Below are 120,741 nucleotides of genomic sequence, written 5' to 3' on the forward strand. Positions count from 1 at the left end.
CTTAGCTGAAAAAGGGACACTAAACTGCCGAAGTGATATATGTTTTGTTTTTAAACGTTGGTGTAAGGTGTTAAATAGCTTTTAATACTGGTGAAGTTATAAATACGCTGGAAGAATACTTCAGTCTTTGTGCGGCGCGAAATGCGAATTCCTACTAAAGTCTTATTAATAGCTCTTACATATATAAAATGTACATAATTTTGCATTAGGTATTTCATCTTACATTTTATGTCTAAGTTATTAGGCATTAGGTATTTTATCTTATGTCTAAGGACTTATATACTCTCTATTGTGGCTATCGTACTTTATAATAAATAAAGTATATAGTTTGTATAAATATAGTGTTCAGACATAAGTTAGTTCAGAGATTACTAACTGCGCAGTTAACAAAAGACAAACGCACAAGATCTGTAATGAAATATGTAATGCAGCAAGACAAAAAACCGAGAAAAATAAAGAAGAAATAAAAAACAACAACAGAAAATAAGAAATGAATTTATTTAGTCTGTTTATGGGCAGTAATGAAATATATAATCCTGCAAGACAACAAACTGAAATGAATCACTAGGAAATAAGAAATGGGTTTTATCGAGTCTGTTTATGGGCAGTAATATAATGAAATACATAATACTGCATATGCCCATTTGCGCCAGTTTAAGCCATTTTCTATTTTTAGGAACAGTCATCAAACCCCGACTTCCTTTTACATTAAGTATATTTTAACTAAGTCATGGCCATGGTCTGGCTGTGTAAACTCAAATCACAACACCAGAAGTACTACGTAACATGTTTAATAACAATTCTAGGTCTGGTGACTCTAGATTAAATACTTTATGAGATATACTTGACATATATATCAGGACAGACGTACTGACAAGAACAATTTTAGGTCTGCCATAAAACAACAAGAAACAAAAGCTGTCGGTTGACAGCGCACTCGACTATTCGAAGAATTGATGGAAGTATGGGTTCAAAATATTAACAGAGATTTTCTAACAAAAGATAAAAAATAGATAAGACAAACATTCTACCTGTATTTGTGTATCTGGATATATCTTGCACGATATGGCATTGTGTGGCCATGATGGTAAGCAAGTGTTCAAAGTTTCGAAGTTATACATTGTATATCAAACATTTTAAACAAAATATGGAATTGTATGCGAAACGTAACTAATTTCTATGCCAAAAGAAAACGCCATAACTGAGCTAAAGACCAGTTATGTAGTCTTGCCTACATATGTATACTATGATGGTAAACAAGTGATCGTCAGAAAAAGTTGTTTAAATAAAGGTACTTCTATTTCTGTCTCTAATGGCTTCAGAAAGGGATCAAATGCCATGTGTTTAAACTACAGACAAAGTTTATGAAAATTCAGCAAAAAAAATCATGAAAAAGAAATGTTTAAAGGTATTTCTGTGTTTTGCTCTAGAGGACCCTACATGGGCACCATTGCGCGTTTTGAAACAAATATACCTTATAATGGTGGTACAGACCAGGTTTGATCAAGATTCATCATGCTGTTCATATCATAAGTCGTTTAAAGCTTTTTTCTAGTTTTAGCTCTAGTGGTCACCAAAAGGGGTAAAGTGCCACAAGCAGTAATCGTTAACGTCCGCCAATTTGGTTTCCCTATTGATAAGTAACATACAAGGTATAACACCTTAGAGGTAATACGTAACATGTAAGAGGTAACTGATAACACGTAACACATAATATGTCATACATAAGAGGTTATGCATAAAAATTAAGACAGAATGTCCTTAATAGGCTTCCGTAGAAATCTAAATACTTTCTTTCCCGTTACATTGATTAAGTTAGTTAGAGGTTGAACTGTCTCCGTAGGTTTGACATACGTGTAACAGAAGACAATGATAAGGTAACGCCGTCTTGTCTTCATCAGCTGTAGAACATATTTATAAACCGCTTTCATAGAATTAACAATATATAATTACAGTGTCTTCAAAAGTTAACATGAAACTTTTTACTGTTGAATACAAGATAAAAATCCTACAATGCTTATAAAATAGCTGTTTTAGATTTTTGCCTTTCTGATTGGTGCGCAGGCAGTATAATGTCAGTAAATAAGATTTCTACTTTCCGGATTATATTCCTTAACTTTCAAGGAAAACTTGCAAGAATCATTTTAAGTAAATCATCTGAAATGCTGAGACACCTTAAGGAGGTAGGTTACCTTGTTATCAGGGTAAATTCAAATTAGTTTAACCACAACGTGTACAATACTTTGTATTTCAAGTAGTTTAATGTTTTAACTGCTACAATCACAATTTCGTTTATTTCTGTCCCTTTAAGTACAATCTTTATCCAGGTTTAAGTACATGGCCCTCCAAAGGTGTTTTATATTGAAACAAGGAAAATACGGATATTTAACACTTTTCAGTGTAAGTCTGCATAATTGATAATTTTACTATTACACGCGTTAGCTTTCTAATATGAGCTTAAAATGTATATGTCGCGGGGCTCGTGTTTCCAACTGGAGTCAACTGGAGTCTACAGGGAGAGAAATTATCTACGCGAATATAGATAATAAACACCGGGGCTGGCCAACTTTGACCTCAGGGGCATGATTTGAGCAAACTTAGTAGAAGACCACTAGACAATACTACATATCAAATGTTAAAGCACAGGGGCCACTATCTCGAAAATTTATTCGTATCGTAAGTTAAGGTATGATTTACGATAAACCTAAGGTAAGACTAAGGCATCGATATTCAGCATCTCCAAACACCTCTTAACGCCCTCGTAAAAGGTTCGTAACTTAAGGTATTGTTAGTTAGTTACGATATCGCAAGTCGTGGATAATCCATTTAGTGACGTCACTTTCGACCAACTGCATGTGTATCTGATAGCCCAAAAGCTGTGTTGCTAAGCATCGTGGGAAATATGTCCATATAAAGTGAATTATATCACTTGCAACGGTATAATGCCTACTAAAGAGTATTCACATTTCATCAGACTTTATTCCGTAATAAAATAAAAAACAATTGTCTAATATTTATTCAGCGATGACTTCTAAAATGTTAAGAGTTACGCTTAACTTAAACTCTAAACGTTTGGTCACATATACCAAGTTTTGTAAGGAATCTACGGTATTATTTTAGACTAGGGTGTTTAAGAAAAAAAATTCATACATAATTGTATTCAAAGAACCTTTCTACTAAACATCCTTTCATCTGTATCGACTTTGCCTTAAAATACCCAACATCTGCACAGGAGTGTTGTCAAAACAATCTACTGCACCGATAAGGCAAAGAACGCTGTCGGAGTTTGCAATAAACAATGTCAAACTTTTGATGAGAAGTAGAGTTTCACGCCTTTTTCTGTGATAAAATTAGTCAGTTAACTGCATTAGTACCCCTGGGTTCCTTACAAGTCTTAAGCTGTTCTCCACAAATGCCTGGCAACTCCACCTAATAAGTCAGAGGTGGAAAATGAATGACCTTAGATATATTGTCTCTAGCCAATAATCACGGACAATAAGAACGCCTCGCCAGGTATTCGAACTTGCTTTGAGATCTTGTGTGTTCTATGTATTATGCTAGATGAGCGGGGATCTGCGTGTAGCGTTCAATTTTAAAAATGAATTTATCACATGTTTGACGTCTCGGGAGTATAATAAAGCCATTACATAAAAACGATGATACACTAGTGTAATAAAGCTTTGACGTCGACGTCGTTAATAGTATAGGAGACGTTCATCAAATTGACTTGTTTATAATAGTTAAAACAAGTGGAAATTTTTATATATGTTTCGACAGGAAAAGCTAATCTGTAATAAAAAGAATATTTCATTTGCGACTTTCCACATTGATTTTATTTGACTCGTTGAATAAAATTGATAAAATGCTCGACAGAACCTCGCATTTTATCATTTTATTCAACTCGTTAAAAAAATTCAACACGAAAAAACATTCTGTAATATCCTCTATATATCTTTAATCTATATAGACGTTTTCATCCTGTTTTTTTTAATCTTATTACTTTCTCAGGAGGCGTCTTTAATTGTGAAATATTTACTGTCAAAAAAATTGGACAGAAGTGCTTCTTATACTTATACATATATATAGTCTGCACAATGCAATTCCTTTCATTATTGGTCAGTTCAGAAACAGTGAAGGAAACATAATTCAGTATCACCAGTTATACATATATATAGTCTGCACAATGCAATTCCTTTCATTATTGGTCAGTTCAGAAACAGTGAAGAAAACATAATTCAGTATCACCAGTTATTACAGTTCACGGGCTATATGTCTTAAGATTCCAGGAATTCTATGATAGGAAATTTCAACTACATGTATATCTGTGATATAAATTAACGCAACGTGTTTCGTACTGCTCTAAAACTTTATCACGGTTTCGTTTTTCCAACAACATTTGATGAATAGAAACCGCCAGTGAATATATACAGCAGCAACTGTGGTAAAAGCCAAATTTTCATCAATTTATATAAAATACTTTTTGAACTAGGCGTATCACAAGGTGAAAGTGTGCATTTTCGACTCTCTCAGGGGTCATAACTCTGGAAATAGGGGGCGGAGACAGACGAAAAAATAGGAGGTGCGCAATTTCATATCATGATAAATACTCATGCAAGCTTTCATCAATTTATATGAAACACTTTTTGAAAGAGGAGCGTCACAAGGTAACAATGTGCATTTTTGACTATTTCAGGGACCATAACTCTGGAAATATTGGGCAGAATCAAACGAAAAATAGCAGGTGCGCAAGTGCATATCATGATAAAGACTCATGCAAGATTTCATCTATTCATATCAAATACTTTTTGAGCTAGGTGCGTCACAAAATTCCGACGGACAGACCCACGGACGGACGGACGACATGACGCACAATACCAAACCTATATGCCCCCTCCACTCTCTTGTGGGGGCACAAAACCTGTGCGTCTTCATCTATAAAAAACAGATTAAAAGCATTAAATTTATCCATCTATATGAAATAAATTCATGTTCGTTGACACGACCGGTTGAAAAGACAACTTCAATAAATATATTTCTGCTAGTTTCAGTGTTGTACAATAAGAAACAAAGATATTCATCTTCAGATAGCTCGAAGTAAGTTTTTATATGCTACACGAAAGCTATGTGGTGGATTTTTCAGTCACAACTTACGAGGACATTTACGAAGTTTCGTAAATAACGAGGCTTTCGAGATAGAGGAAATATCTGCTACGAATGCCTTACGAACCCATTTTAAGGACTTAAGGTACCTTCGAGATAGTGGCCCCTGGTCCGTAAGTTTTTGGAGAAGGAGATTTGTAAAGTGTTTCCTTTTGGTTTCCATGACAACTAGAAGTCTACATGGAATTGAGTTCAATAACATCTCTTGTAGATGACATCCAAGGAACATCCAGGCCAAGTTTCAACAAAATCCACCAAACGGTTTCAGAGGAGCTGTTCAAGAAAGTCAGAGAAAGGCTGTATAGCAGGACAGTTTGTATTTCTGTTATTAATGGCTACAGTGAGAAAATAGGAGAGGGGCTTTATCGCGGGACAGTTTGTGCCTGAAGGCTGTATAGCTGGACATTTTGTGTTTCTGTAATTACTGGTTGCTTTGAGTAAATAGGAGAGAGGATTTTTATAGCGGGACAGTTTGTGGCTGCAGGCTGTATAGCTGGACAATTTGTGTTTCTGTAATTACTGGTTGCCTTGAGTAAATAGGAGAGAGGATTCTTATATAGCGGGACAGTTTGTGACTGCAGGCTGTATAGCTGGACAATTTGTGTTTCTGTAATTACTGGTTGCTTTGAGTAAATAGGAGAGAGGATTTTTATAGCGGGACAGTTTGTGGCTGCAGGCTGTATAGCTGGACAATTTGTGTTTCTGTAATTACTGGTTGCTTTGAGTAAATAGGAGAGAGGATTTTTATAGCGGGACAGTTTATGGTTGCAGGATGTATAGCTGGACAATTTGTGTTCTGTAATTACTGGTTGTTTTGAGTAAATAGCAGAGAGGATTTTTATAGCGGGACAGTTTGTGGCTGCAGGCTGTATAGCTGGACAATTTGTGTTTCTGTAATTACTGGTTGCTTTGAGTAATAGGAGAGAGGATTTTTATAGCGGGACAGTTTGTGGCTGCAGGCTGTATGGCGGGACAGTTTGTGTTTCTTTAATTACTGGCTGCATTGAATAAATAGGAGAGAGGCTTATAGCGGGTCAGTTTGTGGTTGCAGTAAGTATGGCGGGACAGTATGTGGCTACAGACTGTATGGCGGGACAGTTTGTGTTTCTTTAATTACTGGCTGCATTGAATAAATAGGAGAGAGGCTTATAGCGGGTCAGTTTGTGGTTGCAGTAAGTATGGCGGGACAGCATGTGGCTACAGACTGTATGGCGGGACAGTTTGTGTTTCTTTAATTACTGGCTGCATTGAATAAATAGGAGAGAGGCTTATAGCGGGTCAGTTTGTGGTTGCAGTAAGTATGGCGGGACAGTATGTGGCTACAGGCTGTATGGCGGGACAGTTTGTGTTTCTTTAATTACTGGCTGCATTGAATAAATAGGAGAGAGGCTTATAGCGGGTCAGTTTGTGGTTGCAGTAAGTATGGCGGGACAGTATGTGGCTACAGGCTGTATGGCGGGAAAGGTTGTGTTTCTTTAATTACTGGCTGCATTGAATAAATAGGAGAGAGGCTTATAGCGGGTCAGTTTGTTGCTGCAGTAAGTAAATCTGCACGGTGTTTTATGTCATTACTCTCTACAGAGAGTAAAACAAGTACAGTCTTATAGCGGGACGGGTGGTATTTTCTGCCCTTACTGGCTGCAAAGAGTAAATCAGAGGTAGGCTGTATAGTTTGACAGATAGTGATTTCTGACATTATTGTCTGCAGTAAGCTAATCAGGGATAGATTGCATAGTGGAACATATAGTGTCATTATTCTCTGTACTGTGATTCAGTATTCAATTTACCGGTAAAGGTACATTAAGTTTATGAATTCTGCCAGTTTACAATCATTTTATATGTATTTTACTGTCCTTATCATAATTTTAAACCCTATGCATGCGGTTTCGAATGTAACATATAAATAGATTTAAATTAAAAGCCAATCCTTCGATAAACTATGATAAAAAAAACTACAAAATTTAAATCTCAAGATACCTTGTCATGCGCGGACGGCTTACCGTAAATCTAAACAACTATCTCATTTTGATGCCTAAACCTTTGCTGTGTTTTTCTTTTCAATAAAGTTCAAGGCAAATCTATTCAATGATAATATTTACTATACTTCGTTGTGAAGTTACAAAAATAGACTTGATGTGCAGTTGATAACGGAATATGACAACAGCATATTTAAAGCAAAACGCAACTTTTAAAGTGGAATTAAATTAAAATATGGAATTGTAGGAAACCCCTGTACGAAACTTCGTTTGGGCTGCAGAACTTATGTCAGAACGCAATCCAGCTGGTTTACGGAAGGTCGGGTGTTCTACCCAGGTGTTAGACTTACAAAGTCTGTTGAGATCAAGTAGTCTGTAATAATATTAATTTCTTCATACTGACATTAAATTATTTTCTCAGAAAAACATTTTCTTTCTAGGCTCATCTCAACAGAGGCAAGAGATATTGTAAATTCTTTTAGAAAGTGGTATCAGAGAGGATTGATTTTATGGCCAGGTGTTTTACATTCAATGACTCTAACGACTGATGCCAGTCTACCCAGGTGTCTGAAAGTGTGTGAAGGTGTACTCGGCCAATGGGTCATTCATCTGCCGTCAAAAGCTGTAACAATTGCCAAAGAATTAATCTAGGTCGAAAACAAGAAATGCATACTTTTGGTCATTGTAATCACCATAGCACCTTAACACTCTTGAGCTTCTGATAAGCTTACTGTTGTATGATATTTATTTCAGTACAAAACAGGATATGAACAATTGTATTTGTTGTTTTAAGAATTTTTCATTTAGGATTTAAATGATAAATTTAATTGTTTCTCATATGCAAATTTGTTGTGATTTCTGAATGCACTGAATCTTATGTAAAATATCACAAAATCGTTACCATTACGTTCGATAACCCCCCCCCCCCCCCCCCCCCCCCCCACACACACACACACATACCCCAACCCCTCTTTTCACTATTTAGATACCAGACACAAATGCATCTGTTTCTGTGGCTATGCTTTGCATTTCTCGTTGATAAAAATTTCCAACCAATCATTGTTGCAAGCTTTTATGTTTCCAGACACAAAATCACCTCAAAAACAGTAGTCAGGTTATTGAACGTCAAATTCAATGAAAAGGCGCGTCTTATGAAGCATTTCCTTTAAGACCCTACTTCTATACTGAAAGATGAATACATAAATGAAATCCTTTTAATGAAATTTTAAACTATTACTTAATTTTTAGATAAGCTTGTCTGGTTACATGTTACAGGCAATACCGATATACGAAACGGAATCTCACATTCTTTCCACATACATTTGGGGCAGAAACAAGTTTGAGACCAAATGACAAGCCGGAAATACGTACATGTACTACCTTTACACATATTGGAAGATGATAGTGATCTGTATAAACATTTCCAAGCGTCCTTTCATTCTTACTGATTTTGTATATATATTTCCAAGCGTCATTTCATTCTTGTGCATTGTAAATTGTAAGTTGTGCTCATGACAGCTTTAAAAGGGTTGTATATCATATAAAGTTGTTCAAACCATATTTGTAAGACTGGCAATAGCTTATATTGTAACTTTTTTATTACTGGTCGTAGGGAAAAATCAAGACCACTTTTCTGTAGTACAATATGCATGTTACATCCAATTTGGATGTGTATTTCGACCTATCTATACTGGTAAGGATTTTTGTGTGGGCTTAGATTCTTTTAAAGATTGACTTCCCTTTGTCGTTACTATAAATAACTTATATTGTAACTTTTTGCAATCATTTTTCATTTGGCATAAATGTTTGCCTCAATGAGACATGGTGTCATGTGCAACTCCTAGTCCTTTTGACAGCTGGCGGGTTCGATATGTTGTCCGTGGGCATCTAGTTTTTTAATTTCCACGATTAACTAGTTAGCAATAACAATAACATATACCGGCAAGACAAGTATACATACAATTCGTAGCATTGAACACCTTAATATACGCAACGTAAGTAAAACGCTAATGTTTTTTTTCAAGGATTTTAAGACTATGTTGGTATATAACATTTTAAAGTGTTGGCAAAGTCGTCTGATAACAATTTTAACTTTTAAGAGTTGTAAGTTGTTCTTATCCTATGATAATATGCTTTTAAGAAATGACATGTCTGTCTACTTCTCGTCCCTTAGAACATTCTTTGTTTTTGTTGATTACAAACCACTTTGTACCAGATTATAAAGAGGATACAGAGATAAGTGTGGCTTTATTTACCCCTCCCTCTATCCCACCTTCCCCACCCCTATGGAATTAAACATAACAAACTTTTGTTTTATACATTCACACTCCTTTTATACTAGAAAAATGAAAGCTATATTACAAACAGATTCAGATTCGTCAGTATCATTTGTTTAGTACAAAAACATACAAGTTATCTAATTGGACTCTGTAGTATCAAAATCAAGCGAAAAAGTATATGACGTTTAAAATCATAATTTTGCTCGAAATACGAGCACTGCGAACTAGAATTTTAACATTATTTTAACAATACCACGCATCAAATGTAAGAAACATCAAGCCATGTAAAATATTTTTACTTTTATCCATTTTCTAAATCTTTAATACAAAAGCAAAGGCTAACAAATGTAAAGAATCCATATACAAATACAAAATAAAATGATTATGATATTAAAAGTTACTGCTTGTATCTTAAGTTGGTAATTTTTATTTTCAGTACTGCAACTACAGTATAAAGTTTGAATGCTTTATAAGCTAGACAAAAGAGAGTTCTTGTCGGTGTGAAATTAAACAAAACAACAACAACGCCGACAACAACAAAAATATATTCCGTGTTATGCTTCACATGCTAAATTATAGCCTGACAATATCGGGGAAGTTATATTATAATAAGTCAAATTATGTGTGTATACATTGATTTGATTACGTGCACTCAAACACAACTCTTTTTGACGTTCGGCCAGAAATACGTTAAACAAGAGGGCCATGATGAACCTGGATCGCTCACCAGAGTAATATGAGCTACATGTTTCAAATGTCAAACTGATGATTTTTAGAACTTTTTTGGAAGATTTTCTGATGTACAATCAAGTAACCCCTGGGGCGGGGCCAAGTTTACCCCGGGGGTCATGAATGAAACAAAGTGTGTAGAAGTCTACTAGGCAGTGTAACATATCAAACATCTAAGATCTAGGCCTTCTGGTTTATTTTTAGCAAATTTATGAAGATTTCCCTATATACAATCAAGTAACCCCTGGGGCTGAGTCAAGATTTGAACAACCTTTGTAGAGGTCCACTAGGCAATGCTACATGTCAAATATCTAAGCTCTAGGCCTTTTGGTTTATTTTTAGAAAAGTTTTAAGATTTTTCTCTGTACAAACAAGTAACCCCATGGGGCGGGGTCAATTTGACCCCGGAGGTCATGATTTGAACAACTTATGTAGAAGTCTACTAGGTAATGCTGCATGTCAAATATCTAAGACCTAGGCCTTCTGGTTTATTTTTAGAAATTTTTTGAAGATTTTTCTATGTAAAACCAAGTGACCCCTGGGGCGGGGTCAATTTTGATCACGGGGTCATGATTTGATCAAATTTTGTAGAGGTCCACTAGGCAATGCTTCACACCAAATATCTAAGCTCTAGAGCTTCTGGTTTTTGAGAAGAAGATTTTTAAAAGTTTTGCGTTTCTGTTGCCATGGCAACCAGAGTTCTGAATGGAATTCAATTCTTTGAACAATTTTTTTAGAGCTTTACCCAAGTAACATCCCTGTGAAGGTTCATCAAAATTGGCCTGTTGGTTTAGGAGGAGATGTTGTTTAAAGGAAAGTGTCGACGGACGACGGACGGACGGACGTAGAACGGACGGACGGACGCCGGACGGTGAGCGATCACAATACTTCACCCTGAGCACTTTGTGCTCAGGTGAGCTAAAAATTGAAGTACAGTCAAACCTGTCTATAGAGAACACCCTTGGGAGAGCCAAAATGTGGTCTTTACCGGGGGTGGTCTTTATTCACAGGTTAAATACACTGTAACTGTTAAAATGGGGAACAAAACATGTGGTCTTTAGAGCCAGGTTGTCTCTATTCAGAGGTTGTCTTTAACACAGGTTTGGCTGTACTAGTAATATAAAAATAAACCTCGTATGATTCCTGGTGTTTAGTTTTAAAAACATTCATGCAAGAAAACAGAATAAGCAATTTAGGATTTATATCATGATAATCTCAAAGCGAGGTATGGGGTCAATATTCTCTATTAACTGTAGTTCCAAAATAAGTTTTCTTTCCTTGAAGATGTAGACAAGCTTAAGCAGAAATGTCAGTTATTTATGGCTATGAAAGTAAATGTGTTTTAATTTATTTATTTATTTAGTTGGGTTTTACGGCGCACCAACACAGCCAAAAAGGACTACAAATTTTGGTTTCATATCTCATTTACATCGAAAAAAAAACTGTGTTTTAAAGCGGTTCAGCGACATACAAATGTACAAAGCAATAACAAATTTGTAAAATACAAAGTCAGCGAAAACAAAGGCATGAACAATATTTGATAACTTTTCGGTAAACACAAACTTTAGTAAGTTGATCAATTAAGATAATTAAATAGTATGTACAAATAAGTGTGTAAATCAGTTTAAATGATTAATTTGTATGATGTCGTGAGCTTAGCTTGAAAAACAACTTAAGAACCCAATCGTTTTTACTAAACCTGTTTGGGACCAGGTGTACTTTGGTAAATTGCAGCGATTATTTATTTCAATTATTTAACTCACTTCAAAATTTCTCTTTCTTTTTTTCGCTTTTAAATTTCATTTATTGAAAAATTCCTAGATGTTTTCTTTGGAAATTTTGCTTTCATTTTTACAAAAACTAAAGTAACGCGAGAGACATGAAATGACTGGGCCTGTATTACTCATTCCCATTAGAATATTTTACCTTTTCTATTTAAGAAATAATAAGTTCCCAAACGTGGTTTATAGTAGAATAACCCGTGTTTTGAGTTCTTATGCGTAAGAATATATCACGAAGGCCGTAGGCCTAAGTGATATATTGTTTCGCATAAAAACGAAAAACTAGAATAATTCTACAATAAATCACACTTGGGAACTTGTTATTTCGATTCTAACACGACATACTAGTATCAGCAGTGTTAGAAAAAATGGTAACTACTTTACGACCGTGCTACGCACCTGGATCGAATGACGTCATTGTACGCGAGTGGTTTAGTGCAGATTAACCCGAGATAGATTTTGCTCTACATGTATGTAGGTTATTCGCTGGTCGTGTTAGAATTCGTTGTAAACAGTCCTGACTTTGTACCGCAAACGGCCTGAGCAACCCGCACAGACAGGTTCTTTTTCCTCATTTACTGAACAATTCAGATTTATACATAAAACCTATCAGTACACAACAAACTTACCTTGACACACATCACTACAGTAGTTATGATCACATTAAGATAATTTGTATAAACGTATGCTAATAATTTAAGAATATCTTATGAAAAAGTCACTTAATGTGTCTGAGAGTAAAAATACGCTATAGAGTATGTGAACAGTATTTCTTTCCAGTGTTCATAACAAATACTCTCAACCCTCCCAGTACACAGTTCACAATAATTAAGCTTGTCAAGTGGGACATTACACAGTCGGTGGTTTTAATATAATAGACCAAAGATTTTTCCATTTCTACTCAAACACGTCATTCCTAGATGAACATGTATATAAATACATATGCACGTTTAATACTTTATATTTGATTTTTAAAATTTTAGAAACGTGTTTTATTTACGAAGTTACAATTTCTCTATTGCTGACCAAAATATGGAAATTTCAAGTGTACCTCAATCTTCTTAAAGCCGCACAATGGACAAGATTTTTTTTTTTTTTTTTTTTTATTTATTTATTTTGTAATATAGGCTATTTGTATTATGCGAAAGGTCTAGCAAAAGTATAAATTCGCAAAATTAGTGTTGCATTTCCAATGTTTTGTAGATGAAAAGAGCATTTTCATCTTCAAAATACATGTTAAAACTGACGTTTTAAAATCAATTAAGAAATGATACTTTTTCGTCAAGTTAATAATTTCAAATATTTAACTTTTCATTTCAATTCTGGCTGAGTCTATGGAGACAGTTGAGAATAAAATGTTTCCGATTGCCCAGTTGCTTGTCTGGTATCATTTAATCTTTCATACGCACGATCTTCCAGTTCTACATCGTTCCTGCTTGAATTTTCATACGCACGATCTTCTAGTTCTACATCGTTCCTGCTTGAATTTTCATACGCACGGTCTTCCAGTTCTACATCGTTCCTGCTTGAATTTTCATACGCACGGTCTTCCAGTTCTACATCGTTCCTGCTTGAATTTAAACAAAGGTTAAATACTGAGAAATTAAGCTGAAAACACGATAATATGTAATCAATTTACAATGTATGTGAATGTAATGCATAATTATGTGGAATCGAATTTATTTAACAGTGTATTGTTGAACCTAAATAGTACTATTTTCGATCATCTGCACAATTAAGAGGATTAATGTTTTAGAATATTTAGCACTTATTGTATTGTCGGTTTAAATTATACTTTTGGCGCCAAATATGTCTAAAGGTTCTGGTTACAGAGTAATGAAAATATGAGGTATAGAATCAAAACTTTTATACCAGCTGAAATCAAGGAATTACTGAAAACCCGGGTAAGTAAGACAGGGTTTCCACATCTTTTCTTACACAAGCGATACAAAATCCTAACATGGAACACTGTTTTACCATAAAAAACTAGCGCATGAACTTTTGAATATAACTAAAACTTGCTAGAATTTTTATAGGGTTCTGTTAATTTCACATGTTTACACATTTCACTTCATCCTTCTATAATAACATTTGTAAAATAAATGTCCTAAAATATGTCTGTCACAAAGTCACTCAAACAGATACTAGATAGAAAACAAGTAACAAACCTAATTCTATCTGGGCTTGCACTGAATCTTACTTTGTATGCTTCCAGTTCAGCTGAAATGATGTAGCAAAGTAAACTGTCGACAGTGTTGCAACACATTCTTAAGGTAGTGGACCCGTAACGAGAATCGGCAAATTACGTGTTCTCTGAGTGCGAATTCGGCATTCTCCGGTTTTTATGGAAAACTATGTGCGCGTTGAGTAAACTCCGAAGAATGCCGAATGACCTAATGACAGTAGGTAGCAATGCGAAAATTGCCGAGTGTAATAGCGGATCCATAACTTTGAGGTTCTTCTTGGGAGGAAAATTAAGTAAATATATGTATATTTTATTGCTTAAAATGGTATTCAAACTTCTGGCAAAACTTCGGTAACACGTACATTGAATATAAAGAATATCGTAAACATAAAACAAATTTTACCTTTAGTGTCCCTGAATATTTTTATTGCAATAAGGCATACGACGACAACAACAACAAAGAGGACAGCTGAACAAGAGCCAAGAATAATCCAAATAGAAGAGTTATTACAAGAGGCAGAGTTGTCCGAGTCTTTGTAACGTTTCTCATCTTTCTCTGAATTAGAAAACACAATGTGAGAATAAGTGTATGTGGGAAATAGTGTATAATTGATATTAAACCCATCAACTGGATGAACTTGTCTAAAGTAGTATATATAAAAAGACTACAACATTATATTAGAATTCGTACAAAGACAATGATTCATGTTATCAGGAAAAGAACAGCATACACTAAAGAAAATTTGTTTGTTGTTGATGTTGTTGTTGGTTTTAACGTCGCACCGACACAATTTAGGTCATATAGCGCCCTTTCAGCTTTATTGTAGAAAAAGCAGGTATCCCTCAATGAATTATCTTATCACGGGTGGGCACCTGAGTAGAACCACCGTTCTTCCGTAAGCCAGCCAGCTAGATAGCTTCCTCACATGAAGAATTCAACGCTCGAAGTGAGGCTTTGTCCCACACTGACAATGGGCAAGTGATTCAAGAAATAGACCTGAACCACTTAGCCACGGATGTCCAAGAATTGTTTGTAGATTTACCAAAATACATCAGTTAAAAGGCATGTGATAAGGATTAAAAGTATACAGTGCTTTACCTTAGGAATTTAATCTTGGGGTCATGCATAAACGTAAGTTTTAACGGTATAATTTTTCAGTAGATATTTTTCTCACGCATTTACGATAACGTATAGAGAAATGAAATCAAAAATGGGTTTCATTTCTGTCTGAAGTGCGACTCAAAAGTCATTACTGAAATCAGATATATAACTTGCTGACCACCATTGCTGACCATTTTATCTAAGTTAGCCTCTAACTGTCAAAACAACGATTTAAAAATTAAAAACAATGTATTTCAGATCAGTGCAATGCGTATATGTCATTGCTACGCTTCATGAAGATACATACATATACCACTTTAATACACATTTTCGCGCTTAAGGAAACAACAATGTTTAAAGCTAGTTTAATTATGAAATGAAAAAGTAGTAAACTTAAGCTTTTAAACATGTTTCATAAAGAAATTTGTCACTGAAAACAATGAATTTATTAAATTATTTGTATGTAGATATACAAGGAAATAAAAAAGACAAGGACAGGCATTTGTTTAGTTTAACAACGTGAGGATTTAACAAAGCTTGGCTAGTCATTTATTTTTAATTTAACAAGACTAGGTTAGTACTTTTTAATCTAACGAGGCTAGTATAGTCATAATTCACTTAACAGGACTATGGTTAAGGACTGTTATGAATGGATATGTAAAGCTATTGATTTAACTGCAGATCAAGATATATTAGAAAGTCATAAAAAGAAGTTACCAAGAATGTTTACAGTCAAGGTCTTTTGGTTTGTTGCTTGTAAATAATGAGTCTGGCAAATAAACTTTCGTTGTTGCGTAAGATTTGCTTCAACAGCAATGACGCAGTCTGTTTTCAATTGGCATTGCTTCACAGTTATGTTTCCACAATCTGTTTGCTCCACCCAGTCAATGTTTGAGGCAGGAATGCTTTGTGCTGAGCATTTTACGTGTGCCTTTTCTCCTTGTAAAATTTCAAGTTCTGAACCAGATATGTTGAATTCAATGATAGGTGCATCTACAATTTACAAAAAGAAATGACATTTAATATTAATATGTGCAATGTACTTACAGTTGAAACTCCATATCACGATCTCGCTTAAATTAAGTCCCGTCCCGAAACCACATGCACAAAGTATCATTGTTTAAGTCTAACTTCGGTTATCTCGAAGTAAAACACTCGATCCCTTTGAATTGAAGACACTGTGCTTCACCTGTATTTTAGTCTTGTGTTATCAGTTTAAATAAAATGAAAATAAAAAATAGAATAAAGATGCATTGCATATCTGTCTATTTAGCGATTCGTAGAGTATACTATTAAAGTAGAATTGTTGGAAAATTGTTGTTATATTTCCTGGTCCGTTAGGATCGTGGAATAATTATTCAGTTTTACTGTAATAGAAATCCAATTAAACCGGTGCTACGGGGATGTGAGGCTCTCTCATGAACAGACTCGATCAAATCGAGTCTACTATTGTTTTACTATTTGTTTGCTGCGTTCAATGCTTCCAAAGGATGTTCATGTAGAATTTATTGTAATTTCAGTTTCTGTAATTGTATTTAAGGATTCTTAATTACTTAGAACAAAAAGTCTACTGTGGACATCGTCTCTTTAACAAGTTCTACAGATAATGCTTCTGAAACCAAGGAACGTTGAGAGGTGGTAGGTGGAGGCGAGGACGGGATGGTAGGTGGAGGTGGTGCGGGAGTTTTAGGTGGAGATAAGGTCGGGGCGCGGGGGATGCAACCTGCCAAACATGAACAAATTTTCCTGGAATAGTTCTGGAAAAAAAATTCAAAATACTATCATTTCTACAACATGGATCTTGAACAAAAATGTCCACTTTCCCGGATACTGACTGCTGTCTTTACAAAACAACTCATATCTTTGGAACAAAAATATGAGGGTCTCAACTGATAGGTCACTGATGAACCTCGGGCTACTTTACAAATTTCTACATACTATTTTATAAACGCCAAGGTAAATATAAACGATTGTTACAGTAACCATGGTAACCCTCTATATTATAGGTTTCTTTTCTGTTGCTTTACGGATATTCCATAAATGAAAGACATCACTATTTATAAGCTATATTAATAAAACTTATACTTCTCGGATATACAAAAGAAATAAACAAACATCCCACTCACGAGGAAAAACGCGCACGTCCTTCAAGTCGACAGCAAACTTCTGACAGTCAGCTGTGCACTTTATCTTTTCACCATTGTCGCCTTTACCGACTTTCAAATTTACTGCATACTCCGAATTCCAGGCACCATGAGGTTGGCTCACGGTACTGGCGTACCGTTCTGAAACAATGACTCCGTTTGGTGCACTGATGTTGACCCCACATGATGGATTTGAATTGTAGATGGTACAAACAGCGTATATTTCAAGTGGTTTTTGCTCAACTTTGACCTCCAGATTGATAGTTGAAGGTGGAACTAAAACAAATAGAAAATTTACTCACTGAAATCCAACATTTTAAGTTATCTGAACTATCTTGGAAACTATTTTTTATTTTTGTTTTAACAAACGTGTGAAAATGTGAATGTTCCTTTGAATATATTGACCCTAAAATCGCTTATTTTTCATAATACGTGCTCGTTTTTTGTATCATTTGCAAAAGCAGACATAGTGGGATAAGTTTTCAAAAACTTCTAAATACATTAACACACAAAAATAAACGAATATCAATATTTCTAACAAGACACGATTTATTTTCTTAGTAAACAAAGAAGACTGAAAATTGTGTTCTTTTATGCAAAAAATCACTGTTTGAACGTCACATATATTATGACATAGAGTCAATGGTCGTAGCAGTGTGCTGAAAGAAAGAAAAACACAAAACGGGTTAGAAATGAAAATCAAAGAATTATAAGAAATAAAGTAAGGCCAATTAAGCCACAACATTTCAAAGAAACACTGAAATTTCGAAAATAAATCGAAATTATTTCATTAATACTTACACATAAAATTAATCCGTTGCGGTGGGGAACAAGCGTTAGTGATCTTGTACCATTCATTGGAACGACAACATGCGACGTTTTCTCTATTCCAAATTCGTTCAAATGTTGTCAGGGAAACAACACTCGTGTAGAGAGAGGTGGTAGCATTGTAACTTTCAGTTTTGAGTGCAGACGACACTTCCAAACTGGAAATGTTTAAAGTTACATTCGGAGCAGGTCTTCCACCATTCAGTATGCAGGTAATAGTACCGATATTTCCTTCCTTGAGAATCTGTGGTACCAATAACTGTAATGTTGGTGTTTCTGAAAGGACAGCATGAGAAAGTATTCAAATAAAGGATAAGTGTATTACCATCTTCACTGCATCTGAAGCCAAATATAACAGTTACATATTAAGTGACTTATAAGTAAAGTATCTTATTTATTCAGGTAAATTCTTCAACATGTGTGGTTTATAGTAATTATGAGTTCGCTAAAATTCGAAAGTTGATCTGTTGCTTTTTTTTCTGTATTTAATGCGCAGTTTCTTTAATCTAAACGAGGTAAGCAATATAACAAAATGAAAATGAAATTGCGAATTTAAAGCCTGCTGGCGGCAAATGATTTTGCCTTTGCGACCAGTGCAGGCCAGGCACTGTTCGCTGTTCAGTCAGTAAATTTTCAGTGAACACCCCTTCGAATGATAAATGGTACTGCCCAAACTGAATGATGGACCAGTCAGTTTTAGAAATATATAGCAGGGTAAGGGAAAAGGTCCGTCAAGCTTTTATTTTTTATCTTAAAAACAGATGAAACGGCTTTCAAAATAGATGTTAAGTACTAACATGGCTAGAAAAACGCTATTTTTAATATTGCACATGAACTTATATAGCTAAGTCATACAGGGAGGTAATAAAAACAATATATTCAATTCAACAGTCTAGTATAATCAGCAATGATCTAACCTTTGATAAATGTTTAAGAAAGTAATTACCAGATATATGATTTAACAAGAAATTAATATAATTCATGTTCATTACGCAAAATGTGGCAGCCATATTTTAAACAAAAATATTATGAACCTTTAAGTTTACTCGAATTTTAAAATGAAATAAATATGAACGTTTCACTTACTGATAACATACACACGTGCAGTGGTGATTAAAGGTGAGGTTAATGCATCGTTCATAACTGTGCATTTCATAATTGCCGTATGATATCTGTTGCGAAGAATAAATAATGCCATGTAACCCGCAGTGTCATTATATCGTCCTGTGTTTAGTGGTTCATTCCCTATTGACATGGTGACTTTAACTGGTTGTGTACCACCACTTGTCTTGCATAGAACGCTGATCTGATCACCATCCTCACCAATTATACACCCCTTGCAGTCGTCTATGTCCTTTAAACCTTCAAATGCTGGTGCGCTTGGTGCAACTACAATATATATTCAAATTCAAATTCGATCGCTTTTAAAGACTAAAATTAGTGAAAGTATTTGAAAACGACCAAATGGATAATTTTGACTATGCATAATATTAGCAAAAATCATTAAAAGAAACAGTGCATTTTAGGTAATAGACCCGTAAAAACAATCGGCTATTTGCGTGCGATTACATATTCTCCGTATATAAATATATTAAATGAAGATAATTCATTTTCTTGTACCACCAATTCATACTGTTATAGTGTAAGACATGATCTGCCATGCAGTTCAACTGACGTTTTTTACTTAATAACATGTAATAAATGTTTGAAACAGTATGTTGGACAAGCGCATCAACAATGTTCACAAAGAAAGAAAGTCATAGATTTGATATAAATCATTATCCAGAAACAACTAATAAATAAATGTTTCTGAACATTTTAATTCTCAAGAACATACTAGATCTATCCAGCGTTTCTCTTTTATGCCAGTCATGTAGTAACTCACCCTTGGAATAGACTTTTAAAAGTGACTTCCTGTATTATCGGTTGGGAACTGAATTAATACCTTTGAAAAATATGTGTTATATACTTATATATTTATGTTGTTTATATTCCATAATCAGTTTTTACTGGTGTCTTCCTTTGCATTGCATTTTTCACCATTATTTTTGTATCATACTATAATCCTGTTTATGATTGATTTTTCCGCCAATTCTTTGTTAAATTTTGACCTTCTCATTGGCGTCGTTAAAGGTCGATCAACACCTTAGGACCGGAATGCAGAAGTTTGACGGAAAAGTATAAAATCTGGCTCAGATATAGATCAAACGCTATATTTTTAGAAAATATATAGATTTTTTTTTTTGACGCTTATTTCTCTTCCGTGCGGTCAATGTGTTTTATTTTTTAAAAGAGTATGTGGTATGGCTCGCCCTTTAAACTTATCAAATGAAAAATGCATGTGTTCTCGTTGGATTTTTTGTTAAAAACTTTGAAAATCATAGCTAAATGTCGAAAAACGCGACGTATTTAAGAACATTATATCACGTCGTTACAGTACAGGCCGTTAAAAGGCACGAAAATTACAATATATTTAGCAAGTCAAGAATGAATGATAAACAGGATAACTACAGCTTTAAATAAAAACCGATATGTTCGACTTAAACATTAGATATTTTTATCACAAATACAGAATTTTCAAATGATATCATTTTTGATACCCCGACATAGGGCTTTGATGTGTTTTATTTACGGCGTTTGCTTTAGAGTTATTTCTTTCATGTTGAAAAGTTAAACTTTCCCCCTGTTTTCCCAAATATCATTATGAAGAAAACATTTTTAAAAAAAAAAAATCATTTTGACTAAAGCAAAAAAGTTTTATGTTCATTTTATTATTATGCAGGCATCCGTTTAGATCATTGCACATTTATACATATAAACAGATAGCATGACTGTAATACAAAGTTTATCAATTTAAAAAAAAAAATTATTTAAAGTTTCTTTGATTTTATTCGTTTATTTCATTTAAATACATTTACATAACAGTATAAAAATTACATACTAGACATATTAAAATTCATATGACCGACCTTAATGTTTGACCTTGAATCCGATGGGTTAAACCTTTTACTTTATGGATCTGAAACGAAATATTCATATTCTATGCGATAGTAAATTGAAGTATAGTCTCCTTTTCCTTAAATTATAAAATCATTAAAGGTAACAAAACACCATCCCACCCACACAATAGCGTATTGATGGGCATGGGATGCGCAAAAAAATCTGTCTAACGAAGGATCTGTCACACATTTTACCCTTGCGCACGAGAATGCTCATTTTATACCTATTACTCGAAGAAATGTTGACGTACGCATGAGGTGCAGAAGATTAAAAATGTCACATGAAATTCTGTTACGCACTTCTACCCATATAACTGGCGATTATTGACTATATTCCAACCAATTTCTGTAAGAAATTTGGAACCACGCGCGGATGTACATCAGAATTGTGCAAAAAATCCGTCACGCACTTCTACCCTTGCTGGCAATCATGCTCACCAATATGCAAGTTTCAGATCGTTACTCTAAGAAATGTGCAAGTCCATTGTTTATGTAGTAGTTCACCACACACTCTTTTGCTATGAGGGGCCGTAAATTTGAGCAAAGACACCAACCGTCAAACTGACTCCGAAATAACCATCCCACAACTTACAATTTAGTTGGGGCGGGGAGGGGAGGAGGAGGGAAGGCGGTCAAATATTAAGCAAAATTAATTTAGATCATGGCACCATCTCTGTGAAGAGCTTCAGCACTTTTTTCAAAATATAAGCGTTCTTTTAGATATAAACTAAACATGAAATGATCAAAGTTAATTACCGTATAGCCGAAAATCTATTTCTAGCGAGCTCATTTCATCTTCTTTGCCAAGATTCGTTTGTCAATATATTTATACTGTTTGGGGATGAGCTGGTGTACTGTAAACATGCATTTTTTTATTGGATATTTCTATATTATTTTAATATATTGCGCATAGGTGAAACGTTTAAAATACTAGTAGCTAATAATTGTTTAGAATACAGCAATGGATATATCTTGATACTACCTTAACCCCTTATCATGCTGGACAGGATTGATTCTGCCTTTGCGGCCATTGCAGATCAAGATCAGCCTGCACATCAATGCAGTCTGATCATGATCTGCACTGTTTGCCATTTAGTGTCTTTTTGGTATGTACCCCTTTTAACAGTTAATGGTACTGTCCAAATTGAAAGATGGACAAGTCGCTTACAGAAATTTAGCATGGTAAGTGTTAATTGTACAGTAACTCATTCCCCAGAAACATAGGTTAACTGCCCACAGGTACACAGCTAAAATATTGTTGAAAAATCGGCACTAAACAAATCAAGAAATAAGCATTCTCTATATATAACAGTGTTGGCGATTATGTATACATTACACCGTGAGGAAGACATTTGAAGGAAAAAGAAACAATTTCATCAGGTTTGTTTTAATTTGATAAGAGCGTCTCAAACTACTGTTGTTATTCGGTCACGATGTTTCTGCCAATTACAAATCATTTTCTTCCAGTCATTCCGTGCATTATTACATATACATTTTGCATATATATGTGAAGCTTCCCGTTTTTAATGTGTAGTCACTTAAAATATATACTTTAACCACCAGAGAAATCATTTTTCTGTCACACCATTTAGAATTATTATTAGAATATTACAGTTCTGTAGGAAAGTTACAGTATTCTGTTACACTGTATTAACGGAACGTATTTAGCACGGTAACGCCATGGTCTCTACAATCTAACGCGTCGCGCTTTTTGGCATTTTACTATGATTTTCAAAGATTTTTTAGCAAAAAAATCCAACGAGAACACAGCCTTTTTTATTTGTTAATTTTAAAGGGCGGATCCAGCAGCAGACTGTTTCAAAATTAAAACACATTGACCGCACGTGAAAAAAAAAGTTATAGGACAGAATGCATAAATTTGCACGTACAAATTTTATAACGAATTCGGCGTGAGTGAATTTATTTTCAGAAAAATGACGATCTTAGAATGCGCTAAATGTATTTAGATTTTGTTACTTACATTGGAATAGACAAGTCAATGCGCAGTCGAAAAGAAAAATGCAATCGCCAGTATATTAGAGAAATTATGGCAGAAAAACGAGCAATTGACGTGAAATATCGGGTGCAACCAGGTGGCGCTTTTAAGGTGAACGCACAAGCGTCAAATCGAAAAAGATACATTCTGAAAATATAAAGTTTGATCTATAAATGAGCAAAATTTCATAGTTTTCCGTCAAACTCCTAAGGTGACCTTAACGTTGACTTTACTTCCTTCGCTATGTTTATTTTGAACCCAGAAGAAGGCTATAAATTTAGCCGAAACGTTAGTGAACAAAAAAGTGACTTGTTAAAACAGTTTCTGCAGTATTGAAATTCTCGGCATGAAATTTCGGCATTCTTTTGTTGTTTATGAAATTAGGGCTAAAGAATGCCGAAATTTCATACGGAGAATATGTAATTATACGGATATAGCCGAATGTCATTACGTGTCCATTACTCTAAGATTAAACTTTTATTTCGGATAATAATTGAATTGTCTTCAAAATTTTGATTGTAAGTACAATTTTACCTGGAATTATCACATTGACGAAATTTGAGAAGCCCATTGTCCAGCCGCAGTCAACTCCATATAGGCCATTCATTCGCTCATTCAACATGATTATAGTCAACACATATTTCTCATTCGGTTCCTTTTCTTCCTCATACAAATCTTTCGTCAAACGTATTGTAATAGTGTGGTTCTGTGTAGATAGCTTCCACTGTCGTACATAGCGTTCTGGATATTTCATAACATATTCCGATGGATAATATTCTAGTTCTACGTTCTCGTCTTCTCTTACTTTTGTTGTTCTTAGGTAAACAAGCCCACATGTATAACTTGATATATCTTAGGAAACAAATAGAGAAATAAAAATCTTTTATAAATTTTGGACTGACTTTGCAGCGGAAATCAAAATCGTAACAATATGGCTAATTTTAAAATTGATTTAGATATTTTGCTGAGAGAACTTGGTATCTAGCTAAAAGAGCACGTTCCTGTCTCAACAGCTTAAAATATTTTTCATATAAAATGTTCCAGATGTTCCAGACTGGAAGCAAACTAATTATTTCGTTTTATACACTTATTTTCCGGCAAAATAAGTGTTTTATATTATGACAGCAAAAAAACATTTTCAAAGTTTATTTTCTACTTTTAACTAACTAGCCCAGTTAACACAAGCCCTGCTGAATATAAACCGATCATATAGTAAAAAATATGGACCCTGATTTTACATAAAGAAGAATTTAATTATTACCTTTAATTTCACAAAACTGATCCATAGATATTATAATTATGAACATGAAGCATTATAACCGCCATACTTATCAAAGACCTTGACCTTGCGATAACATCTGATTTCCTGTTTCTACATATACATGCTTAAGAATCTGCATAAATCTGCCCGGTCCTTTAACTTTCATCAGTCTTAAATACACATTCCTTAAATTAGCGACTGGTCAGTAATGCAAAAACTCATTTGACTCTACATAAAATCGATGTGGCTTATTAGTTAAATGTTGATAGTATATCATGGAAGGATGTATATATTATATATACCTTGAAGCTGAAGTTTTGGAGTTTCCATTGAACAGCTTACGCTCTTGTTCGTATAAACAACGCGGTAAAGTACTTCGTCATTGCCAATGACAGTGTCAGTTATAATCAAGTAATATGTCCCATCTTCGAAATACTGTGTAAACTTGTTATTATTTGGAAGCGGATGCCATGGATATCCTTTTTTTGCCCGCTGCCATTTGAGGTCTGCGTCTGAGGTTGTTTCTGGAGTAAATGTAAAAGTAACATTTCTGCCCAATATAGTCGGCTGTTCTATCTTCAGACTTCCGCATTGGTTCACGCCGACAGTGCCTTTAAAATTATACAGATTTAAGTTATAAATACATTTTCATATCTAAGCCAGCAAAATACACAATACAGGTAAGTGTTTCAATACAAGTCGAGTTGTTAAGAATAAAATATGATTTCAATGTACGTACATTTAAATTCCTATACTTACACATGTATATATGTATTTATTGATTAAAAATGCTGCGATTACAACAGTACCATAGACATAGAATGCATTATTTACAACCATTGCATCCTTTGTTGTATTTGAGCGCGGCCACAACAGTGTCTGACTTTCAAATTGTTGCAGGAACTTAATATTGGCAGATTTTGGTAAAATTGCCTAATGGATCACTTTACACATAAAAATGAGTATAATTTTTACCAAATTACCTCCATTAAATGTAAAATTTAAAATCTTAATGACATCATGATCAGAAAATTACAAACTTGACTTCCTAGTTTTATTCAATCTATAATGTAAAATTATAAACAAATGGTAATTCTTTGAAGATATTCATTTACAGTTGCCTTACTCCCACTTTCCCTATTCATATAATATACCCTAGCACTGATATTGATCATTTAATGGATTAAACTTCAGAAAATAACCCTAAGTAAAACTTTTCTGACTAACATTTGAATTTAACACGTTCGATCGTTTTGTTGTTTTCTTTCGAATTTCTTTTGGTTTTTAGGCCATTCACACCAAATCCTTTCTCGGGATCATTGCAAAACTAAAGTGACATGTGAAACTATTTTTATTTCGTAAAAATGCAATGTTAGTTAGTAAAAAACGAAATAAGATTTCGTTAAAACGAAATGAGATTTCGTAAAAAACAAATTGTTCTTCGTAGAACTGGCTAGCATAAATGCTACCGTGGACTCTGTCTTCAGGAATCCCCTGATTACAGATACCGCTTACAAAGCAATACTTCTAGTAATTTTGCATTTAAATGAAATTTAATTGTACATGACAATAATGATGAAAAATAATGACTGCAAAATTACATTTAAACAATGAAATGAACATAGTTACACCTGTAAAATATTCACTGATAAAAATATGACTCGTCGGATATTGAACCGCAGTCGCATATGTGACAGGTCACCATGCATGTAACCACAGCGGTTATGCCATTCTGACTAGTAATAACACTCTAAATAAAGCAAAGCAAATCATACTGATTAATGAGTCTATAGATTGATCGCTATGACGTCAAAAATAAACTATACATACCTTTTCCAAACAAGATCAATATTGATAAAACAATAAGAAAAGTTCTGAAAAAGAAATAAATATTCTGAGCCATTCCCATATTCAAATTATTAAAAGTTATTGCGGTAATCTACATATCAAATATGACCAGGATGTGAATTTGTGCACTTCTCATCTAGCTTTAATGACAAATTTAATTGTTTCTTAAGTGTAATGATGGTGGCACTTCCGAACTCGTTGAAGGAAACTAACATTTGCTGTAACGTATGACATTATAATTACTAACAATTAAAACTTCCTTATTTATTGTTAAAATACTTTCTTTCCCGTTACATTGATTAAGCATTAGTTAGAGGTTGGATTTAAAGTTAATAATAAATGATACATTGTGGCACATAATTGAAAGTCTGGCTGTTGTAAATTTGTGAAGTCTGAATAAAATCGCTTACACTAGCGGCAGTTAGCACACCAAAGGAATGTCCCATTAAGGGATTCCAACACAAAATTCCGCTCACAAGTTAGAGAAATTCATACTTGGGTTTACGTTATAAACAATGTAACTGTCTCCGTAGGTTTGACATACGTGTAACAGAAGACAATGGCGAGGAAACGCTTTCTTGTATCCATCAGCAATAGAAAGTATTCATTAACCGCTCTAATAGAATTAACAAAATTATATATAATAACAATGTCTTCAAAAGTTAACATGAAACTTTTACTGTTGGTTTAAACAGTATTTTATTGAGATGATCTGTTACTGTTGAATACAAGATATAAATCCTACAACGCTTATAAAACAACTGTTTTATATTTTTGCCTTTCTGATTAGTATGCAGGCAGTATAAATTCAGTAAATAACTTTCAAGGAAGACTTGCAATAATCATTTTAAGTAAACCATCTGAAATGCTGAGACACCTTACGGAGGTTACCTTGTTACCAGGGTAAATTCAAATTAGTCGAACCGCATTTTTTGCATTTCAGGTAATTTAATGTTTTAACTGCTACAATCTCAATTTCGTTTATTTCTGTCCCTTCGAGTACAATCTTTATCACGGATTAAGTGCATGGCCCTACAAAGTTGTTTTACATTGAAAACAAGGACAATACGGATATTTAACACTTTTCAGTGTATTTTGGATTCATTGTTATCCGGAGAAGTCTGCATAATTGATAATTTTACTATTATGCGCGTTAGCTTTCTAATATGAGCTTAAAATGTATATTACGCGGGGCTCGTGTTTCGAACTGGAGTCAACTGGAGACTACAGGGAGAGAAAGTGTCTACGCGAATATAGATAATAAACACCAGGGCTGGCCTTTGACCTCAGGGGCATGATTTGAGCAAACATAGTAGAAGTCCACTTGACAATACTACGTAAGTGTGTGATAGCTTTAAAAGAGTTGTGTATCATACAAAGTTCACGGGGGAGGAACTGTTACACGAGATTCGGTTGTGGAGGATATCATGTTACAGATTTAGGATGCTACTATTACAATTTTTCTGGATAACGTTACAGCATTCGGAGGATAATAATCGCTGTCGGTGTTTTGTTTGCCAAAGAAATGGTAAAGATTTATTTCTCTTTTTTTTTTGCAAAAGTAAACATTTATTCTAGATAAATTGTATGTACGTCTGTTGAGACATGGTTTAACCTGCGAAACACAGTATATTGATGTCTATCAAGCGTTTAATGACAAATTTCAAAATTTTGATAGAAAATTATCTAAAAGAAGTTGATTAAAATATATTTCAACCATATTTTATGCTCATTTGCATCAATGAAAACCCTCTTTAGGCATGCACATTTAATACGAGGTAGAAAAATCACTGTGGGTCTAATTATTCGTGGTTTTATAAAATGTTACAGTTTTGGGGTGCTAATTCTGGATGTGTTGCAAATTTAGGATGATACTTTTGGAATACATTATGTCAATATACAATACCAGGATAGTAAATAAAATAGATATCATGAATTAAGCGGGATAATTTTTAAGATGTAACAAATATATTATACCAAGTGCATTTTTTTTCTAAATCCGAAATTTTAAATCAACATGTATATATAATAAAATGATATAAGCATTTCGAATGGAAAGCTAGTGTTCTACATCCAATGTATATAATACCATAATCACCAGTTCGCATTGAATCGTCGTTTGCACTTTAATAGGCTGATCTTTTATAAATAGTACATGTTTATGCTACAAGTACTATGCTAGCAAACGATGTGTCCTAGCTTCGGAAGAGATTGGCAATGCGGGTCTTTAACAACGATTTCAATTACTAATATGCTTAAAAGAAAATGTCCTCTCGAAATCGGTAATGGAGAACTTAAGAAATTAATTAGCTTTTCTGACGACAACTCGCACATGTGAAATAAAACATTATTTCAAATAACAAAAGATTCTTCTTTCGTTAAACATGTATACGTATTTACTGTTGGAACAACCATCGAATCACAGTCTGCTTGCAGGCGCGTAGCTGCCTACAAGCAGATATAAATTTACGCAATGACGATCTGGCAAGCATGCACAATTAAATTGGCTAATCGGAAGCATTGAATCTGTTTGGTCATAGTTAGGAGCCTATGTCATTTAACAGAGGATTTTATACGCAACTCATAAGAAAAATGTTTAACGTTTCAGGATTTTCATTTAAAAATATATGCGTCTTTGTATGTATGCCGGTGTCAATGGGCTTTTCAGGTCTGTGCGCCATTCAAAGGCATGTCTCAGGACTGTAATGTCCATCATCTGATATTGTGATAATGCGAGCACGAGCACATTAAATTCGGGTTGTTCAAAGATTATGAGTTACCTTATAACCATAGTAACTCGCTCTCTTCTTAGATTTGAACGAAAGTAATCTATGTGAATACAAATAAAGTAACATTTTTCGATATCGCTCTGCGATATCTCTGGTGATTTATTTTGAGGTTATGAAAAAGTTAACAACCGATGCATTTAGGAATTGTTCAAATGATCGGTCAATTTGCATTGAAGAAAAGGGATAGGAGATTTGCTCTGCATAACTTGTATCATCAACTGTTCATCATATGTGATTCTTGACATATCACAACCGACATCTTTTCCCGTTAGGTGGTATGTTCTAGTTCTTCTTTCCCGTGTTTTCAAGTTAAACGTCGTTACAGCAACGCCTCTCTAGTACATGTCTGACTGACTCAAATGACAAAATAAATGTTGTTTAGCAGTATTAACATCTAACAACAGAATCCTGAAGAAGAAAAAAAAAGTATCATCCTAAATCTGTAACACATTCAGAAGAAGCACCCCACAACTGTAACATATCCTGCTAAATTACAACATTTTATAAAACCACGAAAAATTAGACCAACAGTAATTTTCTACCTCGTATTACAAGTCCATGCCTGAAGAGGGTTCTAATCAATGCAAATGAGCATGAAATACAGTTGGAATATCTTTTAATCAATTTCTTTTAGACAATTTTCTATCAAAATTTCAAAATCAATATACTGTGTTTCGCTGGTTAAGACATGTCTCAACAGACATGCATACCATTGATCTAGAAATACAATTTTTATTTTGGAAAAAGAGATAAATCTTTACAACATCTTTGGCAAACATAACACCGACAGCTTTTATTATCCCGCGAACGCTGTAACGTTATCCAGGAATAGTGTAAAAGTAGCATCCTAAATCTGCAACATGTTATCCTCCACAACCGAGTCTGTCTCGTGTAACAGTTCCTCCCCCGTGAAGTTGGTCAAACCATATTTTTAAGACTGGCAATGACTGTTCATATTGATATGTTCACATAATTATTTCCTTTCTCCTCAAAATAAATACAATCCCTAATCTTGTTACAGAGAGTGTAACACCAAGAAATACAAAGGACCCTCCAAACCTTACATCCTAAAACACACCAAAGCCTGCTGTCAGTCGAAAAGAACGACATAAAGAAATGTTTTACAATTTTTAAGTCGACAAATGGCCATACTTCCAACAAAACATAGGTGAGAACTTGGTAAAAATAGTTTAAAAAGTATAAATGAGCCATACTGAATAAAGCATTTAATAAGACATAATGTACAGAAAATTGAAAATCGTGTTTTAATGTTATTGATACACGAAAACGAGGTTATTCGTCTGTGGAATGATTTCACGATGGCATAGCTTGAGTGAATTATTCTGGCGAACTATAACCGATTTTGCTTAACGTTATTTCGATTCTAATATGCCATTTATCTAAACAAGAATATATGAAGTAGTAGCGCTCTCTCTCTCTTGGTCGCGATAAACACAATAACTTCATCGCCCTTTAACGTGACGTCAAATATAATGTTATAAGCGTGTTTTAACAGAAACAAACATGTTAGTATTATTTTGCCTTTATGTTACCTTTAGAGTTACTCAAAGTTTTTTTTTTTTTTTCTTGTTTTTTTTTGCAAAAAGATACACGACGAATGCAACGGCAAAAACAGGCAGAAAATAACCAAGAATAATCAAGATAAACACTTTGTCATTAGACACGGGATTCTCCGGGTCGTTGTAGCGTTGCTCATCTTTCTCTGAAAAAGGAAAGTACATGTATCAACAACGGGCCACAATATCATTTACTCATAACATTGTTCCTAAATATACATAAATTTGAATGATTGGCATTTACTAAAAAGATAGGAAAGCGGACTCATGCTAAAATTGTTTTCTAAGACATGCCATGTTATTTACACTTGACGTGAAGTTATTGCAATAAAATAATTAATAACAATATTTTGTGTCTTTTTTCCCTTGATTTTGAAAATCAGTTATATTATGCAACTACACTGAGGAGAAAGAGAAACGCCTAATTCAAACTCCTTGCACAATATTTTGTTAAGCGTGATTCAACATTAGGAAAGAACAATTCCATTCACAAATCTGGTGATTTAAAAGTTGAAACGTCACTCATTACTTAACACTGGCAACGCTGACGGCGATGATTGCGGGCCCAAATTAGACGTTGGTGACTGTGACGTAGCGTAATAACTGGACCAGCCGTCATATAACTATACGTTATTTACAAGTGAGGGTCAAAAATGTATTACACTTTGAAAAGCGTACAAATATAAGTCGAAGTGAAAATTTAAGGTAAAATATGGAAGTGCCTTATGTGTGTGTCTACAAGTTAATAGAGGCAACAATCACAACTTCCTTATGTTCCTTAGAATGCCAATAACCTTTGCTGTTCATTGCTTATTCATTACGACACACTTTCATTATGTCGTGGAAAAAATATGTAAGTCTTCAGAGGATTGGTACAGATATCTCATGTTTAATTTATATATTAGTTTTTTTTTTTATGAAAAAATTGTAAATGTTCGCTTAATGTTTAAACAATTGACGGATATATAATCATCTGTAAAGAAAGAGTAGTCAAGTCTTTCAAAAATATACATTTATAGCTGCTCATCTTAACTAGTTGTAAATTTTTTAAATTATGAACTGATCTTTGTGCATACACAACATACAAGTAACTGCATATTAGTTTAAACATAATTTATTTCAGAAGTTCATGGAACATTTACAAAACATAAGTTAAGGAATTGGACAGAAAGCTGTAACAGCTTACTGCAGATCATCACAACTACATATTATAATCGCGAAGTATAGTGCACACAGTAAAATGCATGTTGTTCGTCAAAATTGTAGCATGTGTCTTGGTAGTTACATATATGTCCGTTTCAGTTAGTTTCATTTGTGTCCAGTTTGTTACATTTGTGCCCTGTTGATCTTTTTCTAAATCATTGTAAAGTAACCACAGTAACTAATTGTAGACTCTTATAAATCCGACAGAATTTGAACATGTATACTACTGCCGATTGAAAAATAAATTGACCTTTTCATCCGAACCTTATTGTTTTCTCTGTAAAAATGTAAATTCCTTATTTATCTTCTTTTTTATTATATTTTCTAACTTTTAAATACATGTATCAAAATATTCAATTCCACGATACGCCATTTTTTTAGGTTACCCGAACCAAGGTTTCGTTCACGGTGAGCTATTAGTACCTGCGTATGGTTCGGCGTCCATCGTCCTGCGTCCATTGTCATCATTTTCATTTAAACATCTTCTCCTCTGAACGTTTCGTTATAATAGCATCAAGCTAAAATAACTTGGTCTGTGACATTCCTTCTCAATTTGTTCAAATGGGGTCACTTGGTCCCTTTTAGGTGCAGCGAGAGCTAAAAATCTAAAAACCTTTCAACAACCTTTTCTCATGAACCACTGCATGGATAGATCTTCATCAAACTTGTTCTGTAGCATTATTGTTAGGTTTTCTCTCGTTTGTTCAAATTAGGGCATGTGGTCACCTTCAGGGACCGCTAGAGCTAAAAATAAAAAAAATCTTCTTATGAACCGCATGAAGGATCTTCATCAAACTTGGGTAGTTGCATCATTGTTAGGCCATCTCTCAATTTTGTTCAAATAGGGGCACTCGGCCCCTTTTAGGAGCCGCTAGATGTTAGCATTAAAAATCCTTTAAACAGCTTCTTCTCATGAACAGCCTGGTGAAGCGTCATCAAATTTGGTCAATTGCATCATTGTTAGGCCCTCCCAAATTTGTTAAAATGGGGGAAATTTGCCACTTTTAAGGGCTGCTGGAGGTAAACATTGAAAAACTATTAAACAACTTCTTCTCATAAACCGATTCTTGGATCTTCGTCAAGCTTGGTCTGTAGCATCATTGTATTGCACTATCCCATTTGTTTTTTTATAGGGGTATTTGGCCCCTTAAAGTGTTCATAAGAGCTAAAATAGAAAAAACAACTTTAAAATACTTCTCATGTCATTGAACCGCTTGATGGATCTCCATCATATTTGGTATATAGAATCATTGTAAGGTCCTCGCTCAAATTTTTTCGAATGAGGGCACTTGACCTGTTATATGCTCTTGCATGCTAAACACGGATATTATCATTCATGATCTAATGTATCGTATGTTTATTCAAGCTTAATGAGTTAAGGTCAGGTGAGCGACTAATGACCACTATTTCCCTCTTATCTGAACTTGCTAGCTGTAAAATATTTTGTTTTAAACCCGATTTTAAAAATTCATTTACAAACTAAAGGTGTCTTTGTAATTTCTTCGTTTTCATGAAAACACACACTGGTACAGTTTAGCCAATTTGTGCTTACAGAACAGACATTTTCAACGCCATACAGTGACCTATTAGGGGTCATCATTCTGTTGGTGATGCCAACCTTCGTATCAAGTTTAGAGATGCTAGGCCCAAGCTTTCTTGGGTTATAGTCTGGAAACTGTTTTCCTACTAACCAAGACCTAATGATCCCAAAGCCAATGAGTCATCTTCAGAATATGATCAACCTCCGCCAATCCGAGAACTGTAGACCCAAGCATTTCCTAGTTACTGAATTTCATTTAAAAAGTTCAAAAGCTACCACTGCAATAATTGTACACTGAAGTCTTTGGCTCCAAGTCCGAACTATGACCTGGTGAAAGCTGCCAAACTGGCATCTTACCATTTTTGCGAGAACCTCGCCTGACAAGCTTGTTTGTCAACTGCCCCGTTCGTTTGGACCCAAGAAAATAGCTTTCGAGAAGCTTTAGAAAAGCTTGGAAGAAAATCCCAATCGAACGGACGTCTGCCGGAAGTGAAAAAATATATCATTCTTTTTTAGATGTATTTTTTTCAGAGATTTTTATTGTTAATGTGGTATTTGAAAAAGAAATTCTAAACATTTTATTTATTCTAGTTTATTTTTATTTCTAGCTAGGAAAGAGATGTCTGATGGCATCTTTGTGCAAGAAAATTTGACACCATATCGCGAAAGCCTAGCTTTCCATGCCCGACAATTAAAAAGGGACAAATTAGTTACGAAAACGTGGGTAGCTGGATGTAGAATTTTCGTTCAGCTGCCAGGTGAAACAAAAGGACGTATGATAACGGACATGGAAGCGATCCAGGAGATCAGGAATAAAGGATAAACATGTAATCTATAATCTGACATGAGCTGTCAAAAATGACAGTTTTGTTTATATATAGAGAGTGAGCTGGATATTGACATTGCTATATATAGAGATTTATGCTATTCAAGGTGTAATCCTTCTCTCTCTCCACTGGCACCAGAACAGAAAGAAAATGCCTCTGTACATGCTATACCCTACACCTAGGTATTCTATAAGAACCATGGTCATGAACGGGAAAATATACTAACCCATTTCAATCGCGCATTTCATACCTAAAACACGCAGTTCGGTAAATGTGTACTATGGGTATTTAATTTAAACAAGTGGTAATTTATCTTCCATTGTGTACCGGTCACATTTCTTCAATACTTCTTATCTTAGAAAAACAACGCGTAGTTTATAGTTTTTTCAACGTTACACAAAAAACTTGCTTGGACTTCCCTGGTGAGGTTCCGGTCTAGATTACAAAACCATTCTGACTGGATGATGTGATAATGTATGTCAGTCGTCATTTTACTACACGTGTTCGCTAAAATGTGTATATGCAGCATAAATGTGCAAAATGAATTAAATAAACAGAACAGATGTATACCAATGTATGATTTCAAATTAAAAATCATATCAAAGATGAATTTCATTCATCATTTCGAGTTTTAGTGTAAAATTGTGAATATTTTGCATTCTGTTTTTGTTTGTTTACATTTCGCCAAACATGTGCACACTGTCGTGACCTCTAGACCGGATGTTCATTAGGGAAGTTCACGCAAGTTTTTTCTGTAACGTTGACGAAAGTATAAAATATGTTGATCATCTCTGCGATATGGAATATTGAGACAATGTGACTGATGGAAGATAAATTATCGCTTGTTCAATATACTATGTACCTATTCACCAAACTGCGCGTTTTAGTAGAGAAATGTACGATTGAATTAGGTTAGTGCATTTTCCCGTTCATGACCATAGTTTTTATAGAATACCTAGGGGTAGGGTATAACATGTACAGAGGCATTTTCTTTCTGTTCTGGTGCCAGTGTCTCGCTCTACTGATTTAATGATAAATTACATACCTGTTGTACAAACGTAGCCTCACTTTCTAAGCAGACGAATTTAAAATCCAGTGGAAGTAACACATAATTCATTTCCGTTTGCATACGACTCAATCCTATATTCCTTTTTCCATGAAAGTCTTATTTTTTGTATAAAGTTAATTTTTTGTTGAGTTGCATTTTAATAAATTACAGACAGTGATACAAGAACGTAACACTAATAAATACATTCTTGCTTATTATACCCATTTTACAAAGGGGAGACAATACTGTCGAAATCGAAATACAAAGCTTGTAGGATTTGTTCACCTTTCCGTGTATTACCATAAGTATTTGTTTCTGTTTAGTCTTTTGTCCGATTGTCTGTACATGTGCTTGTATATTAAGTATCAAATAAACAGATGTATATTTGCTACTTCAACTGTTATTTGCATATTTGTATACCTTTGGTACTCTTGTTTTTAAATGGATACATTTTTTCTGAGATGTATTTATCTATTTATTCATATGCATCTCTCTCTATATGTAACATTGCCTGTCTGATTGCCTGTCTGTCTGTCTGTCTGTCTGCCTGTCTGTAGTCTGTATATATAACTATATATTCGAATGTGTTATGTTTTGACTTGCATTATCTTCAAAGATGATTTTTTTTTTGTTTCGCATTGATTGAATGATTTAATTGTAAATCGCCGGCAGCTTATTTAATTTTATAATTATTTCATAACTTAAACAGTGTTTACTTTTGTGAAGTTTTTTTTTCTAAAATATAGAAAAGTTCTTCTCCTAAGATATAGAATGTGATAGAATTAATGTCATAATTGATTAGCTTCAATCTCATTAAAATAGGGCTATAAAAATACTATCGATGTGCGACTTGTATTAATAGTTTTCAGTGAACAAACATTGACACTAAATTTAAAATATATATCGATTCCAGTATTATTTAAGTTCCAAATCTACTGTGTCTACTTAAATATCAAATCTATGGTATAATCTAGAAATTAGTTTTTTAATGGATTTTTCTTTGTGTTAATGCCTCTTTCTTCTAGGAATTTTAGCAATTATGTACTGTTCGCTTCCCCGCGCCTTTATTGTAATGCACAAGTTCAGTTCTCCATTTCTCTTGTTCTTTTGAAATGTGTTCAGTGGTCGGTCTGTGTGCTAACATCAGGTACTACTTACCCCAATGGGTGATGACATAGTTTCTTACAGAGCGGCCATTGGACTTTTTCATGTAAGAAGGCAGCGACTACACAAGAAATATAAATTTCAGTCATGTTTTATACAACTAGTACTTGTCGGGATTTGTAAAGTTGCTCGCTTAATTACCCATTTTTATCACTCGTTTATAAATGCAGTCTTTTTTAGTACAGTGAACTACTACCTTTCCTTTTGTACCGTTTTATCAGTGTTTAGCAGCGCGCGTTTAGATATAGTTGATGTCCATTCGTGGTATATTGACATGTTTTTGTTAGCGTATTTTCTTTTAATTGCCAGGTTATTACTTATGTTGTCAGGAGATATAGAGGAAAATCCTGGACCGGACATTACCGATGCATGCTTGTCTATATTTCATCAAAACATAAGAAGTATAATTAAATAAATTTGATTATATTAAGGATAATTTTCTAGATTACGATTACTTTGTTTTACAGAAAGTAAATTATATACTGATATTCAAGATGAGTCACTGCGCCTTGACGGTTTTGACAAAATGTATAGGAAAGACAATACCGCAAATTCTGGTGGACTTATGATTTACGTTTCGACAATGATTCATTCAGAAAGATTATATGATTTAGAAAATATTTTACCGGAATCAATTTGGCTTAAAATAAAAGACGAAACTAAGACTTATTTAATATGTAATCTTTACCGACCTCCACATTCAGCTGTTGAAATTTGGGATCGCATCAGCATCTGTTTTGATAGGGCGGTAGAAATGTGTAATAATATAGTCTTGGTAGGAGACATAAACGAAGACCAGCTGAATCCAAACAACCACAAACCTAAAGATATTTTAATGTTAAATAATATAAGAAATGTAATAAGCGAACCTACAAGAATAAGTCACCATTCACGAACGTTACTAGATCCTATCGGAATTTCGTCGTCATTACAGTGTTTACATTCAGGTATATATAATACTGATCAGACAATAAGTGATCATTTTGGAACATTTGCATATATTAAATTTAGTTATCAGACTAACTCTACCTTCAAACGACGAATATGGAATTATAAAAAAGCAAATTTCGAATTATTGAATGACAAAATTAGTAAAACTGACAGGTAATTTTTAGAATCAACAAATATCAACGAATCAACTATAAAATTCACGGATACTTTTTTAGATTTAGCTAAGTCATGTATACCAACTACTATAGCTACAATTCGACCGCGAGATAGACCTTGGTACAATTCAGAAATAAGGAAAGTTTTAAAAAAGCGCGATAGACAAAAACGTAAAGCTACCATTACAGGGAAACTTAATGACTGGAACGAATATAAAACTCTTAGAAACAAGGTTAATAACATGATAAAACATGCAAAAGAAGTATTCTTTAATAATATAGAATTTACATTAAGTGACGCGAATTCCTCGAACCTGCGAGAATACTGGAAATTGGTTCAATTATTGGTCAAAGAAAATTCTTCAAATTGCAAATGCTTACCACCATTACGGAAACAAAACAATTCTCTTGCATTCACAGATAAGGATAAAGCCGACACATTAAATGACTTTTTGTATCTATTTCTAATCTTATTGTTAACAAAGCAAGTGGACCTGATGAAATAAGTCATCGAATGTTAAAGGAAACGCGTTTAACTATTTTCAAACTATTGACAGTTTTATTGAATAGATCTTTAGAATTGAATATGTATCCTGAAAGTTGGAAAAATGCAAACGTTATGCCATTATTTAAAAAGGGAGATAAAGCTATTCTCTCTAACTACAGACCTGTGTCACTCATTAGTTGTCTTGGAAAGGTAATGGAAACCATTATATTCAAATACTTATATAACTATTGTCATGAAAATAAATTTATATTTAAAAATCAGTCAGGATTTATTCCCGGTCATTCTACAGTTTATCAGCTAATCGATATTTATAATCAAATTTGTAAAGCTTTTGATGACAGAAAAGCCACATGTATTGATTTTTGCGATATAAGTAAAGCTTTTGATCGTGTTTGGCATAAGGGTCTTATTTACAAACTAAAACAATATGGTGTGACTGGCAATATCATAAGTTGGATTTCTAGACAGTAGGAAGCAAAACGTTTTCGTGGGATCAGAATTTTCTGATGAAAGAGTTATTAATGCCGGCGTGCCCCAGGGCTCAGTGCTCGGGCCTCTGCTTTTTTTTAATATACATTAATGATATTGCTGATTCTCTTTCTAGTATAACAAGATTGTCTGCGGACGATAGCTCTTTAGCAGTTAGTTCTAATGACATTAAATACATCGAGACAACGATAAATACAGATTTGAATATCATATCTCGTTTGGGCAAAACAATGATTAATTAAGTTTAATCCAGCAAAAACTGAAGTTATGTATCTTTCACTAGCCAAACAAAATCGCACTTTACCGACGCTTTACTTTCAAGACACACTTTTATCCTTTGTTGATAGTCATAAACATTTAGGGGTTACATTTAGCAATAATGGATCATGGAATGATCATATTTCCAATATAACTGCATCGGCAGCAAAAATTCTAGGAACAATGAGAATGTTGAAATTCAAACTTAAGCGAAAAACATTGAATAAAATATAAATTGAAAGATTACTTCATGAAATAGGCTGGGTTTCTTTATCAGACAGAAGACAAATGGAAAAATTAATACTGGTTTATAAATATAGTCGTGGAGAGTTACCAAATTATTTAACAGAACAATTTCCAGATACCGTATTCGATACTAACACTTATGAATTAAGAAACAATGCAGATTACGCTACTGTGGCACGTCGGCTACAAATTTATGCAAATTCAGTTATACCTTCATCTGTCAATCTTTGGAACAATCTTGATCGGCAGATACGCAACTCCGATTCTTTATCAATCTTCAAGCATAAAGTAAAAGAAAAATTCAAACTGCATTTAGTACCTACTTTTTTCATTTCCGGAGAGAGATTTCCACAGATTCATCACGCACGAATACGAAATAAACGCAGCAATCTTAATGTAGACTTATTCACAAACCACTTACGAGATAATTCAGTCTGTGAATGCGGATATATTAATGAAGATGCAGAACATTATTTTTTTAAATGTCCAAATTTTGCGTTTCAACGTCGACAATTGTTTGTTAACACGCGGCAGTATCATCCCATAAGTACCAGAAAATTACTTTTTGGCTGGGATAATTTAACTGATGAAGCCAACGCTATAATTTTTCGTGAAGTACACAACTATATAAAGCATACGAGACGATTTAACAATGACTAATATTTAAGTCATATGAAGCTGTCATTTACAAGAGTTAAGGGGATAACAAGCAAATATATTGTTGTATATACATTGTTGCATCGGGGGCGTGGAGAGCGAACAGAACATACATTTTTTTTCTTTCTTTTTTTTTCTTCTTTTTTTTTTTTAAATTAAATTAGATATTTCATTTCAAAGCTTATCTTTGTTTTTTTTTTCTTTTTCTTATTTTTTTCCAAAAGTAAATATGAAAAATTGCATGTAAAACATTTACTTAGTATGTATTTATCTTGAACACAACTCTGATCATTTTGTTACATTACTTATCTCAGGGGAGGGCCGTCATTAATGTTGGTAAAACTTGTGGCCCAACCCATTTGCTTTTTACCTAAATCGTCTTCATCATATATTAGTTTGTTTTAATGTGTTATAAATATGTATGTACTATGTATTGCATGTTCTAGATTAGCAATAAAATATGATTAAATCAAATATTCTAGTTTATTACTCAGTTTGTAAGTTTTATATGTTGAATTGCTGCCTTGTTTTGATCACGTGATTAACATCTCTGCTATCGGGTGGAAGACACAGAAGATCTTCTAAAAACAAAAGACGCACAATCGAACATCTCGGAAGAGCTCTTCTTAATCCGGCAGATCTTCCGTGGCCCAAACGAACGAGACAAACGAACCAGTTAAACAATAGATTTATTTAATTGAACGAAATATTTCAAAGTTTAACGTGATTCAATGCATATGCATATCTTTGAATACTGCGAACAAAGAATAATATATATATACAATACAATAGTATTACACTATATTTCTTTGTACAATTATTTTCGTCTTAGAGGATTTCAAAACTTATTTATGCGCAAGCGCATTGTGCAAATTTAAACTGACTCACCGTAATTTGCGCAAGAAAGTGAAATCTAACGCCGTAAAATTAGTAGATTAGTCTAAATCCTCCTAGTTTGAAAGCCAGCACTATGGAGATGTCTTGATAGACCTCTCCAATAAATTAAAACAAAAAGAACTAAAAATATCAAAATTCACCAGTTTTTCAAGGTTATTTTCTAAATATATCTCTTATATGAACGGTCACCCCAACATTTTTTCGGCAGAATTCGTTTGTAGATTTAAATTCATTTTCTTCCATTGAAAAAAGTGGGTGGGGTAATTATGTAAAAATAAAAGAGATTTGTTAGTGACATTTATGCTTATATAAAACCGATATCATCTTGTATTAATGCAATAAGTCATATTACTTTGGCTGTTTATGGGATAGAAACACCACAAGACAACAACCTAATCATAAATGACATTCAGTTGTTAAAAAGTTTTCATTGCATACTCTGCGGCATGGCGTTTATCAACTAGGAAGGACACTTTTAAATTACATATTTCGCAATTTTTCTGGCTAAAAAACAGGTAAAATATATTACGCTAAATGGAATTACGGAAGTTATGTTTATGTTTACAATTCTAGCAACGGTCCTCCAAAACGGGGCATAGGCATGTAGAACAAAATTTCTTTACAAAACGCATAAATTGGACTCTAAAAAATGAAGGATCTATACTAAATTATTTATATAAAAATATAAGTTTCCTTAATCTTATAGATTATCGTTTTCTAATTCTTATGTTAATATTGATATTTTGATGTACAACTCATTTATCTAAATATGGTGTATAGATTATGTCTGAACCTTGCAAAATGAAGCGAAAAACGAAAATCATGATAACCCGTGTTACATATTGCTGTGCTGTTTGAAAGCACTGTCATACTGAAAATTATGCATAATGAATTAATATGACTGATAATTTCTATTGGACTTTCATAAAAGTGATATAAGCTAAAAATCATTTAAATAACTGTTTTGGATACTTTTCAGTTGCTTACATCTATGCTGAAGACTGTCCAACCAATAACGTCTACACGGACTGCACGCATTTGCAGTGTACCTCTGAATATCACATGGAATGTGTGAACCATGTTTGCACATGCAACCGTAAGCAGCGAGCATTATACTACGGAATCCTGTTTCCGCCATCGACTTTTCGACCAGACAGATACGCGAAAACTTGAAATTAAGCATCTAATTTCAAATTTTCGCGCTAAAAATTTACCGCGAAAAGTCGAAAACTTGAAGTTTTTAACACGACAATTGTCGTGCAAACGTCAACTTCTCGCCCTAGAATCAATCACGAAAAGCAGAAATTTAAAAGTCTTAACTTCAACTTCTCGTGCAAAGATTTCCCGCGAAAAGTAGAAATCTTGAAGTTTTTGACCCGAGAATTGTCGTGCAAACATCAACTTGTCGACCCATAATCTAGCGCGAAATGTTGAAATTAAGTGGCCTGTCTTCTACTTTTCGTGCCAGTTCTTTGGCTGATATTTTCGCGATATTATCGCTTAAATTTCGACTTTTCGTTCTAGGACTAACTAACTAACCCTAACCCTAACACTAAACTAAGTAACCCTAACCCTAACCCTTACCCTAGAACGAAAAGTCGAAATTTAAGCGTTAATATCGCGAAATTATCGGCCAGAGAACTGGCACGAAAAGTAAGACTTAAATTTATATTTTTCGCCCTACAAATTCAGTCGATAAGTTGACATTTGCACGACAATTGTCGCGTTACAAACTTCGCCTTTTCAACTTTTCGAGGAAATATCTGAGCACGAGAAGTTGAAATTAGTTCTCTTAATTTCTACTTTTCGCGCTTGATTCTAGGTCGAAAAGTTGACGTTTGCACGTCGACAATTGTCGGGTCAAAAACCTCAAGATTTCGACTTTTCGTGGTAAATTTATTGCACGAAAAGTTGAAATTAGATGCTTAATTTCAAGTTTTCGCGTATCTGTCTAGTCGAAAAGTCGATGGCGGAAACAGGATTCCGTATTATACTTATGAATTCTAACCTTATCATTAATAGATGGTTATAGGATTGATATCTTACTGGATCATATACATGTATAATATCTGTAAAATCACGCAAAATTTGAATATAGTGCGAAATGTTTGTTAGTTTGTAGATGTTTTAAAGTTGAATAGTCATTACTATAACCACCCTATAGGCAATGATAAAACTAAGAGTGCTAGTGGTCACATGATACAACGATTTTGGTTACGTCATTTCTTTCTGTTCCTAATAAAATTACTCGCAGTGAAATTCAAATGTCAAATGTTATCACATTTCAATAAAAATGGCAATGCAATAATCGTTTGTGGATATTAAGCTATGACATCAGCCATTGATATTACCGAAAACTCAGCTCAAAGAATAAACTTTGCATGTAGAAAATAATGTTTTAAATTTCACACATTAAATATGATGAGCCTTACCTTCTATGTCATTTGTTATTCAAAATGATTTAATTAAATCGTAAAAATAGATTAATCTCAATGTCAGGATACTGGTTATATGACCCAGGGAAGTGCCTACGCCTTTAGTATCTTGAACAATGGCTTGGGTCCAATCGCTAAGGTGATTATGTCTTAGACTAGCTGACAAACGATGTAGAATGTCCTTTGTTAAAACGTAAAGCTGGTGAGACCAAATATCTCAGATATAGAATTTTCCTCTGGCTACCTTGCCTAAATGATTCGTGTACTAATGATTCGTAAATGATTTTAATTATGAGCTAAACAATTTCAGGGATCAGGCAAACTAATAAATGTTTCAAACTAACAATTTCCAATTAGCTCAAACTCCTATAGGCCTATAAGCTGGAGACTCTATACTTGACTGGTCTTTTTGTTGAAGTTCCCGTCAGACAATGTCTTTGAATCAACAACATAAGTGTCCTATCGCATAGATGCTCGGTCTCTGTCCTCTCAACTCTATATGACTGCCCTAACTCCTGGATGCTATCATATGTAGCATTCAACCACCATATAGGTATATCCCTGATACCTTGGCTGTACTTCACCAGTAATGCTTAACCGTCTATAAGCTGGAACTCTCTTACTATCTCAGTAGATTACCAAACTCTGGGTCTCTGTCTCAGCTTCCCGATGCTCAGCCTATATATCACTACTTGCTTGACAATGAATATTATAATAGGTTTAAAGATATTTTGCCACACTCCTTACACGTGCATATGTAGTCATTCAACGCTGTAAGAAGTAGGTTATGGCATTAAGTATTATCCTATAGTTGCTTAGACAAGTCTTAAGAAATTATATCTTAAATAACCACTAATTAAAGTGGCATTATGCGCATTTGACTGCACATAGTGTGTTTTTGATGAATGTTTTATAAAAGCAATTTTCAGTTGCTATGCATTTAAATGTGTTAAATTAACGATAATGCCGCATACATGTAAGTATTTGAAGTTGATGCTTTAGAAATAAAGAAATTGGACTAATAAAAAGTAGCTTCTACGCAGGGATCTCCATTACCTGTATGTAGAGATTTCTGGAGTTAAAGGGAAACAACACTTGCGTGCAGTTTTACTTTTCTTAAAAAGACTGCCCCAGTCAAAAGAAAAAGAAAAGTCATATTATGAAACTTATTTGGTACTGGTATGGTACTGGTAACAGGAAAAGTTTGGTATATTGGTTTAAAAGCTATTATTTCGTCCACCCTTTCTACACACATTATATTACAGCTGGATTTCTACAAATACGCAATATTCTACTTTAAGACATGCATAAGTTAACTTTATGAAACGGTTTAGGCAATAACTTACGGTACCCCTAAGTATTGTCTGAAATTCAGACTTGGGGTGAACTTAAGACGTAACTTATAAATTTTCGTGAAACGGGTCCAAGGTACTTTGGAAACTACAGAATAAAGAAGGCAAAGTAAAGTATTTGTATTTATACGGCTAAATTACACATTCATTTCAATGTTATGCGAAACATTTGTTGTTATTGTAGTATAATTGTATTGTTTGAGAGATTGATGACACCAAAGGTAAATAAGAATAGCATGCGTGAATAAGCAAAAAACTTGTAAACATAAACAGTAATTGCATTCTGAATGATTTTATATTACTAGGAATACCATTAGTTACGTATAAAGTACGCGTGAATGTCATGCATTTCATGTACTAACTACAAAGTATAGATTTAGATACTAGTACTTCTGAGAAATGTAACAGCACCTTCCCCATCTCAAGTGATTTTATTAACAATCACAGCAGCAATCTCTATGTGGCGGCTGTAAAAATATTCTCCCCGTGCTTGGATTTAGTGTTCTTCTATTTTCTGGTATTCTGAGATCATGGAGTCGATCATATAGATGTGAAATAGAGTTTCGCTTAAGTCAGTGATAGGGGGCACATTTCATTACTTCCTGCTATTTTTCTTCTTGGTTGCATTCTATGCTTCCAAAGGATCTTGTTACAGATTTAATTATTGATATTATTTTTAGAAAGGCAAATACTGTCAAAGCTTCAATTTCAAAATGCTATGATTCTTTTATAATCGATCTCAGCAGCTCGTCCCTATCATGCATGACTCCTTTGCACAGACATGACAGCAGGATGGATTCATAGGAACTTACTGTTTTCACTTATTTTTTTGCAATACTAGGAAGAATATTAATCAGCAAAACTGCATGTATTTTTATATTATTATTGTAGGAAATTATAAAAACAAATACATTTATCATTAGGTGCATAGATGTATAGGCGAACACTCTTGTTTTCGAACATCTATTTAAATACCTTTCATTGCATTCACTTTATCACAAGTGTGAAGTGGTTATGATTTCCGAATTTGCAAAATCATCTTATGTAGAAATATAGCAACTCCAGCTTCCTCATCCACTTTGGACAATTTCCGCACGAAAGAGGCCAAGATTAGTAGGATGATACATAACATGCGACGAAATTGTTAGATGAATTTAGTACAGATAATATTGCTTATTATTATCAAACTTAAGGACATGAATAAGCGCTCCTGGATAACGTTTATACTGTCGTAGATATGTTGTTTACGAACATTTGGATGAGCGTCTCTTTTTAAAGAAGTGGCAATAGTTGACAATGTCAATGGTCGAAACGAAACATTTCTGCCGAAAGTCTTATATTTTGTTAGATATTTTAGAGAAATACTTATTACAAATAATAAAATGTCGGCCAAATTTCGTTTTTTTTTTTATTTCCACGATTAACTATAGTTAGCAATAACAATAACACATACTGGCAAGATATGTATATAATTTGTAGCATTGAACACCTTAATATACGCACTTCAGTAAAACGCCAATGTTTCTTCAAGTATTTTAAGACTATGTTGGTATATAAACATTTTAGTGTGTTGGCAAAGTCGTCTGATAACAATTTGAACTTCTTAAAATGTGTAAGTTGTTTTTATCCTATGATAATATGCTTTTAACAAATGACATGTCTGTCTACTTCTCGTCACTTAGGACATTCTTTGTTTTTGTTGATTACAAACCACTTTGTACCGGATGATAAAGAGGATAAAGAGCTGTTTAGACCCCTCCCCCTCTCCCACCTTCCCCTCCCCCTAAGAGGACCATTGCTATGGAATTAAAAATGACAAACTTTTGTTTTATACATTCACACACCTTTTATACTATATAAATGAAAGCTATATTACAAACAAATTCAGATTCGTCAGTATCATTTGTTTAGTACGTAGTATCAAAATCTAGCGAAAAAGTATATGACATTTAAAATCATAATTTTGCTCGAAATACGAGCAATACAAACTAGAATTTTTACATTGTTTTAACAATACCACGCATCAAAAGTAAGAAACATTAAGCCATGTAAAATACGAAACATTTGCCCATTTTCTAAATCTTTAATACAAAAGCAAAGGATAACAAATGTAAAGAATCAATGATATACAAATACAAAAAAAAATTGATTATGATAATTATTCAAAGTATCTGCTTGTATATTAAGTTGGTAATTTTATTCTCAGTACTGCAAATACAGTTTTGAATGCTTTATTAGCTAGAAAAAAGAGAGTTCATGTCGATGTGAAATTAAACAAAGCAGCAACAACGCCGACAACAACAAAAATATATTCCGTGTTATGCTTCACATGCTAAATTATTATCCTGACCATATTGGGGAAGTTATATTATAATGAGTTAAATAATGTATATATACATTGATTTGATTACGTGCACTCAACTACTTTAAAAACACAGCTCTTTTTGACGTTCGGCCAGAAATACTTTAAAAAGTTGAAGTACAGTCAAACCTATCTATAGAGACCACCCTTGGGAGAGCCAAAATGTGGCCTTTATCGGGGGGCGGGGGTCTTTATTCACAGGTTAAAATACACCGTAAATGTTAAAATGGGAAACAAAACATGTGGTCTTTAGAGCCAGGTTGTCTCTGTTCAGAGATGGTCTTTAACACAGGTTTGACTGTACTAGTGATATAAAGATAAACCTCGTATAATTACTGGTGTTTAGTTTTAAAAACATTCATGCAGGAAAACAGAGTAAACAATTTAGGGTTTATATCAATGCGAGGTATGGGGTCAATATTCTCTATTAACTGTAGTTCCAAAATAGGTTTTCTTAACTCGAAGATGTAGACATGGGTAATGCCGGCTTTTTCATGCTAGTGCACGAAAGGGGTGATTTTACGACACGAACATAAATTTCGGATTACCACGTTCTACAGGGTTGACAAGAGTTTAACATGAAACAACATGCTATTCTGGAAAAAAAATGTTTCAAAGTATTCGAACTTTTACGCTCATTTCTGAATCTTATAACGAAATAGCCTTAAGGAGAGTTATTTGGTTTAGAAGCGCAATATCAATAAACAAGAATATAAACTGTTTGGGCTTGGCAATGAAGATCAAATTGTTGAAAAATACTGAAAAATTTGTCTCGTAAGTGTTAAATAGTGATATAATGCATCGTTATTAGCAAAACTGATTCCAAGCTTAAGCAGAAATGTCAGTTATTTATGGCTATGAAAGTAAATGTGTTTTAATTTATTTATTTGTTTAGTTGGGTTTTACGGCGCACCAACACAGTATAGGTTATATGGCACCAAACAGGACTACAAATTTTGGTTTCGTATCTCATTTACATCGTAAAAATGTGTTTTAAAGCGGTTCAGCGACATACAAATGTACAAAGCAGTAACAAAAAATAACAAAGTCTGCGAAAACAAAGGCATGAACAATATTTGATAACTTTTCGGTAAACACAAACTTTAGTTAGTTGATCAATTAAGATAAATAAATAGTATGTACAAATAAGTGTGTAAATCAGTTTAAATGATTAATTTGTATGACGTCGCGAGCTTAGCTTGAAAAACAACTTAAGAACTCAATCGTTTTTACTAAATCTGTTTGGGACCAGGGGCCGTATTCATAAAGACATCTTTAGTATAAGTATAAGAAAATTATTATTTACTTAAGTATTACTTAGGTAAGAAATTTATTTTACTTAAGTATATTTGTTATTTACGGTGGTATGTTTAGGACATATGTTATTTTTTTTTAAGATTAAATTATCTCGTGCGCACGACATCTTATCTTGAGCGATCAACATCTTATTTCGTGCGCACGACATCTTATCTCGAGCGATCAACATATTATCTCGTGCGCACAACATCTTATCTTGAGCGATCAACATCTTATCTCGAGCGATCAACATCTTATTTCGTGCGCACGACATCTTATCTTGAGCGATCAACATCTTATCTCGAGCGATCAACATCTTACCTTGAGCGATCAACATATTATCTCAATCGATCAACATATTATCTTGAGCGATCAACATATTATCTCGAGCGATCAACATATTATCTTGAGCGATCAACATCTTATCTCGAGCGATCAACATCTTATTTCGTGCGCACGACATCTTATCTTTAGCGATCAACATCTTATCTCGAGCGATCAACATCTTATCTTGAGCGATCAACATATTATCTCGATCGATCAACATATTATCTTGAGCGATCAACATATTATCTCGAGCGATCAACATATTATCTCGAGCGATCAACATATTATCTTGAGCGATCAACATCTTATCTCGAGCGATCAACATCTTATTTCATGCGCACGACATCTTATCTTGAGCGATCAACATCTTTTCTCGAGCGATCAACATCTTATCTCGAGCGATCAACATATTATCTTGAGCGATCAACATATTATCTCGAGCGATCAACATATTATCTCGAGAGATCAACATCTTATCTCGAGCGATCAACATATTATCTTGAGCGATCAACATCTTATCTCGTGCGCACGACATCTTATTTATATATATTAAGGCCCTTTGTGTGTGCATTTAGGTCATCAGTAAATCATACGGACAAGTTGTTAATTAGGGTCCCGCCTATTCCGCTGTTATTAAAACTTCCCACAAGAACATGTACAAGTTTATCACATCAATTGGGAAAGCAATGCATATAATTGGTCATCCTATCTTCAAAATCAAATTAACATAACCAATGATGCATACTGCATGTTAGAACAGTAACAAATTTCAGTTCGACTGATTAATTCGCGCAGAAAAGTTGCATGTATGAATTAAGGGACAACAAGGAAAATCGTTTAATATATGGGGCGAAGTATGGAAGCCCTGGAGGGACAATTGATTTCCGTACTTCCCACTTCTAACTTTTGCACTTCTCACTTCCAATTTCTTGACTTCCTACTTCCTACTTCTATCTTCCGCACTTCTGACTTCTAACTTCCACACTTCTGACTTCCAACTTCCTGACTTTCGACTTCTGATTTCCAACTTTCACACTTCTTACTTACGACTTCTTGACTTCTTACTTCCTTCTTCTAGCTCCCGCACTTCTGACTTCTAACTTCCGCACTTCTAACTTCCAGACTTTCGACTTCTGATTTCCAACTTCCACACTTCTTACTTCCGACTTTTTGACTTCTTACTTCCCTCTTCTAACTTCCGCACTTCTGACTTCTAACTTCCTGCCTTTCGACTTCTGATTTCCAACTTTCACACTTCTTACTTCCGACTTCTTGACTTCTTACTTTCACCTTCTAACTATCGCACTTCTGACTTCTAACTTCCACACTTCTGACTTCTAACTTCCTGACTTCCGACTTCAAACTTCCGCACTTCTGACTGCCAACTTTCCTTTTTTGGAAGTCGGAAGTCAGAAGTGTGGAAGTTGGAAGTCGGAAGTATGAAGTCAGGAAGTTGGAAGTCAGAAGTGTGGAAGTTAGAAGTCAAAAGTGCGGAAGTTAGAAGAAGGAAGTAAGTAGTCAAGAAGTCGGAAGTAAGAAGTGTGGAAGTTGGGAATCAGAAGTCGAAAGTCGGGAAGTTGGAAGTCAGAAGTGCGGAAGTTAGAAGTCAGAAGTGTGGAAGTTAGAAGTAGGAAGTAGGAAGTCAAGAAGTTGGAAGTGAGAAGTGCAAAAGTTAGAAGTCAGAAGTGGGAAGTACGGAAATCAATTGTCCCTCCAGGACTTCCATAGCATGCGAAGCCTACAGACTATTGTTTTGTCAAGGACTTAAATTTATTTCTTTGCATCATCACTGATTTTTTGCTACCTTTTTTATCAGTTTCCGTATTTAAATGTCTAACCCTGCAAACATGTGAAACGGTTATAAGTATAATCTAAACAAAAACAAAAACGGTGGCAGCCGTATGTTTTTACTAATGATCTGAATTCACACAAAGGTCCTTAATAGATATTGATAAGATGACCGAGAAAAGATGTTGATCGCTCGAGATAATATGTTGATCGCTCAAGATAATATGTTGATCGCTCGAAATAAGATGTTGATCGCTCGAGATGATATGTTGATCGCTCAAGATAATATGTTGATCGCTCGAAATAAGATGTTGATCGCTCGAGATGATATGTTGCTCGCTCAAGATAATATGTTGATCGCTCGAGATAAGATGTTGATCGCTCAAGATAAGATGTCGTGCGCACGAGATAAGATGTTGATCGCTCAAGATAATATGTTGATCGCTCGAGATAAGATGTTGATCGCTCGAGATAATATGTTGATCGCTCAAGATACTATGTTGATCGCTCGAGATAAGATGTTGATCCCTCAAGATAATATGTCGTGCGCACGAGATAAGATGTTGATCGCTCAAGATAATATGTCGTGCGCACGAGATAAGATGTTGATCGCTCGAGTTAATATGTTGATCGCTCAAGATAATATGTTGATCGCTCAAGATAATATGTTGATCGCTCGAGATAAGATGTTGATCGCTCGAGATAAGATGTCGTGCGCACGAAATAAGATGTTGTTCGCTCAAGATAATATGTTGATCGCTCGAGATAAGATGTTGATCGCTCAAGATAATATGTTGATCGCTCAAGATAATATGTTGATCGCTCGAGATAAGATGTTGATCGCTCAAGATAAGATGTCGTGCGCACGAGATAAGATGTTGATCGCTCAAGATATTATGTTGATCGCTCAAGATAAGATGTTGATCGCTCAAGATAATATGTTGATCGCTCGAAATAAGATGTTGATCGCTCAAGATAAGATGTCGTGCGCACGAGATAAGATGTTGATCGCTCAAAATAATTTAATCCTAAAAAAAATAAGTGCATGTCCTAAACATACCACCGTAGTTATTCATAAAACAACATAATAAGTAATTCTTGGCTTTTATTATGGACGAGAACATTAAAAAAAAACATTCAGACAGATACAACATGCACAATTATGTTTAAAGTGCTTTTATCTGAAAAACAACACTTAAATCGTACTCACGACGTCATTTTGTTTTCTGACTTAAGTCCTTTCTTACGTATCTTAAGTTTAAGCTGTTTTATGAATAGGACTTATGTTTTTTACTTAAACTTAAGGTATTAGGTCACTAATAGTAATGTTTACAAAATGGCCTTTGCTTGGTATATTCTGAAAGGTAACCGTGTTTTGCACTATTTTGCAAATTTTAAACAACTTTTACCGTGCCGTTTTTAAAAAAAATTTGAATAACTTATGGTATCTCCTCAAGCTCAAGTAGAGACAAATTTCAAAGTGATAGCCACTATCCAAAACGTTTGCAGAGAACTCATTTTACCATTAATTTCAATACAAGAAACATAAAACTATTGGTAAACAATTATAAAACACAATATAAAAATGTCAATATCATTTTTTCTATGGTGTCTCAAGTAAACGGATTTAATGAGACAGAATTCATACTTCAACATTGAAAAATAATGTCGAATGATGTGTTTCTGTTTTGAATTTTGCTTACTCCATTTAAAAATAACCATAGGGAAGACGTAAAACCTACCTAAATTTCTTCCACAATATATAATCTAAGAGTGAAAGCAAAATAGAGAACTTTCACTGTGCGTAGCTCAATTTTTTTAAAGATTTTTAACTCTATCCCTTCTGTTAAAGTAGTAAATTCTCTTTGAAATTGCTTATAAGATTCATCTTTTTCCATTTTTGTACAAAACATCAATAATAAGTCTTGAAAGAAGTAAAAACTTACTAGTAAAAAAGGAAATAAGGAAAAAAAATTTGGTCCCAGTAGGGCTTGAACCTACGCCCCCCTAAGAATTGCAGTAAAAGTAGGTTTATGGTAGGAATTGAATACTCTTCAAAAAGGAGGTTCTCTATTAGTGATCTAATACTTTAAGCTGAAATCACCACAAACTTAAGTAAAATCTTCAACTTAAGTCAAAACTTATACTTAAGATGCTTTATGAATACGGCCACAAGTGTACTTTTGTAAATTGCAGCGATTATTTATTTCAATTATTTGACTCACTTGAAAATTTCTCTTTCTTTTTTCGCTTTTAAATTTCATTTACTGATAAATTCCTAGATGTTTTCTTTGGAAATTTTGCTTTCATTTTTACAAAAACTAAAGTAACGCGAGAGACATTAAATGACTGGGTCTGTATTACTCATTCTCATTAGAATATTTTACCTTTTCTATTTAAGAAATAATAAGTTCCCAAACGTGGTTTATCGTAGAATAACCCGTGTTTTGAGTTCTTATGCGTAAGAATATATCACGAAGGCCGTAGGCCTAAGTGATATATTGTTTCGCATAAAAACGAAAAACTAGAATTATTCTACAATAAATCACACTTGGGAACTTGTTATTTCGATTCTAACACGACATACTAGTATCAGCAGTGTTAGAAAAAAATGGTAACTACTTTACGACCGTGCTACGCACCTGGATCGAATGACGTCATTGCACGCGATTGGTTGAGTGCAGAAAAACCCGAGATAGATTTTGCTCTATATGTATGTAGATTATTCGCTGGTCGTGTTAGAATTCGTTGTCAACAGTCCTGACTTTGACCCGCAAACAGCCTGAGCAACCCGCACAGACAGGTTCTTTTCCCTCATTTACTGAACAATTCAGATTTATACATAAAACCTATCGGAGCAGTACACAACAAACTTACCTTGACACACATCACTACAGTAGTTATGATCACATTAAGATAATTTGTATAAACGTATGCTAATAATTTAAGAATATCTTATGAAAAAGTCACTTAATGTGTCTGAAAGTAAAAATACGCTATGGATTGTGTGAACAGTATTTCTTTCCAGTGTTCATAACAAATACTCTCAACCCTCCCAGTACACAGTTCACAATGATTAAGCTTGTCAAGTGGGACATTATACAGTCGGTGGTTTTAATATAATAGACCAAAGATTTTTCCATTTCTACTCAAACACGTCATCCATAGATGAACATGTATATAAATACATATGCACGTTTAATACTTTATATTTGGTTTTTAAAATTTTAGAAACGTGTTTTAAACGTGATCACTTACGAAGTTACAATTTCTCTATTGCTGATCAAAATACGGAAATTTCAAGTGTACCTCAATCTTCTTAAAGCCGCACAATGGACAAGATTTTTTGTTTGTTTTTTTGTTTTTTGTAATATAGGCTATTTGTATTATGCGAAAGGTTTAGCAAAAGTATGAATTCGCAATATTAGTGTTGTATTTACAATGTTTTGTAGATAAATAGAGTATTTTCATCTTCAAAATACATGTTAAAACTCACGTTTTAAAATCAATTAAGAAATGATACTCTTTCGTCAAGCTAATAATTTCAAATACTGAAGACGTCAAACAGGGGATGAAATGTCTATTGCTATCACTTGATCATTTCTGGCTGAGTCTATGGAGACAGTTGAGAATAAAATGTTTCCGATTGCCCAGTTGCTTGTCTGGTATCATTTAATCTTTCATACGCACGATCTTCCAGTTCTACATCGTTCCTGCTTGAATTTAAACAAAAGTTAAATACTGAGAAATTAAGCTGAAAACACGATAATATGTAATCAAATTACAATGTATGCGAATGTAATGCATTTGTGGAATCGAATTTATTAAACAGTGTATTGTTGAACCTAAATAGTACTGTTTTCGATCATCTGCACAATTAAGAGGATTCATGTTTTAGAATATTTAGCACTTATTGTATTGTCGGTTTAAATTATACTTTTGGCGCCAAACATGTCTAAAGGTTCTGGTTACAGAGTAATGAAAATATGAGGTATGGAATCAAAACTTTCATACCTGCTGAAATCAAGGAATTACTGAAAACCCGGGTAAGTAAGACAGGGGTTCTATTTCTTTTCTTACAAATGCGATACAAAATCCTAACATGGAACACTGTTTTACCATAGAAAACTAGCGCATGAGCTTTTGAATATAACTAAAACTTGCTAGAATTTTTATAGGGTTCTGTTAATTTCACATGTTTACACATTTCACTTTCATCCTTCTATAACAACATTTGTTATTAATTAATTTCCCAAAATATGTCTGTCACAAAGTTACTCAACCAGATACTAGATAGAAAAAAAGTAACAAACCTAATTCTATCTGGGTTTGCACTGAATCTCACTTTGTATGCTTCCAGTTCAGCTGAAATGATGTAGCAAAGTAAACTGTCGACAGTGTTACAACACATTCTTAAGGTAGTGGACCCGTAACGACATTCGGCAAATTACGTGTTCTCTGAGTGCAAATTCGGCATTCTCTGGTTTTTATGGAAAACTATGTGCGCGTTAGGTAAACACCGAAGAATGCCGAATTTCCCAACGAGAGAACGTAGCAATGCGAAAATTGCCGAGTGTCATAGCGGATCCATAACTTTGAGGTTCTTGTTGGGAGGAAAGGAAAGTAAATACATGTATATTTTATTGCTTAAGGGGACGCATATTGCTAGATTCACAGTTCATACAGAAATGCGGAAGGGGTGCATATTCAAGAAATCGATGGTGGGAAAATAAAAAACATATTCCTAAACTGATATAATACTGATGGACACCTGTAATATTCAGTATTTTGTGGATAAGGATGTGGTACTATGAATGTAATAGGAAAACAGAGGTCTTTGTGAAAGTACATTCAACACAAAATATAAAGCTTTTGTATAAGGAAAAAACAGGTTTTTTACAATAACAGTGTTCCAAATAATGTTGAAGGGATGAGATTTTCTTTCTAACACACCAGGTTTGCTTAAACATGTAAAAATTTAACGCCACGTCATTTCAGCTCGGGATGGACGCCATATTTCTCATTGATAAAAATGTAAACAAAAAAAGTCAGAGTGGGATTAGCATTGCAAGGGCATAACATGACATTCTACACAACGAATACCTTAGAACAGATATGTAAGATGCTACACAGGTCAGGCGGGTTAAATGCATAATGGCGATCACTTGAATCTCATCTTGAAAAGGTGGTTAATTTTAGTTTATTTACATGGTTTTTAATTTTCCCACGACTTCTCGGCGATTCACTGCAAATGTATTACTGCGCCGGACGAAAGGTAACTCTAATAAACAACGGGAGACAACTTAGGTGTCAGCACGTGTACGATTTTTAAAAAAACATGTCGATGATTATAATTTCTTATCAAATAATGAATCCTATTCAGATATTCGTCTTTAATATTAGAAAATTATTAATTTCTGTGGACATTTGTCAATAAATATTACTTACATTGGACTACTTTGCGCATCAAACTGGTTTCCGCTTCAGTTGTGAGGCACTTCCGTTATACTTTTTGACAACAATAACAAAACACAAAATGAATCAATAGTCACTTATAAACCGACTGCTACTTAAATCAGTGTAAGTAAAGTTGTTGTTACAACATTATACATGTTCGTTACGTTATGAGATAAAGTTTATCTTGAACTGCATAATCCATTAATTACGTTTAGATGATATTGCATTTACAACTTATTTGACCCCATTTTTTTACGTGAATGACAGCATTCTCGTGCAACTCGTGCAAACAGAGTTATGAAAAGTATGATGGAGAATTCAAGGACAAATTATAAATGACATTAAAGTGAGAATAACTGTATATTCGTCCAGTTTTGATCATTGACATGCCTGCTGTGTATTAGTAACTTTTGTGAACAAGATTAGAATGTTACTTTTGCACATATACACATTGATTGGACCTCTCAACCAAATTTCATACCTTATTTTAGGGATTTTTAAGACAATACATTTTCAAAAGTTTGTTGAATGTGTTTTGATATTTAAGTGCATTGTAGTTCATGAATACCAAGTTAAAAATTAATAACGGCAACATTTCTAGGCCCTTATTGTAAGCCACTAGACTTCTGTAACGATAAATGTTTAATGTATTAAGGGGAATATACTCTTTTAGTTTTGGAATGTGGCATTCCTTGACCACCGTATCTTTTCTTATGCACTACTTTGTAAACAAACTAAATAATGTGTTTTAGCTTACATATGCGAAATGAAAAGCAAGACAGTTACCATATCTCACATTCTTTCTTTAAATTAGAATCTGTAGGACATTGATAAAGGTTTGGACAAGGTGAAGCACTATTATTTTCGCACCAAAAAGTCTTAATTGTTGACTTTGAATGTACACAATAAGTCTTATGTAATTCAACAATAACTTTCTTGTTTCAGTTTTCTCATTTTTATTTTAGTGAGCAATCCTTTGTGTACTTATAACAGTTGAAACAGTATCCATTTCATGTACCAAAACCTTGTACTTTTTTGCATGTAAATTTTATCATACCCCACCCACTTTTTTCTAATTACAAAGTATGCGTCCCCTTAAAATGGTAGTCAAACTTCTGGCAAAACTTCGGTAACACGTACATTGAATATAAAGAATATCGTAAACATAAAACCAAATTTACCTTTAGTGTCCCTGATTTTTTTTATTGCAATAAGGCATACGATGACAACAACAACAAAGAGGACAGCTGAACAAGAGCCAAGAATAATCCAAATAGATGAGTTATCACAAGAGGCAGCGTCATCCGAGTCTTTGTAACGTTTCTCATCTTTCTCTGAATTAAAAAACACAATGTGAGAAAAAGTGTATGTGGGAAATAGTGTATAATTGATATTAAAGCCATCAACCGGATGAACTTGTCTAAATCAGTATATATAAAAAGACTACAACATTATATTAGAATTCGTACAAAGACAATGATTCATGTTAATCAGGAAAAGAACAGCATACACTAAAGAAAAATTGTTTGTTGTTGATGTTGTTGTTCGTTTTAACGTCGTACCGACACAATTTAGGTCATATGGTGCCCTTTCAGCTTTATGGTAGAAAAAAGCAGGTAACCCTCAATGAATTATCTCATCACAGGTGGGCACCTGGGTAGAACCACCGTTCTTCCGTAAGCCAGCCAGCTGGATAGCTTCCTCACATGAAGAATTCAACGCTCAAAGTGAGGCTCGGTCCCACATTGATAATGGGCAAGTGATTCAAGAAATAGACCTTAACCACTCAGCCACGGATGCCCAAGAATTGTTTGTAGATTTACCAAAATACATCAGTTAAAAGGCATGTGATAAGGATTAAAGGTATACAGTGCTTTACCTTAGAAATTTAATCTTGGGGTCATGCATAAACGTAAGTTTTAACGGTATAATTTTTCAGTAGATTTTTTTCTCACGCATTTACGATAGCGTATAGTGAAATTAAATCAAAAATGGGTTTCATTTCTGTCTAAAGTACTCAAAAGCCACTACTGAAATCAGATATATAACTGGCTGACCACCATTGCTGACCGTTTTATCTAAGATAGCCTCTAACTGTCAAAACAACGATTTGAAAATAAAAAAAGTATTTTAGATCAGTGCAATGCGTATATGTCATTGCTACGCTTCATGAAGATACATACATATGCCACTTTAATCATACACATTTTCGCACTTAAGGAAACAACAATGTTTAAAGCTAAGACAAATTTAATTACGAAATGAACGAAATGAAATAGTAGTTAACTTGAGCTTTTAAACATGTTTCATAAAGAAATTTGTAACTGAAAACAATAAATCTATTGGGAATAAAAAAGACAAGGACAGGTATTTGTTTAGTTTAACAAGTTAGGATTTAACAAAGCTTGGCTAGTCATTTCTTTTTAATTTAACAAGACTAGGTTAGTACTTTTTTAAAATCTAACGAGGCTATTAAATTCATAATTCACATAACAAAACTAGGGTAATCATTTTGAGTTTAACAGTACAAATGTACTAGGTAAGTCATTTTTAATTCAACTAGACTAGGCCAGTCTTTTTCAATTTAACAGGACTAAGATAGGTGTTATTTTCGCTACATTCTTATATTTCTAGATTAAATTTATGGTTAAGGACTGTTATGAATGGATATGGAAAGCTTTCAATTTCACTTGTTACCAAGAATGTTAACAGTCAGGGTCTTTTGGTTGCTTGTTTGTAAATAATGAGTCTGGCAAATAAACTTCCGCATAACATCTCATGAACAGACTCGATCAAATCGAATTTGCTATTTTTTTGCTTTGTGGCGTTCTATGCTTCCAAAGGATCTTCATATAGAATTTATTGTAATTTCAGTTTCTGTAAATTGTATTTGAGGATCCTTAATTACTTAGGACAAAAAGTCTACTGTGGACATCGTCTCTTTAACAAGTTCTACAGATAATGCTTCTCAAACCAAGGAACGTTGAAAGGTGGTAGTTCGAGGTGAGGGCAGGGTGGTAGGTGGAGGTAGTGCGGGCTGGTAGGTGGAGATGAGGTAAGGGCGCGGGGGATGCAACCTGCCAAACATGAACACACTTTCCCGGAAAAGTTTTGAAAAAAATCTTCAAAATACTATTATTCCTACAACAGGGCTCTGGAACAAAAATCTCCGCTTTCCCAATTATTTTCTGTTGTCTTTGAAAAAAAAAATGGAACAAATGTATGAGGGTCGGTCACTGATGAACCTCGACTTCTTTACAAATTTCTACATATTATTATATAATCGCCAAGGTAAATATTAACAATTGTTACAATAACCATGGTAACGTTGCATATTATAGGTTTCTTTTCTTTTGCTTTACGGATATTCCATAAATGAAATGGTATCATTATTCATAAGCTATATCAATAAAACCTAAACTTCACGGATGAACAAAAGAAATAAACAAACATCCCACTCACGAGGCAGACCGATCGAGTGCACGTCCTTCAAGTCGACAGCAAACTTCTGACAGTCAGCTGCGCACTTTATCTTTTCACCATCGTCGTTTTTATCGACATTCAAATTTACTGCATATTCCGAATCCCAGGCGCCATGAGCTCGGCTCATGTTATTTGTGTACCGTTCTGAAACAATGACTCCGTTTGGTGCACTGATGTCTGCCCTACATGCTGGGTTTGAATTGTAGACGGTACAAATAGCGTATATTTCAAGTGGACGTTTTTGCTCAACTTTGACCTCCAGTTTGATGTCTGTAGGTGGAACTAAAAAAAAAGAAATTTGACTCACTGAGGTCCAACATTTTAAGTTATAAGAACTATTTTGGAAACTGATTATTTTTAAATTTGTTTTAACAAACATGTGAAAATGTGAATATTCTTTTGAGTATACTGACACTAAAATCGCTCTTTTTTTCATAATACATGCTCGTTTTCTGTATCAATTGCAAAAAACAGACATAATGGGATAAGTTTTTAAAATCTTCTAAATACATTAACACACATTACTTAACGAATATCAATATTTCTAACAAGACCCGATTTATTTTCTCAGTAAACAAAGACGACTGAAAATTGTGTTATTTTATGCAAAACTTCACTGTTTGAACATCACATAAAATATGACATAGAGTCGTAGCAGTGTGCTGAAAGAACGAAAAACACAAAATGGGCAAGAACTCAAAATCCAAAAATGATAAGAAATGAAATAAGGCCAATTACAGCCACAACATTTCAAAGAAACACTGTGACTGAAATTTCGAAAATAATTCATTTCATTAATACTTACACATAACATTAATCCGTTGCGGTGTGGAACAAACGTTTATTCTCTTGTACCATTCATTGAAACGACAACATTGGACGTTTTCTCTGTTCCAGATGCGTTCGAATGTCGGCAAGGAAACAACACTGGTGTATAAAGAGGTGGTAGCATTGAAACTATCTGTTTGGACTGCAGACGACACTTCCATACCGGAAATGTTTATAGTTACATTCGGAGCAGGTCTTCCACTATCCAGTATGCATGCAATATTGCCGTTATTTCCTTCCTTGAGAATCTGTGGTACAAATAACTGTAATGTTGGTGATTCTGAAAAGACAGCGTGAGAAAGTATTCAAATAAAGGATAAATGTATTGCCATCTTCTCTGCATCTGAAGCCAAATACAACAGTTACATATAAAGTGACTTACAAGTAAAGTATCTTATTTATTCAGGTAATTTCTTCAATTGAGTGGTTTATAGTAATTATGAGTTCGCTAAAATTAGAAATTTGATCTGTTGCTTTTTTCTGAGTTTAATGCGCAGTTTCCTTCATCTAAACGAGGTAAGCAATATAACAAAATGTAAAAGAAACTGCGAATTTAAAGCCTGCTGGCGGCAAGTGATTTTACCTTTGTGACCAGTGCAGGCCATGCACTGTTCGCTGTTCAGTCAGTAAATTTTCAGTGAATGATGGACCAGTCAATTTTAGAAATATATAGCAGGATAAGGGGAAAAGGTCCGTCAAGCTATTTATTTTTTAATATTAAAAATAGATCAAACGGCTTTCTAAACTTACATGACTAGAAAAACACTACTTTTAATATTGCACATGAACATATATTGCTAAGTCATAAAGGGAGGTAATAAAACAGTATATTCAATTAAACCGTCTATTAAATAATCAGCAATAATCTAACCTTTGACAAATGTTTAAGAAAGTAATTACCAGATATATGATTTAAAAAGAAATTAATGTAATTCATGTTCATCACGCAAAATGTGGCAGCCATATTTTAAACAAAAATATTATGAACCTTTAACTTTACTCGAATTTTAGAATGAAATAAATACGAACGTTTCACTTACTGATAACATACACACGTGCAGTGGTGATTAAAGGTGAGGTTAATGCATCATTCATAACTGTGCATGTCATAATTGTCATATGATGTCTGTTGCTAAGAGTAAAGATAGTTATGTAACCCGCTGTTTCATTATATCGTCCTAAGCTAAGCGATTCATTCCCTATGGACATGGTGACATTTATTGGTTGTGTACCACCACTTGTCTTGCAGAGAACACCGCACTGATCACCATCCTCACCAACAATACACTCCTTACAGTCGTCTATGTCCTTTAAACCTTCAAATGCTGGTGTACTTGGTGCAACTACAATATATGTTCAAATTCAAATTCGATCGCACTTAAAGACTAAAACTAGTGAAAGTATTTGAAAACAGCCACATGGATTACTTTGACTTTGCGTAATATTAGCAAAAATCATTAAAAGACACAGTGCATTTTAGGTAATAGACCCGTAAAAACAATCGGCTATTTGCATGCGATTACATATTCTCCTTATATAAATAACTTAAATGAAGATAATTCATTTTCTTGTACCACCAATTCATATTGTTATAGTGTAAGACATGATCTGCCATGCAGTTCAACTGACGGTTTTTACTTAATAACATGTATTAAATGTTTGACAAGCGCATCAACATTGTTCACAAAGAAAGGAAGTCATTTGATATAAATCATTATCCAGAAACAACTACTAAATAAATGTTTCTGAACATTTTAATTCTCAAGAACATACTAGATCTATCCAGCTAATCGATATAGTAACTTACCCTTGGAAAAGACTTTTAAAAGTGATTTCCTTGATGTATCGTTTGGGCACTGTATTAATATCTTTTGAAAATATCTTTTATATAATTATATATTAATGTTGTGTATATACTTAATATTAAAAAATATATAATAATGTTGTGTATATCCTATAATCAGTTATTACCGGTGCTTTCGTTAACCATTGTATTTTTCACCATTATTTATGTGTCATACTATGATTTATGATTGATTTTTCCGCTAATTCTTTGTTAATATAAATTTTGACGTTGTAATTGACGTCGTTTAACGTTGACTTTACTTCCTTTGCTATGTTTATTTTGAACACAGATGAAGGCTATAAACTTAACCGAAACGTTGGTGAATAATAAAGAGACTTGTAAATAAGGTTTTTATATTACTGACTACTTTTAATACATATATATATTCAACGTATAAAATTTCGGCATTCTTCTGTTGTTTATGAAGTTATGGTCGAAGAATGCCGAATTCTCATACGGAGAATATTTTAATCGTACGGAAATAGCCGGCTGTCATATCGGGTCAACTACCTTAAGTTTGAAATTTTATTTCGGAAAAAAACTGAATCGTCTTCATAATCTTGCCTGTAAATACACTTACCCGGTAATATCACTTCGACGAAATTTGACAAGCTCGCTGTTTTGCCGCAGTAAACTCCATACCGGCCATTCTTTTGTTCATTGAACATAATTATAGTCAATACATATTTGTCATTCGGTTCCCTTTCTTCCTCATACACATTTTTCGTCACATTTATTGAATCTTTAGAATGCATCCATTGTCGTACAGTGTGTTCTTCATTTTGCATAACGTATTCCGATGGATAATATTCTAGTTCTACGTTCTCGCCTTCTTTCACCTTTGTTGTTCTTAGGTAAACAAATCCACAATCATTACTTGATATATCTTAGGAAAAAAACAACAGAAGAATAAAAACATTTTATTAATATCAGACTGACTTTGCAGCGGAAAGCAGAATCATAACAATATGGCTAATTTTCAAATTGTTTTAAATATTTTGCTGAGGGAAGTTGGTATCTGGCTAACAGCTACATATACGGATAGCACGTTCCTGTCTCAACAGCTTAAAATATTTCCCATATAGAAATGTTCCAGACTGGAAGAAGACTAATATTTTCGTTTTAAACACTTATTTTCCGGTAAGTCATACAATAAGTGTTTTATATTATGGCAGCAAAAATTCATTTTCAAAATATATTTTCTATTTTTGAATAACTAGGCCAGTTAACACCAGTCCTGTTGAATATGAACTGATCATATAGTAAAGAATATGAGCCCGTGATTTTACATAAAGTAGAATTTAATTATTACATTTAATTTCACAAAACTGGTTCATTATGAACATGAAGCATTATAACCGCAACACTTATCAAAGACCTTGACCTTGTGATAACGTCTGATTTCTTGTTTATACATATACATGCTTAAGAATCTGCATAAATCTGCCCGGTTCTTTAACTTTCATCAGTCTTAAATACTTAACATAACAATCCTTAAATTAGCGACTGCTCAGTAATGTAAAAACTCATTTGATTCTACATAAAATCGATGTGGCTTATTAGTTAAATGTTGATATTATATCATGGAAGGATTTATATATTATATATACCTTGAAGTTCAAGTTTTGGAGTTTCCATTAAACAGCTTACGCTATTGTTCTTATAATCAACCCGGTAAAATTTTTCGTCCTTGTCTCTGACAGTGTCAGCTAAAATCAAGTAATATGTCCCATCTTGGAAATACTGTCTAAACTTTTTATCATTTGGAAGCGTAGACCATGAATTTCCTTGTTTTGCCCGCTGCCATTCCAGGTCTGCGTCCGAGGTTGTCTCCGGGGTAAAAGTAAAAGTAACATTTCTGCCCAATATAGTCGGCTGTTCTATCTTCAGGCTTCCGCATTGGTTCACGTCGGCAGTGTCTTTGAAATAAAATTATGCAGATTTAAGTTATAATTACATTTTCATGTCAAAAACAGCAAACCACACAATGCAGGTGAGGGTCTCGATGCATGTTGAGTTGTTTAGATATGATTTCTATTATACATTTAATTTCCTAAATTTACACATGCATGTATATACTTATTGTTTTAAAATGCTGCAATTACAACAGTTCCTTAGACACATAATGCATTACTTACAACTCTTTCATCCTTTGTTGTATCTAAGCGTGGCCACAAAAGGGTCCGGCATTCAAATTGTTCGAGGAACTGAATATAGACTGATTTTGGTAAAATTGCCTAATGGGCCACTTTACACGTAAAATGATAAATAGATTTGAACATAAAGTACAGGAGTATAATTTTTCACCAAATGGCCCCCATTGAATGTGAAAAAAAACTTAGGAGAAACGCGTTTACACAATATTATAAAGAAAGGATTTTTATTTTCGTACAAATTTAAATCTTTATGATAATTAAAAAACTTGACCGATTCTTTGCAGATATTCATTTAGAGTGTTGCCCCAGTCCCACTTTCCCTTATTATATAACATACCCTAACATTGATATTAATGATTTTACGGGTACGAATTCAGAAAATGACCCCAGGTTCAACTTCTTTAACTAAAATTTGAATTTGAAAATGTTCGACCGTTTTGCCGTTTGCCGGTTGTTTTTGTTTTTTTGTTTTTTTTGGTGGGTGGGGGGTGGGGGCGGGGCATTTAGGCCAGTCGCATCAAATCCTTTGCATAATGTCTTCCTCATGGTCATTGCAAAACAATCCCGTGCAGCTAACTGTAAACAATTTCAAAGTCAGAAGATCAATCAAAAGTAAAAATATGGTATATTGAAAAAATATATATGTCAAAAGACTTCTAGCAGTTACATAATATAGTATCACGGTATGCTTGGTAGATTCCTGACAAGGTAATGATTACGTTAGTGTTCAGGTTAAAAGAGAACCTACACTTTTTAGGGACACCAAATATTAAAAGGACAGACGAATCATATTATGTATTTACCACATTTTTCAATGTCGCATTTATTATAATTCCGCACATATGATGGCACATAGCACCAGAGATAACCATCTCTACCAGGATCACGGCAGTAATTTTCGTCTTCAGACGTCGTAGCTTCCGGGAACGTCTCGGGGTCACTGTATTTGTGGTCAAAAGAATCCCATCTTATACACGTTTGCTCATCCTTTGTCGTATGTTGTTGACCATTATACTCATAGGTCGTAGTCCTGTAACAGTCTGAGGCCACCACTGAAATGTTACATATATTGCTCATATGAATACAGTTTATTTGAAGGTGATTGAGACCGTACTGAAAATATACTCGTCGACTTTTCAAACTTCACACTTTTTTATTTCCGCCAAATTTTGAACGATTCTTGTGAACATTGGATATATTTTTTAATCATTAGTTTAGTTATAAATATATAATAAGGATATCAATTTTATGTAAATTCATTGAGTCCTGACAGATGAAATAAGGTTACCCAAAAATGAAAATAGAATCTGTAAAGAGTCTGTTCATGAGAGGTAATGATTACAAGATTTGTATCCAGAAATATGCGCGAGTTTTGCATTGGAGATTCTGCACGACATTATTGGCGCAGTATTAATCTGAAAAAAAGATACGACTGAATATTTCTCGATGCAAAACTTACCATCATTTCGTTTCATATTTAGTATTACTTATATAATTAAGCACATTTTGCTCGTTTGTCCAAGCAATTGTTTGAAAAAAAAATGTACGTAAATATAATTTTTCACTCCACATTATCCATTTATGTGATGTAACAAACCTGAAATGAATTTTTCAGGTTTATATTGAAAATACTGATGAATGATCAATTTCAACTAAATGGAGTTGAAAAATAAGAAGGAATTTATTTGACTTCCATCAATTCGATACGATCAATATATACCGTTGTAATTTTGGATTTATTTATCACGGTGTACCATTTGGGTCACGTACGCGCAAATATGTAGCTTAATATGTGGAAGTGCGTTTGAATATATACGTGCACTTATAATTACACATGTACCTTTAAATATACACGAGCACGTCCATATATGTTTGCAAGCGTATATATACGTGCACCTATATTCAGAATTGCACGTATTAAGTTACGCGTGCTCGCATATTTGTACATACATGCATATATATATACGAGCACCCAGAATTACACTTAAAATTATACATCCACTTATATGTCTATGCGTACACTTGTAGATATACTGGTGCGCGTGTATACTTAATGCGGCTAGAATGTGCGTTTACACGTAAATACATAAGTCCAGGGTGCATATTTTTATAAGTGAACTCGTAAATATTTACCTTCACGCATATAAGGACGTGCACATGTAAATTTATAAGTGTACGTGTAAATGCAAATACACGTATATTTACACGCACACGTCCATATAAGCATATGTACGCGTGCACGATAAAAATATACATGTGGACTTATATATTTACGCGGGTACGCATATTATTATACTTCACCGTATATTTAAAAATGTGCGCACACGCAAAGCTGACTTTCGACCCAAATGGTACACCATAACTTCTCATGTGTTTTTGATTTAAGTGTAACCTTATTGTGCAGGCGTTGCCGCTAAATGAGTTTCTTCCGATGGTTATCGTCGTTTTGTTTTCTTAATAATAATAAAATAATCAATTAACATTGTGTTAAGCTTTCATTCAAATATTTTTTGCTGTGACGTTAAATATTACGTCAGAAATGACGTGATGGTGACGTCTGAGCGTTCCAAACGTCAAAAAGTCCAACATATCAAACTAGTTTTTAGTCTTATTTATCTAAAATTACAGCAATTTTGACTGATATAACTACCTAAATAATTAAGGGTCATTTTAACAGTACATTGATCTACACTGATGTATTCGGCTCTCGTGGATTTTTTCCAGGCCAGATCACGCTTAACGCGGTAACATCGTGGAATCCAGGCCTGGCAAAATCCAATCTAGCAAAATACAACGTTGCAGATCAAGGTACTATTATTATACCCGTATTATTATTTTTCACTCGTAGGCGGAGCCAAAAACACGTACTGATCTCCAGCAGTGATGTCATAACATTATAAAGTCATAACAAGGTGGTAATGGGAGCGGTTGTCTAGTGGCTAAGGCGTCAGCACCCGCTTATCCCGGGAAAATGGGTTCAAGTCACAATGGAGTCACACCCACACCTTCTCATAGGACACAAGTACTGGTTTATTCCAGGAAGCGGACTCGAAAGTGGTTCTATCTTGCAGCTTGCATCACAATCGAGCAAAAAAGTAATAAGTATAAATCAATTTAGAATTAAGCTAACAAGGTGATGTCGTAAACAACTTTTATCCTGTCACTTGCAGTATTTTCGACCCGATATCAGGGTGCCGTATATCTTTCTTGATATACCGTCAGTTGATCATGTGACCAGTGATATACGGTCAGTTGATCATTGGACCTTATGATTGATATTGTTGTCATAAGAAATTTTGCAACGAAACCATCATCATTGTGTTGGAAATGTCCGAACTAAGAAAATGAGTGGTCAAATAATGAGTTTTTATTCAAACACGAAGAAGTTTTTGCGATTTTGCCGGTAAACACGTCATTATATAAGTGACGTCATTACGAATATGACGTCATTAAAGCGGTTGTCGCACACTTATTTTTATAAAATAAATTGCCAAATATCGGAAAATGAAATAATGACAAGATAAATAGAATAATAGGTTAGTGCCTAAGATGGAGAAAGTTTATCTGGCTCGGCTCCGGACGTTATCAGGTTCGCCTTCGGCTCATCCGATAACCTCCTCCACCTCGCCAGATAAACTTTCTCATCTACGGCACTAACCTATTATTCTCTATATACCAACACACTAGAAAATGCCGAACCAACATCAAATTTACGTAACGTAGAAACACATTTACATGTATTATTAGTTTATTCTATCAAGGAAGACATAAGGCTCATGGTGGTCATGAAAACGGTATCATGACTACCATTTCTACGGATTAAATATATTTTTTTCTGGATTTCTGAATAGGAAGGCTATGAACATTTTAGATGCATATAAACTCACTGGAACATTTCGATGCATGTAAACTCAATGGAACATTTAGATGCATATAAACTCACTGGAACGTGTAAGATGCATATAAACTCAATGAAACATTTGAGACTGGAATATAAACTAAAAAACTGGAACATTTTAGATGCATATAGACTCACTTGAGCCTTTAAGATGCATGTAATCTCAGTGGAACATTTGGATTCAAATAAACTCACTGGAACATTTTAAATGCATATATACACAATGAAACATTTAAGACTAGAATATAAACTATAAAAATGGAACATTTTAGATGCACATAGACTCACTTGAGCATTTAAATTGCATGTAAACTCATTTGAATATTTTAGATGATTATAAACTCACTTGAACATTAATATGCATATATACTATTTAGAACATTTTAGATGCATGTAAACGCACTGGAACATTTGAGATGAATACCAGTTCACTCGATTATTTCAGATGCTTATAAACTCACTTGAACATTTAGATGCACATAAACTCACTGGAACATTTTAGGCGCATTTAGACTAAATGGAACATTTTAGATGAACATAAGCTAAATGGAACGTTTTAAACATTCCAATCGTTAAGATAAATATGTATTTGCATAAAATCTTTATTATTTTAGTCAGCATAATACTATATTCTTAAAGCATTAAACGTGTCTGTATATCGCGTGGAATGCATTTCTATAAGTTTTGATAAAAATGTAGCAATTTTAAAAGCTCATGATGATCAACAATGTATATAACATAAAGTACAAGCCATATCTCCCCTCCCAACGTTTCCATTTTCGCTAAGAATCTGGCAAGAAACTGAGGTATAAGCACTATCATCAAAATAAGAAAATACTCTCGAAACCTTCATTAAATATCATTATCTATAAAAGCTGAAAAACAATCATCAACATTAAGGATAATTTCTATTTACACTTTTTTTCTTAATACGTTGCAGTAAAGACGTATTTTAGATAGTTTAATGTCGATGTGCCACATATGAAATAAGTTATCTATATATAAAACAAATAAATGCCATCTCCAAAGTTTTATAACTTGTCTATTTTTGCATATCAACACTGAATTTTATTTTTATTGTTTTTGTTGGGTTTAACGTCGCATCGACACAATATAAGTCATATGGCGACTTTCCAGCTATGGCGGTGGAAGACCATCCTTGCATTATATTATATTACGAGCGGGCACCTGGATAGAACCACCGACCTTCCGGAAGCAAGCTGGATGACTTCCTCACATGAAGAATTCAACGCCCCGAGTGAGGCTCGAACCCACATCAATGAGGGGCAAGGGATTCAAAGTCAGCAACCTTAACCACTCGGCCACGGAGGCCCCACTCCTGAATTTTAACTTCGTTTTTATGTTACATGTGTGTATCACATATTTTGACGTTACGTCAAGTAGAAGTATCATTTAGTAGTAGTATTTAATTATAACAAGTAAAATTCAATACGATATATTTCCGATAATGGGTGTGGGCTTGATATCCGCCAGGATTTGTTTGTTTTGGGTTTAACGCCGTCTTTTGAACAGTATTTCAGTTATGTAACAGTGGGCAGTTAACCTAACCAGTGTTCCTGGATTCTGTACCAATACAAACCTGTTCTCCACATGCAACTGCCAACTTCCCCCACTTGAATCAGAGGTGGAGGACGAGTGATAACAGACACAATGTCTTTTATCAAATTGTCACGGAGAACATACGCCCCGCCCGGGGATCGAACTCACGACCCAGCGATCCATGGATCTGCGCTCTCTTGAGCTAAGCAGGCGGGCTTCGACATCTGACAGAGTCGCAATTATTTTTAGTATTTCATTCTCTTTAATACCCCAGTCACACATACGGCGCGGATAGCTACGTCTAGCCACGGATAGAAACGTAGTAACCCGTATCGATCCGTACCTGAGCCGTACCTTAAAGTAGCAAACCGTATCAATCCGTACCAATCCGTACGGATCGATACGGATTACTACGTTTCTATCCGTGGCTAGACACAGCTATCCGGGCCGTATGTGTGACTGGGGTATAACATAGCATGGAATAAATTCATAGATGGAGTAAAGTAATATGAAGGTCTGTTGCGTATTTCGATATGTTTTTTTTTCTAATAAGTTTAAAATATTTTATAGAATATACAATCTGTCAGGATACTGGTTATATGACCCAGGGAAGTGCCTACGCCTTTAGTATCTTGAACAATGGTTTGGGTCCAATCGCTAAGGTGACTATGTCTTAGACTAGCTGACAAACGATGTAGATTGTCCTTTGTTAAAACGTAGAGCTGGTGAGACCAAATATCTCATATATAGAATTTTCCTCTGGCTACCTTGCCTAAATGATTCGTGTACCAATGATTCGTAAATGATTTCTTATTATGAGCTAGACAATTTCAGGCATCAGGCAAATCACTAAATGTTTCAAACTAACAATCTTTAATTAAAAATGATTAGCTCAAACTCCTATAGGTTGGAGACTCTATACTTGACTGGTCTTTTTGTTGAAGTTCCTGTCAGACAATGTCTTTGAATCAACAACATACGAGTCCTATCGCATAGATGCTCGGCCTCTGTCCTCTCAAACTCTATAAGATTGCCCTGACTCCTGGATGCTCAGCGTCTATATGCTATCATATGTAGCATTCAACTACCATATAGGTATTATCCCCGATGCCTTGGCTGTACTTCGCCAATAATGCTGAACCGTCTATAAGCTGGAACTCTCCTACTATCTCAGTAGATTACCAAACTCTGGGTCTCTGTCTCAGCTTCCCGATGCTCAGCCTATATATGCTATCGTCTATAGCATTCAATTACCTTTAAGGTAAAGCTCCTATGCGCTGGCCCTATAGCTCGAAACCTTATCGAAATTCTGCTACTCTTCTTTAGTCTACGAACTTCTATTTTTTTCCTTTTAATAATTTATCCGCCCTGACAGTGTAGTTGCAATAACTTCCTTATCAAGGTACTGGGATAAATTATTAGTTGAATCCTCGATGTGTCTTCTTCAACCGCTGGATAACGAATGACCTCTCTGTCATCCATCCATCTATTTATACCCCAGCAGACGTGCTATTTTTAGAACTTGTTTCTGATTGGTCCAAATTTAAACATAACGTTCTACAACGAGTACTTGCTCTATCAAATATCTGGTTCCCTTTAACCTTTGTATATGATATAATGTGCGAAGCTGGGACCCAGCTATCCACATAATGAACCCAAATCAACTATAAATGACCCAAATTCTATTATTAACAGCAATTCAACAATAATTATAGCAATGATAGCATGAAAAGGGAGTCAAGCACTATCTGTGCTTATGTGTTACGTTATCAATATATTAAATATACAAATTATTCTGACAATAGCCCCCTTCTCAAGAAAATACTTTTAGTTTTTCAAACACTTAAGGAATAATTTGTGTACAAAACAAAATCTCCTTTTCTTTTTACTATTTCTCGATTTTTACAAATCAGGTATCATTGCTATTATTAACATACATTCACTAATATACTGATACAATCAGTATCAAAGATCAAACATCTCTAAAAGACTCAACAAATAGTATATGATCTCAAGAATATCATACAACGTTAATCACCTGACCTTTTAATTTCCTATCATCATTCTTCATGAATGATGTTCATTTGTTTCTCTGATTGTGAGAGTACTTGTCATCTTTTCTGTTGACATAATAATTGTTTTCACCAAAACCTCCTTTTACATGATAACTCCCGTCAGACCTACGTATAAACCCTTTTCTGAGATCATTTCTCATGTCATTTTGTCTCCATGACTTCTTATGGTTAGATTTATTTGAGCCATAGACTTTATAACCCTTATCATCTCGTCTGTTATGACCTCTATCATATATATTCTTTCTGTTATGCCAACGTGATCCTCTGTTCGCGTACTTAATAGATGACTTCTCATGATACAGGTTGAATTCTTGATCATCAAAATTGTATGACCCTGGTCTGTCATCAGATTGTCTCCAGTTTCTTTCTGTTCTATCATGATGCTTATATTCTTGCAAACCATGTCTACCGTAACTGCTCTTTGATGCCAGGTCAGTCTTTACTTTCTGGCATACATCACATGACCGGCAAAATCTTGTAACTTCATTTGTGATGCCTGGCCAATGAAAACTCGTTCGTATTTTATCAAGTGTCTCTTTAGCTGATAAGTGTCCCCTGGCTATTGACTTATGAGCTAATGTCATAACACTTTTCCTGAACTGTGTTGGGACTACTATCTGTTTAACAACTCTGCTCTTCTTCTCCTCGAAGATCCTATATAATACGTTTTTCCTCACTTCATAATGAAACCTGAAACCTCTTTTTGTTTTCAGTTTCGCCTTGTCCTTAGCATAAATCCAAAGTTTCTTTAATGTCTCATCATCTTTCTGAGCAATTTTCATTTGCTCAACATCAAACGTTTGCTCTTTGACTTCGCAAACCTCAGAGGGTTCCGTAATACCCACCTTTATTGCATGCTGGGTTTCCATCATCCCAGTTGCAGCAACATCTTCGCCGGATGAAAACTGTCTTTCATCTCGGGTTTTCCAATTTATATCTGGCCTTTCTAAAACTCCTTTTATATTACCAATTATCAAATCGCATATGATGTTCGGCACAGCCATTGCCTCAATTTCACCTGTAAAATATGGTGTATCAACTTGTATCTTTGCTGCAGGAACTGTCCTTGAACGTCCATCAATCGCAACCATAAGATACGTCTTATCCAACATTTGATTCTCTGATACGTGATCTTTCCTGACAGCCGCCAACTCACACCCTGTATCTCTCAAAACTTGAACTTCTTTATCACCAATATATCCCTTCTTCAATATCAAGTTCCTTTCACCGTTTATTGAATCAATGGTACAGGTGCTTGCTATAACCGAAATGGATTTTCCATGTGCTAACATAAGTCTTCCATCTTCTATGCAGTCTTTTAACCGTTCGTCATCTAATGATATTGCTACAACTGAGGCTGCAACTTTTCTTTCATCCGACTGTCTGTCTTTCTGCGCTTGGCCTTCCTTTCTCCAGTCTTTAGGCGTAGACTCTTGCGTTCCGTGCCTATTTCTCTGTCTTTCCTCATAGGATCCCCTACTAGCTAAAGCTGCACCGCTTACCTTCCTCTTGGATAGGTCTCTGCATTCTCGTGCTATATGACCTTCCTTATTACACCCTCATCGATGTGGGTTCGAAACCTCATTTGGGGCGTAGAATCCTTCACGTGAGGAAGCCATCCAGCTGGCTTACGGAAGGTCGGTGGTTCTACCCAGGTGCCCGCTCGTGATGAAATATGCACGGAGGGGCACCTGGGGTCTTCCTCCACCATTAAAGCTGGAAAGTCGCCATATGACCTAAAATTGTGTCGGTGCGACAATAAACCCAACAAAATAAATAAATAAATTCCTTATTACATATGAAACATATAGGCTTTTTAAAAGCTGGCTTTTCTCTTTGTGTAGGCTGGGACACTGGCTGAACCTCGGTCGAAGGCTGTGGCTCTTTGCTGCAAGACAAATTACTTCTATTCAACCTGTTAGATGTGATAGAGCCGCCATGAGCTTCAATATATTGTTCTGCCAACTGTGTAATCTCAGCTCTCGACTTAGCAACTCTTTCCTTTAGGAATAAAGCAAGGTCCTTGGAACATGTTTGGATGAACTGTTCTCTGATCATAAGGTCTTTCAGCATTTCAAACGTATCGTCAACTTCTGCCATCTCCGTCCATCGACTGAAATACCTGTCCAGCCTTGCCATAAACTGGAAAACAGTTTCACCACGCTCTGGCTTGCATTCCCTGAACTTCAATCTAAAACCTTCTTCTGTTAACTGATAACGCTTCAGAACTGCTTTCTTCAATGCAGGATAGTCATTGGCTTGGTCTGGAGGCATGCTTGTATATACGGCCAGGCCTTTTCCTGTGAGTAACGAGCTGAGGCTCACAGCCCATGTCTCTTCCTTCCATCCCTGGCTTTTTGCAAACCGTTCAAATCGCTCGAGGTATGCATCCATATCATCTTTACTTTCCTCGAATTTCGGGAGTCTCGGTCGCAGTGTCTTACTGCTGTGGTGCTCAGCACCTTTATCATCTCCCAAAGCTCCTGCATCAGCCTTTATTTTAAGCATCTCCAACTCCTGTTCCTTCAACGCACGTTCTTCTTTTAAACGTTCAATTTCAAACAATCTTTTCTTCTCGGCCTGCTGTTCTTCATAATCCCGTTTTTGTTCCTCATAATGCCGTAACTTTTCAGCCTGTTCAAGCTCAAACAATCGTTTCTTCTCAGCTTCTTGAGCCTCAAACCTCCGTTGTTCTTCATCATAACGCCGCTTTTCCTCATCTCGTCTCTGTCTCTCATCTTCCCGTCTCATCATACGTTCCTCACGTTCAGAATACTCCTTTTCTTTTCTATCAACATAATCACTAAGCTCAGTGCCTGAAAAACCCATTCGTTCTCCCATCGAAACCCACTTATCATAATCCATCTTGAACCCTTAAGCTCGAAATATCTCTGAAACTCAACTGTATATAGCTGTTGCTGAGGCTACCTCCAGACACAGCACCTTCTGGTGTACCAACAGAACGTCAAAACCACTAGTCTCTGTACCTCCTTGGATATAGATCCCGGACGAGCCCCCAAATTGTCAGGATATTGGTTATATGACCCAGGGAAGTGCCTACGCCTTTAGTATCTTGAACAATGGTTTGGGTCCAATCGCTAAGGTGACTATGTCTTAGACTAGCTGACAAACGATGTAGATTGTCCTTTGTTAAAACGTAGAGCTGGTGAGACCAAATATCTCATATATAGAATTTTCCTCTGGCTACCTTGCCTAAATGATTCGTGTACCAATGATTCGTAAATGATTTCTTATTATGAGCTAGACAATTTCAGGCATCAGGCAAATCACTAAATGTTTCAAACTAACAATCTTTAATTAAAAATGATTAGCTCAAACTCCTATAGGTTGGAGACTCTATACTTGACTGGTCTTTTTGTTGAAGTTCCTGTCAGACAATGTCTTTGAATCAACAACATACGAGTCCTATCGCATAGATGCTCGGCCTCTGTCCTCTCAAACTCTATAAGATTGCCCTGACTCCTGGATGCTCAGCGTCTATATGCTATCATATGTAGCATTCAACTACCATATAGGTATTATCCCCGATGCCTTGGCTGTACTTCGCCAATAATGCTGAACCGTCTATAAGCTGGAACTCTCCTACTATCTCAGTAGATTACCAAACTCTGGGTCTCTGTCTCAGCTTCCCGATGCTCAGCCTATATATGCTATCGTCTATAGCATTCAATTACCTTTAAGGTAAAGCTCCCATGCGCTGGCCCTATAGCTCGAAACCTTATCGAAATTCTGCTACTCTTCTTTAGTCTACGAACTTCTATTTTTTTCCTTTTAATAATTTATCCGCCCTGACAGTGTAGTTGCAATAACTTCCTTATCAAGGTACTGGGATAAATTATTAGTTGAATCCTCGATGTGTCTTCTTCAACCGCTGGATAACGAATGACCTCTCTGTCATCCATCCATCTATTTATACCCCAGCAGACGTGCTATTTTTAGAACTTGTTTCTGATTGGTCCAAATTTAAACATAACGTTCTACAACGAGTACTTGCTCTATCAAATATCTGGTTCCCTTTAACCTTTGTATATGATATAATGTGCGAAGCTGGGACCCAGCTATCCACATAATGAACCCAAATCAACTATAAATGACCCAAATTCTATTATTAACAGCAATTCAACAATAATTATAGCAATGATAGCATGAAAAGGGAGTCAAGCACTATCTGTGCTTATGTGTTACGTTATCAATATATTAAATATACAAATTATTCTGACACAATAAATGTGTTGTATACATGTGCAAATGGAATGTTATTATTGTATCTAATACTTGGCTAGAAAAAAGTTTTACCATGGAGTCTGTCTTCAGGAATCCACTGACACAGCTAGCGAAATTACAGATACCGCTTACAAAGCATTATGAATAATATTTTGCATTAAAATAAAATTTAATTGTTCATGACAATAATGATGAAAAATAATGATTACAAAAATTACATTAAATAATGAAATGAACATGATTACAACAAAAATATTTTCACTGAAGAGAAAAAACGACTCGTCAGGGTATTGAACCGCATTAGCCTGTGTGACTGATCACCACGTAACCACTACGCCATTCTGACTAGTTATAACACTAAATCGTTCTAACCTAAATAAAGCAAGGCAAACCATGCTGATTTCCATTATCGACAGACGAGTCTATAAATAGAACTCTCAAACGTCAAAATCAAATTATACATACCTTGTCCAATCAAACCCGATATTGATAAAACAATGAAAAACGTTCTGAAAAAGAAACAAGTATTCTGAGCCATTCCAGTATTCAAATCATTATAAATTATTTAGTAAATCTACCAAACAAATATGACCAGGATGTTATTTTAGTACTTCTCATCTAACGTTAATGACAAATTTAAATGTTTCTTCAGTGTAATATTGGTGAGACTTCCGAATTCGTTGAAGTCCTTTAACATTTAATATAATTTCTTCCTGGATTTCTGTTGAAAATATTTTCTTTCCTGATACATTGATTAAGCATTAGTTAGAGGTCGGACTTTTAAGTTTATAATAAATGATACATAATGGCACATGGTTGACTCATGTAACCTTGTGAAGGCTGAATAAAGTTGGTTACACATGTGGCAGCTAGCACACCAAAGGCAATGCCCCAGTAAGGTACTCCAAAATAATCCGCTTATCGGTAAGAGGAAATCATTTCAAATATTCCAGTGTTAAATCTTACAGAGAAAAGTAGGGCGAAAGTATGTATTTTTTAAACGATGTAACTGTCTCCGCAAGATTTGAAGTATGTATAGCAGAAGACCATTGTGATATAATGCCATCAATCAACTTCTGTCGTCTCTCTCAATTACAGAACCATTCCGAAGAATATTCCTCGTGCCGATAATCGATAGCGGTCAGATTTTCTATATAGAAATAAGAAGGGCATGTACACATTTTTCTTATTAACAAAATACTAAAAATAAGATTCCTTAGTGCAAAAGGTTAATGGATATTCAACATTTGATTAATTAGATGCTTGTTTTAGAATAAATTATATCTCTAATTTTGCCCCACGTCGCGATTTATAATGCCATCATTTCACCCTTATATTTTCTATATAGTATGTGTAAAAGTGTGATATACGCGTTTCTATATCTTTCGAATAATATATCTTATTTCATTTTTGTAGAATAAGAATTTGATGAACCCAAAAACGCTTTATTTTCACTTATTTTCAAGAATAATTAACTTGAGCCCTTTTTTGTTGTTGTTGTAGCATCACATGAAGACGATATATAAACGCGTGAACATACGGTATCCTGATCAATATATTTAATCATTTAGTTAAATTAAATTTCAATGTTTTATTCGAATTGATGAGTCTAATTTTTGATGTAATTTTTCTTTGCTAACGATTTTACTTGCATAAATTACACGACCTTTACACCATAAGAATTTGTCAATTAAATATTGCATTTAATGACACATTCAATGCTAAAATATGAGATGCGCATTTTATATGGTTTTGTGTTGATCTTCTTTATTTTGTATTGATATAACAGTGTCAATATAATATATTAAGCAGGAAAATAGATTGCTCTCTCTTCCCCCGCCACCCCCATTACATTATTGCAATACCCAATTGATATTAAAAGTGTGTTTTCAATACATGTCTCATTAGACAAATCCTCAATATCTATGTGAAAATAAGGGATATGATTTGCATGATTGAAACAATGCGAGCTGCTCTAATTAGTGACAAATGACTGAAACAATAGGAATTCTTTCGTGATTTGGATAGACAAAACGACAGTAAAGTAACATATATTCTTTTATTGTTTTAATATATGAGATGTAAGCTACAATATAGAAGAGACATTTTAAGAAAATCGAACTGGGAGGTAGAAAAAACAGCAAACTTTTAATTAGATCATGGGTCTTCATTCATCTGTCAAAATTTTTCATTAGTTTTCACGATCTGTCAAAATTATTTTTATCTCTCCGTACTGCATATGCATTGTTTCTGTGAGTATCTCGGTAGGGCATTGTAGTGAGTAACTTACTTTACATTCCACATCAATATTTGTGCTTGAAATTGCTTTATTCGGCTCATTGAAGTCACGTAAAAATATCTATTGTTTTAGTTTATTGTCTGTAATAAAGGTAATAAACCTCGATATTAAGATACAATAACTGTTCCTTTCTGGTAGGAAAAGGAAACTATTTGGTTGAATCATGACAAAGATTTTTGGAAAGGACTGAATATTCTTTGTTTTTCTGTCATTCACCGCAAAACATGATACCACCTTAAATTAAGGATGAATGAATAGATATAATTATTGTTCGCTAAAGCTCATGAATAATTTGGGGCCTCCGTGGCCAAGTAGTTAAGGCCGCTGAGTTCAAGTTACTTGCCCCTCATCGATGTGGGTTCGAGCCTCACTTGGGGCGTTGAATTCTTCATGTGAGGAAGCCATCCAGCTTGCTTACGGAAGGTTGGTGGTTCTACCCAGGTGACCGCTCGTGATGAAATAATGCACGAAGGGGCACCTAGGGTCTTCCTCCACCATCAAAGCTGGAAAGTGGCCATATGACCTATAATTGTGTCGGTGCGACGTTAAAACCCAACAAAAATGTCATGAATAGTTTCAAATACTAGTTCATGCGTTATTTATGTCGAACAATCATTGGTTATTTATGATTTCAAAAACTGGGTTCTTTTCAAGGTTAACCTCGTTTCTATTGAAAAGTAACAACAATCATCATTCTTAATTTGTTACCATTTTGTTTAGACATTGTGGTTTGGGGATTGGCTGACGGTTTTACATTTGTCGTGTCCTAGAATTGACACGTCGCAAAGTTTTAATAATTAAGGATGAAATCACAAATTTTCACACTGCTTATACCGTCAAACCTGAACGACTACCTTAAGTGAAATAAAGAAAATGTCTTTGAACATTTGAGGACCGAAGGTCTCAATGCGTGTATATTTTATAACAGCATTGCCAACAACATTTATTTGTTTCACTACTGACTTAAGTATACACTCTATTACAAATGAAATTCATTTTTATTTTGTTAAAAAATGATTGAAAATTCGAGAGATAATTTCGATAATGAATGCATGAACTTTTCTATGGTTGTTGCTACTCTCAGTTGAATACGTTGAAAGCGTTATAATTTATCATGCTGTCCATTATGGTCTTGTTGCTGTCCTTGCCGATGGTGGTATACTAGAATTTCTATTTAGTAGATTTATGTACAGAAAAGTACGATGTTGATGAAGACGACTAGTGGTCAAGAGGATTCTTATGATGATGTCGGAATGGACGATTTTGATGATGATCACAATGATTATCATTTTTATTACTGACCTTGTTACTTAAGAAATATAATATTGTTGTTATTTACTAATTGTTCTATTTCATAATTTTGATGGTATCCTCATCATGATGATGGTGGTGATGACGACGACGAGCTATTAATCATACTTGTAAACGCAAAAGTAAAATATGGTGATGAAGAAGATGATGATAATGATCACAATGATTATCATTTTTATTACTGACCTTGTTACTTAAGAAATATAATATTGTTGTTATTTACTAATTGTTCTATTTCATCATTTTGATGGTATCCTCATCATGATGATGGTGGTGATGACGACGACGAGCTATTAATCATACTTGTAAACGCAAAAGTAGAATATGGTGATGAAGAAGATGATGATGTTGGTGGTGGTGGTGGTTGTTTATGATGATGATGATTAGATTATGCATTTTACTGTACATTGGGTGATACTTACAGCAATACTATGTTGACCTTCCGAAACGGGAAATGGTTTAAATTAATGCATTAAGTATGAGGTTGTGTCACACTTTGTTCAGTATACAGCAGTTAAATCTTTTGTTTTGTTTTATTTTTAAGCAGGTATTGAAAAGAAATTTCTTTTGAGCCATGGGTAAAGAAAACCACACATGTGGACAATAGAAATTTATGCTGGTATTGGGTAAAGTAGTTAGAATAAGTTAGCTAAATATTATTAAACCGTTATCTTTGGTCCCTTTTGTTCTATCATCTACATTGGTTTGTGACCAAACTATTGATATTATTGTTATTAAAACTATTTTTCTGTGGTTGTTGTAAAAGCGGACAGGTAAAATTTAAATGTTATTGAAACGTTGTTTTGGTCCATTAAAGTCGACCATACACGATACAGACTATACATTGGTTTATGTCCGAAATATCAATGTTAACGCTTGTTATTAAACGTTTTGCTATGGCTTTTATAAAATCGGATTTTCTACGGAGGTGAAATTGATAAAACCGAATTGAACGTAATATGTCATACAAATTGTGCTTTCGAATTGCGACTCTGGGTGTGTTTTCTGTGCTAGATGCTTCCTGTGCATGCGTGTATTACGTAGGAAAATAATTCCGTATTATACTGTCAATGGCTTAGTCGCGCAGGAATTGCAGTAACATTGATTTTTGAGTATTGTATCAGCATAATATCTTACTGCCGCCATCTAGTTAATAATTTTCGTCCATAGTGCCAAACCTAGGGCTGTGCGCTTTGTGACTTTATCGTAACAACGAAATCATTCATCAACAACTAATAACTGTATAGTATTTCTGTTCTTTAAATATTTGATTGCGCGATGTTAAACCCAACAAAATAAATAAATAAGTTTGATATTTGATTTACTTTTATTTAGATGCTTGTGTATGCAGCTTCTAAATCCTCTTGTCATATGCGTTGCGCTGTTGATACATGCTATTATACCGGAGCCAAGAGAGAAGCACTGTCGATTCAAACAGTACACAAGGAATAGCAGGGTGGCATGAGAGCACTGGCGGACGGCAAGAGAAACATTGTCAAATCTAACAATACACTGGGGGTGGCAGAGTGGCATGACATCGGTAGAGTTGTTTCACCTTAGACTGGTGCAAACAAGGGGAAGCTTTGCTAGAAGGGTAAGCAAAAACTATTAAGTAAAACTACGAGTTGATCTATTCAAATATACATGTACTTAATTACATACTTGAATAATGGCTTGATTAAAAAGTACGTGACTTAACAAGAGTACTGCCTGATCTATCTCGGGTTAGATCCAACAAATTTATGAGGGAAAAAGTAACTGCTGCATAGTATTGCGTTTGCTTTCGGTAGATTAGGTAAAATCAAGAAAAATAATGGTCAAATACAGTTGAATATAGCTTATATTGTCATCTGTGAAAGTACATAAGCCGGAAACAAAAAATTATATTATTAAAGAAATTAATGTTTGCATGTGGCTATTAAATAATTAGATATGATATTCAATGTAACATTTTATGGGCAAATTTTATTTCATAAAATATTTGGTGGCCCTCAACACACTTTGTGCATTTTGGTATGGCATACTGTATACGTAATCATTAGCATACTTTAGACAATCAGAGATAGAACCATCATCATTATGTTGAGAATTCATTGAGTATCTGGCCGCTGGACTTGCCTAGCACACTGCATTCTCCTTGCATTGTCTAGTGCATTTGTGCTTATCATATTTAGAGCTTCAGCATCATAGCGTTGTCTATTTTATTTCTATGCATTTTGGCTAGAAATCTATCATTTCATGCTTTATTTCATGATACTACTATCTCATACAATATGCCATGATATTTCATTAATTGTCTCAAATGATATTATAATAATAAAAGTCACGGCATTATCCCATTCAATAAGCATTTGTTATTTATTGTCAATAGTCAGAAGCAACAGGCCACTCTTACTGATATATGGTTTAAATCTAAGTCACATCTCATCATGGTTAAAACAACATGCCTTTCATAGTGCGGGCGAGTCTGTCGCTTTTTATATTCATGTCCTACTGATAAAATAATAATAATAATAACCGCAAGCGCTTAATAAAGAATAACAACGTACACGTACACGTACCAGTACAAGTATAAAATCGTAACCTCTCTATAACAGATATTCAGCTTAAGAATACAAATTCTCTACAGCAAATCTTAATAATATGGTTACGTTCTTAATGGTATTTCACTTATCCGTTAACGATACTCGTTCTTGATAATTTCTGTTCTGAAATTTAAAAGAATGCACCGCACATATGTTGTATTGTTTGATGACAACTAAAACTTGTGTTCCATATTTAATCTAAATTCTGACAGTGAAAATTAGATTCATCTGGCTATGCATAAATCAAGTACACTGCTACCGACTGGTTAGCTCAATGGGCGGAGCAAATGACTATGAATCGAGACGAATCGAGTTTGAGTTCGCTAACGTATGAAGTTATTAGTCTACCACAACTTTACAGGTAGTTGCGGATACAACTCGGTACCAGAGTAGTACCATCTTTATAAAACTACTCAGTCTTTAACTGAAGCAAGAGTTGTTTGTAAAACACGTATTTTCCCCATGATGGGTTGTCCCATTTTCAGTCCCCTGGTCACTATGACTTTGAACTTTGACATTCTAACTTCTAACACATTAGAGGTCATCTATATCATATGTCCAATTCTGCTGTCAAATTTGACAGCAAGATTTGAATTGTGGGTCAATGGTTCTTGGTTTATTTAGCGGAAACCGTTTTCAAGGTTCAGTTCACCGTGACTTTTACCTCTGATTTACTAACCACAATATAATAGTGGTCCAATCATGCTACCAAGTTTTAAAGTTCTAGGTCGAGTGGTTCTCAAGTGATTAAACAAAAATAGCTTTCAATGTTCAGGTCCTTGTGACCATGGCCTTTGACCTATTGACCCAAAACGCAATAGAGGTCATCGGCTTAAAAAGCCAAATCATTTTATCAAGTTTCAATGTTCGCGGTCAAATGTTATAGTTTTCAATGTTTAGGTCCCTGTGAATTTGACCTATTGACCCCAAAAGAGTATCATCTACTTCATTAGCCCAATCATGCTACCAAGTTTGATAGCTCTGGGTCAAGTGGTTCGGAAACTATTTTCAAGGTTCAGGCTTCTGTGAGCTTGAACTTTGACCTATGGATCCCAGGGGTCATCTACTTTATAAGCTAAATCATGCTACCAAGATTAAATGTTCTGGATCAAGTGGTTCTTAAGTTATTTGGCGAAAACAGTTCACTCTACCGACAGACGGATGGACGGACGGACGGGCCGATGTGACTAAAACGTGCAAAACAATAGACGCGCGCTTCTTCGAAGTGTGGGGGGGGGGGGGGGGGTGGGGCGAGGAGCATAAAAAGGAGCTTGTGTGGAAAGGTCTTTTTATAAAATCTTTTTATATTTTATTTAATCCTTTCTTTTATATTTTCTAGGCAAGAGAATGGTCAAAATTATACAAAATTCAATAAAAGTAGCCTCAGGATTTATCTCCTGTAAAAAATACAGACGAGGCCGGAGGTTATTATCTACGGAAAATTGCATGTATTCCCACTAACAAATATCATAAACCGCATCTAGAAAATTGTTTTGTAAAATTAACTACTCAAGTTATTCCAAATTATCCGTGGTGACATGTTAAGTTCAATATTTTTCGATTTCCACTTCATGATTTCACGATTTCAACATCACGATTTCTCAATTTCGCTGTTAATAAGAACTTCATAAATTTTGAAGATATATAAAACAGTCTGAGGAAAGTATTAAACTATTTTGAAGTGGACACTTTAGTCCTTTTGAGCTACAAAAGTAAAAAATCATGAAAATCTGACTTTGTTTCCGGATTCTTAAAAGCATTCAGGATATCTCAGTCTAGATAAAAGCAATATGTTCCTGAAAAAAATGTGTCGATGTTGAAAAAAAATATCAAATTCCACTTTCTGCGGATTTTTCTTTAGAAAAAAATACATTTTGATAATAACATTAAAATCCCATTGATGTTCAAAAGGTTACTATACGTACAGAAAAAATAAAGGTCACTTTGGGATTAAACACAATTTGAATTGAGGAAATTCGCCTAAAGCGCTGCTATGGATTTATTGAATTGAAGAGTAGGACAAAGTTACAACATATAGAACACTGCACTTTGAAACAATGATATTGTTGGTCTTCGTGGTAAATCAAGTGTTATAATCATCATGGTAGAATAATCACAACTTGTTTGAAAATGAATATATAATAGGTTTAAAGATATGTTTAGATGCTGCACTCCTTAGACGTGTATATGTAGTCATTCAACGCTGCAAAAAGTTGGAGTTTGCATTTTAATATTATCCTGGTGTCGTTAAGACAAGTCTTAAGAAAGTTATATCTTAAATAACAACTATTTAGGACATGAATATGTTACCTTTGTGAAATGGTTTAGGTTATAACTTATGGCACTCCTAAGTTTTGTCTGAAATTCAAATTTAGGAGTGAACCTAGGACAAAACTTATGAATTATCGTCAAACAAGCCCCAGGTCCTTGGGTAACGGCAAACTATCTGGTGTATTTATACGTCTAAATTATTTCTTCATTTTACTGTTCTGCACAACATTTGTCGTTATTACAGTATGATTCTGTTTGCAAAGAGATTGATACCTTCAAAGGTATGTTAGATCAGCATGTATGTGAATGAAGAAGGAAACAAACTTGTAAACATAAAAATTAATCGCGTTCTGAGTAATTTTATTTCCCCTTTTAACACCATTAGTTGTGTTTAAAGTACGCGTGAATGCCATGCATTTCATGTACCCAGCTGTAAACTACAAAGTCAAAATGTAGATAATTCTGAGAAATGTAACATGCCCATCTCATGTATGACAAAAATGTACTGCTGCTAAAATATTAATATAGATACGAAACAGATATATCGTTTTCATTGGAAACTTCATCACCATCATAATCATCATTATCATCATCATCATTAATGCTTACAACCAAAATAAGAGAAAAGACCTGCCCACATTATCCTAGGAAAATCCACGTTGTTAAACTGATTTTACAATGTAATGGTCATGAAGAATAAACATAACAATCATGCTATTGTTAGATGAAATCAACACATTTTTATTAGAGTAAACCTGCTCCTACTGATAATATAATAATTTCAAATGAAACAGAATGTGATAAAAGAAGTAATGTCGTTTCGGCTTATTTTACACATCGAGTAATTCTGCGCATCTTATTTACATATTCACATACACAAATTACATGTCAGGTAATTTTGAGTCAAACACTTTACGGTCACTGTGAAGTATGTTGACCATTCCAGCATATTTACTCGGCAGTAATTCATATGTGTGCGTTAAGATCCCTCATGCATATGATCCTATGATAAACAAGTAATAAGATATATTTAATGCCTGATTCATCAATGGTAAATTTCATTGAAGTTTATCGGGAAATAGACACTTCCCCTCAAAATCCAAAATGGCATTCACCATTTGGCCTAAGTATTGCCTGTGTTTCACGTCTTGATTTTCCCTTACTTAAGGTTGATAGTGACGTTTTAGATCATTTTTGTCATATATCTTTAAATGTAAGTTGGATAGGTCGGGAGGCTTCAGTTTCAAAGTGCTAGGATTCATTGAGAATCGATCTCAGCAACTTTGCACAGACATGACACCAGGACTCACTGAAATTGACTTATTTTCTTATAATTACAATACTAGGAAGTTTACTTAATATGTAAAAAGGAAATATGAATCAGCAAAACTACATGTACTTTTTATATCTATTATTGTACAAAATTTAAAAAAAAAAGATTTATCGTTAGATCATTAGGTGTGCAGAATAGGCCGACAGCCTTGTAATTAAAGATTCATTTAAGTACTTTCATTGTATTCATTGTGTCACAAGTGTGAAGAAGTTGTGATTTCCGAATTTGCAAAGTCCCCCATCATCTTATATAGAAACTACTCTAACTTCCTGATCCACCTTGGACACGGAAAGAGGCGAATATTAGGGGAATGAAACACAAATCAAGTGTCAAAATGGTTAGATAAATAATAATATAAAGTGGAGATAAGTTTGCTTAATGGTCATGAATATGCGCTCCTGGGTTACGTTTATACTGCCGTTGATGCTGTTTACGGACATTTGGATGAGTGTCTTTTTAGCCAGTGCTTTAGCAACTAGCTATAGCTCTAAATTAACTACCAAGTTTCAACCTCGCGTCGTTTGAGTTTTCCTTCTATTTCTATGTGACCATATCATACAAATATTCTGGACGTGTAAAAAATAGTCCCATATTTACCTTTTATCATCTTGTATTGTGTGAGTGTGTGAGCAACTGAGGACTGCTGTTTTAAACAACAAAAACAAAAACAAGCAGCAACGGATTCTAGAATAATTATGAACTTTATATTAACATTCGAAATATTCGGAATCACTCCGCTCTAGGGTTAGGGTTAGGGTTTATGGTTTAGGGGTTAGGGTAAGGATTGAAATTGGCCACACCCTGGGGCAAACTTAGTTTTACATACAGTTGTATAGGGTAAACCTTTATATTCTTGTCTTGAACCAACCACAACGCACAGAGCTTAGATATTTGGCATGTAGCATTGTCTAAAGGACCTCTGCCAACATTGTTCAAATCATGACCGGTCTTTGTACAATGAAATGTTGATTCTTCAGGTGTATCGGTTGAAATATCACTAGATAAGCACTGGCTATCAGTTCGCGGCTTTGATTTAAAGAAGTGGCAATAGTTGACTCTGTCAATGGTCGAACGAAACTTTTCTGTCGAAAGTGTGATATTTTACAGAAATACTTATTACAAATAATAAAAGGTCGGCCAGATTTCGGTTTGATTTTTTATTTCCACGATAAAACTAGTAAGCAATGACAGTGGCGCATACTGGCACGACATGTATACAATTTGTAGCATTGAACATGTAACGCCTTCGGGTTATAGGGTGCGTTCAGTGAACCATAACAAGACTGAGGGTCTCAATCATGTTTATTTGGTAAAAAGCTGAAAAGAACATATAAAATTTGTCAGAGAATTGAAAGCATATCAATTAAGATACATATATTCTAACAATGTTCTAATTGCTGACTTGAAATAGCTAAATATTATGATATCAATGTTATCTAGTCTTCTAGAGGTGAAAACTATTACCAGAACATAAAAGTGAACTAACTGACAAATTCACAAAAAATATGGAAAAATTGTAATATCTTAGGTACGAATAGTATTGAGTACGAATTTGATTTCGTAATTGTCAATAACAGGTTTACATCGTGTAAAAAATAGAGAATATAATAGGAATCATAAAATACAGTATTAAAAATACAAAATGTAGTCAAACGTATACTGAACAATAAAACCAAAGTTAATCAAAAGGCGAAAAGATAGAATTAGCCAGTAATACAGATAAACTATAAATCCAACATACTCCCAGCCCGATGTTAAACTTTACATCGCTATTACAAAAACAATCTTCTTAGTAACTGGTGACTAGAATGCATAAAAATCACAATGAATCATACATAAAATCGTAAGATAAACACAAATATATCAATGAGGGATACACGAAAGTCAAAATCATACATTGAAAAGCAACATAACAGTAAATATGTATGTTATACACATGAACTGACTAAAATGATTTGTACAAGCATGTATTCTGTCTGAAACCAGCTCACTGTAAACATCCCTAGTAGGAACGCGTCACCTACTCACCTGACAGAAGAACAAGTTCAGATATAGGTCTCGTGAAAAAGATAGTCTTCCCGTCTCTGACAATAAGAACTCTTACTGTTCTTACCTTTGAGTCACTGCTGGCTAGCGTTTCTACTACCACAGCTGAAGGCCATCGATTCCTACTCAAAGAGTTATCTTTCATGAGGACAACATCACCTATTTTTAAGTCGGATTTTTCAGACCTCCACTTACGTCTACTTTGAAGCAAAGAAAGAAATTCGGAGCGCCATGTGCTCTATAACTGATCAGCAAGTATCTGAACTCTTTTCCATTCCGCATGGTATAAGCCTTTTAAAGATAGATCTTCAGTAAACGAAGTAAGTGGCTCGACCTTGTGAGTGCGTAATGTAGACGGGCTAAGAATGTCGGGAGCCTCGCTGTCAGTTGAAACCTGTACAATAGGCCTAGCATTAATTATAGCACTGGCTTCAGCTAAGAAGGTAGCTAGCACGTCATGAGTCAAGTTTCTCCGACCATGCTCCAACAAGAGGGCGTCCAAGATACGACGTACAATACCTATCATGCGTTCCCATACACCGCCCATGAAGGAAGCATGGGGCGGGTTGAAAACCCAGGTAACTTGTTTCTCCTGAAGTAACTTCTGAACAGGTCCATCTTCAACATTTATGGTATGTCTACACCCAAATCATCTGTTGCTCCGACAAATTTAGTACCCCTATCAGACCTGAATTCTGTCACATTACCTCTAATGGCTACAAAGCGTCTCAGGGCGTTTATGAACGCGCTAGAACTCATTTCTTCAATTAATTCAATGTGTACAGCTCGTATGGTCAAACACGTAAACAAGACAGCCCAACGTTTACCGGAGGCTTGACCACCTCTAGTGCGACGTGTGACTACAGACCAGGGGCCAAAAACATCTACATCAACGTATGAGAATGGCTGGGCATAAGTTAATCGATATGCTGGGAGAGGTGCCATAATCTGACTCTGCTGCTTGCCACGAAGTTTGCGACACTGAAAACAACCAAAGATGTAGGAAGAAATCTTGTGTTTTCCACCTACGATCCAGAACCCACCAGCTCTAATGGCACCTTCTGTAAAGTGCCTGCCTTGGTGCTTAACCCTCTCATGGAAATGACGGATTAACAATGTAGCGAAGTAACTTTTACCAGATACAATTACGGGATTCAGAATTACTGAGTCTTCCTCCGACTTTGAGGACTCCTTGTTCATCTAAGAAAGGGTTCAAATCATACACTGCGCTGTCTGGAGGAACAGACCTGTCATGTCTAAGACTTAATACCTCACACTTGAAGAAATCTGACTGGAAAACTTTCACCATTAAATTTTCGGCTTTCTGCAGTGTTTGCTTAGAATGGGCTTCAGGACAAAGATGCCAACCAGTACAATCATTATTTTGTTAAAAGACTGAGAGACATGTGTAGGTTAGCAACCGTTCTCACCAACCTGGGGAAAGAGGAAAATCTCTCAAAGCGATGGGATCCCAAATCAAGGAATCTTTCTCTACCAAAGTTTTGGTCATTATGGTTGTAACGTCAGGCCGTACCTCTTTGTCTTCATCGGGATTTTGCATTGCATAATCCATTGTGGGCAATGGGTCAGAGTCAATGATACGAACTGAGGGACCTTTAAGGCAGTGACTTTCGTATACCTTTTCTGCTGCCACGCCTCGCGTTCCGACATCTGCCGGATTATGATTTGTATCAACATAGGACCATTGGGAGGGTTGGGATGAACGTAAAATCCTTTCAACTCTGTTCGAGATATATGTATAAAATCGTCTGGTGCGATTACATATGTATCCAAGTACAACTCTACTGTCCGTGAAGAACCTTACTCTGTCAAGTTTCACATGCAGATGTTTAAGAATATAGTCGGCTATTTCCACTGACAGAACTGCAGCGTACAATTCTAGACGTGGTATAGTGTGTCCTCGAGATGGTGCCACCATGGCTTTGCCCATGACAAACCCAATTTGGCTCGAACTGACAGAGTCACGACCAACTAAGTAGGCAACAGAAGCAAAGCCTTTTCAGGGGCATCCGGGAACACAAGGAGTTCATTGTGCTCTGACAAACTTACTGAGTCTTTGAAACAGGTACGGGGAATGAATAGCTGTTATAGATACCGTCCTTGGGAAACGGAGAAATTGGTATTAATTGACAAGTGGTCTCTCTACGAAGGTAAATATACACTACTACTGGATAACCGGAAGAGAAAATAGTGGTATTTATGAGCAGGTTTTATAGTCGTTAATTTTATTCGTAGTTGGTCTTTATCACAGGTTTGATTGTATTTTGTGAAATATATAACTTGATATAACACGTCGATGCATCGAAAATAAGTCTCCAACTCCAAGGTATAACATGAAAGAGTTATACATGCATGTCGTTATCGTAACGTGTCCATAACTATGTTATTCATCTAGTTATTTTGAAATACTTACACATTGAGAGGATGCTCCGAAATATCGCATGTTGGTTAACTGATCGACGTTACAAAATCGGACAACTGTTGAAAATGAAGTGCACTCATATAACAGGAAACAAGCTTTTTATCATAATCTTGCTTAGGACCTCGGATAAATAATTTTGATTATTGGCCGGCAAGCCATTTAGTAAGACAGTTTATTCTAAAATTTGCACTTGTTGATAGCTATATTCTACATGCCACAGCTGATAAAGTTAATTCGAAAAAACATCTGTTGAAATTGTCTGAATTTAAGGTCTGCATTTTATAAGATTCCGTTCTTTGAAAAATTACTTCGAAATTTCTTTACTTAGCTTCTAAGTATGATAGATATGTACGTGTACATGAAATCGCCGCTAATTCTTTAAAAAGCGTGCTCGAATTAGATAATATTGAAAACTGCAATTCAGCTACTATTATTTGGTTATTTAACATTGTTCTGTACAATACGGAGATATATTTCATTCATTCATTGGTTGATTGGTGTGTTCATTCATTTGTCTATTTATCAATATGGCAATGGTGATGCATCATTTTCCAAGAAATATTCTTATAAACATAAAGTTCGTTTTAAAATAAGAACTAGACACTGGAAACGTGAATCGTACTATTTGTCTCTCTTTATTTTCAAGAATAAAAAACATGTATACATTATTTTTTAAAATAGCAATCCGTAGAATTAAGTCAGAGAGCTTCCAAAAGAGTGATAAGAAATGTTCAAAATCCCAGATTACTTTTAACAGTATTTATCAACAAAGATCTATCTTTGTAATACCCCCATCACACCAAGCTCGTTTTCAGTACGTTCTAAAAAAATGTAGCCGAACGGGCTCAAACTGTGTGGCAACGGAACAGACGTAGTAGCGACGTTCTACAGTCTGTCTAAGAACTTTATGGACTGGCTCGGACGGGGTTGAACGGGAATGGTGCTCTAGAACTTTGAGCCTACTCAAAAATTTCTGCCGATCATTCCGTCCTACAGTTAGACGGACTGACAACGTACTTTAAACGAGATGGACGTACTAAGAACTGAACCGCCGTACTTCGATCGTACTAGAGACGTGGTATGACGTAATGCGATCGGGGTTGAATCTAAGTACGCATGCAAACCGACCGGATCCGTTTGTAGCTCGTTTAACCCGTTCACAGAAAGACTTAACTCGACCGCATTACATCCTTAGTGCGTCGTTATTCTGTCTGAATACTATCGAAATAAAATACTAAGTTTGCAATACGTTTCAAAACAGTTTTACGTGTTTACAATACGTTCCCAATACGCGCCGCACGTTTTTAGTACGTTTATTCACAGTTCCTACAACGTCAATCCCGTCTGCAATACAATTACACAAGTTAGGGTATAAATACATGCCGTTGTCGTACAGGTTCAAGATTTGCGCACAAGGTTCAGCCAAGCTTATGCCTTTTGGTTTCTGACTCTGTCCTCCTTCATCCTCGAACTTGGAGACAGAGTCGTCAGAAGGTGCAGGGAATAAATTACGTCGCTCATCCTCTCGACTTTCACGTTTAGGGGCTGACTCAGGAGACTGTGAGACATTGGTCTTTTACTGCCTTAACACTTTACACCCTGTCTCTGTTTGGCTTCACTTTTCTAAGGAGTCATATTGATACTTGCCTATTGCTATGGAAGAGGTTGAAGAGACAAACGAGAATGAGAACTGGGCGAAACGTGATGGCTTTTAATAGCTATCGGGTCAGAACGTGATTGCAATTTACGTTCTGAACGTACTAGGGAGAGATGAGGATGTAATCAGAACGGGTTAAACTGTCTGTCTACGAGGTGGTCGAGTTAACAACTATAGTTAGAACGTATTTCGACGTACTCGGAACGAAGTAGGACTAGTTACGAACTTCTTTAATCTGACTACAGACGGACTTGGACTGCCTACAAACGGTGTCCACATGAGGTGAACGGGCATTTTTTCCGAACTGAACTTACTATAAACGTACTTCAGACGGGATAAAGACGCGATGGACGTATCGAGGACTGTTTAAGAACTAACTACGATCGCATTATGGATATTTTCTGGCCAAAGTACAAACGTTCTAGCCAGATCGCAGCCCGTTTTACAATATTTTAGGACGGGTTGGGACGTTTTGAGAACTAGTTTGGTGTGATTGGGGCTTAACGATAGACTGTTTCAACTAGAAGTTTCACATACATGCATCAGTGCTTTTCATAGCATTATCCTTCACTCTGTATTAGCATACTGATATCAAAAAGTATTTGTTTTACTTAATTTTAATCTACACATGATTAGACTTTCTGTGCATTTTATTCTAATAACACTACAACAAGTCCTTATAGTTTAACGTATGTTACATGCTAGATTTATGTCTTAGATTTTCAAAGGAATACTAAAACATATGACGATCTTGAGATCCATAGGTCACGCCCGGATGCAGAAATATTTGAAGGGGATGGGGGCACCAGTCTAGAACAAAGGCGCATAGCACCTCGACTCGTATTAGGGGGTCTTCCCCTGGATTTTTTTTAGAATATAGGTATAAAATGGTGGCATCCGGTGCATTCTTTTGGTCTAAATTTTGAGGTACGGTAGTGGGTAGGCCCCGCTAATTTAAGGGGGCTCAGGGGGTCTCCCTCTGGAAACTTTTTATATATAGGTATGAAATAATGGCCTCCGGTGAATTTTTGTGTCTAAATTTTGAGAAAATATTATTCCTTTGCCAAAATAATTAGGCGCAACTTTAATGATATAGGTTACTCAGCCAACTGTTGTGTGTGTTTGTTGGGGAGGGGGGGGGGGGGGGGCACGGACCGCCTGGGCCTGGCCATGGATCCGAATCTGTAGGTATATGTAACCGTAAATACGATTACAAAAATAATTCACTGAGCAAATACATGTCATTTGTGACAATAAGTATGTAACGTATTTAAAAAGCTGTTAAGGACAAATGCCTGTCATATCAAAACTTTATAGGTTTGTTAAGGAAGCTTGGAATATAGTTATACTGCTTTCCCCGCCTCTGATATGAAAAAAAGGCCAAAACGACAGTAAAACTTTATGGTATTGTTTTTTGTCACTTTTAATTTTGATTAAAGTAAAAGCATGCATTGTTTACAGGACGTATTTTGCTTTGAGACTATATGAATGTAAATAGCGAAAACATAACATCAGGCAACTTATTTAGATTTTCTAATTATACCGTAACTTCATGCATTATTTTGACCATTCGTTGGGGATTTTCCATTTTTCGTAGGTTCTGTCAAATCATCGCTTCTTTAAAAGCAAACACAGGATACAGAGTTTTTATGCACCTATCCTGAAAAGATGAAATAATTTCTTAGCGTTAGTTAGCGGTTACGTCTTGAAAAAGTGCAACCAACTCCTTAACTAAGTCACTTTTACGTTTCATCTGACGGGGAACTTAGAATTTTTCCTATGTACTTAGTTCAGTTTTTGTATACATTTAATTATTCGACATTTTCTAATTCAAAAGCAACGTAATCTTGCATTCAAAAAGTTATGTCATTTTACAGGAGCATTGTCAGGTCATATTGTTACGCTCCTGCTCCTTGGCAAGCATTCGGACTTATAAGCCTAAATGCTAGGACAGTGATCAGTCGCTGCCTAACACATACGCTGGCAAGGACTTCTGGACTGCAGTCCTTAATAGGACGTGATCTTTGACTACACTGGAGTCGGATTGAACCTTAGGGTTGGGTATTGAGCATTTATGTATATAACTAGTAGTCGTGACTGTGACCCTTCGACCTCTCAGTGTAGCTTGATAGTCCGCTTGACCTGACTGCACCTACGTAGACTGCTCGACGTGACTGGATTTCCATAGGCTGCTTATAGTGACTGGACACATGTAGACTGTTCAACGTGACTTGTGTTTTAGTGTGTGTTTTTTTGCCTGTTCCACCTAACAGGCTCCCTTAAAACTGCTTGACGTGACTTCCTTAGTAGGTTGTACTACGTGACCGGATCTCTGCATGTAGACTGCTCAACGTGTCTGGCTATGTAAGCTGATCAACGTGACTGGCTGTCTGCAGACTGCTAAGTAACTGGATCTCGGTCGATTGCTCAATGTGACTGGTATAAACAGTTTTCGTAGATTTTCTCTGTTTGGACTCCAACATTTAAGTTTTGGGGAAAATATCTAAGACTTAAACTATCAAAAATACCACAAACGACTATCAAAACTTTCTAGTATTAATTTAATAGATTTAAATCCTTTAGTTTCTCATAAATTGTAAAACATATAATAAAATCTAAACAGGAATGGTCGTAACGCAACTCTATTTATCAGTTTCTCAAGCCAAAGTTTGATTTCTAATAAATAATTTAAACGCAGCAAATAATTCTTCTTCTTCCGAAAAAAAAATTTAGAATGCCAAAGTAAAACAAATAAAAAGGGTGCACACCTACATAATTTCGATTTCAAGCCAAAATATTGCAAATTTCAAAGAACACCCAAATACGGTGTGCTACGAGAGCTTTGTAGTTGGAGACAGACCCAGAATGACGGTGAAAAGCACTTATATCTGTCACCGAGCATCCCACAAAAATGGTGGATTCACTAAAAAATAAACCGGTGAATTCACAAACGCTCCACAGAAAAACTGTGTGGAAAATTTAAATGGCTCTAGCGTCCTGAAAAATCCAAAAAGATCTAAAATATTTAAAAGACATAGAGAAAACTTCATTATAAACCTCAAACTTATGCTAACTGGAAAAGATTTAGTGTAAATAGCCATAATTTTGGTATGAAAATATTTACTCCCTTTGCAGCTATTCACCGTGTAAACAAATTTATAAGAAATGTATGGAATAACCGCTTCTATGTAGTAATTAACCTCCCATGGGGGAATCTCGTCTGTTTTAAAAGGTCCTGCATGGTGGTCTACTTCGCATTTGATGTATAGTCGTTATTGGTGAAACCTCCATGTACATTATTGAGCAGGGTATCCCTGTTATGATGATTCTGCAAGGAATCCATCTGTGGCCTCGCAGTCCGCCTGTCCACTGTGTGATTCGCAAACACTTGTCACTCTGGTGACCCACTTTATAGAACGGGGGGTGTAGTTGGAATGCAGTAAAAGGTTACCGAGGTCACTGTCAGAGGTCACAGGAGGAACAGCAATCAGCGAGAAGGATCAACATCACCAGGTCAGGAGGACCATACGTTGACGAGGAGCTTCTCTTCTCGGCGGCCAGACTCCATTGAATGCAGTTGTACTTATCATCATCAACCGAAATCCAAGGCCATCTGCCTGTTAGCGTTAGAAGCCTCTTCCGCCCCTAACAGGAGTGTCGACCCTGATATAGTGAATATCATTTTCACTTCAAGGTCAAGATCACACATAGGGGTTAAAAGTCATTCCTTCGGGCGTATATTGCACCGCATTGCGGTGCTCTTGTTGTTTACTTGTATTTATGGTAATTATGATATGTAGTCATACTGGTACATGCAGAGAGCTATATATTTTTTATATATTTAAATAATATTGTCTAATAAATTATAAAATCTTATTCTATATACATTTATTTAATAATGTTGTTTATGTCTGTTAATGTGAATATATAGTCCAATGTATAAAAATCCTAACCATATGTGTAATACCAAATTGTAAATTAAATAAAAAAATAACAAAAAATGGTCATGGTTTGGAAAGATAACGTATTATACGTGATATTTAGATCAATTGATTCTGGGGGTAGTTGTATTATAATTATATCAATTATTGAGCTGTGTATTAGTCATTATCATAATTTTATAACTTAAAAATATCATATATGTTGATATATTTTTAAATGCTCTAGTACTGGTAATTTCAAACAATAACATAAGCATAATAAAATATTCTATCATATTTAATGGAGGTAATTAATAAACAAATGGCATGCAATGGTACTAAAGAAACTTAGTTTCATATTACACACCAGAAAATGTTAATTCTAGTGTTGGTTAATGCAGAGCTGCATTACATATCAAAATGTCTTGTAATGATGAATGTTTATGCCAGGTTATTTTAATATACACACATGCTGCAAAAAGGTTACAGACAAGACAAAAATATAAATAAGGTTCTCTAAAGGTGACCTTAACCTTGAGTTAGAAGTCTGTGTTTCACATGAAGCAAATCAATTTTTATTGTGTTTGTGTCAAGTTACTTGAAGATCCATCCACGCAAAGTAAAAAATATGTAGTCTTTGACCTCTAAGTGTGATCTTGACCTCTGACACGGGCCTGGGTCTATCACATGACATATCGTCTTATTATGGGGAATATTTGTCCCAAGTGATTTTTATATCCCTTGATGAATGGAAGAGTTATGGACTAGACATGAAACTGATGCTCTAAACATGTGGCCTGTAAGTGTGATCATGATCTTGGAGCTGAGGAACTTGGTCTTGTGCATGGCACATCAACTTATTATAGGAACCATTCGTGCCAGCTAATTTCAAAATCCCTGATTAAATAATAGAGTTATGGACTGAACAAGAAACAGAATTGTTTAACCTTTTCCAACTTTTTCTCATTTTCTCAGAATAATTCGTATTTTTGATACGTGATACAAAGCACAAATAGTGTATGACTCAATCCGCATTCTCTTATTGCTATAACTGTAGTTGCATTATTGTAAAAAATAGGGTTTGTGTGATTTATGGACGATTTAGGTTATTTAAAATGATAGTTTGATCCCAGTATCACATTTTATCAAAATTAAACCAAAGTTCGATTCTGCTTTAGTATAAATAGGTAGATGATTGACAGAGTACTCATTATGTATCCAGTGATTGATGTAGACACATCGAGGATTCAACCAATAATTTATCCCTGTACCTTGATGAGAAAGTTATTGCATCCTCGCTGTCAGGACGGATAAATTGTTAAAAAAAACGTATTTCACCTTCATAGACTAAAGAAGAGTGTTGCAGAATTGTATCTAGATTTTCAGCTATATTATGACCAGCGCAAAGGAGTTTCACCTTAACGGTAGTTGGATGCTATAGACGATAGCATGTATAGGCTGAGCATCGGAAAGGTGAGGCAGAGACACATTGTTTGGTAATCAACTGAGACAGTATAAGAGTTCCCGCTTATAGACGAGGTTCAGCGTTACAGGCGAAGTACAGCCAAGATATCGGAGTTATGCTTATATGCTAGTTGAATGCATTATGTGATAGCATATCGGCACTGAGGATCCAGGAGTCTGGGCAAACATATTGAGTTGCAGCTTCAATTAAATGGACATAGGATGAGCATCTATACGATAAGACTCGTATGCTGTTGATTCAAAGACATTTTCCGACGGGAACTTCAACAAAAGGACCAGTCAAGTCCAGCTTATAGGTTAGCAAATCATTAGTTGAAGGTTGTTAGTTTTAAACATTGAGTGATTTGCCTGATCCCTGAAATTATCTAGCTCATAATTAAAATCATTACGAATCATTGGTACATGAATCATTATGCGAGGAGAAAAATATATATATGATGTATATAGGTTATAGGTTTTGTGTGTCCTGATAATTGTTGTTAGGAATAGACTTGGGTCAAATAGTCAGTATGTCACCTTTTATGATAGAAATAACATCAGCTTAGCTGATATACAAAATGCATCCAGGAATACAGAAAGCCTTGCCTTTTTGTCATCAAATCGTCCTGCTCATCAGCACAGAAATTCTGTAGCTTTTAGCAGTTAATCTAAAATGTCCATGTTATACTTGTGTTGCCTGCTAGCTATCCAGTCATCTGATATTTAATTGAATCCTAGACCGCCAGCTCAAATCCCACAATATAAATGTGGTAAATGCAACCAAGAGGTTACATGGCAGCAAAAGGTTATTTTATGTGATTTTTGTGAACGATGGTTTTATATTGACTGCTAGGGTATTGGAAACACAACATATGATAAACTATCAGACTCACAGATTAGTTGGTATTGCCAGCTCTGCGGGAGCAGTAATTCCTCTTCATCCTTAGTCCAATCGTTAGACTCCCTAACTGACATGAACATGTATAATAATCTCACATGCAACAGTTCTAAAATCAATCAAACTCTAGCGACAGTGATAACCTGTCCATAAAGTCTATACATGGCACGTCAACACATAAACTCCCCAGGCACTACTCCACCCCAACCCAAAAAAAGAAAAACTAAAAACTCAAAAGTGATGAACGTATCACTGTTTTATTCATCAATTGAAGATCAGTCAAAATCCCTGACCTACATCAAGTAATTGAGCAAAGCAAACCAGACATCATCTGGTGCACAAAATTTGGCTAAAACCTGAAATCAATACCTCAGACTTTTTCCATCCAGTTTAAGTTATAATGTATATAGGGATGATCGGACTCATAGCCGGGGGGGGGGGGGGGGGGGGGATCGCGGAAATACTGATAGCTATCTCAAAAAAAAAAACTTGCATTGCCAAGAACAACCGGACCTGAAGACTGATGCAAAATATGTTGGGCTAAAATTACCATCCCAAGAGTACGTTCCATTTTTGTCGGATCATACTATAAGCCCCATGAGGATGATGCAGAATCCCTGAACCTTATCCCTTAAAACAGCACTGTATGCTTACTAGGGGATTTTAACAGGCCTGACATACTTGGATAATGAAAGTGTAAAAGCAACCTGCAAACATAAGGAACTATACCAACTTTCTAGAAAGCATGGTTAATATGAATTTAGAACAAGTAGTAAAAATCTCAACAATTCACAATGTTAAAAAGCTGCTCACGAGTTTGGCAAATTCAGATCATGATATTGCTTTTCATGAAATCCAGTTGCAAAAAGGCCGTTCCTTCCAATCTAAAAGGAATATTTTCTGCTATAAGAAAAGAAAGCAAACTGGCCAAAACTAAAACCAGAACTGAGAAAATTTAATAAAGATTTCAAGTCTAACCATCATCCTGATCCTGAATAGGCCTGAAATGCATTTAAAGTCAAATTTAATTACCTGTGCTCAGAAAACATCTCAGTTAAATGTACTAAAGCCAGACAAGACCTACCCTGGATTACCCCATAAATTATAAAACTCATAAGACGACGAGAAAACTGTATCCCAAAATTTAAAGAAAAAGAAGTGATATTGACACCGGGTTACTCTCCAAAGTTAAGTCTATTAAAGCTGATATCCAAACAAAATTCGCAGTTTTTACTGGTCTTACTTGGATTCAGTCATTTTTGAAGGAGACTCAAAGCCAGACCGTTAAAGAATTTCTATAGCCTTGTCAAACATAAAACTGTGGCGTTTCACCCCTATGGAATCTTCACAGATCCCATTTACAAGTCAAATATTTTATACAAACAATTCAAATCTGTATTCTCGAATCCTCAATCAGTCAGCTTGAAACATATTTGTTCAAGTCTGTTAAACCCATCAGAGAAACCACATGCCCCCTGTAAATAATACATTTGAAGGTAATGATAAATTGCTGTGTGGTCTCTCCCCTAATAAAACAAATGATCCTGACCAGATGTCACACCGCACTTTTAAAGAACAGTGCTCAGAAGTAGTACCCATGTGAGATCTTTAGGGTTTCCTTTCATACAGGTATTGTCCCTCATGACTGGAAACAAGCTACAATTGCTCCAGTGTTTAAGAAAGGCCCTAAACCCAAACCATACAATTGCAGGCCAAATTCACTCACATGTTTTGCTTCCAAACTAATGGAAAACATCATTGTCTCCCGCTTAATGAACTGTTTTGATGAATATAGTATTCTTAACCCAATTCAACATCTTTTTACGTCAAAGCGAAGCTGTGAGACCCAACTTGTCAGTTTTACACAGAAAGATTTTAATAATCTTGAGGTCAACCTTTGATAAAGTAGACCATCACAAGCTCATCAACACACAAATTTGGTGTAAATTCAGAAACTCTTAATTACATCAAGTCCTTTTTGCAAATCCGTCCGCAGAGGTGGCGGTTGATGATCACTTATCTGATGAATTTTCTGTACTATCGGGTGTCCCACAGGGCTCTTGTTATTGGTCCTTGCCTTTTTCTTGCCTATATTAACGACTTGCCTGAATCCATCAAAAGTGGAGCCCGCCCATTTGCCGACGACACCATAGTATACTTGACAAATTAGCCCCGAAACAGACGCTCAGCACCTACAGACAGACCTACATAAACTTGAAACCTGAGAACGAGACTGGGCTACGAAGTTAAACCCAAATAAATGTAAGGTACTAAGGATCACCAGGAAGAAAGACCCTTATATTTTCCCTCACACACTGCATAACACCACACTTAAAACCACCGACTCAGCTAAATATCTAAGGATGACAATTTCTAAGGATTTAAACTGGAACCAGCCCATAACATCACATCAAAGCTAACAATTCACTCAAATTTGTCAAAAGAAACATCAAAACATCATATAGAATGGTCCAAAAAGCTTACACTACATATGTGAGACCACAAGTTGAGTACTGCTCAGTTGTTTGGCACCCCTGGCAGAAACATTTTGCCTATATGATCGGAAGTGTCCGGAGAGCTGCGACCAGGTCTGTTTGTGAAAAATATGATTTTACCAGCAGTGTAACACAAAAGATAAACAATCTCTACCGGAACACTCTAGAACATCGAAGATTCAATAACTCTCTCATATTCCTTTATAAAATTCAACAGCAGCTTGATTATGTTGACCATGATCACTAGAAATTGAAACTTCCTCATACCCCATTCTTGAACTCAGTATCACATAACTCCTTCTTTCTTAGAACTTTACTCTACTGGAACAGTCTCCCTGGTCATATTCATTCTAGTCCAAGCCTCAATATTTTTACCCAGAGGCTTGTGACGATCATTATTTAGCTCATAACTTACTGTTTTTATTTTTAATCTTTGCACTCTATTGAATCTTTAACCATACACTTTGCACTTAACCTTTATAGATTAACACTGTTTCCCTGACAAACCCCTCCCAGTCATAATCTTAATTCATTGTTCGGGAGTATCGACTAGAACTAGAACTAGAACTCTACAACTCCTTAAAAAAAGACATTCTACATAGTTTGTCAGCTGTCTAAGACATAGTCACCTTAGCGATTGGACCAATGTCATTGCTCAAGATACTAAAGGCGTAGGCACTTCCCTGGGTCTTATAACTCGTATCCTGACACCTTTAACCTCTATGTATGACCTTGACCTTTGAGTTAGGGGTCTGAGGTTTCCGCATGACACATCGTGTCATTACGGAAAACATTTGTGCCAACTTATTTCTAAATCCGTTCATGAATGACAGAGTTATGGACAGGACACGAAATAGACCCTATTAACATTTGACCTCTAAGTGTGACCTTGGCGTAGAGCTAGGGGTCCGGGTCTTATGCTTGGGGTCTTATGCTTGACACGTCGTCTTATTATAGGGAATATTTGCGCAAAATTATTCTAAAATCACTTCATGGATGACAGAGTTATGGACAGACAACAAAGTGTGACGGACGAACGAACGGACGTTCCAACATATGGGTATTTATGTGGCTCTCTATTGTTCTTTTAGCATAATCAACAAAAATAATGCTCCGCAATAATATAAGGCTCACAAAAATGATAATACCTTATACGGCTTAAGTTTCTGTATACTCAAGACAGGCTTTTACATACCATTTCTGAACATTTTGCAAATAAACTAACCGAAATATTTTAGCTGCATAATTATCAGAATCTATATACTAACTGGAATATTTTAAATGCAAATAAACTCACTGAAACATTTTATTTGCAAATAAACTCACCAGACCATTCTAGATGCATACAGACTTACTGAAATATTTTACATATCTATTAAGGTTTAGTAGTATATCACCAAAACACAGAAATATTTTATAAACGAACAACATTGTTACCAATATTTTACCTGACCATTACATGTTCTGCCGTACTGTCCCGTACTTAAAATATTCTGAAAAAGTTGTCCCCCGTTGAAAATGAATGTCATTTGTAAAGAAATAAAAATAAACAATTGCTGAAAACTGTGTTCCACCTAGTTATGTGAAATTTCAACACTCGCACGCTATTGCAAATGCATCAAAACAAACATGAGTAACAGTTCCTTGAAAATTGTGAGTTTTTAAAGGCGTTTGACTGTCCGGAAGTGGGGCCCTTTAGGCAGTCCTTTTCCGGAATTCAATGTTTATTTCAGTATACTGACACTTGTTTTGTAGAGTAATATACACGCTATCATTACAAAAACTACAAAACAAGTGTCAGTATACTCAAATATTTAATGCATGTATAGCTTAAGAATCAGTTCAGAATCTTTCCGGTGATGAAATTGCACGGTCAGTTGTTACAAAGTCAAATGTCCGGTTGAAATACTTGCATAGAAAGAGTTAGTTCTTGGATCTTCACATAATGAAACTTTTGGTCATGTCCTTAGTAAATGTCACTTTGACTATGTTTGTTCTTTTTGGTACCCTACTTTGCCCCAGTATTGGAAAAATAGGCTTCAGACTACCCAGAATAAATTGGTTCGATTTGTCTTGAATATGGATAGAAAGTCTCATATAGGGTTAGATCAATTCAAGACTCTTAACAGGTTACCTGTCTCAAAGAGAGTAGATCAGATAACTCTGTCATGTGCCTAAAATAAAGTCAGACACATCACCAGAATACCTTAAGGAGCATTTTGTACCCCTTACTCATGGCCATGACCGTTGTACCATATCCAGAGTGTCTCCACTTCCTTCTTCCGATTCAGTTGATGCTAGCTACACTTTTAGTGACATAGGGCGATTTTTTTTACCAAAGGTATGAAGCTTTGGTAGAAAATCTTTTGCTTTTAATGGTATTGTTCTGTGGAAAATTCTCCCTCAACATCTTAGGTGTACTGAATCTTCCCACATATTCAAGCATGCTATCAAAGCTCACTTTATGGACAGTTAATTTCAATGTAGTCACTCTCAATTAGTATTTAAATGTTTTAATATGTTTAATTATGAGAATCTTAGTTTAAAGATATTTTTCTCATGGTAATTTATCATTTTTTTACTCTACTGCAGTACTGATTTCATTTTGATAATATCAGTGCATTCATTTTTACAATATCAATACCTCCACTATAATAACATCAATGATAGTTTTTAAAGTTTTGCTGACTAATTCTGTAATGAACTATTTTTTGTTTTAATAATGTGAAACAAACTTTGATTGTAAAATATGTGATCTCAAATGCATTTCTGAATTATGTTATTTTGTGCAATACTCATGCTGAATATCTAATTATAACATGACTCTCTGTTATACATCCAATATCAGGGACCACAATGGAAATAAGAGGAATCCTTTCCTCTTTTTTGTGTTATTCCTGGTATTGATGAGCATAATATGGCTTTTATGTCTTATAATTTATCTATGTCATGCCATATTTCTAGTCTGATGAAGTTCACCAATGTTATATGTCATTTGTTTTAAATTGCCATGTTATGTACACTTGTGCCAAATAAAACTACTACTACTAATACAGTGCTAATCGGAAGTTTGTTTAACAGACGACTGTTACTGTATGACATTTCACTATAACTGTAGGTCCCAATATACAACTAATTTATATATTTAATAAAGTTAGATACAGAAACTGTTGATGAGGATTTTCTACATTTGAAGTAAAAAAATTAGTGAAAGATGGACATTGGATATCTTTTAGCAGTTATATTTTACATCGATCATTTGAAAATGTACTGAAATAAACGAATTGGTAACCCCCAATTGGCGATGCACGCCCAATAAAATATACTGTTGGTCTCGTTGTATATTATGACTCAATGCTTCAATGATGCAAATGAATTGAAACATTAGTATATATCCGATGTTGTTCACTTCAGACCTGGAGCGTACGTTCTGCGCATGTCCGCAAGTGAATATCATCGGAACTCACGGAAAAAGTAAATTATTGCATGTCCGCATACATTTAGTGTATAAATGTAAAATATACTGACAAAAGGTTAGGGTTAGTTTTACCATAGTTACAGCATATATACATGAAAGATACTCTTCATTCCTATTGCTTGAATCCGGTATATACCGGAGTCTGGTATATATATCACAGGCGCTCCATGTCTGTTCTGGTTTCAGTCTTGCATATATTGTTACTGCTAGTATAAATGTGTGTCTACCGTACGAAAACCTCAGTGTGTTCTTGAGTTAAGATTGAAGTGGAGCAATTCCTTCAACTAAACGTTGTAAGTGTCTAAATATTAAAGTCGAATAATTCATTTTGTTATGTATCTTTGTACTGAAGTAACTTAATGAAAAAGCTGCGAACTGAAAGTTAAGTAGTTTAAAATCTTAGTTAAAATCATAACTACGGGCCCAGTAACGTGTTAGAGCGATCGATCTATTAAAGATAAATTACATAGGAATCTATACGAAAATGTCCGAGAGCTTTAATATTCGGACTCGAGTAATTTATCCTCGAGTTATCAGTGTTTGACTGAAACCGTGTCAAGTTTCCTGTCTGTGAACACGAGAGGTGTGATAAACTATAATTTCTAAATCATTATCTTTGTAGTATGTAGTATAAATGTGACAAAAAATATGTTAACGCTAAATTATAGCTGGCAAACGCATCTATTGTCGACTAATTTTCGACATTTTCAAGGGGAGGCATCACAATCCCAGTCCGCTGGGAGATGGAAACCCCCTCCTTCACCTATCACACAATCGCAGCATCGCTGATAGGTTCATAGCTATGCTTCTCATATCTAACAGTTATGGTCATTTTAAACAGGAAATTATAAGAAACATTACTTTTATTCCTTTATTTTGTATTTATAGTAACATAACAGATACGAGTCAGTCTGTTGTGAATAAACTTGCGTTTTTCAGAAACAAAATGTTCACAAAAACAATGAGATTCAAGATTTTACTGATAATACTCAGTATGTACACAGATACAAATACCTGAGCAACAATTTATAGAATATTTAGTTAGATTGTAATCGTACCACCTTTGTTTAGTATGTTCAGTTTAATGTTCTTTGAAATTACTTTACAAAATAATATAGACACCACTGAGGTTCAGTTTACAGTCTATTTTGCAGTTTTGTCCGACTTCCTAATACTGATACTACACTACTTTCATATCTATTGAAACACAAGTTATCAAAATGGTGACATTTTTAAAAAGATGGTGTAGGGCCAAACAATAGTGTAAACACAAATACTACGTTCTTTAGTAACCCATTATGTCTCTTCGGGTATTATTTCAGGCATGGGCGGGCACCTTGCATAGATGCTCCACAAGCCAGATGAATGACTTCTTCAAATGATGAGTTGAGATGAGCGCAATCCGACAGAGATTCGAAGTAAGCAACAAATCTTAACCGTTGGCAGAGACCCCTATGGTCAATATGTACTGATTTGTTTTCAATAAAAACTTTAAAATGATGTCAGTAGGGCTAGTCAACAAAATGACTTTTTTCTCGGCATTATTGTTTATAACAAATGCCAAAAATATTGCTAACTTAAAGTATTTATTTAGATTTTCACATTTAAATATTCTCCCAACTTCTGTCTCGTCATTGGCATAATCATTTTTATCAATTCATTTAAAATATCAATCAATATACGGAAATAAGTAGAGATAGCACCTAAAATTTTAAACAATGAAAACCAATTTAAAAAATAAGTTTGGTTGTTTAAATATCACATTTAAGACGGAAAATAATACATAAGTCTTGATTTGATCGTTTTGAAGCATGTTGTTTAAGATTTTCTTAAACGTTTAATTTTCTATTTCATGTATTCCCTCTTCCAGAAAGTCCTACCTATCAAATCATTGATCCATCTTTAATCCCCAATTATTCCTGGATTATTGCGGAAAGAACTTAACTCAATGCAGTAAAATTGTCAAATACATGGTTACTGTATGACATCGGAAAATGCTTTTTAAGCTGAAATTTAAATATAATGTTACTTCTACCATATCACACACACACACACACACACACACACACACACATCATATATAAAATCAAGAAAAAATATCTTCAGCATTTACCATGAAATTTGAAATTACAATGAAATGATTAATCATTAAGTTTTTCACCATACAGTTTCTTCGTTCTTCCTATTAACTGGTGTCTTACAGGTGTACATGTTAATGCAGGGAAGGGTTATTATTTGTGTTATTGGTTAATCTCTAGTACTATGTCTTAAATAAGGATCCTTCATAATTCAGTTCTTAATCTAAGATTATATGAAACATTTGTTTAATTATCGTTCTAATTAATAATATTACTATTCCATTCAAATTATTAAAGCCCTTTAATCATAACACTATACATAAATTTATGACTAACTTATAATCACTTTCTAATGTGAGCTGAAAAAAGGGGTTGATCAACATATTCGAAACATCAATTTACAATAAGTGTACTTATAGAATAAAACTTAACCATGATATGAGCATTTCGAACCTACGTGTCATTCAAAATAATATGAGTTGTATGCAAATTGTCACTTATTGTCGTTTACCCCCAAAACTCCGTTGTATTTATTACTTTGTTTCCTGTCTTTTCATCCTCTAATTCTACAATGATTTCTGAGCCGCCAAGTAACATTGTTAGATTGACTGCCCGTCCAGGTAAATCGTCTGGTTCTTTAAAGTCTATTTGTATTGTTCCGATTTTGGTACATCCTTTGTCATCTACATATGTTGGAGTATTTTCTTCAGAAATGAAAATATCAAAATATAATCTAGTTTGTTTCTTGTTACCAGTCGAATACTGCCTTTTAACTTGTGTTTCACCTGGCGTCACGCTCAACCCCTTTTCTATCAGTTTGTCAAAAACGTTGTCACAATGGTCACCTGCATCAGTCTTCCTACGTTTGCTCTCTGGATGTTTTCCTTCCTCAAATGGAAGGTTCGTCTTTATACCATATGTATATTTAAGTATCCTCTCGGTTATTGTCATAGGATTGTGGCCAAAAATCAAGGCTCCCCTTAACACAGCAGATGACGCCTCTTGTGGAATCAAAATATGGATTCCTGGAAGTGCTGATTTGATTGCACGTTGCAATAAAGGAGACTCTGAGTATCCACCCACCATGAGTACGGCTTTGACGTCTGCCATTCTTTCTTTTTTTACCAATGTTTGTACATGCTTAACTATTTGCTGTATGGAATCTTCGAATAACTTTTCTACTGTAGAATGTGATATTTTCAACCTGTCTCTCTTCAGCTCTACTGTTTTACTGTATTTTGAAGCTACTATTGCATCTTTGATAGTTATTTTTCTCTCTTGTTCCGTCTCAAATAGATCAATAAGCGATACCGGAAAATGCATGAATACGTTTCCGTTTGATTGTGTTCCAGCTGTTTGTTTTTTCAATTCAAAGTCTCGACTAAGATGAAGCCAATCTACCGTTTCCGAATGTTTAAAAGTATCAAACACAGTTTCACCAACTATGTCAATGAGAAAGTTTTCAAACGCTTTATCAACCATGGTTCCTCCCCAGTCACCTCCATTTGCTGCTCTTACTTCTCTTAAGGTAAACTGACTTTGAACTTCATGGACCGTGATATCAATCGTTCCCCCTGTAAAAAGTAGATAAACAAGGTGCTTGAGTGATGCAGAGCAATACATTGTCCTATTTTCTCCCTGGAACAAGAGCCATTATGGACATCGCCATCCCCTCGACAAAGCAAATGTTTGTTTTTTTTTGTAAAAGGTGGCCAAGAAAATAAAACATTTTCATAAAAGAATTGTATGCATATAAGTAAGTTATGAAGAACTTCTGTGTTCAATGTGTATGCAATTATTTATACACATTGCAGTTTCTAAACTGTTCTTTATCGCGATCGTAAAGTTTGAATAATTCCTTTCCAAAATCTCAAGTAAATTTACAACCTGGAGGTAACTCAAGAGGTAAGAAAAGTATAGTAATGGTTCTTGTTTACTGCACTTCCTCTCAATGTCCACTGCCATTGTGAAAAAATCAGTAAAATCCCTTCTCGAAGTTTTATGAGTAAAGTAAAGGGAGATCATTTAAAATATAAGCATTGTATGGTTCTTGTTCAATGTATTTCCAAACATTGTTCTTTATTTATTTAAACAATTGCTATAAAATCCCTTCAGCACTTATAGTTATGTATCGGACACGTGAATCAAATAAAGGGAGATAATTCAAAAAGTAGACAAGATAGAGTTATGATTATTGTGCTCTTTGCCATCTCAAAATAGTCACTGCGATTGTGTGAAGTTATAACAATATCCCTTTTGATCAGGAGTAAATTGACTAAATGGAGGGAAGTCAAAACGTAAACAAGGCAGATAATGGTTCTTTTGCAATACACATCTACTCAACATTGTCCATCTTTTTATTCAGTTCGAATAAAATCCGTTTAATACTTGAAGATTTATGCCTCGGGTAAGTAATTTTGATAAAGGGAGATAATTCAAAACGTAAGCAAAGTTTAATTAAGTTTCTTTTACAATGCACTTCCGCTTTTGAGTTAAGTTTTATGAGTAAGTGATATAAAGGGAGATATATGATATATGATATAGGATAGATAATGGTGGCCTTAAATCGCTTACCTGACCAAGAGTATATGTTTGAGTAATTTTGTTTATGAAAGAAATGTACTGAAATGGGCAAATAAGACAAGGACTTATAAGTTCCGTTCCCTTGAAATGCTAATTAAGCTACATTTTCATCACCGGTATGAATTACACTTGCAGCAAAACAATCACATTTTGAACAAACGCCATGATAAAGAATACGGTATACTTAAGTCTTTGGTGAAGAATAAATATATGTTTTCTATTTAAAAATTCAGAAAGGCATCAGTCATTACAATCTTTTATAATAAACTAAATTCCAGTACATTCCAGGTTTTACCGTATGCTCTATTACACTAATAAAGCCCACTCTACTCCAATCTACGTTTTAGTATATGCTTCTAGGAAGCCACTTTTTTATCTGTTGCAGAGGTTATAGTCAAGTCAAGTAGTCAGAAATATCACTCTATTTACAGATGTTGCAGTTTTAGGACTTTATATTTCCTCTTGTGACCTTTTTGAACTGAACTTTAGTTAATACAAGAATGTGCAAAAAAAATAATAATAAAATAAATAAATAAAAAATAAAGCTTTCTTTTTACAAATACAATTATTTTTATTTTACAGCCCCGTTTTCTACTTTTAGCTGTGGCGGCCTCTAAAGTTTGTTAAGCGGTATCATTTGAACGGATATAAAAGAGAGGACCTTAGAGGGATGAAACATACAAGAATAAGGTGACAGCCTATGCAGTAGCTCATGAGAAGCGGTTGTTTGCATGTTTTTTAGTTTAACTTATAAAATGAGTCAAGCTTATCTTTTTGAGAGCAGACGTCACAATAATACTACAGACCAAGTTTGGTGACGATCTATCAAGCGGTTCAAGCGGTTCGTCAGAAGAATTCGTTTAAATATGTTTATTTTTTCTTCCATTTTTAGCTCTAGTGGCCCCTAATATCAGTGAAGCGGAGCCTTTGAACGAATATAGGAGAGGACCGGAGTAGCAAGCTACATACCAACTTTGGTGAAATTCCATCAAGCAGTTCATGAGATAACTTTGTTGAAAGGTATTCTATTTAAGCTCTGGTGGCACCAACAATCAGTAAAGCAAAGTTTAGAGAAGACTTTACCATGATGCTACAGATAAAATTTGGAAATGATCCATTGTGGGTTCATGAGGTGAAGTCGTTTAAAGGTGTATATATTTAGCACCTCTGGAGGCCCAAAAAATCATTAAAACACACTAAAGTGGGAAAATTGCAAGGAAGCTATAGACTAAATTTGGTGAAGATCAATCATACGGTTCATGAGAAGAAGTTTTTTTAAAAGTTTCTCTATTATTAGCTCTGGCGGCCTCTACATCAGCCAAGCATAACCATTTGAACAAATTTGAGAGAGGACCTTATAAGGATGCCACAGACCAAGTTAATGATGGTCCATCAAGCTGTTCATGAAAATGTGGTTTAAAGGTTTTTCTATTTTAGCTCTGGCGGTCCCTAAAAATCTTTCAAGCGTAACCATTTGAACAAAAGTTGAGAGACGACATTACAAGGATTCTACAGACCAAAATTGATCTATCATGCTGTTCATAAAAAGAAGTCGTAAAAAGTTTTTCTATTCTTAGCTCTAGCGGCCCTAAAATCAATCAAGCGGAACCAGTTGAATAAAGTTGAATACAGGTGAGAATACCTTGCACGGATGCTACAGACTGATTTGGTGGTGATTCATCAAGCGTTTCATGAGAAACAGGTGTTTATAGACGAAAAACGAACGCCAGACGACGGATGGTGGACGACAAAATACAAACACAGGCCAATGACAAAAGATCACCCTGAACCTCTGGTAAAATATAGAGAATAATAGGTTAGTGCCGTAGATGAGAAACTTTATCTGGCGAGGTGGAGGAGGTTATCGGGTGAGCCGAAGGCGATCCTGATAACGTCCATAGCCGAGCCAGATAAACTTTCTCCATCTTAGGCACTAACCTATTATTCTATTTATCTTGTCATTACTTCATTTTCCGATATTTGGCAATTTATTTTACAAAAATAAGTGTGCGACAACCGCTTTAATGACGTCATATTCGTAATGACGTCACTTATATAATGACGTGATTACCGGCAAAATCGCAATAACTTCTTCGTTTTTGAATAAAAACTCATTATTTGACCACTCATTTTCTTAGTTCGGACATTTCCAACACAATGACGATGGTTTCGTTGCAAAATTTCTTATGACAACAATATCGATCATAAGGTCACATGATCAACTGACCGTATATCACTGGTCACATGATCAACTGACGGTATATCAAGAAAGATATACGGCACCCTGATATCGGGTCGAAAATACTGCAAGTGACAGGATAAAAAGTTATAGCCATTGTTCTTTTACACTGCAATTCCTGTTAATGATTTCTGTCAATGAATGAATTTCTAGAAATATACCTTCGACAGGTTTAAATTTATGCTTCAAACAAAAAGATTTTCCTGAAGTTCCCGTATACGTGATGAGATAACTTATTTTATAAAAGAATAATCAAAAACGTTTTAAAGTTAACTGTATCCGATTTCATCTTTTTTTCGCTATTGAATGTAGGGATAATACACGTTTTTTGTATATTAAGGTCTGCAGAAGACCACGGGATTGTTTGTGACTTCGGTCTCGGTCACAAACATATCCCAAGGGTTTCTGCAGACGTTAATACACAATACAAACGTGTATTGTTGCTATTCTTGCATAAAATATCACACGACGACCAAATGCATTGCTTTTATATGTGATGTCTTTACGATTCCGGTTCATTTTTATTACCATTCTGATGTTCTTGGAAACGGTAAACATGTTTAAAATATATCGCCCAGATATCAACAACACTACTAAAAGCACGTACTGAAAGTTTTTAAGCGATGTTTTATCTCTCGTTATTACAAAATGAAATTACCAATAATTTTTCATATAACTTAAAAAAAATGATAAACAGGAGCACAATTTCAAGAATAATAACTTTACATTCGAGTTATTTTGAGTACGGACACATTTCGGGTACGGATGAGTACAAAGCTAGTGAAAAGCTTTCAAGCTTTTTGTATAATGTTTTTGAGAAATTAGGTAAAAATATACAGATTGATACTTATCAAAACCATAAAATTAATATGATTCCTAAAAACAAACAATCGCACAAGTTAAACATTCACGGTTATCTACAAAATCTGTTCTAAAAGGGGAGTAAACAAGTGAAGAAGCGAGTATGAATATTGTTGGAGGCAGTGCATTTGGCGTTGGTAACTGATACAGCATTCTATTGTTTAAATTGTATCTTTTATGCTACAAAACGAGGTTATTATGGAAGAAACAAGGCGTATATACCAGATGTCAATCTGCGGAGAAATACATATACGTCCCTGGGAAAGCATTTCAAAAATAAAAATCACGTATTAACAGAACGTGAAATGCCTTGTTTGCACACGATTTTTCTCTCGTTAATACATGGGTGGATCCAGTGAAAAAGTAGTTTTATGCAAGAATACCCGTAATGTCTGTATTGCCGATCAATACATTGTGGATGTAATATAAAATTATATATTTAATTATTACAGTAACTTATTGAAATAACTTTGTTCTGTAGTTTATCATTAAACTTTATATTTCTTATGTATAACTCAACCAATAGATAAAACAGACAACAGATATTTTGCGGTCAGGCACACATTGACATACCATTGATCAAGTGAAATTAAATGCAAAGTTCTGAACATTTACTAAGAAACTATGGCCCTGATTTACCTCCAGCATCGAGAACTATGTATTTTGATCCCGTCGGAAATTCGGATATCGTCAAACTACCATCACAAATGGTTGTATCCACAGGAAGATGTCGACAATATAACGAGGCAGCTTCCGGTTCAAGGACTATTGTCAGTCTTTCTGTACCTATACCAGCCTGCATTAAATAAAAGTGACTATTAAAAATCATTATCTGAAACACAAAATTATAGGATATTATCTTGTTATGTCGTGTTCAATCATATTACACTACTGTTACTATTTGATATTTCAAAGTAGTTGCATAAATATTGCATATTAATAGCTTAACAGTAACCAAATATACTTGTTTCCCTTTTCCGGCGCATAAGAATGGGACCAACTTATTGGACTGGTTTACAAAGGTTTTTCTCCCCTTCCTCACCATTGTCTTCATGATAGAAGTAACACACTCATTTCCTCATACTCATACTTTAAGACAGGCTGCAGCGCTCGTTCGTTAATAATAGTTATAATAATATGTCATGTGTTTACGAATCGGATAAAAATATCCGTCCCGAGGGGCAGCTGCGCATTGGGTGGTAGCGAAGCTTGCCCCGTTACCCGATTCATAAACACATGACTGATATTTTTCTTGCATATCGTATACATTATTTTACAAATAATAGAATAAATAAAGCAAATAGAAATACTTTCTAGTAACAGTTAGCACTCATTCTTATAGTAGAGTATGCACAAAATGCGCGTGAAATCAACGTCCGTAAGCAGAAGTGGCGTCATGACGTTTCAGTGACGCACAATAACAAAGGTGCACTTTAGTTTTATCGTTTGTAAAATAATGGTTTATTCCTACCATAAAATAACGTATTTTGAATTGAGAAATATACTATAAGGAACTACGAGGTACCTGATTTTTTCGCATTTTACATAAACAACATTTAAACAATACATGCATCGCTAGTTGTCTTTAAAAGCACGAGAGTCATCTGGCATTGGGGATGCCAGATGGGTTTTGCCGGCATGAGTAAAATCATCGGAAATGCCAGTCCGGTGTACAAGAATAGCCTTCTCAGTAGGTGGAGCGTCGGTCTACGTATCACTGGGTCGCGAATTCGATCCTCGGGCGGGGCGTATGTTTTCCGTGACTATTTGATAAACGACATTGTGTCTGAAATCATTAGTCCTCCACCTCTGATTCATGTGGGGGAGTTGGCAGTTACTTGCGGAGAACAGGTATGTACTGTTACATGACTGAAATACTGTTGAAAAACGGCGTTAAACTCAAAACAAACAAACAAAAACAAGAATAGACATTAAATCATCTTAATCTGGAAAAGCTACTGTTTTAAATTAAAGGACGACAGTAACTGAATTCCCTGAAACATTTTATGAACATATTTATTGAATGCGATTATAAAAATGTCTGTCTAAATTTCTATATTCAGGATGCTCAAGTTGAATGAAATTTCTAAGTTTTCAATAGAAATAAACAAGTGTTTGATGACGCAAAAGAAAGTTTATTGTTATATACGGAGAATACCTTTATTGCAGCAAGCCTCATAAACTGTTTTGCAGGATCGGACCATATCGCTGGCACTGTGAGCACCCAGTGGATATCAGTCTCCATTATTATCCCAGTCAGGCGTTGATTGACAACAGCCATCAAATCGTCGGCCATGAATTTGATAGACATTGCAAACACATCTACAGCCAAAAGTTCCTTTCCCATTTCATCCATGGCAATGGTTTCTTTCGTAAGGTGCTTTGATAATATTTTTGAAAAATAAAGCATACAAGATACTTTTATACATGTCACAGTATGACAAGCTTATGAGACGAAGAAGGATAGAAATTGTCAAAACAAAGTTATGAGCTCAGCTCAGAACTGGATATAAACAGTCTTTGTAAACATTATTTCGTTATGATCAATTGTTGGGTATAGGAGTTATAGACAGAATACGAGACAAATAAAAAATGGCATTAACTTAGGGCCACGAGTCTGGATCTTGTACACGTATCGCGTTATGTTAAAGATTTGTGCAAGATAAAATTACAATCTCTTGACAGCTCAGAGGCGGACGGACGCAGTCTTGTTTTATATTTTATTTTAAAAGCTCGTGGTAACAATATGATAAGAGGTGTAGAACTATAGTTTTCGTATGTATATATATATTGTAATTTCTGCACGTATCATTATCATTACCTTCCCAAGTGCACCGAATAGTAACATTTTGAATCTTCTAAAATAGTAGTTATCCCTCTGCTCATTACTATCAGCTAATTACAAGTATTGATTTTCTGCATCATAGCCAAACGCTTGAAAAGTGACTCCATCTGGTTTTACCAGCAAACAAGTAGGTGTTTTGACTGTTACTAGAGTTCCAATACCGGAATGTCAGTGTTTTACTTCGGCTTTTCTAGGGTCTCTTTCATAATCAGCTCGAAATGAAAAAGACCAGCCTGAATATGTTGTTCCGAAATCTATTGCCGCAACAATCGTATGCTGAAGTATAGGAAAACTTTAAAACGTGATAGTGCCTTTGGCTAAGACAAATTATACTTCTTCCATAATTCACACTTAATCTCATGTATATAGTATGCAAAATATCTGAATATTCACACGTTTTGAATAATGATTCAAAGATATACTTACCATATTTGCATTATTTAGTCTTTGAGTATACTGTACGAGAGTATAATAGACAAAACAGCTTTAAAATGTTAAGCTTTCTAATAGAATTGAAGCATACAATCAAAAACGCAGCAGGCCTTTAAACCGAAAGTAGACGATGCACAAAAATATGATAATTAATAAATTATCACTTATTATTGTCTTTTCCCTTCTTTATAGCTTTAATAAATTTCGATATAACACGTGTTTTAGTTTGTTAAGAGTAATAATAGAAAACTAACAAATAAAGACACGTCGTGTTATGACATGATAACGCTGTGTATAGATTAAACACATGATTTAGAAATCTGTTATAGATACATGTATGCAAACATAACGTTTGTTTTGTTTTCTTTCTTCCGCTTATTGATGTGTTGAAAGGTAAAATGTTACTCACCATATCTTTATATTTTCCTTGACCTTATTTGTACGTAAATCAGACGAGGAAGTAATATCACTATTTACCACTACTTTCGTATCAGAAGGTAAAAGACCGAGGTCGCCGAAGATAACTGTTTATGTATTTATTTATAGTCGCCAATGATAACCCCTGAAGAAGACTTATTAATGTTAGTGGGAGGATGGTTCAAGATATAGAAGACATTCCAATTCTAGAAGCTTCCCTTTTTCTTAAACGTGCCAGGTGTAAGGCACTATGGTGGCTGATTTCTGTTAGCGCGTTTATAAAGCGCCAATAAACTAACGCGACAAAACGACAATTATCACCAAATACATTATTTGGCGTGTTGGTACCCTTCAAACGCGCCAATCCGCAAACACGACAATTTAGCGCGCCAAAGCGACAAATAAAGTATTTGTCGTATTAGCGTGCTAGTTTGTCGTGCTGACGTGTGCTGGTGCTCCTCAACACACCAGAACGAAATGGCAGAAATCCACCACCATAAAAACACCTCTTGTCCCAATCTTAGTTAGTATTTTAGTTAGAGGAGCGAGGGTTCAAACTCAAAATCTCTGATTTCGTTGTCAGACGGTGTTACCACTGGACCATTGCTTCTGTTCTAATAGTGTAACAGGATAAACTGTCAAGCTTTTGTAGTGTGTTCCGGTAGGGAACTATTGAAGAGTCTATAGAAATAAAGCACACTTTTAAGTCAAATTTTCAGACGCATTCCCTAGTTCAAGTAATTTTGGAGTTTATTTTAACACCAAGTTGCATCCAAGACTATTAATGAAATGAGTTGGAAAGGACAAAGACTGCAAACATTTCTTTCAGATATTACTTTTCGAACATGAAGTGAAAAAAAGAACAGTTATACAGAAATATATCGATGCGTTTTGGTAGGGAGGGTGTAACAAAATTAACTACGGAAAACATAGAAAGAGGAAAAATTATGTAAGAAAATAAGGGAATAGAACAGTAAAGGTCGGGGTGGGGCGAGAGTCGTGTGGGGAGGGGGAGGGGAATGGATGATAATAAGAAGCTATATGTAGTATCATAGTAGGTGGTAGGTAAGAGGTATACTGACAAAAATACCTCAGCAGGGCTGGGGTTAAAAAAAGAATGAGGATGGAGTATGCGGAGTTTGTGGGATGAAAAAGCGGGTAGATGAGGGGTGTACTCAGGAATACTAGGACACAATATGAAGTAACCCATTGAGAGGGGATAGGTGTAATGAGGAATATGGAAAACTGACAATGTGGAACTTTGACAAAAACGATTTTGGGGGTTGACTGGATAGTTAAAGTGACCTCGCCTTTTGGGGTCGTTAAGTTAAAAGTTATCTCCTCTCTCACTTAGACCAGTTCCTATTTGATGTTTAATACTAATAAAGAAAGTACGTAAGAAGATATCGTAAAAATCGAGGTTCGTGGCCACTATTATTACACTGTCTGAATCTAGTGGCATTAGCCTTTGGGGTACCTGACTGTAAACAAAGGATGTCTGCACCCTAGAAAACAAACCTGTGTGAGGTTTCATGACTATGTGACCGGGAGTCCAATACAATAGTGGTTTGAAGAATATACGGACAGTAGTACAATCTTATATTAATATTAATATTGATGACTATATGGACAACAGCTTAATTCCATATAAGATATGATGACTATACGGACAACAGTCTAATTCCATATAAGATTTATTGAATACTAGTATACGGACAGTATTCCAATCCTGAATCAAATTTGATGACAACATTCAAATCCCATACAAGATTTGATGACCATACGAACAACAGTCTAATTCCATATAAGGTTTGTTGACTATACAGACAGTACTTTCTGAAATCGGCAATTTGTGTCAAACAAATCATTCTATAGTATCAATTTTAGGATTTGACACGGATGACATTATTTCACTTTTTTAAATATATTTTAAGAAGTTGTAAGTTTGTGATGTTCTTAGTTTGCTACTTAATTATACATTACCATATACAGTAAACTCCTTATAGCAAACTCCTGGGGACAAACGGAATGTGTGCGTTATAAGCATTATTTGTATTGCAAACTTATTTACATAATTGGTGGATTTAACGAGCATTGAAATTCACCAGTTGCCTTTGTAGTTTTACGTAAGGTACATTTTTGCAACCTATTTCATTATCATACTATTTGATTGATTATTTTTTGTGGGACCTCCGTGGCCGAGTGGTTAAGGTCGCTAACTTCAAATCACTTGCCCCCTCATCGCTGTGGGTTCGAGCCTCACTCGGTGCGTTGAATTCTTCATATGAGGAAGCCATCAAGCTGGCTTACGGAAGGTCTACGCAGGTGCCCGCTCGTGATGAAATAATGCAAGAAGGGGCACCTGGGGTCTTCCTCCATCATTAAAGCTTGAAAGTCGCAATATGACCTATCATGTGTCGGTGCGACGTTAAATCCAAAAAAAATTATTATATTGTAATAATCCTGAACATGTGAAATATTACAATCATACGCCGTTTATACTGACTTTGTAAAAAATAGAAAATTAAATTCAATAGAAATCAGATAGATATACCCAATTAAATCTTAAGAGGAAATTCCCATGTATGTCACGGGTTCAAAGTCATACGATACACATGTTTTTGAATACCAGTTCACAGTTAAATAATTATGTTCTGTCATTATGTATTTTACAATAGCATAATAGTTAACTAAAGTATATGATTATATTATATTTCAGAAGATTTTAAACAACATTCTTAAAGATTATCAATTCAAGATTTCAGTATTATACTTGGTTTTAAATTTCACTGAGATATAAAATCAATCACGCTATGTGTTTAAACATTTTCATATTAACACTTAAAATGGTTCATCATCCACTGACTCACGTGGAAAAGTTGTCAGTTACTTGTGGAGATAAAGTTAATATTAGTATAGACTTAAGTAAACTGACTGTTTTGTATAAATAAAATATTGTTAAATAAACGGCATAAGACCCAGCAAAACTAGCTGCAAAATATGTTTATTAGAAAGCATACAGATATTAATATTAATTTGATATGAACTGTCGATATTCGACAAAATCATGGACATCGTTTCTTTTTTTTTAGAAAACAAGGGACGTGCTTTGTCGAAGTCCCCACCCATCTCCACTACCTAAGAGCTTGTTGTCTGCAACACATGTTGAAACAGTGGACTCAACTCTTTTTTTTTTCAGACAAACCCGGAAGTATATCCTGAATAGTAAAATGGGCTTTTTCCTATGATCCACGTTTGACATTTATGTCCCAATGGCATGAAAATCATACGGAAAATCGTCATTGTTTTCAACACTGGAGTAATAATGAATTCAGATGAATTTTTTGATGTGTGTAAATGTTTCGATCTAACTTATCATTTTTCATTATATTTTCTGTTAGTGTTTATGTTTCACGAAGCATTCTTCCGACAAAGCTTATACTGGCGATGTCTCAAGAAAATTTTACTAAGTAGATCTGTTTTAACTTTCAAATAAATCCCAGGACCTATTTAACATTATTTTTTTTTTTTAAATTTTATTGCAGTCAGATTTTTAACAAGTTTCGAGATACTGAACGAAACACACACTTTGTCTGACACAGCCGGTAGTCCTATTTACTTTGTCACTCACTCGCGGACATAAGGTCTTGCATTTAATGATCTGCACGAATTTCTCATGCCTCTATACTATTGTAAACAATAGTAGTAGTACAATAGAACAATTCCGCTAATTATTATAAACCACTCAAGCGGTCTTTAAGTTAACAAAGTCAAACAAAGGAGCCGGTTGGTAAGTATATTTATAATCGCCAATGTAAACGCATACGGGCTACTCCTCCAGAAGGCTGGCTGTAATGTAAGTGGGAGGATAGTGCAAGATACAGAAGCCGCTCCAATTCCGGAAGCTTCTTATACGTGCAAGGTGTAAGGCACTATGGCGTCTGATTTCTGCCATTTTGATTTGACGTTTGAAGAGCGCCAACACGCAAAAAGGAAAATTAGCGCCAATGCGATTAATGTTTTATAACCTTTCACCTTATTTTTCGTCCTGGCGTGTTGGTGCCTTTACAACGCACTAACACTGCAAGATAGCGCACTGATACGACTAAGTCAGGTATTGCCTTATTAGCGTACTAGTTTGTCGTCCTGGTGTGTTGGCGCTCCTCAACACGCCGAAATGAAATGGTGTATATTAGCCGCCATAAAAGCATCCCATACGCGGGACTCTTATCCCAATCTTAGTATTTTAGTTGGAGGAGCGAGGGCTCAAACTCACGAGCCATGGTTTTGTTGTCAGACAGTGTTACCATTGAACCACTGCGTCAGCTCTAATGGTGTAATGGGATAAACTGTTAAGCTTTATGGTGTGTTTCGCTACGGAACTATCGAAGAGTCTATAAATATAAAGCACTGCTAAAGCCAAAATTTTCTGACGCATTCCATATTTCAAGTAACTTTGGAGATTACTTTAAACACCAAGTTGTATCCAAGACTGTTCATGAAATGAGTTGAAAAGGGAAGAGAATGCGAAAAAAAATTGTTTCAAATATAATTTTTCGGACATTAAATGAAAATAGAACAATTAAACAGATTTTATCAATGCCTTTTAGTCTAGAGGGTATAATAAAATAAACTATGGACAAACAAAAGAAGAGAAAGAATTATAAAAAGACAACAAAAATAAAACAGTCAAATACATTTGAGAACATTTTTAACTTGGCATATGTTTTCACGCTCTGTATCTCTTCCATGTTCCAAACTTATAGAACAGTATAAATAAAAGTCGCCCCGACAGTTGAGTGCCTTATACACACATTTGTAACTAAAGGCATGATATGAGAAACACAAAAATGCTGGTGTAAATAAAAATTTGAAAAAACAAACACGTCTGGTCCTTTAGGATTATAGAGTAACATTTAGTAGAAATTTCCTGCAGCTGATTATAACGGCATAACTGCTAAAGCATTATATATTTCTTAAGATTAAATGGGGAACATCCCCATGAAAGTTTACAACATTCAAGTAAGTCTGTGTACTTAAATCAATTTTAAATATGGAGATATGTCAATCTAAAGCGATGCAGATGTTCCTCCGTAATTCAGTCTACAATGTGGTATAGGTCTATATATTTCTCAATATTTTTCTCACGGCGGCCCATATTTCCACAAACTGCAATGCACTATATTCCCACAAACCACAAAACACTATATTCCCACACACCGCAATGCACTATATAACGCACCATTAAGCTAAAAGTTTAACATACATACGTAGCAAAACGCTGTATCTTTGCATAAGTATGCACTATTTGTCACAAATTGACATACGGGCCTTATTTTATCTGTAGTGTAAATGCAGGTATTGCATCATCTTTTTGTAAA

At 34.9% G+C, this 120,741-nt stretch overlaps 4 protein-coding genes across 11 annotated transcripts; all 4 read right to left on the bottom strand.

Moving 5' to 3' along the window:
- Positions 1-9,454: 9,454 nt before the first annotated feature.
- On the bottom strand, positions 9,455-76,310 carry LOC123559725 (uncharacterized). Of its 8 annotated transcripts, none has more exons than XM_053552450.1 (10): positions 76,171-76,310; positions 64,731-64,979; positions 63,382-63,690; positions 62,352-62,657; positions 60,966-61,268; positions 59,903-60,205; positions 59,077-59,379; positions 14,514-14,666; positions 14,094-14,145; positions 9,455-13,492 (listed from the first exon to the last, which is right to left on the bottom strand). In XM_053552450.1, the coding sequence occupies exons 1-10, from the start codon at positions 76,241-76,243 to the stop codon at positions 13,258-13,260; spliced, it is 2,286 nt and encodes a 761-aa protein (XP_053408425.1). In that variant the 5' UTR covers positions 76,244-76,310; the 3' UTR covers positions 9,455-13,257. The 8 variants fall into 8 exon arrangements, with proteins under 8 accessions (XP_053408425.1, XP_053408422.1, XP_053408426.1 ...); XM_053552447.1 differs by having other exon boundaries at positions 9,455-13,495; XM_053552451.1 differs by lacking the exon at positions 14,514-14,666 and adding an exon at positions 56,796-56,948.
- An 11,867-nt stretch (positions 76,311-88,177) lies between these two features.
- On the bottom strand, positions 88,178-88,750 carry LOC128546362 (uncharacterized). Its single transcript, XM_053516802.1, has one exon. It carries the CDS (start codon positions 88,748-88,750, stop codon positions 88,178-88,180), a length of 573 nt encoding a protein of 190 aa, XP_053372777.1.
- Positions 88,751-88,976: 226 nt separating this feature from the next.
- On the bottom strand, positions 88,977-89,501 carry LOC128546363 (uncharacterized). The gene has a single exon (XM_053516803.1). It carries the CDS (start codon positions 89,499-89,501, stop codon positions 88,977-88,979), a length of 525 nt encoding a protein of 174 aa, XP_053372778.1.
- Positions 89,502-104,757: 15,256 nt separating this feature from the next.
- LOC123560471 (heat shock 70 kDa protein 12A-like) lies at positions 104,758-115,431 on the bottom strand. The gene is made up of 5 exons (XM_053552455.1): positions 115,353-115,431; positions 114,488-114,787; positions 113,825-114,046; positions 112,306-112,462; positions 104,758-107,557 (listed from the first exon to the last, which is right to left on the bottom strand). The coding sequence occupies exons 2-5, from the start codon at positions 114,512-114,514 to the stop codon at positions 106,491-106,493; spliced, it is 1,473 nt and encodes a 490-aa protein (XP_053408430.1). The 5' UTR covers positions 114,515-114,787; positions 115,353-115,431; the 3' UTR covers positions 104,758-106,490.
- Positions 115,432-120,741: the final 5,310 nt, after the last annotated feature.

Source organism: Mercenaria mercenaria, chromosome 10, assembly GCF_021730395.1.
Source record: "Mercenaria mercenaria strain notata chromosome 10, MADL_Memer_1, whole genome shotgun sequence".
NCBI classification, from domain to species: Eukaryota; Metazoa; Mollusca; class Bivalvia; order Venerida; family Veneridae; genus Mercenaria; species Mercenaria mercenaria.

Excerpts from the sequence above, each read along its gene's own strand:
- LOC123559725 (XM_053552447.1), bottom strand. The coding sequence starts at position 76,243 with ATGGCTCAGAATACTTGTTTCTTTTTCAGAACGTTTTTCATTGTTTTA. Across the intron at positions 63,691-64,730 it reads ATGCGACATTGAAAAATGTG|ACACTGCCGACGTGAACCAA; the intron begins GTAAATACATAA and ends TTTATTTCAAAG. Across the intron at positions 59,380-59,902 it reads GCAACGGATTAATGTTATGT|TTCCACCTACAGACATCAAA; the intron begins GTAAGTATTAAT and ends CTTTTTTTTTAG.
- LOC128546362 (XM_053516802.1), bottom strand. The coding sequence starts at position 88,750 with ATGAACAAGGAGTCCTCAAAGTCGGAGGAAGACTCAGTAATTCTGAAT.
- LOC128546363 (XM_053516803.1), bottom strand. The coding sequence starts at position 89,501 with ATGGGCAAAGCCATGGTGGCACCATCTCGAGGACACACTATACCACGT.
- LOC123560471 (XM_053552455.1), bottom strand. The coding sequence starts at position 114,514 with ATGTTACTATTCGGTGCACTTGGGAAG. Across the intron at positions 112,463-113,824 it reads TGAGGCTTGCTGCAATAAAG|GCTGGTATAGGTACAGAAAG; the intron begins GTATTCTCCGTA and ends TATTTAATGCAG. Across the intron at positions 107,558-112,305 it reads CATAGTTCTCGATGCTGGAG|GGGGAACGATTGATATCACG; the intron begins GTAAATCAGGGC and ends TACTTTTTACAG.